The sequence below is a fragment of the Macrobrachium rosenbergii genome, chromosome 45 (assembly GCF_040412425.1).
Source record: "Macrobrachium rosenbergii isolate ZJJX-2024 chromosome 45, ASM4041242v1, whole genome shotgun sequence".
NCBI lineage: Eukaryota > Metazoa > Arthropoda > Malacostraca > Decapoda > Palaemonidae > Macrobrachium > Macrobrachium rosenbergii.
The window spans coordinates 29,634,921-29,779,099 of record NC_089785.1 but is presented as its reverse complement, the minus strand read 5'-3'; the positions used below and the strand labels follow the sequence as shown (position 1 = coordinate 29,779,099).

The 144,179-nt window shown below is 40.3% G+C and overlaps 4 protein-coding genes and 1 long non-coding RNA gene across 14 annotated transcripts in view; 3 read left to right on the top strand and 2 right to left on the bottom strand.

Annotated features, from left to right (window-relative positions):
* The window catches only part of LOC136829843 (maspardin-like), a 22,264-nt gene extending 9 nt beyond the window's left edge, over positions 1 to 22,255 (top strand). Inside the window, 10 exon segments of the mRNA XM_067088831.1 lie at positions 1 to 115; positions 4,597 to 4,711; positions 4,903 to 5,037; positions 6,713 to 6,808; positions 8,468 to 8,598; positions 10,761 to 10,869; positions 13,449 to 13,532; positions 15,446 to 15,553; positions 15,555 to 15,608; positions 21,939 to 22,255. The exon segment at positions 1 to 115 is cut by the window's left edge and continues 9 nt beyond it. Coding sequence (XP_066944932.1) covers positions 93 to 115; positions 4,597 to 4,711; positions 4,903 to 5,037; positions 6,713 to 6,808; positions 8,468 to 8,598; positions 10,761 to 10,869; positions 13,449 to 13,532; positions 15,446 to 15,553; positions 15,555 to 15,608; positions 21,939 to 22,007 — 924 coding nt within the window. The 5' untranslated portion in view covers positions 1 to 92 and the 3' untranslated portion in view covers positions 22,008 to 22,255.
* A 12,736-nt stretch (positions 22,256 to 34,991) lies between these two features.
* LOC136829842 (uncharacterized) lies at positions 34,992 to 44,591 on the top strand. Of its 2 annotated transcripts, XR_010850505.1 has the most exons (5): positions 34,992 to 35,160; positions 40,650 to 40,795; positions 40,951 to 41,081; positions 42,039 to 42,363; positions 42,829 to 44,591. It is a non-coding gene; the product is annotated as an uncharacterized lncRNA (long non-coding RNA). The 2 variants fall into 2 exon arrangements; XR_010850504.1 differs by lacking the exon at positions 42,039 to 42,363.
* Positions 44,592 to 57,645: 13,054 nt separating this feature from the next.
* On the top strand, positions 57,646 to 69,191 carry LOC136829841 (DNA replication complex GINS protein PSF1-like). Its single transcript, XM_067088829.1, has 6 exons — positions 57,646 to 57,908; positions 61,400 to 61,464; positions 62,875 to 62,970; positions 64,800 to 64,890; positions 67,144 to 67,260; positions 68,414 to 69,191. Exons 1-6 carry the CDS (start codon positions 57,834 to 57,836, stop codon positions 68,552 to 68,554), a joined length of 585 nt encoding a protein of 194 aa, XP_066944930.1. The 5' UTR covers positions 57,646 to 57,833; the 3' UTR covers positions 68,555 to 69,191.
* Positions 69,192 to 69,242: 51 nt separating this feature from the next.
* Positions 69,243 to 128,886, bottom strand: LOC136829840 (tRNA (uracil-5-)-methyltransferase homolog A-like). Of its 9 annotated transcripts, none has more exons than XM_067088826.1 (16): positions 128,749 to 128,819; positions 124,548 to 124,597; positions 111,632 to 111,959; positions 109,967 to 110,137; positions 105,953 to 106,102; positions 105,092 to 105,284; positions 103,885 to 104,012; positions 103,388 to 103,510; positions 102,870 to 102,997; positions 100,247 to 100,355; positions 99,942 to 100,064; positions 97,817 to 98,009; positions 95,232 to 95,382; positions 94,605 to 94,702; positions 93,587 to 93,672; positions 69,243 to 70,608 (listed from the first exon to the last, which is right to left on the bottom strand). In XM_067088826.1, the coding sequence occupies exons 3-16, from the start codon at positions 111,929 to 111,931 to the stop codon at positions 69,994 to 69,996; spliced, it is 2,568 nt and encodes an 855-aa protein (XP_066944927.1). In that variant the 5' UTR covers positions 111,932 to 111,959; positions 124,548 to 124,597; positions 128,749 to 128,819; the 3' UTR covers positions 69,243 to 69,993. The 9 variants fall into 9 exon arrangements, with proteins under 9 accessions (XP_066944927.1, XP_066944920.1, XP_066944922.1 ...); XM_067088819.1 differs by lacking the exons at positions 124,548 to 124,597; positions 128,749 to 128,819 and adding exons at positions 113,869 to 114,478; positions 118,382 to 118,498 and having other exon boundaries at positions 111,632 to 111,957; XM_067088821.1 differs by lacking the exons at positions 124,548 to 124,597; positions 128,749 to 128,819 and adding exons at positions 113,869 to 114,541; positions 118,382 to 118,487 and having other exon boundaries at positions 111,632 to 111,957.
* Positions 128,887 to 130,848: 1,962 nt separating this feature from the next.
* On the bottom strand, positions 130,849 to 143,438 carry LOC136829839 (serine protease inhibitor 88Ea-like). Its single transcript, XM_067088818.1, has 6 exons — positions 143,324 to 143,438; positions 138,747 to 139,088; positions 136,775 to 136,913; positions 135,526 to 135,769; positions 134,081 to 134,316; positions 130,849 to 132,419 (listed from the first exon to the last, which is right to left on the bottom strand). The coding sequence occupies exons 2-6, from the start codon at positions 139,064 to 139,066 to the stop codon at positions 132,129 to 132,131; spliced, it is 1,230 nt and encodes a 409-aa protein (XP_066944919.1). The 5' UTR covers positions 139,067 to 139,088; positions 143,324 to 143,438; the 3' UTR covers positions 130,849 to 132,128.
* Between the last annotated feature and the right edge of the window lie 741 nt (positions 143,439 to 144,179).

Below are 144,179 nucleotides of genomic sequence, written 5' to 3'. Positions count from 1 at the left end.
CTCCCCCTCCTCCCGCTGTGATAAGAGTGCTGGAGCACTTTCCAAGAAGAAGAAGAGGCAGGAGCACTTGGCAACACTTTATTATCGTCGTTATGAGACGCAACTTGAGGCGACTGTAGGTAGAGGCTGCGACAACCCAGGTACCGAAGGGGAGTGGTTATGGGACCCAACGAGGCCCCTTAGGTTCCCCGGACGCTTTCGTCGGGGATTGTTATGATTTCTTTAGCAGGCCTTACCCTACCCCAGGGGTATATCATACCCCGGGGGGTTCGTGGAGGCCTGCTTAACCCCTGGGTGTACGAGGCCTTGATGGTAATGGTTATGGGACCCAACGAGGCCCCCTTACGTTACCCGTACTATTAATGTGTCTCATACCCCAAGGGTATTCGTGTCGTACCCCAAGGGTATTCATGGGGGGCGCCTGTTTAGCCACAGGGTGTACGAGGCCTTGCTGGTAATGGGGACTGGTAATGGGATTCAACGAGGCCTGTTACCTCACACGCGGTCGGGAGTCATTGTTTGTTATTCGTGCCGTACCCCAAGGGTATTTCCTATCCCAGGGGTATCTTCGTTTAGCCACAAGGTGTACGAGGGCTTAATTCGCAGGTCGCTTCGTCAGGACTGGTCATGGGACTGAAGGAGGCCTGTAACTACGCATCAGGAATTATTATTTATTGTTCGTGTCGTACCCCAGTGTTATTTTTGGGTCAGGGGCTTCAAGGAGGCCAGTTTAACCTCTGGGTATAAGAGGCTTAGGCTAGCCTACTCGGGTAATGGGGATTCGGTCATGGGATTCATGGAGGCCTGTAACTACGCATCAAGAATTATTATTTATTATTCGTGTCGTACCCCAGGGTTATTTTTGGGTCAGGGATTCAAGGAGGCCTGTTACTACGCATCAGGAATTATTATTTATTATTCGTGTCGTACCCCAGGGTTATTTTTGGGTCAGGGATTCAAGGAGGCCTGTTACTACATGTTGGGAATTATTATTTATTATTCTGTCGCACCCCAGGGTTGTTTTTAAGAGGATTCATGGAGGCCTGTTACTACATGTTGGGAATTATTATTTATTATTCGTGTCTACCCAGGGTTGTTTTTGGGTGGGGATTCATGGAGGCCTGTTACTACATGTTGGGAATTATTATTTATTATTCGTGTCGTACCCCAGGGTTATTTTTGGGTCAGGGATTCAAGGAGGCCTGTTACTACATGTTGGGAATTATTATTTATTATTCGTGTCGTACCCCAGGGTTATTTTTGGGTCAGGGATTCATGGAGGCCTGTTACTACATGTTGGGAATTATTATTTATTATTACCCCAGGGTTATTTTTGGGTCAGGGATTCATGGAGGCCTGTTACTACACGCCAGGAATTATTATTTATTATTCATGTCGCACCCAGGGTTATTTTTGGGTCAGGGATTCATGGAGGCCTGTAACTACACATCAGGAATTATTATTTATTATTCATGTCATACCCCATGGTTATTTTTGGGTCAGGGATTCATGGAGGCCTGTTACTACACATCAGGAATTATTATTTATTATTTGTTTCTTACCCCAGGGTTATTTTTGGGTCAGGGATTCATGGAGGCCTGTTACTACATGTTGGGAATTATTATTTATTATTCGTGTCATACCCCAGGGTTGTTTTTGGGTCAGGGATTCAAGGAGGCCTGTTACTACACATCAGGAATTATTATTTATTATTCGTGTCATACCCCAGGGTTATTTTTGGGTCAGGGAGTCAAGGAGGCCTGTTACTACATGTTGGGAATTATTATTTATTATTCGTGTCATACCCCAGGGTTATTTTTGGGTCAGGGATTCATGGAGGCCTGCACATCAGGAATTATTATTTATTACAGTGGATTGAGGTTATTTTTGGGTCGGATTCATGGAGGCCTGTTACCATCAGAATTATTTATTATGGCAGGGTTATTTTTGGTCATGGGATTCAAGGGAGGCCATGTTGGGAATTATTATTTATTATTGTGCAGGGTTATTTTTGGGTCAGGGATTCAAGGAGGCCTGTTACTACATGTTGGGAATTATTATTTATTACAACAGGGTTATTTTTGGGTCAGGGAGTCAAGGATCAGGCTCTGACACTAGGCTACCCAGGCTCCGGTCATGGGATTCATGGAGGCCTGCTTATTCGCAGAACAACGTGTTTGACACTACCGAACGGAATGTTTAGAGTTACATGTTTAGAGTTACTTAGGGGGGGGGAGGCTAGTCCAAGAGGGGGTCAGGGCACCCTAAGTGAGGTAAGGTCCAGGTGGGTCAGGACACAGCATTCTAGTAAAGGGTATGATGTTGGTATAGGGTAGGCTAGGTTTCCTTAAATAGTGGTTTTAGCCCTTGAATTGGGTGAATTTGCTGGTGGCCGTGGGCTAATCCTGGACCGAATACAGGCTATTAGGGTAAGCACCCTCCCCATAGCCCTATGTCCTACCCTGACCTGACCTCTTGCAGCCCGCAGCTTTGTTTGCCAAACGTCGGGAGGCTTCAGACGGCTCATGCCACGTCCCACCCTGACCTAGCCTTCTGTAAGACGCAGCATTCCTGATGTCGAAAGGCTGTGGGCTAGCCTAGGCACACCCCTGTCTTCAACCCACCCTGACCTAACCTCACACAGGACACAGCTTTCTGTTTGTTTGGCGTTAAGTCTTCTGGTTAAGCACTTCACCCCATCCTCCAGGCAGTCCTGGCCTAAACTGAGGCAGGATGCAACTATTTGCCAGACATGGAACATTGTCATGCTAGCCTAAGTACTCCCCCCTCCCCTCCCCTGGCTTCATCTACGTTACCTCACGTAGGATGTAGCTTTCTGCCTAATGTGGAAAGGCTTGATTTTTCCGGGACCTCCAATTTCCTATGCACAAATGAGCGACCTTGTAACGAAATGTTATTTGTATCCAACCTAGGCTTCCTGGTCATGTTTCAGATGGATGGACATTAGTAGCTTAACTAGGCTATACAAAATGTCTCAAGCAGATGCATGTTGACTGAATGCATTCCTTGGGATTCTTAGAGCCTAGGATCATCATCATTGCCTTCATTGCTGTGTGAAACAGAGGACCTCTATGACTTCTGGTATCTGTGTCCCTCCTGCACTCTGTCTTCCATAAACCTCCAACCATTTTCAGCCTTCCATCTCATAATTCTCATCCAGGTTGGTCCATTCTTCCAACTCTTCTGTTGGCCACAGGTGACGCTCATTTCAGACAAATACTTCAGCCTAGGCAAGGTCAGTTTAGCAGAAACCTAAGTCTTCGTAATGTGCCATCAGTGCACCTCACGCAGTGTACTGCAGGCATCACTGAAGGTTCTTCGCAGCATCCCTTCGTCCCCTAGCTTCAATCCCTTTCATTCGTTTTACTGTACCTCCATACATATTCTCTTTCTTCCATCTTGCTTTCCACCCTCTCCTAACAATTGTTTCGACATTATTTTCAGCGTTGACGTAATAGGTCCCAGCGCTTGGCCTTTGGCCTAAATTTTATATTCCAGTTCCAGTTCATAGTGTGCTCCTTCATCTAGGAACCTAGCCTAGTTAGTCCGTCCCATGTTGAATATATTCAGTGGGCTGATTTGATGCCAGTTGAGTTGAAATTTATGTGTTTTTAATATGCTAACTTACAATTTTTACCATTTTTCTTTTGTGTTTTATAGCCTGCTCATCTACATTTTAACAATGGTTTCATTATATATGATATGGTTCTTACAAGATATAAAGCAAATGCTTAAGAATGGTTGCCATAGCATCTATGATCCATCTTCATCTTTTAATGTAGGGTTGAGAATCACTCTGCTGTGATACGACAGTTTCAATGAGAACTAGCCTCTTGGTTTGGTAATATTGAGCAGTGAGCCTAGCTTTTTACCAAAGAGTTTTGCTCAAGAGGGTCCTATCAGGACGACATACTCTTGAAAAGTCCTACAGTATGCTAAAAAAAAATTGCGTTTAGGCAGTAAAGGACTTCATTCCAGTGTGATGCTGGTTTGTTTCATGTTTAGTACAGGCAGTCCCCAGTCTACGGCGGTGGTTCCGTTTTTACACCGCGTCATAAACCCGAAAATCATCAAAAATCCTAAGAAAATCTCACTTTTAATGCTTTGGGTGTATTGAAAACATTGTAAACTGCATTTTTATTGAGTTTTTCATATATAAAAACCTCCAAATTTTTATTATTCTGCCGTTTTGGAGCCATATTTCTTCCAAAGGATCGCCGTACAGCGCGTCGTAACCCTGGGACATGCATTGTAGACCAAGAAATAATTTCTGATGAATATATTTGAAAAGCGTCGTAACCTTGGAACGTCATAAACCGGGGACTGCTTGTGTACAGTGGTCCTTTCTGAGTGATGGCATTTAATTTCCTGTGCAAAACTAGTTTTTGAGCAGATAAAGTCAAAAATAAAATTTCAAATGCATGTCCTTTCAAATAATTTTTGTTTCTGACTATGCAAATGAATCTAAACACCACAGTCCATTTTAGGAACAATTTCCTTCACTTTGATTAAATAAAGGAGGTGGTAAGAGAGTTACGTGACTTTAACTTTTTATTTTTCTCGTACACATTTCAGGTTAAAAAGCTTCCCAATGGAATTTGAAAGTGACTTCTCACAGTCAGAAGAATACAAGAGTTTCCGTTGCACGGTACCCCTCAGGCAGATTGTGGTCGACAATGACGCATTAAAGGTACAGTGCGGTAATTTGATTCATAGTGCAACTGCAAAAGATTTTCCTCTTGTTATATCTTCCAAATCTTTTACCTTCAGCATTGAATGCCCTCACAGGTCCCAGCGCTCGGCCTTTGGCCTGAATTCTACATTTTATTCTATTCCGTTCTGTTGTAGATGACATGATTCTCAAAGCCTTTTTATCGCAAGGTGTGGAAACTCTACGACGCGGGTCCCAGATGTGTGCGGTGTCCGCTGATCTGCTTGCCGCCGGTGAGCGGCACGGCAGATTCGTTCTACAAGCAGATGCTCCCCTTAACAGCTAGAGGATACAGAGTGATATCGGTAAGAGCTTTTTTCTTGGTGCTCGCTGACTGTCTTCATCTGTCTTTGCACTTAGAACGAGAAGAAGTTGCCATTTTATCAGAAGTGTTTTTTCCGGTGAACGCTTGTAATGTAACGTACTGTAGGTGTCGTGCTACATAAAGTATGTAGGGTTTCATCATACTATGCTAAACATGTTAGGTGACTTGAATTTGCAATTATGCAGTTACAGTCGACCCCGGTGTTCGGGAGATGCATAGCTAAAATCTGCGAATACTTGACACACCTCAATAAACGCTTATAAACTGCCTATTTTGATAGTTCAGACACCAAAAAACCCTCTAAAAATGCTTATAACAGACTTTTTTAATAGTTTTATCACAAAAAATGCATGTAGACATGAAAATATTATGAAAATACAGTAATTAGTGAATATTTCTGATGAAATACCATAAATGGGTGAATTTTCAGCAAATAATGTGGATATACATTCTACAGAAAAATCTGCGAATTAGGTGAACCCGCAAATCCAGAACCACGATTAGGTGGGGGTCCATTGTATATAATACCAAACACTTGTTCTCTTATTATACTGTGGTAAGCATGTTAGACTACTTGAATTTCAATTTTTCTATTGTACTGTACCAAACACCTGTTGTCCTCTCTCTCTCTCTCTCTCTCTCTCTCTCTTTCTCAAGTATGCCACAGATTTTTTTTTGCAATAATATTACAAATGAAATCAAACGTAAAATGCACTAACAGCGTTTTAGGGGTTTTTTCTTTTACACAGTTGGTGCAGGATGATGGTAACAAATTTAGAGGACACTAAATAAAACTCTGACTTTCCTCAACCTAATTTATTACCTTAACCCACAGAACTGAGACTTAATTTATCAATTTTCATGCTAAAACGACCATCAAAAAAGAACCTTGACCTAATCCATCAATCTTAACCTACGACGACCATCAGAAGGAACCGTAACCTAATTGATCAGTCGTAATCTACGACGACCAACAAAAAGAACCTTAACCTAATTCATTATATAAACCACACCCAACACAAAATCCCAGATCAGAACAGCAACCACTTTTGAGGCAAAGCATATGAGCATCAACTGAGCCGAGAGTCCACCAGCTGTGTATGACTATCTCAACAGCAGCCTGACCAAGTTCTTTTGTTTCTGCAATCTGGCAGCTTCACCTTCTCTCCCTCCTATGTTCTCACTCGCTGCCTTATCTCTTCCCCTATATGTAACTGCTCTTCCAATTGCCTCTCTCTTCGGATTGATTCTTTCGCTGTCGTCTTGTCATCACTTTCGTAATGTTCCAGTCCCCTGTCCCCTGAAGGAAAATCTCTGTCCGTACGTTTGCGCTTCTTTGATCTCTTGCCTCTTTAATCTATTTCAGGTGAAGAGGAGCCCAATCATTTATTACAAATGCTCAAGCAAACTGGAAATATAAAAGGAAAAACAAAGATGAAACTTAAACCCCTCAAGCATTTACAAACAAAAACATACATACACAAAAAATTAAAAAAACACAATGGTTTCAAAAGCCTCTTCTCACAGACCCAATTTTCCATACTGCCACCACACGATACGGCCAATTTGCATGGACATTTTTCGCTTGCGCACTGTTTAGTCATTCGTAGCCTTGGCATGTTAATCATCAGGAACACCCTCCCGATCTCTTGCAGGTCGAGTATCCCGTTTACTGGTCCGTCAACGAATGGTGCGAGGGCTTCAGGCGGCTTCTGGACATTCTGGAGATTGACAGAGCGCACATACTTGGAGTGAGTCGTTTGTCATCGTTTTTTTTTTTTTAATTTACTTGAGGTATATTTGTTAAATAATCCAACCAAAAAAATTTTACATAAACTGATAACTTTCTTTATTTTCTGAATATAAATTAGGATTAGTACGTGCGAGTTGTTTGTTGTCGTTTATTTTTATTACTTGAGGAATTTTGAAAAAATAATCCCACCGGATAAACTTCACATAAATTGGTATCTTTTTCTTAATTTTCTGAATACAGAGTGTATGTACTGCATAAGATTAGTACCTGCATGAGAGATTTTCTTGAGTGAATTATGTAAACCAAAAGCTACAGTCAGAATAATCTCTCGAAGTACAAGAGAGTACAGGCATTCCCCGGTTTACGCGGGGGGGGGTTCCGTTCTTACGCCGCATTGTAAGCAGAAAAACCGTCGAAAATCGTAAGGAAACCCTACTTTTAATCCTTTTGGTGTCTTGAAAACGATGTAACTTGCGTTTTTATCGAGTTTTCAAAAAAAAAAAAAAAAAACTCCTAATTTTGACCATTCAGCCGTTTTGGAGCCACATTTCTTCCGTTGAATCAGCGTCGTAACCTCAGAGCATGTGACTTAACCCCAGAAGATGTGGTGTAAACCAGGAAATAATTTTTGATGAATATATTTGAAGAGCGTCGTAAGCTGAGAACATCATAAGCCGGGGACTGCCTGTATAGTAAAACCTTAACCTTGAAGAATTCTGTACTTGTCGGCTATCATATTATGATTATTTTTCCATATTCTACCTTTCAAGATGTGGTACTGTTTGAGATGAATCTCTTAAATTGAATGTCTATGTGTAAAGTACAGGTTAGTTTAGGTTAGGAGCAACGTGGCACTGCTGTTAGCTGTAAGATATGTAGAATATACTCACAAGCAGGCTATATTACAGGATCTTTGTTACTTAATGGATTTTGTTACTCATCAGAAAGGCCATGCCCCCAAAGTGTGTGTTTAAATGGAGGTGCTTCTTATAAAGTACAGAAATAAACTTTCCTACAAAACAAAACACTGAGTGAATTTGAAAAGATTCAGCAGAGGGGGTTACATGTTGATGATGTCATCAGTGTTGCAATAATCATATTTTTTTATGCAGATGACAGTTCAATCCAGGTGGCCTTACTTATTATTATTATTATTATTATTATTATTATTATTATTATTATTATTATTATTATTCAGAAGATGAACCCTATTCATATGGGACAAGCCCACAGGGGCCATTGACTTCAAAGAATATTAAGGTGTTCATTCGAAAGAAGTAAATGCAGAAAGAGGAGATCAGTTATTAGAAAAACAGATAAATTAACAAATTGATAACTAAATATAAACGTAAGTAAAATATTAAAATACAGGTTGAATTGTATTCGGGTAGAAATACATTGCATCTTCACTTGAACTTCTGAAGTTCCTATTGAACGACATCCTCTTTAGGGAGGCTGTCCCACAGTCCAGTGGTGTGAGGAATGAAGGACCTCTGGAACTGAGAAGTTCTATAGCGAGGCACATTAACTGCATATTGGAGCTTCTCCTGTTCAGCAAACCTGGTTGCTCTCACCAGGAAAGGGGGATCAGAGTTCAGCTGTGAATGTGAAAGGTCTCTGTTAAAGTACAACTCACGAAACGCGTCTTCTGTTTCAGGCGTCCCTGGGTGGTTTCTTAGCACAAAAGTTTGCCGAGCTAACCAGTAACTGCCCCCGCGTTGCATCCCTGATTCTCTGCAATTCCTTCACCGACACCAAAGTGTTCAATTACGTCGATTCTGCACCTGTGTGAGTATTTTTGTTTGTTTCTCACGACCGTTTCACCCCGGGTGGTGTGTCGTTTTGAACTTACATTATGTATTATACTTCATTCTGTGTACTTTTGATGCTTGTATCGCCAGGTCCCCGTAGGGAGATGGTTCCATCAGTGCACTTCACACGGTGCACTGTAGGCATTACTTGTGGTTTTTTGCAGTGTCCCCTCAGGCCCTTTCATTCCTTTTACTGAAACTCCATTCATATTCTCTGTCTTCCATCTGACATTCCACCCTCTCCCAGTAATTGTTTCATAGTGCAACTGCAAGGCTTTCCTCTGTTACACCTTTAAAATTATTTACTCTGAATGTCCCTTTCAGCACTGAATGACCACATAGGTCCCAGAGCATGGCCTTTGGCATAAATTTTAAATTCCTTTGCACTCCGTAGTTCCAAGTGTTACTTTGGATCGAAGGGTTCACTCAGTTACAGTAGGCTTCTTAGGTGGCCCCATTCTGCCAAAGGTTCAGCTTTACATGTATTCGGAGACATTTAGAGAATAACACAGCATACCCCTTGTTAATTGTCAAATTCACTCTATCATAACACTCAGATTACCTGCAAGCTACATATTTGTTGTGGCTAACTGGTTACTGCAAAATTTTAAATGTGCATAATTTGTTGACTACAGTCGACCCCAGTATTCGCGGGGGGATGCGTACCACTACCCCCAACTAATAACTCAAGTCCACAAATACTTAAGCCTCTAAAAATGCTGATAACTGCCTATTTTAATAGTCCAAAACAGCAAAAATCCCTCTAGAAATGCTTATACCCGAATATTTTGATAGTTTGATCACAAAAAGTGCATTTAGTCACAAAAATATGAAAATACAGTAATTTGTGAATATTTCTGTATGAAAAATATCGCGAATTAGGCGAATTTTCCTTGAATAATGTGTACATAGGTTTCACAGAGAAATCCTTGAATAGGTGAGTCCGCAAATCCGGAACCGCAAATAGGCAGGAGTCCACTGTATATCACTTTCACAGTTGTTCTGTGCATTAATGCAATTACTAACAGGACCTCATTGAAACTGGACGTTATCTAGCAGAGATATTTATTCAGGAAAAGTTACAAGCTTTCCAGTACTAACCGTCCTCATCGTTTGGGACTGTCAGCCCTGGAAAGTTTGTAACTTTTCCTGAATAAATATCGCTGCTAGATACCACCCAGTTTAAATCAGGTCCTGGTATGAAAGGTGTTAACCCTATATATTTCAGTCCCAGATGGCATAGAACAGGTTTTACCATCAATTGAAAAAATTTCCTACCACCTAAAGTAACAATTTTCCCACTAACATTTCCAGAGTTAAAATGAATTATTTGTTCTGTTGGTATACAGTTGCAAGTTCTGATTCATTTTATGAACTGTAGGTAAGCAACGGTGACATCTCAACTTTGCAGACTTCCGTTACTTACCAGCTACATTTTTAATGATAATTTTTTGTTAGCTACCATTTTCATTTTATATGTGATACATTTTTAGGAAAATCTCTTGAATTGAATGTTCGTTTAAAGTACAGCTAGTTTACTTGAGATGAGGAACCATGTGTAATCGTTATTAGCCGTAAGATATTTAGAAAATATTTGAATGCAGGTTATACTACTTATCAGAAAGCCAGATACCCAAAGCTTCTCGTAAATTGAGATGCTGCTCTATCTCAACTCGTAAATTGAGATGCTGCTCTATCTCAGATTTGTATGTAATATACAAACACCACCCTACTGGAGAACATTCAACTTAGAAACAGTCAGAGATACAAACAAACGGGATTGCAAATTAAAATTGTGTTCAGAGCACTCCCCTTTGCCACCCGCAAGTTCCAATTTTGTTTTGCGTGCCTATTCTGTACCTACAGTACTGTACGTACAGTGTATTGTATTTTAGGATGAAAAAATGCACAGTACTGTGCTATATTGACTTTATATCATACTGTACTTGAATAGGCCTAAAGAGTACAGTAACAAACTTAAAAACAATACAACGTGCAAACGGCCGTCGGGAACGCAGCGTGTATACCGTATAAGTAGGGTGGTGTCTTGTAGATTAATATTTTGGCCGTAACCATCACGGCTCCTTGATCTGTGAAGATGCTGGATGTAACTTGATATATGATACATTTTGTACGCAGGTTCTGGATGCTGCCTGCAACTCTGTTGAAGAAGATGATCATTGGCCGTTTCCCCCGGAAACTCATGGACGCACAGATCGCAGACTCCATAGATTTCATGGTTGAGCGGGTGAGTGTTCTTCTGTCGTTTTCTTGTAGTCGTCATCAGAAGGTACGCTGCTTGAAATGGTATGATTTTGAATTGTTTTGTAGTCGTGTTTTTGTGGTGCCATATAGTATTTTCATTTTCTTAAGACGTACAGGCGCCACCCCACTCACAAACGAGTTACGTTCCGGAGGGCTGTTTGCACGTTGAATCGTTTGTAAGTTGGTTGCTGTACTCTTCATGTAAAGTTAATACAGCACTGTCCTTTTTTTTTTTATTCCTAAAACACAAGACACTGTACGTATAGTATTTTGTATAAGTAAATCACAAAAATACGGAACGTGGTGAATATATAAATAAAGACAAAGTCCACAAAGGAAAGAGAAGCAGTGGAGCGCTGCGAGGTCTTTCGACTTATAGTCTTTCGGCTTATAGTCCTTTACTTAGCAGACTGCTAAGTAGAGGACTATAAGTCGAAAGGCCTTGCAGCACTCCACTGTTTCTCTTTCCTTCGTGGATTTTGTCTTTATTTATGCAGTACTGTGTACAGAATAGGCGCACAAAACAAAATTGGAACTTACGGGTGCCAAAGGGTAGCGCTCCAAACACAATTTTAATGTGCGATCCCTTTTGTTTGTATGTGAATGTTCGTAAGTAGGGTGGCGTCTGTATTCATAATTTAATGCCAGTACTAAAGTTTAGAATGTCATATTTTACTTACAGATTTTAAATTTACAGTAAACCCCAGTATTGGCAGGGGATGCGCACCACACCCCTGGCAAATAGCTAAAATCTGCAAATACTTAAAACCCTCTAAAAACACTTAGAACTGCCTGGTTTATTAGTTTAAACACAAGAAAAACCCTCTAAAAATTATTATACCTGAGTATTTTAATAGTTTTATCACAAAAAGTGCATTTGTTCATGAAAATGGTATGAAAATACAGCAATTAGTGAATATTTCTCAGTGAAAAATACCACAAATGGGTGAATTTTCGACGAATAATGGGTAGATACATTTGACAGAGAAATCCGCGAGTCTTGAGAACGCGAATGGCGGGGTTTACTGAACTTTTTATTATTTTATGATAGCATTTTTAGTTTTATGTGGTCTGTGTGTGAAGATGAGTGGTGTGGTTAAGCAGACAGTGATGATAATGATCATTTCATACAGATCTTCCCCTGTAGGGAGGTCTGTCAGTGCCTCTCATTTAGTGCACTGTAGGCATTTACTTAGGGTTCTTTGCAGCGTCCCTTCGGCCCCTAGCTGCAACCCCTTTCATTCCTTTTACTGTACCTCCTTTCATATTCTCTTTCTTCCATCTTTCCTTCCACCCCCTCCTGACAATTGTTTCATAGTGCAGCTGCGAAAGGTTTTCCTCCTGTTACAGTTCCTCGTTAGGCGAGTCGATAGAGTTGTGGACTAGCACTCGCCAGGCCCGAGTTCGAGTCTCTGGCCGTCTAATGAAGAATTCGAGGAATTTATTTCGGGTGATAGGAATTCATTTCTCGCTGTAATGTGGTTCGGATTCCACAGTAAGCTGTAGGTCCCGTTGCTAGGTAACCGATTGGTTCTTAGCCACATAGGAGAGCTGTTAATCAGCTCAGTGGTCTGGTAAAACTAAGGTATACTTAACTTTTCCTCTTGTTACACCTTCAGACCTTCTTACGGTGAATTTCACTGTCAGCGCTGATTGACCTCATAGGTCTCAGTGCTTGGTCTTTGACCTAAATTTTATCTTCCTTTCCATTCTCTCCCAAACCCTCCTGACTGTTATTCCAAAAAGTTTACCGCCTTAGCTTGTCAGATCGGTCATGTTGTGAGTGAGATGATGTGAAGTAGGCTAAGTGTCTGGTGGCGTAGGTCTCACCTTCAGCGTAAGTTCCGCTTTGTTTCATCCATTAAAAGAAATTCCTCTCTCAGCTCTTCCACTTTCGTGGGATATTGTGGCATAGATAAGACAAAAAGGACTGTTTTTAGAGCAGAAGAATGATTTAATTTTGTATTTTGTATGTTTTTCTTTTGAGTGAAAATACCTGGTATTTTAAGTAATTTGGTTGTATAACTTAAGAATTTTAAAACTCCTGTTTTTTGGGATATTTTGGCGATAATAAAATAAAACAGACGGTTTTTGGAGTGTAAGAATGATTTAATTTTGTATTTTGAATGTTTTTTTATGAGTGAAAATACCTGGTATTTTAAGTAATTTGGTTATTTAACTTAAGATTTTTAAAACTCCTTTTTTGGGATATTTTGGCGATAATAAAATAAAAAGGACAGTTTTTGGAGTGTAAGAATGATTTAATTTTGTATTTTGAATGTTTTTTTGAGAGTGAAAATACCTAGTATTTTAAGTAATTTGGTTGTATAACTCAAGATTTTGAAAACTGTTTTTTGCGATATTTTGACGATAATAAAATAAAAAGGATGGTTTTTGGAATGTAAGAGTGATGTAATTTTGTATTTTCAATGTTTTTTATGAGTGAAAATACTTAGTATTTTAAATTGTTTGGCCATATAACAAGATTTTTAAGCCACTGTCTTAAATCTATAAATCATTATTAGATGACCCTCTGTATAATTCTAGATCTCTATTCCGCAGCTGGACAGTCTGAGTCAGAGTGAGTTAGCTTCAAGAATGACTCTGAACTGCTTTGCTTCGTACGTTGAACCTCAGAAAGTGCAGGTGGGTTGATGTGACGATATTTCTGGTCTGTATTGAGTGCGACAGATCCATGATTCATAATGTTGGGGCTTGTCTAGAGCAAGACTGAGGTAGACGACCCAAAGTGAAAATATGGAAGGTTCACAAAAAAAAAAACTCGACTTCTCAAAACTGATTTATTCTACAACTAAACCCCAACCTTACAAAAATAGATGAAATTTTAGCCCCTTCACGACACTAGGCGACCAAAAGAAACAACAATGCTCATCCATGCACAAACAAACACAAAATGTAAGCAATGAATTTTACCAAGGAAGATTACCACTTCCAACCCACACGCACACTCCAGCAAACATCAGTTCCCTTTAACTCTGTAATCGCATCAGGAAAACGGTTGATGTAAATATATACAGGCAGTCCCCGGTTAACGATGGGTTTGGTTAACAGCGATCCGGTTTTATGCCGCTTGCCTAGCGACGAAAATCGGCAATTTTTGGCGGCGAAAATCGCAGATTTCTGCTTATCGAGTGCCAATTATTGGGTATTGGCGCCGATACACACCTAAGAGAGGCGCCGATAACCGAAAATCGGCGCTTTTTAGCACCCATTAGCCCCGAAAATCGCTGGTTTTCGGTTAGCGGCGATTTTTGGTTATCATCACACCCTCAGAACGGAACCTCCCACCAATAACCGGGGACTGCCTGTACCCATTATTTTCTTGCCCTTTACAACATTAGGGACTAAATACAGGCAACAAAATATGCATATCAAAATAGCCACCTCAAATAATAAGCACATATATCACACCAACTTACAACAGAATAGCATCATCAAACAACAAGCTCATGTATGATTGCCAGCAATCAGCATAAAAAAGCTATCAATCTACATCAACAACATATATCACACCTTGCCCTTTACAATATTAGGGCTCTCAATACCTGCAAGTCAATCAACACGAAGAAATATCACCTGCCCATGGGTGCAGTTCCCTCACCAGGTTCAAAATAAAAACACTTTCTCAATAGAAAAGCCCCTTGGTAATTCTGAATACAATATATGAATCATCAGCCTTCCGCCGTACACTCCCTACTTAACAGCTACGGTCAGTAAACAGAAGGCTCTTCCTCATGGAAGTCTTAAACACCTACTGTCACTAAACAGAAGGCTCATCCTCATAGTAAGTCTTAAACACCTACTGTCAGTAAACAGAAGGCTCATCCTCATAGAAGTCTTTAACACCTACTGTCAATAAACAGAAGGCTCTATATGTCTGCAGTAAAGTACCAAAATATTAACCTTCTTGATCAACCTTACACAACAACTGGAGACTGCCCATACTGCCTCACAGTCTCAACCGGCCAAAGGGGCAAGCTTCTGAGGGCAAACTCCAAAAGGGTATCACAAAGGGGTAGCGAAGAGGTTATTTCTCAAGGTTACCGCAAGGGGGAAAAGTTGGTCCACCGACCTAGCCCTCACTCACTCCTGGCTACAGACAGGAACAAAAAAAATACGTATAATACCACACACAGCTAAAAACAAAAATAAATAAACACAAAAATACGTTTCAGCAAAAGAATATCTGACTTTTTGCATACAAACTGTACAGAAGAAGGAGAAAGAAAAAAAACTATCACAATAATAGTTACTATAATGTATGTTACTGATTATCATTACCTACAGGAATCTGTTTGCATCATTCTTGATTGAAATGTAAAAATATAAAATGTAGAGTTATTATGAAGTGCTCTGCAAATTGGACTGTCATATTCATGGTTCATATTAGATAATACGGTGTTTATTACTGATTATCATTAACTACAGCAATCTGTTTGCGTCGTTCATTTTGCAAAATTTGAAAATGCAAAATCTAGACAGACTTATTATGAAATGTCCTGCAAATTTGACTGTCATATTCATGTTTTAACCAACAGGTAGAAGTGACAATTCTGGATGTGTTCGACGAGTCTGCGTTGTCCCACTCAGTCAAAGAAGAATTGTATAAGTGCTACCCAACAGCACGTTTGGCCCACCTCAAGACTGGGAGGGAATTTCCCATTTCTCTCTCGAGCGGAGGAGGTTAACATCTACATACTAGTAAGTTTCGCCTTTTACGAACCCATCCGTCGGGCTTGTCTCTAGAACTGTAGTTTCCTCCTAAAACAGAATACAGGCAGTTCCGGTTTTGCGACGGGGGTTCCGTACCTACGCCGTGTCGTAAACCGAAAAATGGTAATCCGCTCATACTTTTAATGCTTTTGGTGCATTGAAAATTATGTAAACTGCATTTTTTTTAGTTTCCCATCAAAAAACCTCCAAATTTTTATTATTCTGCCATTTTGGGGCCATATTTCTTCCGTCGGATCGGCGTCGTAACCCCAGAACATGCGTCATAAACCGGGAAATAATTTCTGATAAATATATTTGAAAAGCATCGTAACCTCGGAACATCGTAAGCCGGACCCGTTGTAAACCGGGGACTGCCTGTATTACTTTGCAAGATTCTTTACAGCGTTCTTTTGGCCCCTAGCTGCAACCTCTTTCATTCCATTTACTGTACCTCTGTTCATATTCTCTTTCTTCCACCTGACTTTTCACCCTCTCCCAATGTTTGTTTCTTAGTGCAACTGCGAGGTTTTCCAACTGTTTGCATCTTTCAGACCTATTTTCTCTGTTTCCCTTTCTGCACTCAGTAACCTCTTAGGTCCCAAAGCTAGGCCTTTGGCCTAAATTTTAGATTCCATACTGTCAGAACTGCACTAACAAATCTCTTGTTGTGTAACAAAAGTCCACAATTACATAGTAATTGCATTACTAGTATATAATTGTGGATTTTTTAAATGAACCTTACCTCTCCATTATATAGCTTTTACTTCTGCACCAGCAGTAGTTTGACAGATCGAAACAAAAATGAGAACACTCGGTTTTCTATGAATACCTGTTTCTACCCATCAACTTCCCCCACCCCCTCACCAGGGAAACAATAGGTACAAACACCCTTAGCCTGTCAGCAGCCTACTTCTTTAGCTGGTTTTGGCAGAATATTGTTAGAGAGTTATCTGTGCTTGGTTTTCTGTTGATGACTTGGATGTTAATGATAGAATAAGGACCTGTAAGGTAGAGGTTGCCCGTATTAGGCTTTACTCTAGTTCCGCTGATCCTCGTGACGTGCGAAATGTCGAGGAAAAGAGTGTACAGTAATGCGAATGACTGTTGTCAAGCAGTATGTGATTGTTGGTCAAATGAATTTATGCTAAAATTGGCGAAACATCATAAACGAACAGACGCTGATCTTTTGAAAAGGCAGCGAAAAGAAGCAAGAGGTTAAGTCTCCTAAGACTAGTGCTAAGGGAGTTCACGATTTGTCTCCTTCCCCTTCTGGTAACTTTGTTAAGACCTCCTCTTCTCTTCATTCTATTATTGCTACTAGAGCTTCCCAATCAGTTCAGGATGTAAGATTTGATAGAACTGAGTCAGATATCAAGGGTTTAAAGGGCAGTAAATCAGTTAACCGAAGTTTCTCAGAATGTTTTATCGCCGTTACCTTCCGCTGGGGTCTCGGTTGGTTCCGGGTAATTCCCCCGTGTTAGAGGAGGGGTCAGTGCCCCCGCTCCTGAATAGTCATGTCCTTGGCATGTCCTGTCTTGCTCCCTCACTGCCTGGAGCAACAGGGAACTGGGACATGTCAGGGAGCAGTGTGGATCGGTGGCCAGTGTCCCCTTCCTCTGGTCGGCCTGACAGCAGTACAGGTGTCAGACTTCGTTCCCCGAAGGATCGCTTGGGTAAAGAGAAGCCGCCCATCATCTTCACAGCATTTAAGATTGACAGCGTCGGGACATCTTGTTAGTAATGATTCTTCATGTCTTTCTGATAATGTTGAATAGAATGATTGATAGTGAGGATCATTCGCAGTCTAGGACTTGTGTTAAAGATCCTGTAGCTTCTAGAGATGTGTGTAGAGGTTCTTCCTCTTCCCTTAATTCTTGGGATTCATCAGCTATGCAAGAAGTGTGTGCCGTGCAGTCGGCTGCGTGCAGTTCTCCTGCGCCTTTTGCCGCAGTGCGACACGTCCTTGCATCTTTCTCCTTCTGTTGGTCAGAGCGCAGGGCTACGCTTTAGTTCCTCTTTACGTCTATCTCCTGCGCGTGCTTCCCCTACAAGGCTTTCACCTGTGCATGCGTCACTTATGTGACTATCACCTGTTCGATGGTGCCTGCGCTACCTTCGGCTATACGGCATTCAACAGCGCATGCTTCACCTATGCGACCAGTTCCTGCGCTACCTTTGGCCTTATGGCAATCGCCTGTGCACCTAGCGTCTGCTAAGCATTCTCATTCTATATTAATCTTCGCTGCTCAGACTCTCAGAGAGACTTTGGTTGTGCTTGAGGTTCTCAGACTCAAACCAGCAGTGATGTTTCTGTTTTCACCTTTGGATTCTTCTTCTCTGCTTAGAGAGCCTCCAGCTAAGCGTGCTTGCGTTTCAGTGCCTCTTCCAATTGCTGGAGTTTCGGCCCATAATCAAGGGATTGCAGTTTCAGCCGCAGTTTCCCTGTGGCTCAGAAGTTGGCTCGGTTTCACAAGTTGCTTCCTGATCAGAACTTAAATTTGTTCATTGAACCGGGAAATGTTCAACAACCAAGACATATGCCTTTTGAGGTCGAAAGCTGTTTTATTGGCAGTGAAGTTGTTAAAGAGTGAGCTTTGAATCAACCAACTACTACTTTTCCGGCTTTACTCACGGAGGTCACGTCCCCGGTTGCCAAAGATAATGTCAGCCCTGACTCAGTGGTTAAGCCCCCTTCTTCTTCTTCCTCATTGTCAGAGGTACAGGTTGTGGGGTCTTCTATGGGTTATGTAATGAGCTCTGGTGCGGAACCTAATGAAGAGACAGACACGGCTTCTTCTTTGAAGAAATTATTGGTTTTGTGTAAGAAGTTCCCGAATTATTTTGCGGAAGAGAATAAGCCTGACATGTTTTCATGTAGGGAGGAAAACCTGGGCCAGTCATTTTTTCCTTTCCAAGGCTAAGAATGAGGCCTCTTCAGTTTTTTCCGAAGCAACTTTGGGATCGGAAGGTGCTCCCCAATTCTCATGTGGTGTTAGTTTCTAGGGATCAGAAAGAAACTTTCCAGCGGTGGAGAGACAACCCTCGTCTTCGGCAAGGAGTATCGCTGGATCTCAAGAACCCAGACCTGATGTTGTATACAGACACATCTGGCAAAGGCTGGGGAGTGACTGCAGGCGAAAAACAGCTGTCGGGTCTTTTGGAACTGTTGGCAATATGGAAAGGACTGCAGGAGCTGGAGGACCTGGTATGCAGTTCTTGCAGATGTTCTCTGTCACAAGGATCAAGTAATAGCAACGGAACGGACCTTACATCCGAAGGTGTGCAACAAGTTGTGGAAACTGTGGTGGTCCCCCTTCACAGACCTGTTTGTATGGTTGTGATATTCGTCTGCTGGTCTTTTGTTCACCCATTAGATCTACATCGGCTGGGAGCCAGTCGTCTGTATTATTAGACTGGTCAGGTCTAGACTGTTATGCTTTTGCTATGATCCAAAAAGCCATCAGCAAGCTAGGCAATTCTGTCAGTTGTCGCATGACTTGGATTACCCCCTTAGTAGCTAAGGAAGGTCTGGTTTCAAGACTTGCTTCAGTGGTTACTGGGTCTGCCCAGACTTCTCCCTGTCAGGAAGAATCTCCCGAAGCAACCAAGGGAGAAAAGGTGCCATCACAACCCCCACATGCTTCAGCTTGTAGGAGGGATTCCGCAAATCGGATCTACCAACGCCAGTGGTCTGTGTATAGGTCCTGGTGTCGATATAAGGGGTTTTCCAGCACCTGTACCTCTATAAACAACAACATCAAGTTTCTGTTATATCTCAGACGTGAGAAAAAGTTCTCAGTATGTCAGGTCTTGAATTGTCAAACACAATTTACAGTTGCCAGTTTATTTATGTTCGGGCCGATGACCAAACGGCGATGATATTAAAAACAAATACAAAACATGGAAAAATATAATCAGGAACTTTCGAATGGGTGAATGTATCCTCAAGGGTAGATGTGGATGAACTCCAGGCTTCCTAACTCAAGGGAAAAACAAAAACTGTTCTGGAACTTCCAGACGACAGTAACATCGCTCCTTGGTCACCGGTCTTCTAACCACCATGATTTTGGGAAACTGGCAATTCCCTTTTTTTACTCTGACAAGTAGCAGCCATTGAAGGTTATAGGGCCATGTTGGCTTCTGTTCGTAGACATTAGGCCTGCATCTGTCTGAGGCAAAGATATCAAAGATGTCATTAGAGGTTTTCAGCAGGAGGTTCCCGGGTGTCTGGTGCCCTCTTTATCGTGGAACCTAGATGTCGTTCTAAGGTGTCTCTTGTTACCACCTTTTGAACCTTTGGAACAGTCCTCATTGAGAGAACTTTCAATAAATTCTCTCTTCTTGGTGGCGTTGGCTACAGCTAAGAGGGTGAGTGAAATACAAGCTTTGTCTTTTAGGGTAGGTTTACTAAGGACAAGGCAGTTCTTTCCTTTCTGCTTTTTTTTTGGGCGAAGAATGATTTTAGGGCTAAACCCATGCCTAAGACAGTGTCACTATCTAGTTTGAATCTTTGCTTTTAATGGATAGATTCCCTTTTGTGTCTAATGGGGATTTAGGACATCTGAATCGCACTAAAGACAACAGGGTTAATGTAAAATCTCTTCTGTGTGTCCAAGCCAGACCTTCATTAATTAAAAATGCAATGTCCACCCTTTCATTGGGTTCAGCAGGGTGAAATCTTTCGTGCAAAATTGGGTCCTGATGTAATATCTGCCTTGAAGGTAATACCATACGACGTTCGAGCAATGGCTATGTATTTGAATTTTTGGAAAACTTATCCTTAGAGAAAGTTATTGAGGCCACCCGGTGGCATTATAATTCTGTTTTTGCAATGAATTATCTTCGTGATGTAGAAATTCAGTACAATTTCTGCAAAACCTATCCTTAGAGAAAGTTATTGAGGCCACCCGATGGCATTGTAATTCTGTTTTTGCAATGAATTATCTTCGTGATGTAGAAATTCAGTACAATTTCTGCAAAACTTATCTTTAGAGAAAGTTATTGAGGCCACCCGATGGCATTGCAATTCTGTTTTTGCAATGAATTATCTTCATGATGTAGAAATTCAGTACAATTCTGCAGAGCATTAGCTCCTCTAGTTTGTGCAAGGGATATTATGTCCTGAATCGCAGTAGCTTTTCTGTCTGCAGTTTTTAGCTCCATTTTTGTTTAGTTGGGGAAGCTTGGAGGTACTCATGGTTGAGTATAGGAAATGTACCCTCATGTCTGTAGGGACTACAGTAGTTGTTTATCCATCATCGACTCTGCTGGGTTTTGCCACAGTAACCTTACCCTCCCTTCTGCTGAAGGGGTCATCCTCCAAAGAGACCCCAGGTATCTTCATGATGAGGTTCTCGTACCTGAGTGACAATCCTCTGAAGGCGGCAGTAATAGCCAGTGGATTGGTTTCACTAGGTAAGCAAACACTTTTTGTACATATTTTTGTACAGGCAGTCCCCAGTTTACGACGGGTTCCTTTCCAGCGTCGCATCTTAACCCAAAATATCATCGAAAATCGTAAGAAAACCTTACTTTTAAATCATTTGGGTGTCTCTTAAATGACATAAACTGGATTTTTATCGAGTTTTTCATAAAAAAAAACTCAAATTTTGACCATTCTACCCCTTTTGGAGCCATATTTCTTTCATTGGATCAGCATCGTCATCGTCATAAACCCGGAGCATGCATTGTAACCCAGGAAATAATTTTTGATGAAATGTTTGAAGAGCGTCGTAAGCTCGGAACGTCGTAAGCCAAGCCCGTCATAACCCAGGGACTGCCTGTACTGTATTACGTAGCCTTAAAAGGCCTGTTGATTTTCACTTCGCCAACCTCCATGCTAAGTGTGTGAATCAGCTATATAATGGAGAGGTAAGGTTCGTTCATTTCAAAAATACAAATACTTAATTTAAGGTTTATTTTTTAAATACTTACCTCTCCATTATATCAGTACTGAAGGCTACGGGTGTTTGTACCTATTACAGTAACCCCCTGGTTGGGGGTGGGGGAAATAGATGGATAGAAGAAGGCTATTCATAGAAAACCGAGTTTTCTGGTTTTTTTGTTTCAATCTGTCGAACTACCACTGGAAGGTCAGTATTTAAAAAATAAATCTTAAATTAAGTATTTATATTGTTATTATGTAGCTGTTTTGACGAGATTGTGAACTTCTTTGCAAACCTCTTGTTGTCACACTGAAGAAAATGGTTGGAAAGCTTCCATCTGCAGTGTGTCACACAAGAGACTCGTGTAGAGAGTAGAAGCGAAGATGATTACCCAGATAGTTTGCTCTGTAACTCACACCCTGAATCATTGCAGGTCCATCTCCGCGGGTACGACGGCACAAACTTGAGTGCCTCGGACACGGGGACCCCCGTGGATCGGTAACCCGATCGAGGAGGCACGGCAGGACCCAACCAGTCCTAGCTTCTGTGGTCTTCTTCTTTCAGGCAGTCTTGAGAGAAACGTTTGCGTTCTTTTATTACCTGCAAGGAACGGAAGGTAGGACGCCGTTCTGGTAATACTTTTCCAGTGAGGAGATTTGATTTTGTGGTTTGCTTTAAGACAACTGTGTTCCTTACGCTGATGTCGGGAAATATTAAAGTCAGAAGTCATAAATTCAGTCACAAGTGTTTTAGAAAAGTAACCGGTGAGACTTGAACACTTTCAATGCAAGTTTAAAGTAAGATAGTGAGAAACCATTGGAGAGTAGGTTAGATTTTTTATACTGCTGTTTATATCTTGTCGGAATTTATATTGCGATGTAAGAGAAATTTTTCCAGTTTTGTGACCAGATCGAGTGGCTTATTTGTCACGGGTTAAAGAGTTACGTATGTCATCGTAGATTAAATCTTGGCTTTATTGTTCTCAATTGACAATTTATTTGACAAAATTTTGTATGTCGAAGAATTCTCTTACTGACACTATAAGTTGGACGTTTTATTTGCTGTACTTATACGCAAAATGGATTATATTCTACAAATGGGATGGTGGCTTTTCATGTTTCGGTGAATGCACTTCGTTTCCATGTTACTCTGTACTTTTTGTCGAAGAAGAGGCTTACGTGTATGTGTGTATACAGTACTGCCCTGACTTTCACTTGGCGCATGTCTGCTGTAATCTGACTACTATAAGGCTGTTGGGGAGAGAGATTTTGTAAGAGTTTTATATTTTGAAGATAGAAATCTATAGGTGTTAAGTCGAAGGCGAAGAATTTTATCATGGATTGAGCGTAGTCTACAAAAAAAAAAAAAAAACGTTGTCTAGTTCTAAGTCATTGTTCATATTTAGTCTCCTAAATATCGTGTACAACTCACAAACTAGAAATTATATTTTGAAATATCCATTTCAATGTTATAACAGTAAAGCTAAGAAATCAAACTCATGTTTAAAGATCCTAAAATAGGTGTATGGTTGAGCTGCGTCAGTTTACCCTTGCACTGCAAAACCATCACAGAACAGTTTTGCGAAACATTCTGGGGGAGTTTTGAAAACGTGAAGAAAGTTAACGAAGATGTTGATCGTCATAGGTAGGCTGATCCTCTTGTTTGATGTCCCTCGTAGTGGGGTAGTGCCATCGGTGTGCCCCACGCGGCGCACTGTAGGCATTACTTAAGGTTCTCTGCCCCTACCCTTCGGACCCTGGCTGTAACCACTTTCGTTCCTTTTACTGTCTCTGTTCATATTCTCTTCCTTCCCTCTTACTGTCCAACCTCTCCTAACGATTCTTTCACCACTATTTTAAGCGATGAATAACCTCATAGGTTCCAGCACTTGGCCTTTGGCCTAAATTTTATCCAGTACTGCATTCCAATTCGAATTCATTGTTTCTGGTCAAAGAAATTTAGACTCCTGGAGAAGTCGAAATCTGATTTGTCACTAAAGAAAATGTCAGAAGATTCGTCCGTAACCGCTGGGAAATGATTTTGTCACAAGAAACTCATCAGTCACACAGAGTCCTTGTTTTGACTTAATGAGGGCTCAGTATGATTGGTGGGTTTGGGTAAAACAAACTTTAATCATTTTTTAGTCCAAGAACTGAGAGCAATTAGAAGTTCTGTCGAAACGACTTGGGTCATTCGGTATGATCTATGGTGCATCACTTTAATGTGACCGGAAATAATAAGTAAAGAGCCACGATAATGTATGTGAGCGATTGTATTTCGAAAATACAAAAAGAGGGTTAAAAAAAGGGAGTTTTCGACCGTTTGCACAACGGTCCTCATCTTGGCTGAAGAGGACCGTTGTGCAAACGGTCAAAAGCTCCCTTTTTTTAACCCTTTTTTTGTAATTTGGAAATACAATCACTCATATACATTATCGTGGCTTTTTACTTGTTCAGTATCGTGTCCGAAGAAGGACTAGTCTGGACACTTGGTCAAAGGTCTCATACGTTTCCTTGGAGCTCTACAATGATTGTTGATAACGGAGACTAAGAGAGGTTACAACCATAAGCCAATGCAACAGAATCAATTTGAAAATGCTCTATAAAGTTGCATAGGTCTTCAAGCCCGCTTGCAGTTAGATCTGTACAGGATTTCAACTCATGTTAGCTTGAATATTATATATCTATCCCAGAATTGCTGGTTTAAAGTAGATAAACAAAATCTAGCTGCTTTTTGTTTTCTCAGAAGGTTACCAAGGCAGTCGCAAAAATGTCCGAATATCGTGTTGCCATTTGAGGAGGAAAAAATCTCATTAATGAAGCTGTCCCCACTAGTGACTTCATAATCACCTCTTAATGACAGTCATGGAATTTACTGTGGGGTCATCAGAATTCAAATGATCAAATATCTGAATCATTCAAGAGTCATTCCAGAACTGTTAGGTAAAGACTCTCAATTGACTACCATTTGACTGTGATTTAATTTGAGATTTATAGCAACAACAGAGTTGATATTGTTAGTTTTTGCTTCATGAGAGCATATTACTTATAGTTTGCCATGAGCTACTGTGCACCATAGTCAGTGCGAAAGTTTTTGTTCAAATATTTTTACTCGAAATTCTTACCTAGGTTATTTTGTAAAGGCTCCCTTGATTTTAGACACAGAGACCAATATTCAATACCTTTATAGTATATATGGGTGTACAGTACCATATGTAGTGCTGTTTATATTTAATTCAAGCTTACGTAAAGTATTTTGATGTTATCTTCAAAGTTATTGAAATTATCAAAAACTTATTCAGTGAAAATTAAAATATATTCACAACAGTGCAATATGTCCCCTACACATCTAGGAAAAGTTGCAATCACAGCACACAAATGTAATCTATAAGCTTCTTCTTGTTTTATGCAGTGCGTGTTGTGGCAAAAAAGCAGTGTAATATGGATAAAAAACTTTATACAGCAATGCATTATTAGAAAATACAATATCTATAGAAGCTAATGTAGAACTGGACTGAAAGGCAGGTGTTCAGGGAGTGATAATCGTTCATCCCAAGCGACCAATAAACAGTTCGGTAAGGGCGTAGTCGTTTGAAACCGTTTGTGTCATTTCAGCATTGCCTTTTTCTTAACATGTCAGGAGACTGTTGTAATGCTTAGCAAAAGGCTTGAAGGTAAATATTGTTATATAGCTGTAGTATTTTGAGAATGGTTCATGGAACATCTAGCTGAAAGTTGAGATGTGAGAAGAAATAAGAGAGGGTATACCTTGGCCCTGACTATGAAGGAAATAAGTATATCTTGAATGATCTCATAAACTGATAAAAGCAGGAGGGTGAGATATCTGTATTTTGGCCATGGAGGGCAAAAATACCCATTAAACTGCTCAGTTCAGCTTCTGATCTCTGTAGAGTAACTGGAAGAAACAATATCCTGATGGGGACCCGTTAGATCAAGGTCCTAGTTCAGCAAGACCAGCAAGTCACGGCTTTGCTAATCTAAGTTTGAGAAGTTGGCCAGTTAAGTCAGAAGAGACTAAAACGGAGGAATGAAAAGTTAAAAACAGCAAGAACGCAACTTAAGTGCCATCTACAATGTGCCACGTGGCACACATTGAAATGTGGTAACCCTGTTTTTGAGTTCTTTGCGAGTGTCTGTGAGGTTTGCTGTCAGAACCACTGTGTCCTTATTATTCAGAAGACTCTGGATGACACACTGGAGAATGCTCATTAACCCTCTTGAAGTGATGTTGCAGAATAACAACAGATAACATTGCAGAAGACCTCTGTTTTCAAAATAAAGTTGACCGTAGTTGCTTTTTATACATTCTAATGGGGAGTGTCACCTGGATTGATGATTAAAATAGTTATGTTTTCTTTCTGATGGCGAGAAATGAAACCATTTTATTTCATTTTGTTTTGTGCAGTTTGCATTCTCATGAACAGTGCCTGTAATTTGTATGTTCCATAGAAATAAAATACAGTACAGTAGGCCAAAAGTAGCTCCATAAACATCCATACAAATAGTTGTAAAATGCTGACGCAAGTTTATCAATGCCCTGCACCTATGGAAACTTACAGTTCAGCCCATTATGGGTTGAGTTGAAAAACATCAGGTTTTGGTGACCAACAGTTCCTTTGATAGACCTAAGTAGAATTGATATCTCTTAACACTGAGGCAAGTTAGGCACAGGATGGGAACGTGAGCGGAGTAATCGGTTAGAAAAGTGGTAGGCATCGAAAGAGGAGGATGCAGACCACTTCCCAGGTTCAGATCAAGGAGAGAGAGCTTTGACTAGGAACTCAGGGCGGAAAGTGTACAAGACTGGGGAAAGGATAGAGAAACCATCATGACTTTGTGCACTGTAGGCATTGCTTAAGGTTCTTTGCAGTGTCCCTAAAGGCCCTAGCTGCAACCCCTTTCATTCCTTTTACTGTACCTCCATTAGTAGGTCTTTCTCCTCTAGATCGAGAACAGGTTATGATGTATATTCCACAACAATATTCGGCGGTGAATTGTTGTTGATTTTATAAAAAAGTTACGAAAGCTTTCGAACCCTGTCCTGGGTTCATCTTCAGGATTCGAAAGGTTTTGTAACTTTTTTTATAAAATCAACAATAATTCACCACCGAATATTGTTGTGGACCTGATACACAGCATACCTCCATTTATGTTCCCTTTCTTCCCTCTTACTTTCCACCCTCTCCTAACAGTTGATTCATAGTGCAACTGCTTTGAGGTTTTTCTCCCACACAGTCCCCGGTTTATAGCGGGGGCTCCGTTTCCGGCTGTGCGCCATAAACTGAAAATTGCCGTAAACCAGAACGCCACAATCCTAATTGGAATAAACAGTGCTTACAGCGCCGTTACGGCGATGTAAAACTGGGTTACGGTGCCAAAAACCAGAATAACGGAGCCGTGAACCAAGTGCCGTTAAGTCGGAACGCCATGAACCGAGACAGCCGTATTCCGGGGACTGCCTGTACGGGTCCCAGAGCTTGGCCTTTGGCCTAAATTTGAAATTCTAATTCTCCAAAATCAGACGTCCAGCCCACAATCCCAAATTCATGCATCATCACTGGCAATGCAACTTTAACATCCATTTGAGCTTGGAAAGCTAGGAATAGGGCGTTCGTAGTTGCGTAGGTCTCCTTGCCGTGTTGTCAGCTTGCCTCTGCTGCTCGTGAGCAACCTTCACCCCTTGGAAGTGGGAACAGGACATGGATCTTTTGCCACAGGTGACTGAGACAAACAGAGAATGTTCTTCCATTTCATTAGCTGTTCAGCTTAGCTCATCTCAGCTTATCCGACTTTATTATATATCAGCTGTGTTACCACAAAGGTTTTGTGTTCAATTGGCTTTATAGAAATGTTATGGGATTACTGTTGGCTGTGGGTTTTATGCTGTACCAAATGATCTTTCTTAACTGTCAGATTTTGTCACTTAAAAAGCCAAATCCCAGAGAGCTGATGGTATGTAAAAAATTGCCAAGTAGTTAAGTTAATGTTCCCTAAACTTCTAATGGTAGCTGGGTTAAGTCTATATAGAATTGCCGTGCTGAGATAAGTAAAGGGACAATTTCTACTGTGATACAGTCTAAGAATGATTCTATTGAAGAGCATTGTACCTGCTGTAATCTTCGTCAAGGAGGAACTGAGTATGTAATCTAAGTGCAGGTGAAAGATTGGTAGCACCCTTGCCTTTCATTTCAGAGGTGTGGGTTTAATCATCTTGTGAATTAGAGTTTTATTGAAGTTAATACGTTGCAGACACCACCCTACTTACCCTGTTGAATTGTTTGTAAGTTGGTTACTTGACTCTTCATGCTTATTTAAGTACAGTATGATTTAAAGTCAATACAGTACTGTATATTTTTAATCCTAAAACTCAATTCACTGTACTACAGTACTGTATTGTATAGAATAATCACATGGAAAAAAATCTGAACGTACGGATGGCAAAGGAGAGCGCTCTGAACACAATTTTACTTTGCTACCCCATTTGTTTGCATCTCTGAATGTTTGTAAGTAGGGCCTTGTCTGCAGTTACTGTATAAATTCTGTGCTATGTTTCATTCACCGTGTAATGAGTTACAGTACCTCATTTTATCATACACTGCACGAAAATAGTTGTCATATTTAGTGCTGGGCCCCATTTTTGAAGGATGTACTATACAGGTACTAGGAAGCAATGTGGCTCGGTGCTGGAGCACCAAACTTGCACATTTGTGTGGCTTGGGGTTCGATTCATACCTGAGGCTTCGTCTGTCCAGCTCTGAATAGGTTCGTGTATCATACGAACTTCCCAATACCATATGACGGTGTGGAACTCACTTCCAACTTATGACAGAAATGAATTCAAACAGTATGAGAAGCCCAAGTTCGTTTTGGAAGCATTGTGTATTCTGATGATGTTTGAAAGTACAGTGTTCGTACTTGTGTTTGAAAGCACTGTATTTCATGTAAGCACAAGTGTGGTCTTCCAGTAACAGTTCAAAATCCTAAATCTTGGGGGTGAAGCTTTTTGTCACTGTAGTGTGATGTCAGTTTATTTTTCAAAGGTTTGAAAATACTTTTTATTTGATAAACATTTTGTATTGGCAATGTGATTGGTCTTCCTGAGAGGAAAAATGAAATAAAAGGTGTTGAAACAGTTACTCTTAGTCACAAGAACACAATTCCACTTTGTCGTTTTGACACGAAGCTGTGATTTGTATGCGGCAGGGAAGGGTGCACGATAAAGTTGCTGTGTCAGCGGAAGCAGAGGTGTGTTTTTCATGTCCGTGAAGAGTATCAGGGTGTGATGGCGATGCCTCGGGGGTATTTTGGCCAACTATTGGTATATTTCTTGTAATTCCTCTAACTTTGTAGAATTTAGGCTGTGGTTATCCACCTGTATCTTTTCCAAAGGCCAGGCAAACTTCAAATACAGGCAGTCCCTGGATATCGGTGATCCGGTTTTACGGCACTTGTGTAGCGACGACAGTGATTGGATTTTCGGTGCCTATATCTGCTTATCGGCACTGATAACCAAAGATTGGCGCAGATACCCACCTAACAGAGGCACCAATCCCCACTTATTGGTGCCAATATTCGTCGGTTTCCGGTTATCACGATTTTCGGTTACCGTCTTTTCATCAGGAAGGGAAGCTCCACTGATAACCAGGGAATGCCTGTATTGGTATATTTCTTGTAAATCCTTTAACTTGGTAGAATTTAGGCCGTGGGTCTCCACTGTGACTTTTCCAAAGGGCAGGCAAACTGCAAATACCCAGCGCCCCATAGAGAGTTTCTCATTAAAATGCCAGTTTACCCACTTTCTTCCCCAGCAGATACCCATGATTTAGTCTAATGTAGATATTAATATGCAAGCGTAGCAGGTATATGAAATGAAAAAAAAAATCTCTTAATATACCAATTTAATTTTGGAAATAAACGAATGTCCGGTGGATATATATGAATGTTCATTTCTACAGAGCCTGAAAAAGAGCCGTATAAGGTGATACAGACGGCACCCTACTTGCAAACGAGTTATGTTCTGGACAGCCGTTTGTATGTTGAATTGTTTTTAAGTTGGTTACTGTACTCTTCATGCCTGTGTAAGTAGGCATGCAAAACAAAATTTAAACTTACAGGTGGCAAAGGAGAACTCTCTGAGCACACTTTTAATTTGCGATCCCGTTTATTTGTATCTCAGAATGTTTGTAAGTTGAATGTTCATTAGGAAGGTGGTGTCTATTTCGTTGAAAGACAAGATTTTAGTGCTGGGATACACAGCCGTCTTGAGGCATGATTTCATCTCGAGAAGTGGTATCAGTTTTCTGGGCCTTTTGAAATTGTTGTTGACATCGAACTGTTGATAGCGAGACCTGTTACCTAGGTCTTTGGATCGGTGGTCGTATCGGCGAACGTACTGAAATCAGAGACCATAACACCGTTCTTGTCAGTGAAGTGTAGGCCTACCTCTCCCTTTTTTTCCAGAATTTAGAAGCGTAAATTTATATTTGAAGTATTGTATTTAGATCGTTTGGACTTATTTTAATTTAATAATTTTGTAAAGGCAACAACACTGTATCATTACAATGAAGAAATTTTATTGGCAACAGCATTGTTTCATAATGACGAAAAAATTTCAGAAGTGCTGTACTCTACGGTGACGGTGTAGTTAAAGTGTGAGGGTTTGTGTCAACAAATAATTTATCTTTTTAGTACTTTTACATAACAATCTTAAGGAAATGAGCACATTTTACTTATTTTAATCTTGAAATTATGTCCCATATTTAAGGTTTTCATGTACACATGAAATATTCGCCTCTTCTGTACAAAATTGTTGTAGACTCCATCTGACCACATAAATTGCAAGATATGAGGCATGCTTGTGTTTTGGCACCATCTTTTCAATGTGCAGATGGACTTCTGCAAGTGGGGTTATTGTGAAGGTGAATATTCAAGTGAAAAATACTTAAAATTTGCTTTTTTTAATTTTTATTTTTATGCCAAGTTTCTTGAATGGTGATATTTTAAACCAGGAATTTTTTATTCTGTAATGTAAACATCGCACTTTGTACTGAGTGCTGTCGTTCAACTGACTGATAATAGGGCCTTCTTCATATTACTCAAAATCGAGTTGAGATTCAAATAAAACTTTATTCATATGAATACAATTAGCAAACATATAAAGAAAAATTTAAGAATGCAAGTACTGATAAAATAACTTATCTTCTGGGTCTTGCGACCTGATACAGTCAGCCAATACACAAATAACCTAAAACTTCTTTCAGCTGTATAAACTTAGGATACATGAGATAAAGTTCTCTTTGTTAAGTTCTTTTATTACGGACGTTTTGCATTTGTGTGTATCGAGTTCCTCCCGAAGGGCACTTTATGCCGTGTTCATCTATAAGACTTCGAGGGTACTGTGAAGCCCTCGTGTTGTCGTACCCTTTTGTGCAAGTGGGTTTCGGCAGAGCTTTTCGAGGTTGCAGAATCAACCTCGTTCTCTCTGAGGCGGAAGAGCAGTTGCATGTTTTTTCTTCACTTATCAACATTCTCATTCCGGTTAATAACAATTTTGGAAGGCTCTTTTACTCAACGACTTGGAAGAAAGAGAGAAATGTTTCGACATTGTGAAGTTGTACTTTCACACGAATTTCCTCCAGGAATTTATCATCGACACTGAATTACTCTATACTGTACTGCTGACAGTCCTTTTGCTATAAACACTGAAGGGTTTTATAAGTCTTTTGCTCATGTTACTAGTCTTAAATGCCTTTATAATATATTCTCAACAATCAGTCCTTATAACATTCCATAACTTAAACACAGTAACTCATTTTTAGGACTTGCAGTATCTCCTGTAGTGGAACTTTTGTAGGGAAGATAGCGTAGTCCTCAGATCACGTTGACCAGTGTCAATCAGGAAAGTTATCTGGTGCTGTTAATCCTTACTGATGTGATGCTAGTTTGACATGCAGGACGAGCATTGTCTGGGAAACTGCTGCTTGGAAAGAAGGCCATGGCATTGTGTGGCCAGGTAGGACATTCAAGAGTTGGGCAGGAATGAGAAGTAGTAAGATTAAAGAAATGATGTTCATTGCTTTGAGTTATGGCAATTACCCATTTTTTTACTACCGTTAGGTGGAAATCAGGTACGAACGAGCGAGAATAAAAGGAAAGATGTTGGCTTACGTGAGTTGCAAAGAGTTACCTCATGTGGAGTGGTGTCCCTTGGGCCGTGAAACATGAGCAAGCGTGGTTGGGATTTCACATTCGATATTTTGCTTTGGTGATTGACAATGTCTCGGATATATGAAGAACATTTTGCAGTGCCATTATCAGTAACAAAATACATGAATCTCGGTCCACAAAAGTTTCATTTCCATAAGTTTCTTCTCACGATTAATTCTTAGCGAATTATCTAAAGGCGTAAGTGCTGTGATGTCATATTTGTGCTTATGTTCTTCAGTTGAATGTTATTTTCATTGACTAAATTCTGAGTTCCTTCAAATAATTGTAGATTTGTCCTGAGTTCTTTAAAATACTGTGTAGACTTGTCACTAGGAGAAATTCCCATGTTCGTAGAAATAAAATTGAAGGTGTTTTTTCAGTGTTTCGAAATGGCCTTATGAAAATCACATTATTTTGTTATTTTTGCACTAAGTCTTAATAAAAGATAATGAAAACGAGTATTCTTTTTATTTCGGATCCCGTCCTCTCCTGGAAAATGTGGTCGCATACTGGAATGATTGTTTACCGGAACAAATTTGGTACCACAGGGCGAAAGGAGTTCACTAAGAATGTGAGTTTGCTTTATTCTGTGGCATTCTTGGTATTTTACTATTTTGGTACCTTGAGTATTTCAGTGACAAAGCCTAGCATTTTCCCCTTGGGGGTTAGTGCATTAGTGCCCCCATGCAGTGCACTGCAGGCATTAGTTAAGGTTCCTTGCAGCAACCCTTTGGCTCCTAGCTGCAACCCCTTTCATTCCCTTTACTATACCTCCATTCATATTCTTTCTTCCATCTTGCTCTCCACCCTCTCATAACAATTGTTTCTTAGTGCAACTGCGAGGCTTTTCCTCCTGTTACACCTTTCAAACTTTTATATGTTCAATTTCAGTTTCAGTGCTAAATTCTATATATTCTATTCCCTTCAATGTCCTCACACACACACACACACACACACACAAGCCCAAAATAACTAACTTTAATCTCCCTGTATTACTTGTGTTGTACTGGTTGCCTAGATTGGATGCCCAAAATATTGAAAAGACTTGCTGCTTACAATACTGCCGATGATTGTACTCCACACAGATGGTTTAAAGTTATTTGAACCAAGATGCCCTTTGAATGTTGGTTTAAGTGTCTGAAAATTTACACCCCTCTTGTGCAATAAGATTCCAGGTGACATCAGGAGGACTGAAAATATGAAGTCTTTTGTGGAAAGACCAAATTTTCTTATTTTCCAAGTGTTATGACAGGGTGGATTTGGCAGTTAATATGGAGTCCGCCACATGACTTTGAGTTTCTCCGCACAATTGTACAAACAGCTGGATTTATGGGTTCCACAGAATGCCTCCCGTGGAGTGGGACAGGAAAAGAAGCCTACTGTCAGCAAGTGAGTAAGACTCAGTCATCATTTTTTGAACCTGCATTCCTTCTTAAGATGCCTCTACCTCTGACAGAAGAAAAAGGTCGTCATGGGTCGCCAGACACAGGTTATGCATTCCCATTGCACTGTAGGTCCTTCCGAATTTATAAATTCGGAGGGACCTATGCAACCTGCCAGTCCTCTACTATCTCCCGCTGGAGAATGACAGAAGAGTCTGTCGAAACGTCGCGGCAACAACTATATGTCATAATATTCTAACTGTATAGAATATATAAGAAAGCAGAATCCAGAGTTTTGACTTTTCCCCCATGAAATGACAAATATAGGCGAGCTGTTAGCACGCACCTCCAGTGAAGAAAAGTCCGCAATAAGGAAAATAGAAAAGTCTTCTACAAAATAAATGCAGCTGAAGCAGCAATAATATTCAATAAAACCTGTTTGAAAGAGGGTCTGCTGCCAAATTATAATAATAATATAGCTGTTTCCACGGCATTTGATTTATACAGAGTCTTGTCTATTCTTCTTCTTATTTTTTTTTCCGCAGCCTGTAGCTGGTAGATCAGATTTCCCAAGAACATACAAAGATTTCTGTTTTGTTAGTTTTATTTCCTCTGACGTTTCAAATGCTCTCTGGCGTTTATCTTCAAAGAGTGGATGAATAGCATGCAGGTTACAAGGGTACATGTGTAAGAGGTGCAAAAAAAATGAGCAGGTAAAAGAGAACTGCTGCTTTATTCAAGATCCAGGCGGTTTATATAGCGGCAGACTGGCGCCGTGCCGCGAAAGACGACGAAGATCGTGAGCGACCTGAGGTCGATAATAATTAACGATGATATACAGCGAGCGGTACACTTTACAATATAAAAACAGACAGAACTCAAATATGGATATAATCTTGATGCCTGTGAACAAAGAAATACAAATTACACAATTGACAACAGGTGAACAAATATATACACAGTTTAAATGATTGAAATCGCGTGCCCTGGCACGTAAGGCGTGACCAATTGTACAGGCGAAGAAAATGGGACGCCACCATAGAAAACTCGCTCAGCGGAGACTTAGCGAATGACACGTTCGGTGGAGACTTCACAGACGGCTCTGTAGGTGACTTTATACATATAGCAGGTGGGGGTGTACTTGACAGCTGTACACCCCCGCTTGCTATTGCTACATAGCAAGCGGGGGTGTAACCTGCATGCCATTCCTCCACTCTCTGAAGATAAACGCCAGGGAGCGTTTGAAACGTCGGAGGAAATAAAACTAACGAAACGGAAATCTATGTACGTCCTTGGGAAACCTGATCTACCAGCTACAGGTTGAGGAAAAAAAGGTAAGAAGAAGAATAGAAAAGACTCTATAAATCAATGCCGTGGAAACAGCTATGATTTTTAATGCAACTGCCTTCAGGGAAGGTCTCCTCCCAAAAATAATAATAATAATAATAATATCAAGGGAATAAAGAGGAATTGATGGCTAATATCCTACTTCTATTTGAAGATCTGTCGAAAGGAGAAATTGGAAATAGGAAGGAATTCATAATAGAGGATTTATGGCTTCAACTTCTGAATAATATAATAATAATAATGAGGAGGAGCCGTTCCAGAGGCAAATCCTTCCTAATACTACTACTATTAATACAACAACTACATTAGGACCACCCTGCCCAAAATACCATTTCGTAAGTAGGACCAACGAAGCCTGGCTTTAATTATAAGTGAGATAACTTTAAAAGGAAGAAAGAAATTAAATAAAATTAAAAAAAGAGGGAGGATGAGCCGTTCCAGAGGCAAATCCTTCCTAATACTACTACTATTAATACAACAACTACATTAGGACCACCCTGCCCAAAAATACCATTTCGTAAGTAGGGACCAACGAAGCCTAGCTTTAATTATAAGTGAGATAACTTTAAAAGGAAGAAAGAAATTAAATAAAATTAAAAAAAAGAGGGAGGATGAGCCGTTCCAGAGGCAAATCCTTCCTAATACTACTACTATTAATACAACAACTACATTAGGACCACCCTGCCCAAAATACCATTTCGTAAGTAGGACCAACGAAGCCTGGCTTTAATTATAAGTGAGATAACTTTAAAAGGAAGAAAGAAATTAAATAAAATTAAAAAAAAATAGAGAAAATGGAAAATTTGGGGTCAGTTGAAATAAGGTCAATATTCGAGGGGTCGTTTTTGACCGGAAATGATCATATTTTGAGTTTTTTTTTTCGTAATTATATGATTTTGATTATTTTTGTCAATGTAGATTATTTTTATGAATTTATTATAACCTTTTATCAATCCTACTGTAGGATGGTAGGTTAGGCTGTTTTGCTGAATAGCGTAACCTTATAAATTAACATTTTGACTTTTTTTTTCATAATTGTATAATTTTGATTATTTTTTTCAATATAGATTATTTTTATGAATTAATTATAGCATTTTATCAATCCTACTGTAGGTTAATAGGTTAGGCTGTTTTGCTGAATATCCTAACCTTATAAATTAACATTTTGACTTTTTTTTTCATAATTGTATAATTTTGATTATTTTTTTCAGTATAGATTATTTTTATGAATTTATTATAACCTTTTATCAATCCTACTGTAGGCTGGTAGGTTAGGCTGTTTTGCTGAATAGCGTAACCTTATAAATTAATATATTTTGACTTTTTTTTCATAATTGTATAATTTTGATTATTTTTTTCAATATAGATTATTTTTATTAATTAATTATAGCATTTTATCAATCCTACTGTAGGTTGGTAGGTTAGGCTGTTTTGCTGAATATCCTAACCTTATAAATTAATATATTTTGACTTTTTTTTCATAATTGTATAATTTTGATTATTTTTTTCAATATAGATTATTTTTATCAATTTATTTCAATATAGATTATTTTTATCAATTTATTATAATCTTTTATCAATCCTACTGTAGGCTGGTAGGTTAGGCTGGTTTGCTGAATAGCATAACCTTATAAATTAACATATTTTGAATTTTTGGTAATTCTAAGCCGGCTGTCTGCGTGCAGGCCCCCCTCCATAGCTAATAACGCAAAATTGTAACCAATAAACACCCCAAAAAATACCGACCTAATGTTTCTGCGGCGAACCCCCTCCCCCCCTCCATAGCTAATACGGCAAAATTGTAACCAATAAACACCCCAAAAATACCGACCCTAATGTTTCTGCGGGAGCCCCCGCCCCGCCCCTCCATAGCTAATACGGCAAAATTGTAACCAATAAACACCCCAAAAAATACCGTCCTAATGTACCCTATGGGTGTTTACTTGTTGCAATTTTGCCGTATTGGCTATGGAGGGGGTTGGGGGGGGGGCTCGCTGCGGAATGCCGGCTTAGGTAATACAAGTCGTGTAGGCTTCAAAGGTTACTTACAGTTTATTGCAGCCCGCCGACAAAATATTACTTTAAAATTACCGAATTTTTTTCATAATTGTATAATTTTGATTATTTTTTTCAATATAGATTATTTTTATGAATTTATTATATATAACCTTTTATCAATCCTACTGTAGGCTGGTAGGTTAGGCTGTTTTGCTGAATAGCCTAACCTTGTATATCAAATTTTTTATTTTTTTCGTAAATCTATCATTTTGATTATTTTTTCAATATAGATTAATTATATTAATTAATTATAGGCTTTTATGAACCCCACTATAGGATGGTAGGTTGAGCTGTTATGCTGAATGGCCTAACTCTTCAATAGGAAAAGTCTGGTTAAATTTTACTGTTGTATTTTGGGATTTTTTGTTCACTAATTTATAATTTTAATGATTTTTTCAATATAGATAATTTTTATTAAGATATCATGGGATTTTAACAACCCCAGTTCAGTAGGTTAGGCTGTTCGGTTGAAGAGCCCTACCTATTCAATAAAATGGGTTAGGCTGCCGTGGGAAAGGTCAATTTAATAACTTTCCACGTGTTATCGCATTTCGAGCGTTTATTTTGTTCGTAAATGTGCAGTTTTCGGGGCATTTTTATAACGAAGGGCCTTTATCAAGCCTCTACGCGAGGTTAGGCTTTTCCGTTAGACTAGCCGGACCTGTGGGACTGTAGCCTGGGCCAGGCTGCCTTGGAAAAGAACTCTAGAATTATAGGTAATGCCTGACGACTGACGAAGATCCAACGCATTACTGCCCTAATGCCGTTTTCCCTGCATTTTAATACATTTTTATCTATTTATTAATTTATTTTTTCTTTATAATAAGTGAGGTCTCTTCTTATAAAGCACCATAATTTTTGGAAGGTTCTTGAATTTCAAGTCAGTGGCTCCTGTGGTGGGCTTGTTCCATACGAATAGGCTTCATCATCTGAACAATAATAATAATAATAATAATAATAATAATAATAATAATAATAAAGTTCATATGGCATATATATTGTTGGGAAGCGCAAGCAAAAAGTTAGGCTGCAGGAGTGGGTTAGGCTGGAAGCGGCCAGTTGAAACTTGGTAACGAGGGGGTTCAATAGCAGCGAGCAGTGATCGGCAGGGTGCGTTCCATTCTCGCCTGCCGGTGAAGCGTCACCTTTTCTGTGAGTGAGATCAAACGTCTTCTTTTCTGTGAGCAAGGTCGGGGCAAGTTGTCCCTATTTTCTGCGCGTTTGCTGGCCTTGATTGGGTTGTCAAGTTTGTTCGGTACGCGATGGATGCTAGAACAACGAATTATTTTCTAATCTCCAGCATCGACATTCTTCTTCGACTTCAGGTTCCTTTTCGTGGCAGTAAGAACTTGGTTTGATGTTAAGGAAACGAAATGGTAGCATGTAACTTTCTCGAAAGGATCAGCCCTGTAGGGCGATGGTGCCGTCAGTGCAACTCATGCTGTGCACTGTAGGCATTACTTAAGGTTCTTTGCAGCGGCCCCTAGCTGCTGCTGCAACCCCATTCATTCCTTTTACTCTACCTCTGTTTATAATCTCTTTCTTCCTTCTTATTTTCCTCAACCCTTCCTGACAGTTGATTCATAATGCAGCTGCGAGGTTTTCCTCCTGTGAAGCCTTTCAAACCATTTGACTCTCAGCTTCAGTTTCAGCACTGACTGACTGACCATAGGTCCCAGCACTTGGCCTATGACCTAAATTCTAGATTCTATTCTATGTATTCTATTCGAAAAGATCAGGCAAGGTCCTGAGTGACCTTCCCGTGGTCTCTTTCAGTCGTCAACTGTCATCCTTTAACATTTCCCTCAAGCGATCCCATCTCCTATAGTCTAGGCCTCTAGGGCTCCGATAGATGGTCACCTTTCGTACGATAACCCAAGCTGCCTTTCTGTGCTTGTGCCGAGTTATTTGCCTTCTTTTCCTTCTTGAAATCGTCAGCTGAGAACTTTTCTGGACAGAGTCAGCAGACTTTTTAAAACCGAAAGGGACTCCAAAGGGAAATCACTCTGCAGAGATAGAAAGAGACAAGTTACAGGAAATGGTGATGAATAAATCAATGTGAGGGAATCGAAAATAAAACCAACATACCCCTGAGATTCAGGAGACGTCACCGGAAAGCAGGAATGAACTTGCTCCTTGCTCAAGCATTTGGAGAGCAGAAGATCCCACGACGGCACTGGGCAAACTATTCCACATTTGTGTTGTAGCCGAGATAAAACTCCTAGCAAAGTGAGTGGTATTAAAGCTGGTACTAGGAGATGGCACTTTTTTTAAATCCACGCTGGCAGTTTCAAGCAAGTGAATAATAATAATAATAATAAATAATAATAATACCAGTAAAACCCCCGTATTCGCATTCCCACGATTCGCGGCCTCATGCATTCGCGGGTTTCTCCGTGGAACATGTCTACCCATTATTTGCGGAAAATTCGCCCATTCGCGGTATTTTCCACTGAGAAATATTCACTAATTACTGTATTTTCATACAATTTTCATGAATAAATGCACTTTTTGTGATCAAACTATTAAAATACTCAAGTATAAGGATTTTTACAGGGTTTTTCGTGTGTTTAAACTATCAAAATGGGCAGTTCTAAGTGTTTTAGAGGGGTTTTAAGCATTCGCGGATTTTAGCTATTCGCGGGGGGGGAGTGTGGTACGCATCCCCCGCAAATACGGGGCATTTACTGTAATAATAATAATAATAATAATAATAATAATAAAGTTCTTTGACTTTCCATGAGCTCTCTCAGTGATCTGTTACAAACCATCCAAGATTGGAAGATGCAAAATATACCGGAAGATGCGTTAGCAATTCTCTGGTAGACATCAAAGGTGCCTCACACTGAGGGACCTCCTGGGCCAACCCGAACGAACTGTAAGGTCTGTAAGGTAAGGTACATTCTGAGCACTGGTCAATATCTGATCAACTGCCGTCGTAAGAGTAGCAGCTTTGTTGGTCTTGGAATTGGAATATAAAATTTAGGCCAGAGGCCAAGCACTGGTACCTACGAGGTCGTTGAGCGCTGAAAGGGAAAGTGAGAGGAATGAAAGGGTTTGAAAGGTGTAACAGGAGGAAAACCTTTTTGCAGTTGCACTATGAAACAGTTGTTAGGAGAGCGTTGAGGAAAGTAAGATGGAAGAAAGGGAATGTGGACGGAGGTCCAGTAAAAGGAACGAAAGGGGTTGCAGTTAGGGTCAAAGGACACTGCAAAGAACCTTTAAGTAATGCCTACAGTGCACTGTGTGAGGTGCACTGATAGCACTATCCCGCCCTAGTTTATCCTAAGACACGCTTCCTCTTGAAATAGTCTCATCCCACAAAAAGGCCGTCCCGGCAACAATTGTGCACTAGCCTCAACAATTTGATTTCTGGCTCGCAACAAAAGATTCCTGTATATGATCGGCACTGTTTTGTATATCTAGGAAAAATACAAATTATCTTGGAAGATTGGGTGGTTCTATTATTATTATTATTATTGTATCCAGAAGATGGAGAACCCTATTCTTATGGAACGAGCCCGCGGAGGCCAATGACTTGAAATTCAAGCTTCCAAAGAATATGATGTTCTTTAGGAAGAAGTAAGAGGAGGTCAAGTGAAATGCAAAAAGAAGAGACCTCACTTATTAAAAAGAAAAAATAAACTAACATAAAAATTTATCAAAATGCAATAAGAATAGAATTAGGGGTAGTAATGCATTGCCTCTTCCCTTGAACTTTCGAAGTTCCAATTGTACGACATCCTCGAGACTGTCCCACAGTCCGACGGTGTGAGGAATAAAGGACCTCTGGCACTGAGAAGTTCGACAGCGAGGCAAAACGTTTACTGCATATTGGCGCTTCTGCCGTTCAGCAAATCTGGCCGCTCTCGGCAGGGAAAGGGGGATTAGGGATCAATTGTGAATGTGGAAAATCTCTTTCAAAATACAACTTATGAAAAAGCGACAGACAAGAGACCATCCGTCGATGGTCCAAGTCATAACTCATAAGTTGTATTCTCGCAACTGCTCAGTTACTAACTGAAGTGCACACACTTTACAGGAAAAGTTTACCCTAGGTAAGGCAGGAGTCATAAATCTCTTAACAGACACCCCAGAACTTCATTTGTAATTTTGACGTTTCTTCTACAGATGCATGGCAGCTGAAATCGTCAAATACTTCAGAGGCCGATGACGATTAACCAACCATCTAGAAGTTGTTGTGTTGTCTAGATGTGTGGAGGATGTCAACAGGACATGTCCTGTGAGTGTTGGACTTCTGTCAAGTTATTTTTTAAGTGAGTATGGCAAAAGTAGTTATTTATTATTATTATTATTATTTAAAAAGATACAATAGATTACTACTGCATATTAATAAATAGATAAAAATGTATTAAAAATAAAGAGAATAGTATTCAGGTGGTAACGCATTGCATCTTCGCTCGAACTCCAGAAGTCCCAGTCGAACGACATCCTCAGTAGGAAGGCTGTTCCACAGTCTGGCGGTGTGAGGAATAATGGACCTCTGGAATTGAGAGTTCCACAGCGAGACATTTACTGCGTATTGGTGCTTCCGCCGTTCAGGTAAAATTGGTTATTGATACATGTCATTGGTTTACTCATTGTTTCAATAGAGGATTGAAAGGAATGTGTTTGTACGATGAAAAATCAAAGCCTTGGGTAGATACTGTCTTGCTAGGGTATAACGTGGGCAGCTGGGCATTTTGCAAGACCTTTAGCCGAAAGGGCATTTGGTCTACTGGATATTCCACCATTTATTTTTTCTTCATTTTTCTGTTCACTGATCTTCAGTATTGCGAATGGAGAAGAGAGTTATTCTTAATATTTATTCATAATTTAATTGGCTGTTCACCCTAAAGTCTGTAGTCAGACACTGATTGGCACCTTGTCACTTTGACCTAATGTCTGTCGACCAAGTTTCCAGCCATAGCGCACGCCTACGCATTTAGAGAAAATTAAGAACCTGCTACTGTAGGTGATGACGGGTAGCCTAAGGTGGGATAAGAACGCCGCATTTCTCCCACGTCATGCTCAGTGTGCTAGAATACAAATCTTCGTCTATCAGGGGACACCACCCAACTTAAGAACATTCGACTTACAAACAAACAGGATCGCAAATTGGAATTGTGTTCAGAATGCTCCCCGTTGCCACCTGTAAGTTTTGATTTGTGAGCCTGTTCTGTACATACAGTACTGTATGTACAGAGTACTGTGTTTTAGGATGAGAAAACACTCCGTACTGTGCTGACTTTATATCATACTGTACTGAAATGAAACAGTAACATGAAAACAATTCAACATTGAAACGGCCGTCAGAACAGAGCTTTGTTATCTCCACCGTGGCTGCCGTTGAAGTTTCTCTTACTGGTAAAAGTGGTCAGATCCCAGTCAGCAAAATGACCTCGTGCTAAGCGCTTCCTTTGGCCTAAATTTTATATTCCATTCCATTCCGGAGGTTCTGTTTACAGGGCTCACACACTCTGTAAGTATTGACCTCTTTGTTACTGTTCTTTTCTGCAGAGATCAGGAAAGCATGCTGTTTCTGAACTGCACGGAGGTTCTGTTACGGATCGCTTGCCCAAGGGAAGAAGTAGACCTGGTTGGGTGAAGGAAGGGAATAGACTGTTAATTCGAGATAACTTTGCATTTGTCATAGATATACACACCTGAAGTATTGTATCATAATCCCACCTCCAACCCATTCTTCACTTGTCCCTGTTGCCCTAGGGAAAGTGCACGTTAGTCGAGTGAGCGGGTGAGCTCCCCCACCCCTCACTCACCTGTCCTGAATTAACTACAGTACCTTGCAACCAAGCTTCAACAACCGGACCAGCTTTCGTCCAAGGTAATCCCACAAAAAAAAAAAGACTTCAGGTTCGCAAATCAGGAAAACCCTGTAAAGGTTTAGTCCGCATGAGGTGCACTGTAGGCATTACTTAAGGAACCTTGCAGTATCCCTTCAGCCCCTAGCTGGAACTCCTTTCATTCCTTTTACTGTACCTCCATTCATATTCTCTTTCTTCCATCTTCCTTTCCACCCTCTCCTGACAGTTGATTCATAGTGCAACTGCTTTGAGGTTTTCCTCCCGTTACACCTTTCAAACCTTTCTGCTCTCAATTTCCCTTTCAGCACTGAATGACCTCATAGGTCCCAGCACGTGGCCTTAGGCCTAAATTCTATCTTCCATTCCATTCCTTTCCTTTCAAATGGTTTTCGTTGCCCTGTGAAGTTCATTAGAAACTTTTAAATTAAGCTTTTTAATTTCTCAATTTTTGCATTATATTCTCTAATTGTACTCTCCTATTTCAGACTCTTCCTCCCCAAATGAACAATCGTTGGTTTCTTTCGTCGAGGTCACAGGAATTCCAGCAGGTTCTGGCTTGTGCGAGCTTCAGGCATAGCAGGAAGAAGTACTTACACACATACCATATCTGAAGCATTTTGGTACACACTAGGCTACGTTTGCTCAAAGCATTTTCAAAACCTGTCAGATGTCACTTGATCTTGTTATGTAAACTGGAGGGTGTTATTGTCTGTGAAGTCAAATGATAACAGGTTACTCTGTCATTACTGTAAAGTTGTGAGGAAGATAAATTATGTTCTGAATGTCAGGTTTGTGCCGTGGGCAGTGAAATGAGGCTGTACTCCCAGCAAATGTTGCTATAGTACGTAATTTACAGCACATGTTCTCAGGTATTAGTTTTTAAGCAGATTTGCGTGTGAAGTTGTGCATTTCGTATATTTTTCCAGCTGTGAACAGTCTTTCTCGTGTGTTGTTTGTGAGTGGGATAAATTCATGGAAATTTCTAAGGCGTAGAGAGCTCCTCTATGGAAGTCCCTCATGAAGGAAGATGCCTGAGTGAATGAGGAAGAAAACCTACGTCATTTAGACTGTTAGTGTTGTTTTTGTTCGAAGGACGGAACGCTAAGATGGATGCAGAACTTTCCTTGGAATATCCTGTGAAAAGTGAACTGGAAGATCCTCTGTTTGTCCCTCCAGTCAGTCACGAAAATGGGGGTTTCGTGGGCAGTGCTGCACCCACTGACGACAGGTCTTTGCCTCTGGAGCCGGTCGTGGAAATAAAAACGGAGCCAGAGTCGTACCGTGAGACGGGTGAAGAAGACGTGAAGTATTCGTGCATAATCGAACAGGCAGCGAGTGACGAAGAGCCACTCCACTGCAAGAAGGGACTGAAGAAGAAAGGAAGGAGTGGCCACGCTGCGGAAAAGTCCTTCACGTGCAGCGAGTGCGGGAAAGGGTTCACTCAGAAGAACCACATGACGGTTCACATGCGAATCCACACGGGAGAGCGGCCGTTCACTTGCAAGGAGTGCGGAAAGGCCTTCACCTGGGAGAGCAACTACAAGATCCACAAGAGGACGCACACCGAAGAGAAGCCGTACATATGCGAGGAGTGCGGCCAGGCGTTCTCCCTGAGTTATTCTCTGACGAGACACCAGAAGGTCCACAATGGGGAGAGGCCCTTCACGTGCCCCGAGTGTGGGAAAGCCTTTTCCCAGAAGAACCACATGATCGTGCACATGAGGGTCCACACCGGGGAGAAGCCCTTCTCGTGCGAGGAGTGTGGGAAGGCCTTCTCTCAGAGGGGACCTCTCACGCATCACAAGAAGACCCACACCGGAGAAAAGCCGTTCTCTTGCATGGAGTGCGGGAAGGCGTTTGCCCTGAAGAACGCCCTTGCCAGCCACATGAAGACGCACACGGGAGAGAAGCCTTTCTCGTGCTGGGAATGTGGGAAAGCCTTTTCTCATAAGGCACACCTCACGAGACATATGAACAGCCACACTTGAAAAGGGAATTTAAGAAAGACAGGAATGTTTTACAAAGCTGATGAATTGATGAGGAACGGAAACCATTGAGCCGAGACGTTGTAGAGAAATGCACCTACCTCCATCTCTCTCCTTTTCTCTCTCTCTCTCTCTCTCTCTCTCTTCTTTTTTTTCTCTTGCGCATACTACGTAATTACATCAGAAGAAGAGTTAGACAGTATTCTTAAATGCATTGTGGAAAAGCAAATCCTTTTAAGTAGCAAATTTACTGAAAAATAAAATGAAAAGGTCTTGAAAAGAAAGCGACTCCAACTAACTAGTCTCAATACGTCTGACTGAAACATTTGAACAGCGTTGAGATAAAGAACATTTTCTACAAGATTATTATTGGGAAATTGGGAGAATTCAACCGGGAAATGAATAGGTTTTGAGAGAAGCATTTTTGAAAGAGACCGTGAGCCGTTTAACCAAGTCACTCACTTACGTGGAAAAGTGACAGCAGTGTGGAAAATTTATTATTGCATTTGCCAGTGAAACTGAAAACTCAGAAGATAAAAGAACAGTCTAATGCTCTATTTCTGAGGCAGAAACTAGGGCTTGGAAAGTAGTGTTTTATTTTATTTAGCTATTCACGAATAGCTAAAATCCGCGAATACTTAAAACCCTTCTAAAAACACTTAGAACTGCCCATTTTGATAGCTTAAACCAAGAAAAACCCTGTCAAAATGCTTATACAGGCGGTCCCGGTTTACGAGGGGTTCCGTTCTTAATAGTCGTAACCGAAAATTATCACAACATCGTTGAAAATCGTTAAATCATAAGAAAACCTTACTTTAATGCTCTGGGTGCATTGAAAACGATGTAAACTGCATTATTATTGAGTTTTACATCAAAAACCCTCAAATTATGATTATTCTGCCATTTTGGGGCCATATTTCTTCCGTCGGATCGGCGACACGTCGTAACCCCGGAAATCGTGTAAGCCAGAAATAATTTCTGATGAATATATTTGAGAAGTCGTAACCTCGGACGTCGTGAAGCCGGAACCGTCAGAAACCGGGACTGCCTGTACCTGAGTATTTTAATAGTTTTATCACAAAAAGTGCATTTATTCATGAAAATTCTATGAAAATACAGTAATTAGTGAATATTTCTCAGTGAAAAATACAGCGAATGGGCGAATTTTCCGCGAAAAATGGCTAGATATGTTCCACAGAGAAACCCGCAAATGCGTGAGACCGCGAATACGGGGCGTTTTTTGTGCCGAGTGTCATCAATCAGGGAACACAGCGCTGCCTTTTACTAGGATGGTTTTCCTCAGGACTGAATCTTGTGAGTTCTGCAGTCCCAAGGCTCATTTGTCAGAACACAGACAGGGGATGGATGCCAGTACAATTTGTCCCTAAATAGGATCAAATCTTGGTTCTCCATAGTCTTGCAAAGTTCCTTATCAGTGGCTGAAGAAGGTATCACTGGAAGTGTCGCTTAAAATGGTCTTCGTTCCTCGGAGCATTAATTTGATCCAGTCTCTAAAGTTAGGATAGCTTTCTGTCTCAAGGAAGCTATCGTGGCAGCCTCGATATAAGATTGTGACACAAATATTATTATTATTATTATTACTGTTTTATTCAGAAGATAAACCCCTGTTCATATGGAACAAGCCCATAGGCAGCCATTGACTTGAAATTCAAGCTTCCAAAGAGGGTGGTGCTCATTTGAATGAAGTTACAGAAGTTACAGAAGATAATTTAATAGGAAATATAGACAGAAGAGATCAGTTACAAGAAAAGAAAAAATAGATTAGCAAATAAATAAACAGGTTCTAATTGCACAGCGCCTCAGGGAGACTGTTTTCACCATCCAGTGGTGAGAGGAATAAAAGGATTTCAAAGCGGGAAAAGATCAGAGAAACGCGTGCATTATCGCTGCCGCTGCCAGAATACGGAAGATGAGAGCATTTGTGGTCAAGTCGTGGATGGATGAACTTTGAGGTCAGGGTAAATAAAGCGGACGTCACGCTTTTATTTATACATTGCACAAATTATCAACTGGTATTGTCACTTTTGAGATCTGCTGCTTCTGTGCAGAATGTGAATTATTTCTTGGGGCTTGTGGAAAAGCTATGTGCATTTATTATTATTATTTTTATTTTTTTGTCTATCACAGTCATCCTATTCGACTGGGTGGATTTTTCTTTTATAGTGTGGGGTTCCGGGTTGCATCCTGCCTCCGTAGGAGTCCGTCACTTTTCTCACTATATGCAGGAGTAGTGAAGCTACTTCGGCATCTAGTTTTTCGAGATTCCTTTTCATTATTATTATTATTATTATTATTTATTATTATTATTCAGAAGACGAACCCTATTCATACGGAACAAGCGCACCACCAAAGGGGCCACTGACTTGAAATTCAAGCTTCCAAAGAACATGGTGCTCATTAGGAAGTAGAGGGAAAGTAAAGGGTAGTACAGAAAGTAGAGATCTCACTTATTAAAAAGAAAAAATAAAGTAATTGATAAAAACGTATTCAAATGCAAGGAGAACAGTATTAGGGTAGTAATGCATTGCGTCTCCGCTTGAACTTTTGAAGTCCCAGTTGGACGACATCCCCACGGAGACTTCCACAGTCCAAGGTGTGAGGAATAAACGACTTCTGGAACTCAGAAGGAATTTAAACAAAAGTTGCTACATTCCATGATGTACTGTCATGTTAAAGTTGGCAAAATTAGTCCACAGTCATTATCGGATACACAGCGGGCACTGCGGAAACATGTGGATTTGCTTCTCCATTTCAAGACAAGCCACTATGAGTATTTTTTTATTTAGTCTCTATTAGTGTCAGGTCAAGCAAAATATGATCTGATTAGCACCTCTGCTGCAGCATTTGAACAGGAAAGTGCCAATAACGAAAACATGAGAGGCTGATGCATTCACAGACATTGAGGAGTTGTCACAAGGGACAGTTCACATCACAATTTTGGATGGCTCCAGTTAGCCGAGTGTTTGTTTTTCCCCCGTTTGTCGCCGTTAACATTCACGAGTATTCTTGGGACCTCAGCAAAAGGGTCAACGAAGGTGGCTGAGATATCAAAAAGAAAGTGCAGGAGGGGAGACTGAGAACAGACACTTTTAACTGAGAAGGGAGGAACACCATCAATGCTACAGAGATGGAGGTGCAGTTTAGAAGAAGAAGACCAGGAAAGAGATGGAGGGAGAAACTGTGTGAGGGAAGAGTTTTGAGGGAGAGAGAGAGGGACTTGACGAAGCAGAAGTGCACCGCAGAGGTAGATGGATGCGGCTCATCCAAAACGGCGACCCCGCACAGGAACGGGACCGAGCTGAGAAGGAGATTCCTGGGGCTTCTTCGGCGATGACGGATGTTGTCTCGTTTGTTACTCCGCGTCATGATAAGACTGTATTTACAAACTTTCAATGAATGATATTTGTAACTTTGTTTTGTTTGCCTCTCCTAAGAGAAGTCCTCATTTTTGTTTACTGTGGACTTGCAATACATACTACTCTGTGGGTGAAAAGTGTTATTATTATTATTGTTAGTATTCAGAAGACAAAACCTATTCATATGGCACAAGCCCACCGAAGGGGCCACTGAATGTCGTGCCGTTAGAACCTCAGAAAGTTCAAGTAAAGTTGCAATGCACTACTACTGTAAAGCAAATCGCCTTGCATTGAATCATTTATTTATATATTTTCATCTACTTACGTATTAAATCAATAATAAAGAGATTATTAATTTAATACGTAAGTAGATGAAAATATACAAATAAATGATTCAATGCAAGGCGATTTGCTTTACAGTAGTAGTGCATTGCAACTTTACTTGAACTTTTTGGGGTTCTAACCGCACGACATCCTCAGCAGGGAGATTGTTTCACGGTCCAACGGTGTGAGGAATAAAGGACCTCCGGAACTGAGGAGTTCAACAGATGTTTAATTAAAGGGATATGGTAAACTATGGAGCAAGGAGCCTCGATGGCTCAGTCGGTAGAGCAGCGGACTCGGACTTCGTAAGAACTCTGTGTCGCGGGTTCAAATCCGCAGCCGGCTGGTCAGAGGGCAGACACTTTGCTATCCGTGTAGACACCCCGGGATTATGTATGTAATCAACGGATAGGTTTGCTGAAAGCAAATGGGTGTTACAGACTAATACACACACACAAACAAAGCCACTCCAACATCATCTAAAAAACATAACAGACACCTTACGCGTCTCAAACCGTCGGCCTAAACCGCTCACGTCTCCGCGCTGCTAGGGGAAGGGGAGCTGGGGATTTGGCACGATACGTATACACACGTGCTACCAGGGTCTAAGCGATGTCAGGCAGGGCAGCCAATCGAGGCTACGGTCTACCCCAACGCCAAATCAGAAGTCCTTCAGTAGTAGGCATCGTGCTTACCCCACATGAAAAGTGGGAAATCACGTATTAAAAATAAAAAAATAATTAATAGATGAAAAGTATCGGAATGCAAGGAGGACCGCATCAGGGAATAGCGCACCGCATCTCCGCTTGAACTTCTGAAGAAGTTCAAATTGCACGGCCTCCTCTGGGAGGCTGTTCCACAGTCTAGCGGTGTGAGGAATAAAGGACCTCTGGAACCGAAGATACCAAAGAGCTAGTATTACCATTCAGTTTGAGAGATTTGGCCATTAAAATGCACCACTTATAAAATGACAGCCCTGTAGGCATTACTAAAGGTTCTTTGCAGGTTCCTTTTGGCCCCAAGCCACAACCCCTTTCATTCCTTTTACTGTACCTCCTTTCGTATCTCTTATCTTCCACCTGACTTTCCTTAACCCTCTCCTAACAACCTATTGCTTCAGGCCTTCACAATGATATTTCAGATTCAGCCCCGGGGCCGAGTGGTGCCAAAGGTTGCTCCTTAGGTCCCACGTAAGTGCAAAGCAGGTTAGGGATGGAAACCCTTATGGACAGAGCCAACAGACCTGATAAACCCAAGGCGGCTCCAGAGGGAAATCAGAATGCGGAGAGAGAGAGACTTAAATGCTACAGTGAAACAATTGCGTCAAGGACATGATGTGTTGGATGAAATGAGAGAGAGAGACCTCCTCAGCAGCAGAAGAGAGCAGGAATTAATTTCCTAGGCCTGAGAGAGAGAGAGAGAGAGACTCAGCAGCAGGAATGAATTTCCTAGGCCTACCAAGAGAGAGAGAGAGAGACTTCAGCAGCAGAAGAGAGCAGGAATTAATTTCCTAGGCCTACCAAGAGAGAGACTCAGCAGCAGAAGAGAGCAGGAATTAATTTGCTCAGCCTAAAGAGAGAGAGAGAGAGAGAGAGAGACTTCAGTAGCAGAAAAGAGCAGGAATTAATTTCCTAGGCCTACCAAGAGAGAGACTCAGCAGCAGAAGAGAGCAGGAATTAATTTCCTAGGCCTACCAAGAGAGAGAGAGAGAGAGAGACTTCAGTAGCAGAAGAGAGCAGGAATTAATTTCCTTGGCCTACCAAGAGAGAGAGACAGACTCCAGCAGCAGAAGAGAGCAGGAATTAATTTCCTAGGCCTACCAAGAGAGAGAGAGAGAGAGACTTCAGTAGCAGAAGAGAGCAGGAATGAATTTCCTAGGCCTACCAAGAGAGAGAGAGAGACTCAGCAGCAGAAGAGAGCAGGAATTAATTTCCTAGGCCTACCAAGAGAGAGAGAGAGAGAGACTTCAGTAGCAGAAGAGAGCAGGAATTAATTTCCTAGGCCTACCAAGAGAGAGAGAGAGAGACTCAGCAGCAGAAGAGAGCAGGAATTAATTTCCTAGGCCTACCAAGAGAGAGAGAGACAGACTCTAGTAGCAGAAGAGAGCAGGAATTAATTTCCTAGGTCTACCAAGAGAGAGAGAGAGAGACTCAGCAGCAGAAGAGAGCAGGAATTAATTTGCTCAGCCTAAAGAGAGATAGAGAGACTTCAGCAGCAGAAAAGAGCAGGAATTAATTTCCTAGGCCTACCAAGAGGGAGAGACTTCAGTAGCAGAAGAGAGCAGGAATAAATTTCCTAGGCCTACCAAGAGGGAGAGACTTCAGTAGCAGAAAAGAGCAGGAATTAATTTCCTACGCCTACCAAGAGAGAGAGAGAGAGAGAGACTCCAGTAGCAGAAAAGAGTAGGAATTAATTTCCTAGGCCTACCAAGAGAGAGAGAGAGACTCCAGTAGCAGAAAAGAGCAGGAATTAATTTCCTAGGCCTACCAAGAGAGAGAGAGAGACTCCAGTAGCAGAAAAGAGCAGGAATTAATTTCCTAGGCCTACCAAGAGAGAGAGAGAGAGAGAGAATAGTTGTGGAATAGTTTTTTTTTTTTTAAGTTAACACAATGTTCGTGCTGTCACGTGACTTCAATTTGATTTGATATACAAGTTTTTTTTCTTAGTCACCTTTAAGAATGAAACAGCATTAAAAATATATATGTAAATATATATATACACAAGAAAAAACAGTATTAAAAAAATATATGTAAATATATATATACACAAGAAAAAACAGTATTAAAAATATATATGTAAATATATATATATATATACACAAGAAAAAACAGTATTAAAAATATATATGTAAATATATATATACACAAGAAAAAACAGTATTAAAAATATATATATGTAAATATATATATACACAAGAAAAAACAGTATTAAAAATATATATAAATATATATATATATATATATATATATATATATATATATATATATATATATATATATATATATATATATATACACAAGAAAAAAACAGTATTAAAAATATATATATGTAAATATATATATACACAAGAAAAAACAGTATTAAAAATATATATATATGTAAATATAAATATACACAAGAAAAAACAGTATTAAAAAATATATATGTAAATATATATATATATACACAAGAAAAAACAGTATTAAAAATATATATATGTAAATATATATATATACACAAGAAAAAACAGTTTCCAAAATGAAAATGAAGAGTAAAGTTGTATACGAGAAAAGTTTACGTTAGAAGTAATAAAAAATATTGTAAAAATTTAATGGAAAAAGTATATTCTATAAAAAAAAATTACGTTAAAATAACGAAAATCTCGTAAAGTCTATAAAGGAAAGATGTTTTTCCATCTTGGGAGCCAACTCTCTCTCTCTCTCCCTCAAGAAAAAAATAGTCTCTCTCTCTCTCTCTCTCTATATACACAAGAAAAAAACAGTCTCTAAAAATCTCTCTCTCTCTGGAAAAAAAGTATATATTCTATCAAAAAATTACGTTAAAATAACGAAAATCTCGTAAAATCTATAAAGGAAAGATGTTTTTCCATCTTGGGAGCCAACTCTCTCTCTCTCTCTCTCTCTCTCTCTCTCTCTCTCTCTCTCTCTCTCTCTCTCTCTCTCTCTCTCTCTCTCTCTCTGGAAAAAGTATATTCTATAAAAAAATTACGTTAAAATAACGAAAATCTCGTAAAATCTATAATAAAGGAAAGATGTTTCCATCTTGGGAGCCAACTCGCCCTATTTATAAGTCAGTGAAACGACTCTCTCTCTCTCTCTCTCTCTCTCTCTCTCTCTCTCTCTCTCTCTCTCTCTCTCTCTCTCTCTCTCTCTCTCTTCTCTCTTGCACCATGACTCCCTCCGCCAATGGGGAGCCATTAGAGAAAGCAGTCTGTCCAATCACAGACTTAGTCGTCGTATGTACGCACAAATGTCGGTTAGATCCCGGCAGGTAGACTGAGGTATAGTTATAGATCCTGTGGTGCTTTCAACTGCGTTCTACTAGTCTGTTGAAGTGCTTTCAAGTCTGTTCAACTGCGTTCAAGTCTGTTCAACTGCGTTCAAGTCTGTTCAACTACTTTCAAGTCTGTTCAACGGCTTGCGAGGCCTTAATTCAACTGCGTTCAAGTCTGTTCGACGACATTTAAGTCTGTTCGACTACTACTTTCAAGTCTGTTCAACTACTTTCAAGTCTGTTCAACTGCGTTCAAGTCTGTTCAACTACTTTCAAGTCTGTTCGACTACTTTCAAGTCTGTTCAACTGCTATCAAGTCTGTTCAACGGCTTACGAGGCCTTAATTCAACTGCGTTCAAGTCTGTTCGTCGACATTTAAATTTAAAGTCTGTTCGACGACATTTAAAGTCTGTTCGACGCCCTTTGAAATCAGGTAGGCCTAAGCCTGAATGCTTCCGTGTATGTGTGTGTGTGTGTGTGTGTATTTGTGTATGTGTGTAAGTGTGTAACGCACTGATATTTGCACCACCTGTTAGAGAGAGAGAGAGATATTTATTTATATTTTCTTCCTTGTTCCAACTTTGTGTTTATAGGCCAATTTGTGGGTGTGTGTATACAGTAACGTCATTTCAGGGGTTGGGGGCCTTGCCCCTCAAGACACTGATGGCACCCACCCTCTAAGAATTGGTTTGCCCCCTAGCCTTTGAAATTAATAATAATAATAATAATAATAATAATTCACTTCCTATTTCTAGTTTTATGTGACTATATATATATATATATAGGCTATATATATATATATATATATATATATATATATATATATATATATATATATATATATATGTGTGTGTGTGTGTGTGTGTGTGTACATATATACATACAGCTCTTAATATCCGGCTTCAAAATGCTCCAAAATGCGCACAAATGTCCAAAAATGTGTGTGTGTGTAGAGGCCTTGTCACGAAAACTTGCAAGAGAACAGAATCAAAACTCGAGATTCACTCGTTTTCACTCTTTCATTCCAGCGAGATGAACAGCAGCGCATCAATTCTCCGAGACGCCCTCCTGGACGACAGCCTCTTCGTGCTGCAGCTGGTGGTCGCCAAGCTGTACCGGGGCAGCAACCTGCGACCGGACGCCTTCTTCGGGAGCAACGCGAAACTCCAACAGAAGAAATACAACAAAATCTTCACGTATGAGCAGCGCTTGGCGATAGAGAGGAGCGGGTTGCGCACGGCCTACAACATCTCCTCAGCCTCGAAGGAGTTTGATGTGTCCCTCCTGGCGCTCCTGGCGGAGCACACCTGCGGCTTGTCATCCTCGGACCCTCTGCTGAAGAAGGTTCTCGAAGTTCGGAATCAGAGGAACAGCGTTTGCCACAACGGCGGGTCCTCCGTGGTCACCGATGCGGCTCTCAGCGGGAAGCTGAGCAAACTCCTGGAGCTGTACATTGAGATCCTCGACCTGCTGGAGGAGCGCTCGTACTCCGATTTGTCCTCCGAGAAGGTGGAGGTGAGGCGCCGCATCGAGGAGAAGAGGATGAGGAACAAGTTGTTGCAAGAGGAGGATTCCAGAGCCGTGGCTCTCTATACCTCTATTTCCCGTGCCTCCCCTGTACGGACCTATCCCATATCCCGCACATTGTACGGAAGCAGCAGTCCTGACGAAGACGATGATGACGACGATTACTATCCCCGCGTGGTGCAGCACCGCAGTGCCGCCAATTCAAGCTCGGAAATCCCGACATGGGGGAAGGTAGCGCTTGGGGTCACCGCCGGAATAGCGGCCCTAGGCCTAGTGGGGGCAGCGGCAGCAGATTCCGCCAACAGGAACGAGTCGCCCGAGGAGCGCAGGAGGCGAGAGCGGAGAGACGACGACTGCGCCATCATGTGACCGCTGCGCCGTTATGTCACCACTATGCCGTCGCATGACTCTACACCATTACGTGATTCTATGCCATCACGTGACTCTGCACTGTCATGTGACTCTACGCCGTTACATGACTCTACGCCATTATGTGACTCTAAGACATTACGTGACTCTGCGCCATTATGTGACTCTGTGACTGTACGTGACTCTAAGCCATTACGTAAATCTAAGGTGTTACATGACTCTATGCTGTTATGTGCCTCAAAGACATACGTGACTCTACATCGTTATTTGACTCTGTGACTGTACGTGACTCTAAGCCACTATGTGACTCTAAAGGGCCCCACAGACGATACAATTGCCGGATCCGGTCGTCTGAACAGGAAGTAAACCTCAAAGTCTATGGCGTTCTCCTCCGACCAAAAGTGGGCGGAGTCCGTCGGCCTCTCCGACCAGCTCGCAACCTGCCGTTGCTGCCGGGTTTGTGGCTTCCGTTTTAGTTCAGGCGGCCGGAAGCCTCCTCCATATATATATATATATATATATATATATATATATATATATATATATATATATATATATATATATATATATATATATATATATATATATATAAATTATATATGCATGCATGTATGTATTGTTACTAATGTTAAAATTACATTCTCATTTTCTTGCTTGAAATAGTTCATGGTAATGTTTTCAATAACGTTTTAATTTTCATTGCCTAAATTAAATATTTTGCATACAAAGGACTTGATAATTGTATAAGTTAAAAATTGTGTATCTAAAAGAGTTGATAATTGTACTCTTACTTTGTGAAAGAAACTTGGATTTAAAGACCTAGTCTTCTTTAGCGGACCGCAGACGACTGCGTAACAGACCACATACCACCAGATCCATGCAGGAATGCTGTGTATGCAACATAGTTATTTTTTACCTTCATAAACTCTTGTTGAAAAACTTTATTAATTGTGTACCCAAAGGTGAGGAAGTGAAGTGTGGCCAACAGTCTCTTGTGCAGTGATATGTTGGATGTCTCATACAAGTGTGTGTGTTTTTTTTCTCCTCTCTCTCTCTCTCTCTCTCTCTCTCTCTCTCTCTCTCTCTCTCTCTCTCTCTCTCTCTCTCTATAAGAGGGGGCCATATATTAAAATAATTCCATGTTGGTCTGCTCGCCGATGCTCGGGTAATCGAACCGGCCACCGGGTTCAAGTTTCAGTTCATCGAGTAGACAATCGTGAGATAATTGATTTCGCTTCTTCAACCAGAGTTGAATCCAGGCTCTCCTTTTCCGCTGCGGTTTTCCGGTTTCATCCGCAGCGTCCGCCGCAGCGGCTGCTGCTCCGAGAGCGATCAGTCTGCAGCGTCATCACTGAGCGGAGCGGCCAATTGCCCTCGCTCTGCCAAGTTTCTGCAAACTGAAGTAAATCTGAACGTCTAGGGGCAACGTGGATACTGGAGTTAGAATGGGACCCGATCCACTGGTTGTACCGTCTACGGGGTCCTTAAGCCATTACGTGACTCTACGCTGTCACGTGACTAAGCCATTGCGTGACTCTAAGCCATTGCATGACTAAGCCATTACATGACTCTACACCATTACGTGACTAAGCTGTTATGTGACCAGAACAGAGTTGTGAATGCTTTGCGTTATAGGACTATAGTGTTGCTTTCAAATCAAGATTTTTGTTTGTTTGTTTGTTTGTGATATTCAGTGTAACATTTAGCTTTTCTTGGGGTATAATTTTGTGTACAGTTTTAACATTTTAAACATATGTTTAATGTTAATATTAACATTATTGGTTCTAGCACTTGTTACATTTCGACCTGCAGTAGTTATATACGAATGTTAAAGTGCTCTGGAGTAATAAATTGGTTTTTGGCCCATTCAAGTGTTGCTTGATTTAGTTCCCTTCGAAGAATCATAAATTGTAAAAATAAAATAATAATAAATGCAGTATATGGTGACCATAAATCATATTTGATTTATTAATTTTTTTTTTTTAATAAGGGAGATCTCTTCTTCATCTTCTTCTTCTTCTAATAATAATAATAATAATAATAATAGTAGTAGTAATAATAATAATATGCACATTATTGGTGAAGGGTAGAAAGTATAAATTGTGAACTAGCAAAGAAAATATTAAGTGAATTGTATCTTAACCCAATAAACTTGTGAAATTCGACATTTTAGTCAAGTTTCTCAGTTCAGTTCTGTGAAGAAGTTTGTTAGACTAGGTCCTATTTAAAACACTTTTTTTTTCGTTTTCTAGATCAACATATGATTTATTTATTTTTTATATACAGTAATTAATATAAAATAGTAAAAAAAACAGTAGGGTGATGGCATTCTATGATATTTTAAAGTAAAAAGGCGAATTAATGGCTGAATTGAACTCATGACAGACTATAACAAGTGAATTGTTCAGTCTAGAAGTTCGACAAACGTCAATCTATTTTGGACTCATTTACTAAATAAGCGAGTGACATATTTATTATAAATTAATAAATTTTTATGTAAGATAACAAATTAAAGGAGTTAGGTACTAAATTTGATACAAACAGGCAAATTATTCAGCGAATTCTAGTTTTTGTTTGTAGACCTGAAAGTCCATCAGTTCAGCTCAGTCTAACCAAAGTCCGACAGACGGCGATCTGTTTCAGACACATTTACCAAATAATAACCCGAATGATTAACTTTAAATATATTATAAACAAATTACTATGTTTAATGAGTCAGATACATAAATCAGATATAAAAATGGAAATTATTCTGAGATTTCTATGTTTTGTTAGACTAACCGTCTGGACAAAAAAGCGATCTATGTAAATGTCTTTTTTCTGTATAAGAACGAGAAAGATCAGTTCTAAATAATAAAATTAAAATTAAATTACCATATCAAATGAGCCAGGTACATAAATTTGATATAAAAGGCAAAGTATTTAGCTCGTTCGACATTTTCTTAGACTGTTAATCTCGCCACACCTGGAAGGTCCTCGGTTCAGTTCAGTAACGAAATCCGACACAAAGATCTATTTAATCGCATTTTTTTAAAAAATGAACGCGATATATTAATTCTGAATAATACAAATGAATTTATAATAACCTAATAAATGAGTCAGATACATAAATTTTATATAAAAAGGCATTTATTCCGCAAAATGACGATCCCTTAGCGAAGGATCGCCGTAGGAAACTCAACGCGTAAACACGATTCCAAAGTGTTTTCGAAAAATAGAAGGCGATAGATTAATTCTGAATGATAAAATTACATTTATAATAATATAATAAATGAGTAAGAGACATAAATTTGATAAAAAAAAGGCCATTTATTCGGCAAAAATATGTCCCTTAGCGAGGTAGACCCATAGGGAACGCGACCTCAACCACAAACGTAAACAAAATTCCAAACCGTTTTCAAAAAAACAGATTAATTCTGAATGATAAAATTACATTTAGAATAATCCATTAAATGAGTTAGATACACAAATTCTATAGAAAAATGCCATTTATTCGTCCAATTCTAGTTTATTGTCTCAACTTCGGAAAAGTTCCTCGGTCCAGTTCAGTAACGACATCCGACGCGAAGACCTATTTAAATGCATTTTTTCACAAAGATTAACGCGATAGATTAATTCTGAATGATAACATTACATTTATAATATTAAATTAAATGATTTTATATATAAATTTTATATAAAAATGTATTTATTAGGACAAAATGACGTCTTTTAGCGAAGGATCGCCGTAGGGAACGCGACGCGTCAACAAAGACCTACTGCTGGAAGTCTCGTGTGCCTCGAAAATATCCTTCTCTCTCCATTAATTACCAATTAAAGCAATTACCGAGTAATTACCGTCTCGGGGGATAATTAATTGTCCTTTTGGACTAATCGTCGTCTCTTTTCCTCCGAATCGACGCAAATCGGGTGGAAATGTTGGCAGACAAGGCGTTGGAGCTGCTTCGGGAGCTGGAGAGGAGCAAAGATGGACTGATGCCGACGTTTAACGTGAGTTATTTTTTTATTTTTTTATTGTTTATCTGTTTATTGCCTTTTTTATCTGTTTATTGCATTTTTTGTGCTTGTGGTGTGGTGTGTGTGTGTGTGTATGTATTATGTATATACGTGTGTATGTATATACGTATAGTGTTTGTAGGTTGTATGTATGTACATGTATATATATATTATATATATATATGTATATATATATATATATATATATATATATATATATATATATATATATATATATATATATATATATATATATATGGTAATTCTAAGCCAAGTCGCATGTGAGCTAGACTATGGCAATTGACGTTTTTCTATGTTATTTTACTTGCTTTACAAGAATTTAAAGTAATATTTTGTCAGCCGGCTGTAACTAAGCTGTCATTGACTTTTGAAGACTACGACTTGAATTGCCTAACGCAGGGTAGGTCTAAGCCAGCATTCGCTTGGCAAACCCCCACCCCTCCATAGCTAATACGGCAAAATTGTAACCAGTAAACACCTAAAAATACCAACATAACTACCTAGTGGTGTTTACTGGTTACAATTTTGCCAGTATAGCTATGGAGGTGGGGGCGAGCTTGCCGCAGAATGTCGGCTTAGACCTACCCTGCGTTAGGTAATTCAAGTCGTGTAGTCTTCAAAGATCAATCACAGTTTAGTTACAACCGGCGACAAAATATGACTTTAAATTCTTGTAAAGGAAGTAAAATAACATAGAAAAACGCCAATTGCCATAGTCTAGCTCACCATGACAGCCGGCTTAGAATTACCATATATATATATATATATGTATGTATATATATGCATACATATATATATATATATATATATATATATATATATATATATATATATATATATATATATATATATATATATATATATATATATATATATATATATATATATATATATATATATATATATATATATATATATATATATATATATATATATATATATATATATATATATATATATATATATATATATATATATGTATCTGCTCTGCATTGGATATTACCTTGGAAATTGGTTTTCCTGTATAAGTATTTTGTTTGCTTATCAAGAATTTACAATAAAAGTTTGTTTCCGGTCCTAACTCCAATTCCCCATGAGGGCTAGTAGTCTAATAAACATGGCGAAACAGTGATTCATCAACACTGCTTCGCCGTGCTGAGCACTAGCCCCTTGGGGTCTCATGTATTTCGCCGTGCTGAGCACTAGCCCCTGGGGGTCTCATGTATTTCGCCGTGCTGAGCACTAGCCCCTGGGGGTCAAATGTATTTTCCCGTGTTTAGTACCAGCCCATGGGTATTCAAAGGAATATATTTTGCCGTGTTTAGCACTAGCCCCGGGGGGATCAAATGTCCTTCAAATGTCCCCAAGTGCATTTCACAAAATTGAAACATAGAGGAAATCCTCAATTATTTAGGCTACATATATTTTATTTTTTGTTGCGATAAATTCTAGTTCGCAAGAATTATGTATATAGAATATTTTTTTCATTTTTGATGAAGATTTGAGTAGGAATGTTTGGACTGGAAACGAACGTTATCCGAACTTACAGTTATTTTGTGGGGGTCGACTGTAATTAACCTCAGAAGTTGTATGTTATTGTATGCAGGCCATCCTGGAATGCTATCACTCTGCCCTCCGATTAAGTAACACGGCCTGCTAGGTTAGGTTAGGTTAGTACAGTTCCTTTTATAATAGGTTTCCTTAGCCAATCCCTTCTTGAACATATGGCTCCCTAATGACTTGTGCATGTGTGGAACTATTCCATAACAACAACATGGCAGTCCAGTCTTTCTCCCAGCAATTTTTTCCCCCCCCTCCCAAATAATAATTGACTGACCATAAACAAGACCACGTCCTTCATCAGCAACACTAAAGGTATAGGAAAAATCAATTTCCAAGCTAATAGTCAGTGCAGAGCTGTTGCTTAGATTTACCCAAGTTAGGAAGGTAATTTCTGGTTAGGTTACTTGGGAAGTCCAGAGGGGCCGGTACTAGCCTAAAGATGGTGCTCATTTTGCATGGAAAGTGGTAGTTACCAAATTAGAGGGGTGTGGTAGCAGTCTGCAGTTTTACCCTTAACCTAACAAGGAGCACAAGAATTCATAAAAGTAAAATTGGAGAGAGAATTACATCTCATTCCAACCTAGCGTACTGGGTTCTATAACTGGCAGGGGGTATCCAACCAGGGTCCCCTTCCCCATCCTCCAAGCTGTGCATTCACGCATTCATATTCCTTACCTTGAGCTAGAAGGGGCTCATTTCCTCTTGGCCAATTTACAGTCCTTGGAACACTCTTGCATCCAAGGTTTATTTTGTGTAGGTTAGGGTAGGCATTTATCAATGGAAGGTATTAGCCTACATGATTCTAGATGGATAAAGAGTCGTTTTACATCTCCCTCAACACTTCTTGCAAACAAGGCAACCATTTCTAAAATGAAGGTAACGTCATGAAAAGTTGGAGGAGTCGGAAATCATAAGAATGTATGAAATTTTAATTGAGCAAAAATGTTAGGTAATTATCATGACACAGAAACCTGAACAAGCTCAGTTTGCAGAATGCCTCCTAATTTTAGCCAGTGTCTAAGAGTTTTTTTTTTTTTTTTTAGAGAAATTCCTTCGATAAGGAACAAATCCCAAATTTTCAACGTGAATTATGTTTTTCTTAGCTCTACAAACCAGGGCATTTAATCATGATCCTACCTCAACCACCCCACATAGCACCTGATACCTAAGGAAGGAGCACTGGCTTAATGGTAGGTGGTTAGGGATTTCTCCCTACTCGCCTGCCTATCTCCAGTTAAATACCTGGTTGCAGAGTTTCAGTGACCGTCCAAAAAATCCCCAGAAGGCTAGATCTTTGTATAGCAATATTATCATCCCTGTGAAAGTGGTAGCTGAGATGGCCTCATGCAGCTTTACTCATTTTAAAGACAATCTTTAAAAGTTGTAACTCGAGCTTTTTTTTGAGGAGGGGGAACAAAAATAACCTTGAAAATTCATCATAGGCTTTTAATTGATGGTTGGGAGCATAGGATTACGTACGACAGTAATTGCAGTTGTACTGTAGTGGTCAAACTACAGACACCACCCTGCTGACAAACATTCAGAGACACAAACAAACGGGATCGCAAATTAAAATTATGTTCAGAGCTACCCGTAAGTTCAGATTTGTTCTGCGCGCCTCTCCTATAAAATACAGTATTGTAAGTACAGTGAATTGTGTTTTAGGATGAAAAAATGGGCAGCACTGTACTGACTTGATATCACACTGTACTTAAATAGGCATGAAGAGTATAGTAACCAACTTACAAACAATTCAGCATACAAACGGCCGTCTGGAACGCAACTCGTTTGTGAGTAGGGTGGTGTCTGTATATCCGGTTGCCCCCACCTGAATTTTGATGCTTTGTATGTGATGCAAGTTCTTGGAACCGTATTTCAATTTTCCCTTTTCTCTTTCTCAGGAAGACCACATACGACTTGTCCTGGAGGAGATGAACGTTCTCTTTGAACAAAATCAGCAAGATGTGTAAGCTGCTTGTTAATGTTGTTGCAACCCCTGACGATATGTTTTCCTGATCATTGAAGGAATGCCAAAGCCCATTTATCGCGCATCGCAAAGTCCCTGTAAGGGGGATGGCGCCGCCAGTGCACCTCATGTTGTGCACTGTAGGCATTGCTCAAGGTTCCTTGCAGTGTTCCTTCGGCCCCTAGCTGCAACCCCTTTCGTTCCTTTTACTGTACCTCAGTACATATTATTCTCTCTCTTCCATCTTGCTTTCCTCAACCCTCTTCTAACAATTGTTTCATAGTGCAACTGGAGAAGGTTTTCCTCCTGTTACACCTTTCGAACCATTTTACTCTCGGGTTTCCTTTTGAGTGCTGAATGACCTCATAGGTCCCAGCTCTTGGGGTTTGGCCTAAATTTTCTATTCCAATTCCACATTGGAAAGTAAGGGAGGGATGTGAGAGTGTTAAGTGGAACGGAATGGAAAATAAAATTTAGGTGGAAAGTAAAGGAGGGATGTGAGAGTTTTAAGTGGAACGGAATGGAAAATAAAATTTAGGCCAAAGGCCAAGCACTGGGACCTCTGAGGTCCTTCAGCACTCAAAGGGAAATTGAGAGTAAGAGGGTTTGAAAGGTGTAACAGGAGGAAAACCTTTTGCAGTTGCGCCATGAAACATCCGTTAGGAGAGGGTTTGGGAAAGCAAGACGGAAGAAAGAAAATATGAAAGGAGGTACAGTAAAAGGAATGAAAGGGGTGGCAGCTAAAAGCCAGAGACAGCTGCAAAGTAATGCCTACAGTGATCCACTACGAGGATCACTGTATAGTGTATGAACTGGAAAATATGGTGAATTTTGTCATTGTCAGCATCAGGAAAAGGCCGTAATAAGAAATTGAAATTATGGTAAACATGGTTATTATATCTTAAAGTCTTTCTATAGATTTTAAACTGCATAACGCATCAGTCAGTTTTTAAAGTTGACCGTTGGCTAGTAGAATTGATATGAATTCCCCTTAGGGGGTTAGTGTCGTTAGTAGGCATCCCTTCAGCCCCTAACTGAAACCTCTTTCATTCCTTTTACTGTACCTCCGTTCATATTTTCTTTCTTCCATCTGACTTTCCACCATCGTCTGACAATTGTTTCACAGCTCAACTGCGAGGTTTTCCTGTTAGACATTCACCTACCTACTCACAATTTCCTTTCCAGCTGTGAATGACCTCGTAGGTCCCAGCGCTTGGCCTTTGGCCCAAATTCTATATTCTGTTCCATTTTAATAAGAAATAGAAATTATGATAAACATGGTTATTATATTTGAAAGTTTTTCTCCACATTTTAAACTGCACGAGGCATGTCAGGTTGTTTTACAAGTCAGCGACCGAGTGGTAGAATTGCGATGTGTTGGATCTGACAGCATTTGCGGTTGTTTTCCAGCAACGCCACCGTGGCAGGAGACGTGAAGTACTTCTCTGGCGTCCACCTGAGACACGCTGCGTTGGAACGGAATAAGAGATGCCTCCTCGCCTATTTGTAAGTATCACTGTGTTATTATCTTTTCCTGATATTAGCAGATATGACTTGGACCATCGACGGATGGTATCGTCTGTCACTTTTTCGTAAGTTGTATTTTAATAGAGATCTTTCATCCCCCGCCGAATAGCTAAAATCCCCGAATACTTAAAACCGCTCTAAAAACACTTAGAACTGCCCATTTTGATAGTTTAAACACAAGGAAAACCCTGTAAAAATGCTTATAACTTAGTATTTTAATTGTTTTATCACAAAAAGTGCATTTATTCATGAAAATGATATGAAAATACAGTAATTAGTGAAGATTTCTCGGTGAAAAATACCGCGAATGGGCGAATTTTCTGCAAATAATGGGTAGATATGTTCCACAGAGAAACCCACGAATGCACGAGTCCGCGAATCGTGAGAATGCGAATACGGGGGATTACTGTATTCACAGTTGATCCCTGACCCCCTTTTCCTGACGAGGGCAACCCTATTTGCTGAACAGCAGCAATAATGTGCGGTAAATGTGCCTCACTGTAGAATTTCTCAGTTCCAGAGGTCCTCCCCGCTGAGGAAGTCGTGCAATTTGAACTTCTTCGGAAGTTCAAGCAAAGATGCAATGCGTTGCTGCCTAATACTGTTCTCGTTATATTTTAATGATTGACTTCCATTTTTGTTTATTTATTAATATGTTAATTTATCCGTTTTCTAATAACTGGTCTCTTTCTGTGTTTTCCATTACCTTCTGCTGCTACTTTTGAATGAACACCTTAACATTCTTTGGAAGCTTGAATTTCAAGTCAGTGGCCCCTTTGGTGGGCTTATAACATATGAATAGGGTTCATCTTCTGAATAATAATAGTAATAATAAAGGTTACTTTTTCCCCATGCAACTGTTTCAGGTGTAATTTTTAGATATCTCTTTTTACACTGAATGCTAAGTGTAAAGTAAAGTCTGGTTTGAAGCGAAAGTACCCTCGGTCCAACTTCTTTTTGACGCAGGTTCAGCTTTGTTGTCCTTAAGAACTATAATTCCTAGATACTTTGACACTTAAGAACCCCTGCGTTGAATTTTATTCATTGCTGATGTTGATGTGTACGGACACCAACCTACTTGCGAACGAGTTGCGTTCCGGACAGCCGTTTGTCTGGTGAATTGTTTGTAAGTTGGTTACTGTCCTCTCAATGCTATACAAGTACAGTAGGATATAAAGTCAGTACATTGCTGTACATTTTTTCATCCTAAAACACAATACACTCTCCATACAGCACTGTGCTTAAAACGTCACGGTAGATGCACGTGACTTCAGTGTATAAGCGAATCCCACAGGAAAAATGACAGGCAGAAGTTCAGTACCGAGCGCTTTCACGTTTACCAACGCATCGTCTGGGCACAAATGAGGCGCAGATGAAAAGAAGGTTACAAAATAACAAAAAAGAACAAGAATACCGGATGGTCAGTTGTCAAAGGGTAATAAACCCTGTGACAATTGACCATCTGGTATTCTTATTCTTTTGTTCACTCTGTAACCTTCTTTTCACGTGCGTCTCATTTGTGCCCGGACGATGTGTTAATGAATGTGAAAGCGCTCGGTACTGAACTTCTGCCTGTCATTTTCCTGTGGGATTGGCTTATACAGCACTGTATGTACAGAATAGGTGCTCAAAACAAACTCTGAACTCACGGGTGGCAAATGGGAGCGCTCTGAACACAATTGTAAATTGCGATCCCATTTGTTTGCATGGTATCTCTTGGAAGTTCGTAAGGAGGGTGGTGTCTGTATTGAAGTTAATGTGACAGTCAGGGTAATTCAAATTCCACGTAAAACGACTCCTCATTGCAGGTACCACAGATTAGAGCGGATTCGTGACATGAGGTGGGAGTTTGGGAGCATCCTTCCGACCAACATTCGTGCGACCTTGTGCGAACCTGAGGTAAGCATTAACCCATTACATCCCAACTTTTGTATTTTTTGAATTTCTGGGATTTTTTGCTAAATAATATATATTTAAGGGTCAAGAAAACATATGAAGTAGAAAGAAAAAATCTATTTCTGAGGGTAAGCTTACAGTAAGCGGTCCTCAAATGAGGACGCTGGGACAATGGGTTTTATGTTCATGTTTGTTAAGTAAAGTATTATCTTTTCAGATAAAGATAAACAGTTCCATATTGTCATTCTTACTTAAATGTTATGAATTCCCACCCAAGTTCTAGCTGAAAAAAAATTTAATTTCATAAACTAAATGTACTTTCTTTTATTGTTGTACCTGACAATCTTATTTTCTTTTATGATAAGCGCTGAAACATTCAGTACAAAGAGTCACATTGCATTTAGAGCAAAAGGTTCTTGGTTTTGCTGTACATGGTTTGTTCGTACGCCTCTGCTGATTGTTGCGCTTTTCAATAAAATGATCTTTACCATCATAACGAACATCAGCAAAATGTGTGCGCGAGTGTAAGGTACCACAGGGTCTTCCTACTGAGCCTTCCATGCAAGCCAACTTCAGATAAGCTACAGAAATTGCCCTTTTGAAATCTAGTAGATTCAGATGTGTGAAACCATGTCCTTGGTGCAGCAATTTATAAATGATCCATGAGTTCACAACTGCCGTATCTCTCATTCTGATGAATAAAGGCCAATACCATTTCTTTCCTCGAATAGAAACAGAATATTTCCCCACTAACCAATCATGGTGATCTACACCACCCATACATTTATTATAGTCGAAAATTACATTTGGTTGAGGAACGCTTCCTTTCATCATTCTTATCGAGTTGAGGATTCTTACCACAGCTTCAGGGAGTTATGCCCATAATATTTTACCATCGTTTCGTCAACACTAACTAATGCGTTCCTCAAATACTCCGTATTGAACAAATGATTTCTGAAGCTTCGAAATCAGGCTTCTTACTTTGAATCCTTTATCCCCTTTGATATTTTCTGCATCTGCATTATCACAGAAATGCACAACACTCTTCCGACCTTGACATTTATTCCGAGACATTGCTCTTTTTTTTTTTACAATAGAGACACCCAGGTCTTCATCTTTTGACCAACAATGCCTCTCCGATGGTAATTTGTGGTAATTTGACAAAAGAAGAATTCCTGTCAGAGATTTCAATTCACCTACGCTGAACACAAAATCCAGTTTGTTTCTGCTGGCCGCGGCATGACGAACAGTTTCCTTCACAATGTGATCATAAATATCTGGGGACGTTATTGTTTCATATAATTCCCAGAGGTGTTAGGTGATCCAAGTCTTCCTTCATTTTCTTCAAATTGTCCTGGAATGTTTGTCCTCTCTATTTCACTTCAAAACAACTTTTTAGAGGTAGGCCGGTACGTTCACGTCCAGCGTACTTCGACAGGTTTGATCAGGATTTATAATGCTTCATCCCAGCGTCCTCATTTGAGGACACAATTTTCAAAGTTGATAATGAACAACTTCCTCTGATTTATAATTGACAGTTTATACTTAAAATGCTTGGGTAATAGATTAATTTACTATACTTTGGGAAATTCATTATATATTAGTTAAAATAACTTGGAAAAAATTACTCGAAATTACGATAGGATAAGAGCACATTTTTGTACAACTTTGGTTGTTCATAAAAGTCTTGTAAAGTTCTTAATACTAATAAACAAAATGTCATGGGGTGCAATATGAAATAAATAATGCATGCATTTATTCAAATGTGATAAATTGATAAAAAGAGGTAAAACAAATCTTGAAATGTCCTCAAATGAGGACGCTGGGATATAATGGGTTAAGAGGGCAAATGTCCTCATAATGTCAAATAAGTATACCTTAGTTTAACCAGACCACTGAGCTGATTAACAGCTCTCCTAGGGCTGGCCCAAAGATCAGATTTATTTTACGTGGCTAAGAACCAATTGGTTACCTGGCAACGGGACCTACAGCTTATTGTGGAATCCAAACCACATTATAACGAGAAGTGAATTTCTGTCACCAGAAATAAATTCCTCTAATTCTTCACTGGCCGGTCGGAGAAGCGAACACGGGGCCAGCGAGTGCTAGCTGAGAACGGTACCCACCTGTCCAGTGAGGAACTTCCCATAAAGTCAACAACAGTAAACAATAACTGGGTGCGATTAAGCTTGAACGAAGACGTCTCCGAATTCACTGTGTGGGAGTTTTAATGGGTGCTTTTTATCTTTCTTTCAGATTCAGTGGTTTAATAAATACAACAAAAATCTAGCAAGCTACATGAGGTCCCTCGGGGAAGGTTGCGGATTAGACCTCACGCAAGACATAAAGCCCCCGAAGAATCTCTACATTGAGGTAAAAGAACTTATACGCTGACGTAAGAGAATTTCCACACCGAGGTAAACTTGCGTTCTTCGAAGCGCAGTCAGGGTCATGACGATCAAGTTGTTTTGGTACAGTACAGTGTACCTCACATGGTGCACGGTAGGCATTTCTTAAGGTTCGTTGCAGTCGTTTCAGCTCCCAGCTGCAACCCTTACATTCCTCTTACTGTACCTCGGTTCATATTCTCTATTTTCCAGTCTTACTCTCCACCATCCCCTACCAATTGTTTCAACATTATTCCCAGTGTTGAGTGACCTCATAGGTCTCGGTGCTCGACCCTTGACGTAAATTTTATATTCGAGTTCCAGTATCACGTCTAAAATGGCAGTGTCTAAATAACTGAAACACGATAGCTGGGAAGCGCTCGAGTCTCCTGAGTTAAGGCGTTGCTATATTTTTGGCTTCTGGTTTTCAGATCAAAATTCAGTTTGAAGTAAACATCATAATTATATTGTTTTACAGAGTCCTGTCATGTTTATTTTGTACAGAGCTGTTCATTGTCCTTTCAGTAGCTCCACGTGTCTCTTGCCACACCAACAATTTTCCTTGGCGAGGGTTTTGGTTGTGTAAATATTGTTTGGCTTAATTTTCAGGTAAACAGCCTCTGCTACGTTTTGTTACCTTTGATACGAGTCGGCTGGTAACTGCGAAGCAGTTGCTCGTTTCCCTCTGTGATTTCAAAACTTGAAGTGTGTTTATTTCCCGGGAATCGAATAGAATATATAGAATTTCGGCATCATTCAGCCCTGGAATGGAAATTGACAGTAAAGAGGTCTGAAAGGGGTAAAAGGGTAACAGGTGGAAAACCTCGCAGTTAGGAGAGGGTGGAAAGTAAGATGGAAGAAAGAGAATATGAAAAGAGGTGCAGTTAAAGGATTGAATAGGGTTGCAGCCTGGGCCTAAGGAAGGGACGTTGCTAAGAACATCAAGTAGTGCCTACAGTGCACTGCATGAGGTGCACTTAACAGCACTACCCCCTTTCAGGGTTATACGCCAGGAGATAATGTAATTATAAGCAATCACTCTAAAACGTCTGTACTCGGGCGACTGTTGGCCGCTGTGAGTGAACCTTGTTCGGTCTTTCTTTGGTGAATATTTCTTCTAATAAGCTTTTCTTTTTCAGGTCCGTTGCCTCCAGGACTACGGGGAATTTGAAATCGAAGAAGGGGACACGGTGGTCTTACAGAAAAACACAACACACTATCTTCTGATGGCTCACTGTCAGCACCTCATACGACAGGGCATTCTGGAACACGTGGAATGAATGGTTTCACTTCCCTAACAGAAATTTCAAAGTTTTTCAACGGTGGATTTGGAGAAACAAATCGACAGTTGTGTGTGGGTACATGTATTTGGAAATTATTCTCTACAGAAGAGAGCTTTCGGGAATCTGCGGAAAGCTTTCGGGAATCAGTTCAATTCCCTTTTTCAATCTCGAATGAAAAGGGGAATCAAACAGATTCCCAAAAGTTATCTGTGGAGATTGATCATTAAAACTACTTGTACCCATACATAACTGTGGATTCATTTCATTTCTTCATTTCAAGACTCAAGATATGAATATTTTTTAAATTCAGTGGTTCTCAACTGGGGGTCCGTGAAACTACTCCTACTCTACAGTCACGGACCCCTTGTGGTCCAGGGACCCCCAGTTGAGAACCTTTTTTTTAAATGATGGTTTTGTGTTTTACAAAATACATATTTTTTGTAGCCTTCCCAAATTGAGGTTTCTCAAACTCAGGTTAAATTTTTTTTTCAGTTTTATAAGGGACCAGTTACGCAAAGTACGGAGCTATTCATACTGTAGGTACTACATGATTCTGTTAAGTTGAAAAGTATTGAACATCTGTGATAAGTTTTTAACATTTGTACCATTTGTAATAAAAAGAATCTTGGCAGTACACCGTGGACTTTCTTCGCAAAGATAGGGATGACACAACACAGGCAAATTGTTTTGAAGGAGACTTACTTTATTTGTAAATACTTTTACACTGGGTACAACAGTGCCGATGTGACGTACATGTAACCTTGGCATTTCAAGACCGACAGAGCATAGACAAAGAGAGGGCTGGTGCTATTACTAAGCCTGACAATTGTTCACCTTTTTCAGCATTAAAATAAAACATCTGATTTTTTCAGCATTAAAATAAAACATCTGATTTTTTCAGCATTAAAATAAGACATCTGATTCACCATAACCTATTTGAAGGTCAAAATACAATCTTGCACGTGTACAGATGCTATAGTTGCTGTTACCTAATGATAACATCACATCAGTAGCCCTTGAAAAACATACATCACATCAGTCGCCCTTGAAAAACAATGTCTTTTTTGTCAGAGAAAGAAAAGAAACCAAAATAAAGAAAAACGGATCAGGCCTATGGCCTGCCATCACTGGGGATGAAGACATCCCCAAGTTGCTCTGTGGTCCTGCGTAATGGTCAGAGCTCTTCATCCTCTCAGGAAATCATTTTCATTCCCTACGAGTTTACTCTTAAAAATAATTATACCTTACAGGTGGAATGACTTGAGTCCATATTAGTGTTCCTTACAGTAAAAAGATTATAGTCATTCACATTTAATAAGAAACTGTTCACACAAGGCTTCCGCTCGATCGATATGTTCCTCTGTCCGAGACGAAGGGAAGGATGCAAAATCATCGGAGTTGCATTAACCCTAAAACTTTGACACTCAAACTGGCAATCAGTACCTAGGGCCTCTGTTGTCCCTCCTGAACATGTCCAGTCCTGTGCGACGGGGGGGTATCATGTCGTACTCGTAATCGTCTCTGCTGAGCCGATACGGATCCGCAGGCCGCCTGTCGTATGGATCGCGCCGGTCGTACGGGTCCCGCCTGTCGTAGGCGTCTCGCCTGTCGCCCAGCTGGTTGTAGTTGGTCCCTAGCCGGTCGAAGATCCTGTTCGAGGCGCCCGGAGCATTCGGAACGTCGTTGTAGAACCTGTTGAAATCCGAGGGCTGCGTCTGCTGTGTCCTCCTCTCGTAAAACCTCTCCTCGCTGGGGTAGTTGCCCATGAGACTACCTGCCATTGCTGGCCCGGCCCCCATGAGGGAGGCATCCCTGGTGTACCCACCGCCTCGCATCTGTCTGGCCACCATAAGAGGAATTCCCTCGCCGTACCCCCTCTCGAATGACCTGCCTCCCATGGGCACCGGTTCCTCCTCGAACTGCTGACGTGGGTTTGCGTACGGCTGGTACAATTCTTTCCGCCGCCTTCCCGACACGGACTTCCACGAACCCATTCCTGTACTGGCTGAGGGACCATCTCCCTCCTCTTCGTCTTCATCCTCTTCCACCTCCTGTTTGGGGAAAAATGCATCACGCTACAGTACAAACAATTCTGAAATGCTCTCAAATGGTCAGTCTCGACTTTGCACTCACTCTAACGACGGTTTTGTCGGGCAACTGCGAGGTTTTCCTCCTGTTGCACCTTTCAAACCATATGACTGTTAATTTCCCTTTCATCATTGAATACCCTCACAGGTCCCAGCGCTTGGCCTTTGGCCTAAATTCTATATTCTGTTCTCTATCAGTCCTGACCACAAATCCCTTGCATTTTTAAAAAGCTGCAATCTGCTCATTCAGCATACTACCTGTAATAATATCTACAATAATACCTATAATATCTCAAGTATATCAGTGCATGCATGAATTTCTGGCATTTTGTTCTTTGTCATTATTTACAAAATAAATACGTAACCTATGTTCATGACAGTTAAGTAATCAACAGCACTATATTGAAGATTTGAAAACCACACACACACACACCTGTAATTAACAACTCAGGCAATGAGGGGAATGAATATTTAACAGCCACAAATAATGTCACTGCATTAAGAAACATAATACTGGATAACAGACCACTACCTTAGTTCATTTTTATACAAAAATACCCCCACAGTATTTTAGCAATTCCTGTCAATGGTTTTCAAAGCCAGGATGCTCACTTTAATTACCAGCGCTTATAATCAACTTCAATTCTGGCTTCTAAAGCTGGGCTGACCTCCTCTTCGACCAATGGCTTTAATGGATTACATTACTGATTTACTTTATGGCAATGTTTTCAGGCCTCTCTTTCTCTCTCCAACTGGCCCTTCAAAACGGCACAACTAATCTTTGTCAGTGTAATAATGATTTAGAAGAATGTAGAAATTGTATGGGTTTTCCCTTCGTTAAGAATTGACACGGTGCCATCCACTATCTGGGATAGATCTTGACAAGAACATCAGTTCATTATACAGACACCACCCTACTTGCAAACGAGGCATGTTCCTGACAGCCGTTCGTATGTTGAATTGTTTGTAAGTTGGTCACTGTACTCTTCACGCCCGTTTAAGTACAGCGTGATATAAGGTCGATACAGCACTGTACGTTTATTCATCCTAAAACAATACACTGCACATACAGTACTGTGAAATTTTTTATCACACCGTGATTTATATACAATCATGAGGCTACAAATGTCGCTTAATATCAAATTCACACTACCTCGGAAAAATCTCCAGTGGAGAATTATCACCGAAGGGGAATTTATAAGTGACAAATGGATTGGTACTGCCGGGTCGCGATCCCTCGACACAGCACTTACCCAGCAACTCCAGTCGACATTACCACTGAGCTATCAAGAGAGGTAAGAAGAGGCACGCAAAACAAAATTTGAACCTGTGGGTGGCAAAGGGGACCGCTCTGAGCACAATTTTAATTTGCAATCCCATTTGTTTGTATCTGAATATTTGTAAGTCGAATGTTCGTAAGCAGGGTAGCGTCTATGCTTTAACCCTGGTTTTCCACAACTCAAGTTCGTAAACCTCTGCAGAAAAACCCAACACCATAATGTCGAAGATACATCCTGCCAAGATTAAATAGCCCTGCCATAAACAAATTGACAAGGAAATTTTTATCAGCAATAGAGCAGAGAGTTTGGTAATCCCCTTCTACAGTTTTCCAGGCTTAATGAAGACTTCCTGGTTACAGCAAAATACTGAAAACATGTTTCTGGTCATGCCAAATTACATAAAAGTCATGAAGAATAGTTGAAAGCGAAGGCATAAGGCCCTCCTCCTTGTAATATACCATGCAAGAACAAACTCTGGTCTGGAAATGAAGGCACAAGGGGCCACTGAAAATCTCAGCAACATCTTTTAGGGCCATGAAACAAAATTATTACAGTGAACCTCCCGTATTCGCAGGGGATGCGTACCGCACACCACCCCCTGTCCCGCAAATAGCTAAAATCTGCAAATACTTAAAACCCCTCTAAAAACACTTAGAGGTGCCCATTTTGATAGTTTTAACACGAGAAACGCTGTAAAAAATGCTTATACCCGAGTATTTTAATAGTTTTATCACAAAAAGTGCATTTATTCATGAAAATTATATGAAAATACAACAATTAGTGAATATTTCTCAGTGAAAAATACTGCGAATGGGCGAATTTCCCGCAAACAATGGGTAGATATGTTCCACAGAGAAACCTGCGAATGCGTGAGTCCACGAAATCGTGAGAACGCGAATACAGGGGAGGGTTACTGTATTAAGTAGATGAACTCTATTCGTATGGAACAAGCCCACCAAAGGGACCACTGACTTGAAATTCAGGCTTTCATGAATACGGTGTTCATCTGAAAGAAGTGACACGGAATTAGGAAATACAGAAAGAGGAGATTGATTACCAATAAGAAAAAATAAATAGATAAAAGAATATGCAAATGATCAAATACAAGGAGAACTGCTTTGGAGTAGTAACGCATTGCATTTTAGCTTAAACTTCCAAGGTTCCAATTGCACAAAATCCTCAGGGAGACTGTTCCACAGTTCAAAGGTGTGAGGTATAAAAGATTTCTGGAATCGAGAAGTTCGACAGCGAAGCAGCGAGGCAAAGCATTTACGACTGCACGTTGGTGCTGCTATTCCGCGAACCTGGTTGCTCTCGGGGATCAATGCAATTCTGCTACTGTAAACATGAACATTAAATTACCTAGGGACAAAAAATACAATTCAACTTGAACCATTCCTTATTGCATGGTGTCTTACGAATCTTGAATATTTTTTAGCCTTAAAGTACAGTTGTTGAAATACTGAAATGAAAAACTTACCTCTTCTTATCACTGCCAAAGCCCAGTTTACCATCTGTTCAACTCGACAATGCCAAGGTCACAGCCGAACGAAGACATTCACTTCGTACAATAATCTCAGCAAGGAACATTTCTAAATCAAAAACTGACCTACGGTTACATCTCCCGATAATTCTCAAACAATTTTTGAACCCTGCTCAGAGGTTACAAAACGACCTTTTCCTGAAAAAAACTGTATTTGTACAAAAATACAAAAATAAGATGACGCAACACTCTCACTCGCACCCACAACACAATCGAGCCACAAACTTAACAGGATCACAGTTGAATGCCTACATGAAGCATCAATTTCGCTTTTTTAAAATGTGGGAAATTGCACACTTCCATTCTAGAATATTTTATTAAATATACAATATTACCAATTAGGTCAAAACATGGAACACCAAACTATATATATACATGCACACAAATGTGTAGTGGCTAAAACAATGTCTTATAAAACTAGGGGCGGTACATGCCGTCAGTGCACCTCACAGATTGCACTGTAGGCATTATTCAAGGTTCTTTGCAGCGCCGTTTCAGCCCCTAGATGCAACCCCTTTCATTCCTTTTACTGTACCTCCATTCATATTCTCTTCCTTCCACCCTCTCCTAACAATTGTTTCACGGTGCAACCACAAGACCTTTTTACTCTCAACTTCCCTTTCAGCGCTGAATGACCTCACAGGTCCCAACGCTTGGCCTCTGGCTTACATCTTGCATTCCAATTCCATGTAGTGTTACATCTTTATAGCCTCAACTGACTGAATTCTGCTAAAGCTCACCGAAAGAGCAAGAATTTATTTTCTGAAAGGACTTCATTTCAACGACAAATCACGACACTGAAAACGATGGCTGTGGTATCAAATCTCCACCATTACAGAATCCTGCTGAGCCTCAATTAAAGAGATACGAGGTCTCCTTTTATGCACCTGGATCAAATCACGCTCCACCACTGATGTGCAATTGAAATGAAGTTCTTACAGATTTTCAGCATGCAATTAGTTACGAAGAACGCTTTCATTTCACTGTTGAAGTTAAGTATACTTTAGTTTAACCAGACCACTGAGGACCTGATTAACAGCTCTCCTAAGGCTGGCCCGAAGGATTAGATTTATTTTACGCGGCTAAGAACCAACTGGTTACCTAGCAACGGGACCTACAGCTTATTGTGGAATCCAAACCACATTATGATGAGAAATGAATTCTATCACCAGAAATAAATTCCTCTGACTCTTCACTGGCCGGTCGGAGAGTCGAACGCTAGGCCAACAGCGTGCTAGCCGAGTGCTCTACCCACCCCTCCAATGAAGAACTATATCACTGTAGAAAGATATTAAGTTTTCTCAAGGTAGAAGTTGGCTGCAGGACTACTGTACTTCCTAACGCTTTTACGCAGCTCAGGAATATTAAAAAGAAAAAGACGAGAAATTACAGGAATCATGGGTAACGAAAACTCCCAAAGTCTGGCAAAAAAGGGGAAAGAAACAGCCTCTGAAAACGCTGCTGGCGAATGAAAGAAAATTAGAGGGTCTGGCAGGCGTTGCAAATAGGATGCCTTCATCCCCAAAAAATCTTTTGACTTATGACACTTGCAATAAGTGCAAAAAGTGAACCTACAGACGGATCATAACAAACATAAGGCGTATTCTAAGCTCAAAGATGAGACAAATTAAAAACAACCTCTACATCATAACCTGCAAGCATGGAAATGAAACAACATTTCCCTAAGACCTCTCACGTAAACCTAAGTTGAATCGGGCTCGGTCGATCAGAACTAAGAGTCTGCTGGATAACCTCACCGTTATAAAACTCCCATTTAAATATGTTCTCAAGATCTGAAAGACTTCACAGAAGAGAAGTGTGAGATGGACTCCAGAGTGGCTAAGGAATGGCTGAAAGGCAAAGAACTTTAGTAATCAGAATACAGAATTTAGGCCAAAGGCCAAATGCTGGGATCTATGAGGTCATTCAGTAAAAAGGTCGAAAGGTGCAACAAACAGGAGGGAAGCCTCGCAGGCGCAGTATGACACGATTGTCAGAAGAGGGTGGAAAGTAAGATCTGAGAAAGAGAATACGGATGGAGGCGCTGTAAAAGGGGTTTAACGAGGACAGGACCAACTGAGAAGGGGAGAGTGAACACGAGAATGGGTCGCTGAAAAACTTCTCTTGGGAGATGACTGACTTCTGGGGAACAAAAACACACGTGAGAAAGAAAGGAAAAAGAAAACAAAAACTTGAATGGCCTTAGAAAGGGCAAGCAAAGTGCCTGTTGTCTGCGAATTCATCACTGAATAATGTTGGAACACTAACTGAGCCAGTGACTCTCTGATCTTCAAATATCCGAGACTCCTAGAGACCCTATGAGAAAGAATAAACCTGTACTGTAATGTAATTTAGGCCAAGGGCCCCAATGCTGAAACAGATATTGAGGGTAAAAATGTTTGCGAGGTGTAACGGGGAAAAATCCTCGCAGATGCACTAAGAATCAAGTGTTAGGAGAGGGTGGAATGATGGGTGGAATGATGGAAGAAAGAGAATATTAACAGAGGTACAGTAAAAGGAATGAAAGGGGTTGCAGCTAGGGGCTGAAGGGATGCTGCAAAGAACCTTACGTAATGCCTACAGCGCACCGCATGAGATGCACTGATGGCATTATCCCCTAATCTACCATCAGCCAGCAATTGTCAGGCAGTGTCCCAAAACTGAACTGTGAGACTTATATTACAAGATTGCTCAAAGAACCTGCATCAATAACGTAACATCATCATCCGTATCAATTTCAACTTCTACGAGTAGATGATACAAGAGAGACCTGTCACATCAAAAAGACATATTTCGAAGTTTTGGTCTTCGCAACTTTCATTTTTCAATCTAATAGTTGGTGCGTACATGCTATTCGCTGCACTTTATGCCGTGAGGCTGTTCAAATAATAGTCCCTCTAGAAAAAAATTTAAAAAAAAGCAGATGTGCTTCTTGATCTGAACCACACGTGTTTTCGGTTAACAGATATTCCGTTTCTCTACGTCTGACACTGGAACACCACAAGCATCTAAATTTCCACTGCGCATCTTACCGTGCATGGCAGTAGCCCCATCACTAAGTATTTATGCTTGGGGTTTCGAGCCTCCTACGAAAATTTCCTGTGGGAGAATAAACCCTATAAAAACAGTGAGGGCATATCCTTGCAATAAGAATTATTTACCTCCTTTGACTCCATGATGAATGTGGTTCTTTTGGGGGTTAGCACTGTCAGTAAACTTCACATGATGCACTGTAGGCATTACTTAAGGGTCTTTGCAGCGGCCCTTCGGGCCCTAGCAGCTACAACCCCTTTCATTCCTTTTACTGTACCTCCTTTCATATTCTCTTTCTTCCATTTTACTTGCCTCCCTCTCCTAACAGTTGCTGCATAGTGCAACTGCTTTGAGGTTTTCCTCTGCCGTTACATCTTTCAAACCTTCTTACTCTCAATTTCCCTTTCGGCGCTGAATGACCTCATAGGTCCCAGCGATTGGTCTTTCACCTAAATTCTATATTCTATCTATCAATCTTCTTCCTCTACCCACTTGGCATTTATATGGGTCAAATGGTCAAATTGTATTCCTATATGGTGTCCAATCTACTGTCATCTTAGACCTTGGTGTTTTCAAAATCAACAAGCTCATGCCTCTGTAGCAACGCTCTCGAGAACAAACGGCTGTACACACCGTATCCATTGCATCTTAGTTGCAAACACATCATATCCCTTGCATCTTAGTTGCAAAAGGATATTAAAACAGCATGAGGGTTTAATTTCTACATACAAACAAAGCATCCACAAACATACACACATACACGATTCAAGGCCACTAGGTTCTGACACACAGGCAAAATGACTTTCTCCAACCCAAACGCTGACTAAATGAAATACTTCACTACACATGACTGATGTTATTGACATAAAAAAAATTATAAAAACAGGCGTTTTTCCCATGTCAATTCATCCAGAGGTACAGAGTAGTTCCCAAACTATCTGTCACTCAAAGCACAAGAGTCTTCCATTACAAATCTGTTAGAATGTAGTCTGGTTACAATCGGAAACTGTTGAGGCCCACTTCAAACATTTCACTGCAAAGATGTGCACTGAGGAGCGCCATTGTTCAATATTATGGGTCTGACAGTATAACTCTGACACTAAAAGTACCTATGATATGGGCAACTCTAAGCCGCATCCCTACACAAGTGTCAGGTTTGGTAATCTGGGATGTTTTCCTAAGTTCTGGTAACGTACTGTACTTAGCTCAAACCTAAATAAGGGATCATCACTCTTATTTTACAAATGTTTCAAACTTTCACAGATGCCTCCTTACAGCTACATTTATATCTTGAAAAGGCACAACACACTGACAGCATACTGTCGCACTTCGGAAAGCCACCCATCCAGCAGCTCTTCAAGAACGTACAGCGCGAGACGAGAAAGCCGTCACGCGAACGTCAGAGAACGTCACACATTTTTGTGGCTCCGTGGCTCTTGCGTCAGGCACGAAGACATCGGAGGGACGTTCTCGGCGTCAGTTCCTATCACTAAGACGTCTTCAGCTTCTTCTGAAGGTTCTCTTCCTCGACCACCCTCTTGTTCTTTGCTTGTTGCTGCTGTAGGATAGACAAACCGTTTCTCATTCATCTGAAAGTCTCTGCTAAGTTCAAGAAAGTCATTACAATCACCAACACCCTACACAGGCCGATCTGGCAACTTGATATCACACTATGGGATTCAAAATTAGCATTATGGACAATTGACTTGATAACACTGACTGACCTATATATCTGAGCGGAGCTCTGACTGAGATCGTGTGATACATGAACCTGGCTGCTGCTAACTTTTATTACTGACCTTTCTTTCTCTTTGGTCACGTTTCAACCTACCGTAGTTTTTTTAAAAGGTGAGGAAATAGATAATGTCTAGCATACAAAAATGGTGGCGGCCTCGCAACTTACGCTACAGTCGTTAATTCAAGTTATTTCTTTCATTGACATCCTAAAAGGTTGCTGTGAGCAGAAATGTCAAAAACGAGCTCTCTGAATTGGCAATCCCAATGAATAAAAAACAACTACACCAGTTGCCACTTTTTATCTTTAGAATAATACATGGTTTCAAGGATTTCAAACTTACATTTCTGAGATTCGCTGTACCCTTTTTCTGGTATTACAACTGGTATTCATTGTGATGAACGAAGAAGGAGCTGTCAATGTTATTTTGTACCTCCTTCCTCATTAACTTTAACTTTACCTAAGGTAACACCTTACAAGTAACTGTTTTTAAAGGAATTACGGTGGCAACAAGTTACGAATCCCCAACACATAGTTGTAATTACAAAATACAGACACCATCCTACCTACAAACAAGCTACAGTCCAGGCAGCCGTTTGTACGATGAATTGTTTGTGAGTTGGTTGCTGTACTCTTCATGACTATTTAAGTACAGTACGATATAAAATCAATATAGTACTGTACATTTTTTCATCATAAAACATAATACTGAGTACATACAGTACTGTATGTACAGGACACGCGCGCAAACCAAAATCTAACTTACGGGTGGCACGAACGCAATTTTAATTTACAATCCCGTTTGTCCGTCTCTCTGAACGTTTGTCAAGCTGAATGTTCCTAAGTAGGGTGGTGTCTGTACTGTGGCATAAAAGTCGTTTACGCGTCACGTTAGGAATCTACGGGAGAAACTGCCAAGGATCAAAATACCCAGCAAAGATCATCCGAAAGAGACGATAATAACTATATTTCTTAAATAATGCTGCATCGAATTTACCATACTCTACTCCACTACCGTTTTCAACCCCTTGTTCGCTCAGGGGCCTCTGTTACGCTCTTCGACAACCCTCGCGGTCCCTGTTAGCCTAGGCTTGTTTCTGCTGTTACTGAATATTTGCTTTGTACTGTAGAGTAGTGGAAGGGAAAAGGAGAGAAATAAATGACGATGGAATAAAAAATGAGACAGAATAAATGACAATGTGCAGAGTAACAGAAGGGGAAAATGAGACAATAAATGACAATAATGTAGAGTAATGGAAGGGGAAAATGAGAGAGAATAAATGACAATACTGCAGAGTAATGGAAGGGGAAAACAAGATAGAATAAATGACACTACTCTAGAGTAATGGAAGGGGAAAACGAGACACAATAAATGATGATACTGTAAGGGGAAAATGAGACAAAATAAATGACATAAACAGAAGGGGAAAATGGAAGGGGACAATACTGAGAATGGAAGGGGAAAATGAGACAAAATAAATGACAATACTGTAGAGTAACGGAAGGGGAAAATGAGACAGAGTAAATGACAATACTGCAGAGTTATGGAAGGGGAAAATGAGACACAACAAATGATGATACTGTAGAGTTACGGAAGGGGAACACGAGACAGAATAAATGAACAAGAGGACAAGGGGAAAACATGATAGAATAAATGACACTACTCTAGAGTAACGGAAGGGGAAAAGGAGACGGAATAAATGACACTACTGTAGAGTAATGTAAGGGGAAAACGAGACAATAAATGACAATACTGTAGAAATGGAAAAAAAAGAGACAGAATAAACTTGGAAGGGGAAACAAAATTCCAACCTACAGACAGAATAAAGAACAGTGACTTAATGGAAGGGGAAAGCGAGTCAGAACAAAGAGTAACGGAAGGGGAAATTAGAAAGAACAAGGGACAATACTGTTTGAATGTCTATGATTTCAGTGGGACCTCAACTGAACAGACATATTTGGGGACCTTTCTCTCTTTCTGGTGAGTGACAAAGTCAAGCAGCAAAGACCCTATGCTGTAACCTGCACTTGAACACACTCCAGTTACCTTACGGCTGACGGCAACGACGCAGAGCTCCTAGCCTCGCTAACCTGTACCTTGCACTCGACAGCCAATTCAGGAGATTTATTTCAAATTGCACAAAATCCAAAATGGTAGGCAGGGAAAAATAAGTATAATAATGGAGACGATAAGTGCAGAAGTCTGTTAAGCTCAGCTGTTACTTTCGCTACTCTGTGGAAAGTGGATTACAGAGGAGAACCTTTGGTTCATTCAACACAATTTTGCAAGGCCTCTGGTAATGTGTCGTCAGTACTTGTCCTATGGCCACAACTATGAACAAACCTCACTTGCATTAAAGACACTGCTATTGTCGAGAAATTCACAATCTTCTGACAAACAGTTTGCGTAATAAAAACACTTGAATGGTGTTCCTCATCAGCGTTCACGTTAAAACTCTGATGGGGAAAACCGTTCATGTGTTCGGAGGTCTTTGCTTTCGTATTTTACATGAAACAGAATAGAATATACAATTTCGCTGGGACCTACGAAGCCATTCAGCGCTGAAACAGAAATCGACATTAAAAAGGTCTGAACGGTGTAACGGGAGGAAAACCTCGCAGTTGCACTATGAATCAATGGTTAGAAGAGGGTGGAAAGTAAGATGGAAGAAAAAGAATATGAAAGGAGGTACAGTAAAAGGACTGAAAGGGGTTGCAGGTTGGGGCCGAACCTCAAATAATGCCTGCAGTGCACCTCATGAGGTCCACTGATGGCACTTCTTCCCTACAGGGGTACTTTACATAGTAATATAAGTTTACTATATACTTGCAGACTTCTATTGCACAATCCTGCTATTGTTATTAAAGGCTAATTATTAATTTAATCAATGAAGACAACTGTTATAAAAAAAGAAAGAGCAGTGACGCGAGTAACTTTTCTAAATACTTAAGAAAAATACAAAACAGCAGCAACAGGACTAAAGGTACAGTGTGTCACTGACTTATGGTGGATTCGATCGTATGAAGCTTTTTCAGTGTCGTTATTGGCATTTTACAGCGCCGTAAACGATGTTGCATCAAGTTATGGTGCTGTTAATGGCACTACGGTAAACCCCTGTATTTGCGAGGGATGTGTACCGCGAATAGCTAAAATCAGCGAATACTTAAAACCTCTCTAAAAACACTTAGAACTGCCTATTTTGATAAACACAAAAAAAATCTGAAACTGTTTATACCTGAGTATTTTAATAGTTTTATCACAAAAAGTGCATTAAGTCATGAAAATATGAAAATACAGTAATTTTTGAATGTTTCTCAGTGAAAAATACCGCGTATGGGCGAATTTTCCGCAAATAATGTTTATATACGTTCCTCAGAGAAATCCACGATTAGTGGGGTTTATTTTACTTTAATGGCAAGAGCATTGTAACTCGATGCAACATCAAGTTACGACGCCGTAAGTGCCGTTAAAGGCGAAACTCTAACTTGTGGCGGAAATCAACTTACAGCACTGGAACCGATCCCCCGGCCCCCGTAAGTCGAGGACCTACTGTACAAACAGCAGTAACAAAGAGCTTGCCAGGACTTCCACTTAAATAAGTTACAAAGTTCAAACAAGTCGGCTAATTGTATCGTCAGCAAATTATTATTATTATTATTGTTATTCAGATGACGAGGGGGGCACTGACTTGAAATTCAAGAAGCTTTCAAAGAATATTAAGGTGTTCATTAGGAAGAAGTAACAGAAGGTAATAGGAAATACAGAAATAAGAGGTCTCGCTTATTAACCCTTAATGGACAGATCTCCTCAACAGAGGATCTAAAACAGGCTTTGGGTGGTGGACGGGCTCCCTCTTAGGAGTATTAATACTACGCGCCATATGATTTGGCTGTACTGAGCGGGAAAGAGTTTCCAATACTTCAATGGCTCATAAATGAATTGTAGCAACTAAAGAACTCAGCTCAGCTCAGTCGTGGGAGTCTCATGGAATTCAGTATTGTTCTTGACTTGGAGGGGGAAGGTCTTGTTCCTTTCTCTCCCATGACGTCTTTTTACTTATTTGCTCATAAATATACCCAGGGATTGCTGCTGGCTTTAGTTCTTATCTTTTACAATATGATGTCAGTTATAATCGTAATTTTGCAAAGAAATATTAGAAAAAACATGTCTAAATTAAAAAGTAACTGCATTTCCCGATCTCAGTAAATTTACGCAAATATTTTACAACAAATATGCTCAAAATTTGTTACTGATTATATTTCTTATCTCTTATGATATTGTGTGAGTTGTAATTATAATTTTACAAATAAAATAAATTTGAAAAAAAACATGTATAACTTGGTAAAATTTACAACCTAAAAGTTCAACCAGTCTGGGGGTGCATGATATGTAATTAGCCCGTCCATTAAGGGTTAAAAGAAAAATAAATTAATAAATTAACAAAAAGATCAAAATGTTATCAACACTGTAACGTGTATGCTCTGAAAATGCGGAAAATGAACGAAAACCACACACAGTAAAGCCCCCGTATTCGCGGGGGATGCGTACTGTAGCCCCCTGCGAACAGCTAAAATCTGCGAATACTTAAAACCCCTCTGAAAACACTTAGAACTGCATATTTTGATAGTTTAAACACAAAAAACCCTCTAAAAATGCTTATACCCAAGTATTTTAATAGTTTCATCACAAAAAGTGTATTTAGCCATGAAAATATGAAAACACAGTAATTAGTGAATGTTTTTCAGTGAAAAATACTGCGAATGGGCGAATTTTCTGCAAATAATGTGTATATACGGTCCACAGAGAAATCTGAGAATACGGGGCGCTTACCATAATTCAAACTAGAGTGGCTTTGACTTTCTACAACCACAATCTGAAGATGTATATTAACCCTGGCTTCTTCCTTACTAGCTCAACTATACTCTGCATATTCTACAGTACTGTGAGAATTGAAGGTTAATTTTAATACATTATTTATTTAATTTATGAATTTTTTTCTTTTTTTATAATTGAGATCTCTTACTTCTTTCTAAAGAATCATAATATTCTTTGGAAGCTTCTTGACTTTCAAGTCAGTGGCCCCTGTGGTGGGCTTGTTCCATATGGGTAGAGTTCTTCATCTTCTGAGTAAGGTTCTTCATCTTCTGAATAATAACAACAACGAATTAGCTCCGTTTGCGAGCCATGCCGAACTTAAAAGTTGTTCTAATGGGAAACGGACTGATGAAAAAAGGAGCTACTATTTAAAGATTAGACTGAGCTGAATATCTCTGTAAAAGTAACCAATTTGGGATGAACAAGTGAACTTTCTAATGGCGATCATCTTGATTTGTTCGACGACAGTAACAGACGTGGTCCACACCTCTCTCCGACTGCCTATCTCGGGCCAAGAACAGACTATTTAACTGGCCATTTCTGTCATTTGGGAGCCACAAACCCCTTTTTATGTCACAGATAGTCAGTCAAGACTCCAAGAAAAACTCCATCTTAATCAGACACAAGGGATTGGTGCGTCACTGACTTACAGCAGATTCGACCTTACAGCGCTTTTCCAGCGCCATTAACAGCATTTTACAGCACTGTAACTTGATGTTGCATCAAGTTACGGCATTAAGTTAATGGCGGCGTAACTTGGTGCAATAACAAGTTACGGCGGTGTAAGTGCCATTAAAGGTGAAACACCGACTTAAGGCGGAAATCAACTTATAGAGCGGCCCTGGAACTGAAACCCCCCGCCCCTCCCATTACAATGTTTTGGGAAATTTTCTAAATCTCCCAAAGTTGACTTCAAATGATTAAATTAATCTTCACTGTCAATAGTTTTGCCCATGAGTGAGAAATGAAACTAATAAAATCGACTCTGCGAGATCTCTCAAACAGAGAAACAAACCCACCGAGATTGAAAAGGGGAATCGAACAGATTCCCCAAAGCTCTCTCCTGTAGAGACTGATTTTTAAATATATTTGTACAGTAGGTTCTTGACTTACAGCAGGGGATATGTTCCAGCGCTGCACCGTAAGTTGATTTCTGCCGTAGTTGGTGTTTCAACATTATCAGCACAACATTAAGTCACACACCGTAAGCCCCGTTAATTTTATGCCCATTCTTGCCATTAGTGCTGCTTACAGTGCCATAGCTCGATGCAACATCAAGTTACGGCGCCGTAAAATGCCGTTAATGGCACTGAAAATAGGCCATAAGATTGAATCCGCTGTAAGTCGGTGTTGCCATGTCAGTGACGCACTGTACCCCAACATAACTGTGGATTTGTTTCTCACGTTATGGTGCTGTAAAATGCCGTTAATGGCACCGAAAAAGCACCATAAGATTGAATCCGCTGTAAGTCGGTGTTGTCATGTCAGTGACGCACTGTACCCATACACAGCGGTGGATTTGTTTCTCCATTTCAATGATAAAGGGAATCAAACGGATTCCTGAAAGCTCTCTGCATAGACTGATTTTTCTAGATACGTACCCATACATAACTGTCGATTTCTTTCTTCATTTCAAGACCCCTGCTACTACAAGTATTTTTTAATTGATCTCCTGAACGTCCAAGCACAGGCCGCACTGTGGGGTCTGTTAATTCTCGATCATCTTCCAGAACGCGAAAAAGACTGTAGTTTAGCCTGGTTAATGTTAGAACATTTTACTCCCACAATTTGTATTTTTCCAAAACATACGAACCTACGCTTTCTTATACGGAGTGTTCACTCACATAGTTCTGGGTTAAATTTAAGGGCTTAATATACTAATGTAATGGTTATTATACCATCTCGACATATCTTCAACAAATTAGATAGAAATTTGTATTTTTCCAAACATACGATCGTACGCTTTTAATGAACTGAGTATTTGCTAGCATAACGCAGCTTTAATTTAAGAGCTTGATATACTATTGGTAAGTAAATTATAAAGTATTGTATATTTGCCATCCAATTTGCGGTTTTTTCAAGTTTCAAAGGTCGAAGCTGATCTGTTACCATAATGTTTGCGGAACATGAAGAAAGACAAAACTATCTATTGACAGCACGGTAATCAGGACGAAAACATTACCTATACGTGAATCTTTGTAGATTGAGAAGACTTTTTTCAGAATAAGTGTTTGGCTGAGCACCGATCAACAAGAATTGTCGTTAACATGAAAACCATAATAATTATGGTCATAAACGGCATTTATGATATTGTAAGCGAAGATGAACAGCTTAACAGTGCTGATAAACCACTTACTGGTGCCGATAAACCGCTTACCAGCACTGAAAATCTAGTTAACGATGTTGTTAGCCAAGTGTCATAAAACCGAATGCTGTTAACCACTGCCACCGGTAAGCGGGACTGCCAGTACTGTATATTATACAACAACTACACGTATATACAGTATAACTCAAAGAACAGAAAACTTAATTCTGAGGTAATCTTCCCAATCCTGAGCTACAGAAAAGGTACACCTTATGTATCTACTGAAAATCCTGCAAAATAGAGAAATGAATACATTCACCTCTTTTGTGTTTAAAGCTGTACAAATATGCATATTCCAAATCTTACATGCATACAAATGAGATAGCCCTTTCATTATTATTATTACTATTATTCAGAAGATGAAGAACCCTATTCATATGGAACAAGCCCACCAAAGGGGCCACTGACTTGAAATTCGAGCTTCCAAAGAATATTATGGTGTTCACTTAAAAGAAGTAACAGAATGTAACAGAAAATACCGAAAGAAGAGATCAGTTATTAGAAAAGAAAAAAATTAATTAAATTCATAAATAAATAGGTAAAAACTTCATTCAGTTATTAAATACAATGAGAATTTTTTTATGTAGTACAGTGGGGCCCCTGTATTCGCAGGGGTTAGGTACCAGTACCACCTGCAAATACAGTACTGAAAATCCGTGATATATTGGAACCCCTCTGAAAACGCTTATAACTACTTATTTCCATGTTATTTTTGTGACTAAATACATTTTTTATGATAAAAAATGTATCTGGTCACAAAAATAACATGAAAATACAGTAACCAGTGAATATTTTTCGACGAAAAAACCTGCGAATTACCGAATTTTCCACGATTTATTGAAAAATGCGTTCCACACAAAATTCCACTGTCCACTGTCAATATGTTGCATCTTCGCTTGAACTTGTGAAGTTCCAACTGCACAACCTCAGGAAGACTGTTCCACATAAACGATTTTTGTTGCAACAACTTCCAACATCAGGCGAGAGTGGAGGCTGATGATTCTCGAGTTTCATTTCCGTAAAGGAGCAAATCTCCACTGCCCTTTCATTCCCAAATGTCGAATCGCTTGTGAACTCTCGTCAGCTTTGAAAAATCATCCACACTCTTTTTCATGTGACCAAAAAAATACTTCAATCTCTCTTCTGATAAAAAATTACTTCAATCTCATAAGTACTTTTATCCTGAGGTAAATGAAACCAGGGTTACAGAGGACATACTTTTGCCTTCCACCCCAAACAAGCCATCATGTCTTTTGACTTGCTGGTTTTAGACTGAAACACAAGGGGCCCTCTTTTACGGCAGAAGAGCCCTACTTGCCGAAAATACTTCAATCTCTTTTGCAACGGATTTGAAAAAGAAAACATTTCATATATTCAGAATTCAAATACTGTACACTCCCCAGTCACTCATATTCACATAATTCATAATTTTCGAAAAGACTCCATAGAAATCAGACATAATCTTTATGAAGTCATCTTTGCGATAAAAATACTTCAATCTCTTTCAAGAATTTTCCAGTCAACCATTTTTATTTACCATGGCCCACCATTTCTTATCGAAGACACTGTAATCTGCACATTACTGACTGACAGTACTACAGTATCTGCTTGACAGGACCACAGCTGAAAGCAGAATGCTCACACCATGTGACACCACTTTCTCTTCAACTATAAAAAAAAAATACTTCAATCCCTTTGTCAGATCTTGGAAAGTATACAATGCAGTCTGCTTAGACCCCAGAAAGGCCAAGGCCTCAGACTACACAAGTTTCTTACAAGGCAATCAAATTACAAAGTCTAAAATCATCAAGCAATGATGCACAAGTATACCATATTTCAGACAGTGCCAACAGTTTTGACCAAAGGATAAAAAAGGCTGCTGAGAATATTTAGAATATATAGAATTTAGGCCATTGGCCAAGCGTGGGACCTATGAGATCCTTCAGTGCTGAAAAGGGAACTGACTTTCAGTTAAGAGGGTTTGAAAGGTGTAACAGGAGGAAAACCTTACAGTTGCACTAGGAATCAGTTGTTAGAGAGGGTGGAAGGTCAGATGGAAGAGAGAGTATGAATGTAAGTAAGCTAAAAGGAATGAAAGAGGTTGCAGCTAGGGGACGAAAGGACACTGCACCGAGTTACGTTCCAGACGGCCGATTGTATGCTGAATTGTTTGTAAGTTGGTTCAAGCCTATTTAATTACAGTAAGATATAAAGTCAGTATAGTACTGTATGTTTTTTCATCCTAAAACACAATTCACTATACACACAGTACTGTATGTATAGAATAGGCATGCGAAACAAACTCTGAACTTGCAGGTGGCCGAGGGGAGCGCTCTGAACACAGTTTTAATTTGCGATTCCATTCGTTTGTACCTCTGTACATTTGTAAGCTGAATGTTCGTAAATTGAGTGGTGTCTCTACTTTCTTTATGTTCTACTTTGGTGCACTGAACTTCACCTACAAGTTTGTAACTTCCAGCCCAAGGAAAATGGGACTAGGCAGGCAGATGCGGCAAACGGTGTGTTGTTTTCTAACAACAGATTTAACACTACCCTGTTTGCTAGGTTTAACTTTGCTGCACCTAAAATATAGAACAGTTTACTTAATGCAGTTGCGGAATCTTTTGATCCCCAAGTGTTTAAGCGAGGAGCAAATTCATTCATGCTCTCTGCTGCTGCTGACGTCTCCTAAACTCAGGTGCATTGATTTTACCCGCTGGTTCCTCATATTTATTACTTGATTACCTTTTTCTATAACTTGTCTCTCTCTCTCTGCAGGTTGATTTCCCCTCTGAAGCCCACTTGGGTTTATTATAGTCTATTGGCTCTTAGCATAAGGATTTTCAGATGCAGATTTCATGAAGGAAAGTAATGGCTCTGAGAGATTTACCTGATACAGGCAGCACCAGTTATCAGTGGGGGTTCCATTCACAGCAGCGTGACGATAACCAAAAATCAGCGATAATAGCACTAATAACCCGCTTATCGGCACTAATAACCGGAGATTGGCGCCACTGTTAAGTGGGGATCAGCGCCGAAAATCCAGTTATCATCAACGCTGGACAAGGGCTGTAAAACTGGATTGCCGATAACCGGGGACTGCCTATACTGATCCTACCAGGCCATTGTTTACACTTTTCGGACTCTCCCGGGTCCCAGTTATTCGAAACAATGATGTCTGCTCTGACTTCACAACCAAATACAAGGTGCCTGACTGATTTACAATTGTACCATGTGTTGGGCATGCCAAAACGACCAGTGGCACTGCATTTTGTGCCATCTTGCAGGGCAAACCCAGAAACCTGTCTACACCATGTTTAAAGATGTATACTGGTTCATTTGTGAATCTAGAATTTAGGCCAAAAGCCAAGTGCTGGACCATTTGAGGTCATTCAGTGCTGAAATGGATATTGACAGTACAAAGGTGTGAAAGGTGTAACAAGTGGAAAACCTTGCAGCTGCACTATGAATCAATTGTTAGGAGATGGTGGAGAGTAAGATGGGAAAAAGAGAATATGAAAGGAGGTACAGGCAAAGGAATGAAATGGGCTGCAGCTGGGTGCACAGAAGGAAGTAACCCCCCCCGGAGAATAACCTGCTATAAGGTGGAGGAATGGATGAAGGAAATTGCAAAATGCAGCACAACTGGGACGTAAAAGGACGACATTAGAGACCTCTGGTACTCTGAAACCAAGCAGTGCAAGGTATATCACGCACACAGAAAAGACCACTGTCAGGTTTTCTGACCGTTTGTTTTGTTTTTAAACTACCTTGTTTTAATCGTTTACCTGCCCTCCGGTATTGTGTAGGGAGGAGAGGTGTCGTTCGTCTCTCCATTCTTTTCAGAAGCAGTCAGATTTCAGGCAACACACAGTCTAGTTCTCAGAGGAGAACACAGGAGAGGTGGATTTCGAGTATCACCCTGCTGTTGGTGATGGCAGTACCAGCAGCGGTTGTTAGAATTAGAGGAATTTATTTCGGGTGATAGAAATGAATTTCTCGTCATAATGTTGTTCGGGTCCCACAATAAGCTGTAGGTCCCGTTGCCAGGTAACCAGTTGGTTCTTAGCCACGTAAAATAAATCTAATCCTTCGGGCCAGCCCTAGGAAAGCTGTTAATCAGCTCAGTGGTCTGGTTAAACGAAGATATACTTAACTTTAACTCGTTCGCCAGTGATGGTGGTTTCGGACACAGCTGGCGATGGTTTTCTGTGGACAGCAGGAGGAGGACCTTGACCTAGTTTCCGAGGAGATGGTACCGGCATGGAAGTGTGCGACGGTGACTCCTGAGGACTTTGTTCCCGAAGATGAGTGGGACACTCGCGTGTAGTCGCCGGTTTTTTCCAGAAGGTGTTCTTCTGTGGCTTAAGTATACCTTAGTTTTACCAGACCACTGTGCTGATTAACAGCTCTCCTAGAGAGGGCTGGCCCGAAGGATTAGACTTATTTTATGTGGCTAAGAACCAACTGGTTACTTAGCAACGGGACCTACAGCTCATTGGGGAATCCGAACCACATTATAGCGAGAAACGAATTTCTATCACCAGAAATTAATTCCTTTAATTCTTCATTAGACGGCCGGAGGCTCGAACTCGGGCCTAGCGAGTGCTAGTCCACAACTCTATCAACTCGCCTAACGAGGAACTCCAGCAGAAAAGCTGTGGTCGGCATGGAAGTGTTCGATAAGTCGTCCTCCCGGTTCTTAAAGTCGCCTCTCTCTCCCCGTGCGTCTCAAGAGCAGATCTTTTGCGACTCTTGTGGCTGTCATTAACATACGACAAGGTCATTATTATGGTCATTAATTATGACGAGGTTATTGTTCTGTGTTGGAGTATGACGCCTGGACATTTATGATTGTTATTGTTGATGAAGCAAGAGCTGCTCATGTTATTGTCATTGTTATGTTTGTGTCTGTTATTACTGACTGTCTAACTGTTGCTCTGAATTGTTGTTATTTAAGTGTTATAGCCATTTTTGTGCTATTTCAAGTTACTGATCATTTTTTTGATGCTTTTCCGTGATGTCTGAAATCTGGTCTCATACGTACATTTTTGTATTATAGTAGCGGTAATGAACTAGTTTTAAGGTAATCTGAGTTATTTACCTTGGCACCCTTCTCCTTGAGATGATCACAGTCCCTCAGACCTCTCCTAGACCCCAATACTTGGGATCTCATTTTTAGAGAACCTGATGGCCCCCCGGAAATAGGGGTTCGTTGCACAACATGATACGAATGTGAATCATCAACCGTACAAACTCAAATATAAAATTATTATAATTTCCTTGATTTATCAGTGTACAATTGAAGCAGGAACAATGCAGTTTGATTAGTCTAAATTTTTTAACATCAGAGGCTTAGGACGGAAGGAACACAGAAATTAGGCCAAAGGTCAAATGCTGGGACCTACAAGGTCATTCAGCACTGAATTGGACATTGATGGTGAGGAGGTCTGCAAGGGAAACCTTTTGCAGTTGCACTATGAAACAATTGTTAGAAGAGAGTTGAGGAAAGTTGTAAAGTTAGACGGAAGAAAGAGAATATGAACAGAGGTACAGTAAAAGGAGGAAAGAGGTTGCAGCTAGGGGCCGAAAGGAGGTACACTGACAGCACTAACCCCCCTACGGGATAAAGGCCATTAGACGACCAAGTGACCACCCCGTAGCCAGTTCCTTCAAACTGACCATTAAAAAGTGGCAAAGTTCTCTTAACTATTTGACAAAAATGCAGTCACCCATGATACACAGACCATTATTATTATGGACCAAACAAAAACTTCTTTCAGTTTGCTTCTGAAGATGGAAAGAGAAACCCACAAGATTCCTGTGCATAACTTGTTTACTTGTAAATATTTACAGGTTGTTTTAATCTCGAGTACTTTCAGGTCCTAACTGTGACCCTTTTTCAAGAGATGTGAAGGCAGTCAGGCTGGTTCAAGGCCCAGCAATCTTCTGGAACAACTTCTCCCTGTGCTGCCATTTATACGATGGCTGTCCTGGTTTCCATTCTCAGACCGACAGGAGGAGATTATAACAACTCTCGAGAGAATGGAAACCAGGACAGCCATCATATAAATGACAGCACAGGGAGTAGTAGTTCCAGAAGATTGCTGGGCCTTGAACCAGCCTGACTGCCTTCACATCTCTTGAAAAAGGGTCACAGTTAGGACCTGAAAAGTACTCGAGATTAAAATAATATGTAAATATTTACATGCAAACAAGTTATACACAGGAATCTTGTGGGTTTCTCTTTCCATTATTATTATTATACTATTCATCAGAAGATGAAGAACCCTATTCATATGGAACAAGCCCAAAAAAGGGGTCACAGACTTGAAAGTCAAGCTTCCAAAGAACATGGTGCTCATTAGGAAGAAGTTAGAGAAAGGTAAAGGGAAGAGAATTTACTTATTAAAAAGAATAAATAAATTAATAAATGCATCAAAGTATACTAAAATGCAAGGAGAATGGCATTAGGTTAGTAATGCACTGCATCTTCGGTTGAACTTTTGAAGTTCCAATAGCACGACATCCTCAGGGTGATTGTTCCACAGTCCAACGGTGAGACGAATGGAGGACCTCTGGGACTGAGAAGTTCAATAGTGAGGCACATTTACTGCGTACTAGCGCTACTGTTCAACAAATCTGGTTGCTCTTGGCAGGAAAAGGGGATCAGGGGTCAACTGTAAATGTGAAAGATCTCTGTTAATATACAGCTTACGAAAAAGTGACTATCAAGGGGCCATCGTACAGCGGTCTCGTACGTACGAGCACAGCTTCAGTTTCCAATCCCCAGCAGTCGGTTTACCCTTTGGTCAAAGTCAGGACACAGCCATAAAGTAACAGGTTTGCACTTGAGCAGCGTCGTGCTGCTGAACTTGGCTGAATATCTTTGCCATTCGTATGTGAAAAAAATACTTCAATCTCTTTCACTGAGATTCAGTCCAAAAAGCATTCTGAGCTTTCTGAAACACACAAATATCTGTTTACTTACGAATCCTCACTGAATTATAACGTTGACTCACCTTGAACCCACACAAACTATGGTTCTGGTAAAAAACACTTCAATCTTCTATTTCTCAAAATAATTAAGTAAAAGCTGCTAAACTGACTCACTTTTTCAGCTAAGGAACGCACAACTCCCACAGACCTTACATGGCAACGGAAGTTTTAAGCAAAGCTTTGAAAACTACGATCACTTCGAAAGAAAAGTGTTTCGTATCCATATCTACTTTGTAAAAATACAACAAAATATCTGCCAAAACACAAGAAATGGAAGTAATGGACCATTTCCTGTGGTCACACTCCACCAGATGCTATATGCCATTTATCCTGCAATACCATTATTATTATTATTATATGGCTGAATACTAGAGCAAGTGCTTAATTTGTTCGATCATGTGCTTTTAACACCAGAACGTAAGAATTCTCCCTGAGTACTACCGCAGTTATTTAACCTGTTGCAAACTTCAAGTCCCTCCCTCCTATTGCTTGTGCTCCAAAGTTATGAGTGTCCAATTTTATTGCCTATCCTCATTCCGCACAGCTGCTTGAAAACTAATGAAGCAATGAAAACGAATAGTATGGCCTTCTTGTAAACGAAAACGCTTGCTTTCAACGTTCCATTCCCAAATGAAGCCGTGTACAATTCTACCGTAAACCACTAGGACTCAGCAATGTCTGGTTACTCTACTTTAAAGTACTTTATAAAGAAATTAATAACGACCTCACAGCTGATTTCTGATACTTTTCATACTCTCATCATATTAATTCTGATGTCCAATCGAGCGTTTATGGCCCTAAATTTGAGTAATCAGAGGCTACCTACTATTGACGAAAGTTGAGGAAGATTGCTGTCAAACTTTCGTCTCCAGATTTGAAATGTTACCATCATCACGCATAAAAAACACTGTCTAATCTGGTGACCTAAATACTTAAAACTCTATATACCGTCAAACTGTAGTCTCAAGAATTGAAACAGCACTATTGTAACGTAAAAAAACACTATCTAATCTGATGCTAAATACTGAAAACTTTAAGGAAAAGACTATATTTTCTCAGTATATTTCTCATGACCTACAGAAGTACGAGTCCTAAATACCCCGATACTCACTTCTTCGCTGCTGCCACCCTGGTATCTGCCGTCCGGCTTGGCCGGAATGCGCTTGAAGTAATCCTCGTCACGAGGGAGAGGGTTTCCTGTAACGAGAGAGGGCTCGGTTTTTAAACGACGACCAAAAGCATTTACAAAATACAGACTTATCACCCCCTGTGGGTTAAATACAGACTTATCACCCCCTGTGGGTTCACAGCCATGAATTCTGCAAGAGAGATTTAATCCTGAAAGTACAGTAAACGCCCCGTATTCGCGGGGGATGCATACCGCAGCCCCCCGCCCCCTCAAATAGCTTAAATCCGTGAATACTTAAAACCCCTCTAAAAACACTTAGAACTGCCTATTTTGATAGTCAGAACACACAAAAACCCTCTAAAAATGATTATACCTGAGTATTTTAATAGTTTTATCACAAAAAGTGCATTTAGTCATGAAAATATATAATTACAGTAATCGGTGAATATTTCTCAGTGAAAAATACCGCGAATGGGTGAATTTTCCACGAATAATGGTTATATACGTTCCACAGAGAAATCCGCGAATATGTGAGTCTGCAAACAGTGGGGCCGTGAATACGGGGATTAACTGTGCTTATGCGGTGTCTGAGAGAGAGAGAGAGAGAGAGAGAGAGAGAGAGAGAGAGAGAGAGAGAGAGAGAGAGAGAGAGGATGTTTGATTCAGTCAGGATACACATACTAGAATGGAATGGGATGTAAAATTTAGGCCAAGGGCCAAATGCTGGGACCTAAGAGGTCATTCAGTGCTGAAAAGGATACTGAGAGAAAAAAGGTTTGAAAGGTATCCAGTAGGAAAACCTTTTGCAGTCGCACCATTGAACGATTGCCAGGAGAGGGTTGAGGAAAGTAAGACGGAAGAAGGAGAATCTGAACGGAGGTGCAGTCAAAGGTAAGAGAGGGGTTGCAGCTAGGGGCCGAAGGGACACTGAAAAGAGCCTTAAGTAATGCCCAAAGTCAGTGATGACGACGTTCAAAGAGAACAAAAGCGCCAATCAAACCTTCCATGATTCTTCTCCACTTGCGTTCCTCCCACCTCTCGAACAGGATGAGCAATTCGTAGTGTGGCGTGTGCGGGAACAGGTCAACTATGGCAGCCCTGCAACGAAAAGAGTAACTAAGATGGACCGACAACGTAATGTGATCCCCGCAACTAATACCAAAATTAAAGCACAAGATAAGACTCTCTGTCACCCATGTACCTAACAAACACAGACACCACCCTACTTACAAACGAGTTACATTCAGGAAGGCCGTTTGTACGACGAATTGTTTTTAAGTTGGTTACTGTACTCTTCATGTCTATTTAAGTAAAGTATGATATAAAGTCAATACAATACTGTATGGTTTTTTTTATCCTAAGACACAATACACTGTACATACAATACTGTATGTATAGAATAGGCACGCAAAACAAAATCTGAACTTACACAGGTGGCAGAGGAGAGCACTCTGAAAACAATTTTAATTTGCAATCCCGTTCGTTTCTCTGAATGTCTGTAAGTTGAACGTTCTCAAGTAGGGTGGTCTGAATAAATGCACACACAGACACACAAACACTACACCTGAAAGCTGGTCTTTCCATAAAATGGCAGGGTGCATTCATCAGCAGAAACTCGATGGCTCACCTGATCGGGATGAAAAATTCTCCTTTGTAGTTTTTGCTCTTAGGTCGGGAGAGGTCGATGAAATTCTTGAACGCGCCCTCTGGATCACAGGACAGGTAGACCAGATGGTCCATGTTTTCACACTTGCGCAGAGCTCGGATGACATTCTCGGCTGACGGAGGAACAGCAATTACTTAGCAATGACGCGGTCCAATGAACAATGACAATAATGTTTTAAAATTCTGACTACACGCTATTCTCACACACAGTGCTTCATGTTTGGAACTGGAGTATAAAATTTAGGCCAAAGGTCGAGCGCTGGGACCTATGAGGTCATTCAGCACTGAAAGGGAAATACGAAGCCAAGAGTTTTAAATTTGTAACAAAGGAAAACCTCAAAGCCGCACTACGAATCAACTGTTCGAAGAGGGTGGAAAGTAAGATGGAAGAATGAGAATATAAACAGAGGTACAGTAAAATTAATGAAAGGGGTCGGAGTTAAGGGATGAAGGGACATGGCAACAAACCATAAGGGACCCTAGACCCAGTATTTTTAGGTACTTACGACCCCATAAACAAAAATTAGGAAATGATCCCATAAGGTACTATAGTTATTTTTATTCTGATTTTTATGAATTTTGGTGCGTCTGCGCACGCGTAAATTTAAATACCAAGGTTATTCATATGCCAGCTGACTCAAAGTGACACCTGTCAAAAGATGGTTGGTTGGAAATCTTTTTTTTTTTTTTCAGACTTTTCTCTGATTTTTTCTAACTACTTTTGTTCAAGATGCCAACTCTGCTGTAGGGGCAATTTGCCCTTGCAATGTTTCACACCCATTTTCTATGATCTGTAATCCATCTCTTGTTCAGTGACGTCACAATTGTTTACAAGTGGCTGGATGGAACCTGTCCTATAAAATACAGTTATTTCTTGATTTTACTAGCTATTACTTCTGAGAGTATAAATATCGTTAAACACGGCATTGTGGACATACAGCAGAGACTAAAGAACAAGTAAAAAATAACAGTAAAGTGGCTTACAGTATATATGAGGCTAGGTGCTAGACAAAGATCATCCATTGGGAATTCTACTAAAAAAGTCTTCAGCCGTTCACAAATCTCTTTTCATGACACAGTGTAAAATATTTCTAGTACCAAACAGGAAAATCTAGTAAAACATCCTGATTATAGATAGAATGCAGGATTTAGGCCAAAGACCAAATGCCGGGACCTGTGGGGTCATTCAGCGCTGAAAGGGAAACTGAGAGTAGAAAGATTTGAAAGGTGTAACAGGACGAAAACCTCAGAAGAAAATATGACTGGAGGTACAGGAAAAGGAATGAAAGAGGTTGCAGATAGGGGCCAAAGGGACGTTGCAAATGCTCCCAACTAATGCCTACAGTGCACCACGTGAGGTGCACTGACAGCCCTAACCCCCTGCGGGGACTTCAGGTGCTTTTTCTCAAAAGGAAAGTTTTACAACTTCAAAAATTTCTAAAGCTCCGTTGTTTCCGAACGTAGAGGCGTAATTCATTTTTTATTTGATTATGAAAGGTTCCAGTTTCTTTTTGGGGTTAGCTAAAGCCCCGTTTGCATTACATATTTTTTTAAAAGAATTTCCCGAATTTAATTTTCAGTTTTTTCTATGTCCATTTAGTACTTACAAAAGTGAGATGTATTACAAAATAAAATATCATTAGCAGTTTAAAAAATGTATAACTTTCGTAATTTTTTCACGATTTTAATTTATATAAAATTCAGATTATTACATCAGCTAAATAACTATTTTTCAGCAATTTTAATGTATATTCCACAAACTGAAATGATTTAATTAGGTTTAAATGAAATAAATGAATATATCATTATTATTATTATTCTGTAGATGATACCTATTCATATAGAACAAGCCCACCACAAGAATATTATGGCATTCATTTGGAAGAAGTAAGAGGAAGTAAAGAAGAAAAGAGAAAAGAGAATGAAGATCCCACTTATTAAAAGAAAAAATATAAACTAATAAATAAATAGATAAAAATGTATTACAATGCAGGAAGAATAGTATCTGGGTAGTACAGCAATGCATTGCATTTTCACTTGAACTTCTGAAGTTCCAACTGACGACATCCTCGGGGAGAATGTTCCACAGTCCAACTGTGTGAGGGGGAATAAAGGACCTCTGGAAACTGAGAAGTTCGACAGGGCGGCAAAACATTTACAGGCAGTCCTCAGTCATCGGCAGGGGTTCTGTTCTGGGGTGTGATGACAACCGAAAATCGCCGCTAACCGGAATAAATCCGGCGCTTTTTCGGCGCTTTTCGGGCTCGTCGGCTCCGAAAAGTGCTGGTTTTTGGTTATCAGCGCCTCTGTTAGGTATGTTTCGGCGCCGACACCCAATTACTGGCGACGATAAGCGGAAACCAGCAATTTTCGTCGCTAGACAAGCCCCATAAAACTGGATCGCCATTAACCGAGCCCGCCGTTAACCGGGGACTGCCTGTACTGCATACTGTTCAGCGAATCTGGACGCTCTCGGCAGGTAAAGGGGATCAGAGATCAATTGAAAATGTGAATGAGAATCGGAAAACGCTACAATCAGTCACTTACGCAAGCCCGCGCGTGGGGGATCAACAATTCCGATGGACTTGTAATTGGAGCACTGGGACATGACGGCGTTCATATTCACTTCCGCTTTGCCTGTGTAGATGGCGACGTTCTCCAGCCCGTTCAGTTGCGCGTTGTGGCGGGCATCCTCCGCCGCCTTCTTCACCATTTCAATGCCGTACACTTTCAAGCATTGCTGAAGGTGGGGAGAGAGAGAGAATATAGAATTTCGGGCAAAAGCCAAGGTGCTGGGACCAATGAGGTCACTCAGCGCTGGAACGGAAATTAAGAGAGGGTTTTAAAAGTGTAACAGGAGGCAAACCTTTAACAGTTGCACTATGAAACAATTGTTAGGAGGGAGCTGAGAAAAGTAAGATGGAAGAAAGATAATATGAACGGAGGTACAGTAAAAGGAATGAAAGGGGTTGCAGCTGGGGGCCGAAGAACCTTAAGTAATGCCTACAGCACACAGTGTGAGGAGCACTGAAAGCACTCAGGTCTATAAACCACTTCTGTACCCATGAATTCACATCCTATGTAAAATCCCTCAGTCCCACTATTCGACTGTTTTTTCAAGTACCCACCACATTTCTTGTGAGCAGCAGCAAGAAGACACAATAAACTTATACATAACATTTAAAAGTACAGACACTAGCCTACGGACGAACGAATTACGTTCCGAATATCCATTCCCATCTCAAAATGTTCGGAAGCTGGTCTTCACTATTTCAGTATGATACGAAGTCCATACAGTACTGTACGTTTTTCCTCCTGAAACACAAAACAGTACAGGCAGTCCCCGGTTTACGATGGGTCCGACTTACGCCATTCCGCTTTTCAAATATATTTCATCAGAAATTATTTCCCAGTTTACAACGCATGTTCCGGGGTTGCGACACGTCATACGCCGATTCGACGGAAGAAATATGGCTCCAAAATGGCAGAATAATCAGAATTTAGAGGTTTTTTGATAAAAAACTCAATAAAAATGCAGTTGACATCGTTTTCAATACACCCAAAGCATTAAAAGTAAGGTTTTCCTAGGAATTTTGACGATTTTCGGTTTACAATGATTTTCGGTTTGTGACGCTGATTTGCGAAATACAGAAAACCCTGTCAGAAACCGGGACTGCCTGTACTGAACACTGTACATATAGTACTGTACTTTATAGAGTACAGTGCTTTCTGAATATGAACGACATAAAACCTAAACAGTGATGATAAATACAGCGATTCTTATCAATCACAATTTCAATTTACGATCGCGTTTGTTTGTATCTCTGAATGTTCGTAAGCAGGGTAGTGTCTGTAATATCGTTATATCCTACAGGGAAAAATCTGCAGCAAAAATTGCAACCACATACCATGCGTCCCCAGACTTCACTCACGGTCATTGCAGGCACAAAAATATTAACCAAAAACTGGTCCATTTTCAATCATCCTTTTGCACTCACTGTCAGTGTAGGGAGACACAAACAGTCCTACTTGTGGGGGTCCAGGGAGGGGGGGGGAGGCCTCTTAGGCCATGTTAGGGCATGGCACCTTAAGGTTGGTTACGAAGGGAAGGTCTGGCTAGGTCAGGAATGGAATACATGTAGTGAACCCCCAGTATTCGCGTTCTCACGATTCGCGGACTCATGAATTCGCGGGTTTCTCTGCGGAACATATCTGCCCATTATTCGCGGAAAACTCGCCCATTCGCGGTATTTTTCACTGAGAAATATTCACTAATTACTGTATTTTCATATAATTTTCATGAATGAATGCACTTTTTGTGATAAAACTATTAAAACACTCAGGTGTACGCATTTTCACAGGGTTTTTCTTGTGTTTAAACTATCAAAATAGGCAGTACCAAGTGTTTTTAGAAGGGGCTTTAGGCATTTGGGGATTTTAACTATTCGCGAGGGGGGAGGGTTGGTGGTGGTGGTGGTGGTACGCATCCCCCGCGAATACAGGGGTTTACTGTACTGACGGCACTAAAACCCTATGGGGTGGCTAGGTCAGGATCTCTCACACCTACCTGTCTCCCTACTCTACATCCGCTCTTCCAGATTTACTGACACAATCTGACTTTATGTTAGCTACCACTGCCCCAACAGCTAACTATTAAGACTAATGAACTTACATCAGCTAGAGAAATCCCTATGGTGCCGGTACCACAACATATGTCGAGAATCACCGAAGTCCCGTCCAGCTCTGCGAACGACGCTACAGTTTCATACAGGGCTTCGCACCCTTTGGTATTGACCTGAAAAATCGTTTATTCAGAAGATGAACCCTCTTCATATGGAACAAGCCCACCACAGGGGCCACTGACTTGAAATTCAAGCTTCCAAGGAAAATATCAAATCAGTTATCTTTATGAAGTCTCCCTTTTCAGTAAATTAAAATTAACATTTTGGTAACCAAACGGATCCTCTCGGCCGTTACCTGGAAGAAGGATTCACATGAAATGCGGAACGTTTTGCCCAGGACTCTCTCGGTGATATACTCCTCTCCCCAGAGATGCTCGAACTCTATTTCTTCAGGACCAGGTTCTCTGAAATCAAATACACTCTTGAGATCTCTGCTCTGGCGGACTGTTCTCTGACAAGTTCTTAAAACCATGAAGAAGTCTGCCAATGACTCAAAATATAAACAGGTTATCAGATTCCATTCTGCTCATGGCTTAAACACCAATAAGTTACCAGATTCCAAAGGCTATTCCCAACCAATGGAAGTCCAACGACATCATGTGGCATCATCCTATTTCCTAACATTAAGATAAATTTTGTCAACTTCAAACGACATCTGTCAACAAATTTTGGCCATCTTCAATGCGTCACAGGAATTTTTTATTTTTGTCGTTTTCAATTTTTTTTAAATGTTACAATAAACTATAGCTACTGAGGTTCAAAAGAACACAATAACCAGCTTCGTGCCACAAAAAATATATTTCCAGCAAGCAATAACGGAAAAACTTTTCAATATCTGTGAATAGATTTGGGGCAAAGGCCAACTGCTTGGTTAGTTGCGATGTTCCACAGAAGAATTTGGAACCCAAATGAAATCTCTGCAACTTTACATTTGAATGAAAATCATGAATTCTCACAAAAGAAAAAGCCCTTACTTGTGCGAGAATGCCTGGCAACACTGATAGTTCAAGATGAAATCTTTCAAAGCAAGTAAATGGTACATTTCATGCGCAAGATGCTGAGGCAATGAATTTTGAACTTTTCAAAATTTTATCAAGGGTCTATCTTGACGGGTAGGATATAAACAATTGTGAGACCTCATCAATCAGTTTTTTGCTCAATAACCAATTTAATTCAAGAAACAGGTAATTCAAGATACTACAATTTCAACTCAAATTAATCTTGAAGGTTTCAAAGCAAACCATTCCATGCACACAGACTCATCACAAATTCATTCTGTAATGTTCTTGTAAATTAAACTTATTATTATTATTCAGAAGATAGTTCTTCGTTGGACTGGTCAGTAATGTTCTCGGCTAGCACCCTGCAGGGCCCGCGTTCGAATCTCCAGCCGGCGAATGAAGAATTAGAGGAATTTATTTCTGGTGATAGAAATTCATTTCTCACTATAATGTGGTTCGGATTCTACAATAAGCTGTAGGTCCCATTGCCACGTAAAATAAGTCTAATCCTTCGGGCCAGCCCTAGGAGAGCTGTTAATCAGCTCAGTGGTCTGGTAAAACTATGGTATACTTAACTTAGCTAGGTAACCAGTTGGTTCTTGGCCACGTAAAATAAGTCTAATCCTTTGGGCCAGCCCTAGGAGAGCTGTTAATCAGCTCAGTGGTCAGGTTAAACTAAGGTATACTTAACTTATTTTTTTATTCAGAAGATGAACCCTATTCATATGGAGCTGGTCCAACACAGGGGCCACTGACTTGGAACAATTAATTGTCACTGGGACAGGTTTTTCAAAAAGGTCAGCTGCAAACAACATCTAGCGTATGATTGGAACAAAAATATCTTTGAAGGTTTATATACCATTCGACAGATTTGCAACCCGAGAGTCTAAGATAACCACATGTCTGTCTGGTTAAATAGAGGCAAATATCCTCTACAATACGATTGGACTAATGAACAAACTTTCATATGACTGATGATATCTGATGACTACATATATCCAAAAAAACTTTTTACAGATTTTTGACTTTGGAATGAAATACAGAATTCAGGCCAATGGCCAAGCGAAGGGACCTATGAGGTCATTCTGTGCTGAAAGGGAAACTGACGGTAAAGAAAAGTTAAGTATATCTTAGTTTTACCAGACCACTGAGCTGATTAACAGCTCTCGTAGAGAGGGCTGGCCCGAAGGATTAGACTTATTTTCCGTGGCTAAGAACCAACTGGTTACCTAGCAACGGGACCTAGAGCTTATAGTGGAATCCGAACCACATTATACCAAGAAATTAATTTCTATCACCAGAAATAAATTCCTCTAATTCTTCATTAGCTGGCCGGAGATTCGAACTCGGGCCTGGCGAGTGCTAGCCGACAACTCTAGTATTTACTCTACCGACTTGTCCAACGAGGAACTTGAGGGTAAAGAGGGCCTGAGAGGTGCAACAGGAGGAACATTTTGCAGTTGCGCTAAGAAAACAACTGTTGAACTCGGGCCTAGTGAGTGCTAGCCGACAACTCTACCGACTCGGCAAACGAGGAACTTGAGGGTAAAGAGGGCCTGAGAGGTGCAACAGGAGGAACATTTTGCAGTTGCGCTAAGAAAACAACTGTTGAGGAAAGTACGACAGAAGAACAGAGGTACAGTAAAAGGAATAAAAGGGGTTGCAGCTAGGGGCTGAAGGGACGCTGCAAAGAGTCTTGAGTAATGCCTACAGTGTACCACATGAGGTGCACTGACAGCAATAACCCCCTGAGGTTTTTTTAACTTTCTGATGGAAAAGTTAAGCCCAGCATTTCTCAAAACAATAAAACCAGCCTTTCTCCCGTTTTACAAAATGTGGAATCACATAATAATGCTGAAGGTTTTAACTCTTTAAATTTTTTACGTTCACGATTAACCTGCGCGTTCGATCACGTACTTCTGTCCGTACGCCTGGAAGAAGATTGAGGTGACGCTGGCTGTTGCACCGCCTCCGTCTCGGAAGTAGTCAACGATGTCTTGCTTAATGTCTCCAAGTTCTTCTTCTGAAAATTCTTGTGGATGAACCTGCAATTGAAAAAGAGAACTTGACTCAAAGACTTACTGGTATAAGGAGACACGGTAAGAAAAGAAATAGAAGTATCAATCACATTGCACAACCTAATCTTGAACTGAATGGCAATGATATTAATCTCATCCCATAAACGCAGAGGGGGACAGTTACAAATGACGAAAATGATATTACACAAAGGGAAATGACGGAAGTTCCATATGCAGATGAGATGATGATGGAAAACAACAAGAAAGTTGGAAGACCTAGACCTTTGATATAAATAAACTCCATACCATTTTATTCCATTGTAATATTTGAATTAGTCTACCCCTAATCAAGAACGTTTACAAAATGTACCATAACTATGCCTTCCTGTACAAAATGTAAAATCTATCGACACCCACCACAACAGCGATGAGGATATCGTCGCGGAGCGAAGTTCTCACGGTGAGTTGTCGCCACACGCCCTCGTGCGTCAGAGGGTCGAAAGGTTTGTGGTCTGAACCGCGAACGTACTCTTGGAATACCTACAGAGGGGAAAAACATTAAAGTTAAAACAGCTGTGTTTTGTCGCCAGTTCGCGAATAGAATCCAAAGCCAGTCTCAGGTAATTCTATGATACATTATCATTATTATTAAAATAGTTTAAACAGACCACAGAGCTGATCGTCAGATCTCACAGGGTTGGCCCGAAGGATTTGTTTTCATTTATATTTTGTCAATTAAATCACAATTTTTCCAAAACTTTATATTTGGGTTAATGGTGAAGAAATCCTGAGTGGTGTAGATGTAAATATATATACTTACCCGTTATTCAACAAGCCAAATGTCAGTGAAATCAGTCATGAGTAACTTTCCAAAATATATCAAGCAATTCTATTAATCAAGGCTATCGAATTACCTTCACAACTTTTTTCATCGACTCAGGAATGTGGACTAGATGACCAACTGGCCCGACAGCCAAACTCCCAGACTTGTAGCTGGACACTCTGAAACCAACGGTGGGCAGTCCATCGTCTGGGTTGATACCTTGAAAAGAAAAAATTGAAAGATCAGTCTAACTGCATATACAGACACTACCGTACATACAAACGGTTATAGAGTACAGTAATTTATTAATATGAATTGATACATAAACCTAAATAAATTGTGATGAAAACTTTCAGGTGGCCAAAGGGAGCGCTCCGAACACAATTTTAATTCACAATCACGTTTGTTCGTAACTTAAATGTTCGTAAGTGGGGTAGTGTTCATACTCGCTACTGCAACTTTTTTAATCACTTATCATGTAACAAATAACTTATAATATCAATCATGAAACCAAACGATTTGGAAAATGAAGTTTTCAGCATCAACTAAAGGGGGAGAGGGCCAAACCCTTCAAGGATAACTTCCATGCAAAAGTTTCTTATACAACAAATATTAATTCATTTCAACTAGCAAACGGCTTTTGAAAAGCTTGACGTACAAGTGAGCGTGAATGACATTATAACTATCCCTTAAATGATGGGACCGCCTTCGATGTTCTTTGGCGAAGACCCACTGCCACAGTCGTGTCCTGAAAATGGAGAACTTAAATCCACTCTCCTGTGCCTGCTTGGGCGACTAAATCAGTAACTTTTCGGACGAGTCTACTTGCTACAGGCAGTCCCCGGTTATTGGGGTGGGGGGTATCCATTCTGATGGCGCGACGATAACCGAAAACTGGCAATAATAGCGCTGATCCCTGGTTATTGGCACCACCGATAAGTGGGAACCAGCGCTGATAACTGGTGATCGGCTCCGATAACTGGAGATCAGTGTCGAAAATCTGGTTATCGTCACCGGATCGCTGATAACCAGGGACTACCTGTACTTGTAAGTCATGGGCAGAATAGAGTAAGGGGTCACAAATTACTTGGGGGATCCAGGGGAAAAGTCCCCCTTGCCAGGTTATGGCACAGCGTCTGAGGTTAGCTTAGGTAAAGCTAAGTCTGGTTAGGTTAATTCTCTACGAAATACCAACTAGGCCTACAGTATCCCTGATCCCTTACACTGCATTCACTCCCAGAAGTCCTCAACAAAACGGGAATTCAACGCAGATTCCGCTCACCAAAGACTAAACTCACCCACTGTGAATTCGCACTTGTTGCGATAACCGTCGACCTGGGGCGACTGGACGATCTCGTCAACCTCACACACCTGGCCCTTGCGCCTGAGTTTGTGGAACTTCACCCACTGCTTCAGCTCGGGGTTGGTCTTCGCCATTTCGTTCCCGAGCTTCCTCAGCGCGGCGAGGCCTGCCTTGTACTTCTCTTTCAGCTGCGAGACGAGACAGAAAAGTGAACTGACAATTGAGTTAACAGTTGAGAACAATGAATGAGGAGAACAGAATTTAGGATTTAGGCCAAGCACTGGGGCCTAGGGGGGAAATCTTTTTGCAGTTGCACTCTGAAATAACTGTTAGAGGGTGGAAAGTCAGATGGAAGAGAGAGAATATGAACGGAGGTGCAGTTAAAGATATGAGAAAGGTTGCAGCTAGGGGCCGAATGGACACTGCAAGGACCGTTAAGTCATGCTTACGGTGCACCACGTGAGGGCACTGACGGCACACTACCCCGCTACAGGGAAGAAATGAAAATTGAGTTAGCAACTGAAAACAACGATCAAGTACAGACACCACCCTACTTACGAATGAGTTACGTTCGGGACGGAAGTTTGTGTGTTCAGTTGTTTGTAAGTTGGAATACTGTATGTTTTTTCATCCTAACACACAACAGATTGTACATACAGAACTGTATGTATAGAATAGGCGTGCAAAACAAAATCTGAACTTACACGTCGCAACGGGGAGAGCTCTGAACACAACTTCAATTCGCGATCCCGTTTGTATCTCTGAATGTTCATAAGTAGGGCGGTGCCTGTATGGTCAGTTGACTAAGTCCAGGAGGGTTTTCAACCAAAAATTTAAAGAAAGAAGCCACAGTCACCTGATCTTCGTACGTGCGGTGAGCGTATGGCGTCACGCTCTTGACGATCCGTTCGTTGACTGGGATGCTGGCTTCTGGGTCATCTCCGTCGAGGAGCTTGGAGGCTGCCACACGTTTGGCCGCAACGGGGTCCTCCACGGCTTTTGCAATCTGGGGGCACATGAAGTGAGAGAATCACTGACCAATACAAATCGACATTTCACAAGAGTACCTTTCCAAGTTCTTCTGGGATAATTATAGCCTATTATTATTATTATTATTCAGAAGATGAACCCTATTCATATGGAACAAGCCCATCATAGGGGCCACTGATTTGAAAATCCAAGAATACTTAAAACCCCTCTAAAAACACTTAGAACTGCCTATTTTGATATTTCAAACACAGAAAAAACCCTAACAGTGCTTATACCTGAGAATTTTAATAGTTTTATCACAAAAAGTGGATTTAGTCATGAAAATATGAAGAAAATACAGTAATTATTGAATATTTCTCAGCGAAAACTACCGCAAATGGGTGAATTTTCCGCGAATAATGTGTATAAGTGTTCCATACAGAAATCCGAGAATAGCCGAGTCCGTGAATCATGAGAATGCAAATACGGGGGGTTTACTGTACAGATAGAAGAGGTCCCACTTATCAAAAATGAAAAATTAATTAATAAATAGATAAAAATATATTAGAAAATGCAAGAATAGCATCAGGGTAGTAATGCACTGCATCTTCACTTGAACTTTTGAAGTTCCAACTGCACGACATCCGACCTCTGGAACCGAGACATTCTACAGCGAGGAACATTCATTGCACATTGGTGCAAATGCTGTTCGGTGAATGTGTTTGCAATGAAATGCAATTGATGATTATCATTTTAGCCAAAGATTTCTAATATGAATGTCTTTATGTATACATCTACTCCAGCTGACAAATGGAATGGAATGTAAAAATTTAGGCCACAGGGTTAGTGCTGGGACCTGAGAGGTCATTCCATGCTGAAAGGGAAGGAACTGAGAGTAGCCTATAAAGATTTCAAAGGTGTCGCAGGAGGAAAACCTCGCAGTTGCACTATGAACCAATTATTATGACGGTGTGGATGGCAAGATGAAGAGAATATGAATGAAAGGGGTTGTATCTGGGGGCCAAAGGGGTGCCTCAAAGCACCTCAAGTAATGCCTACTGCCAGTATGTGGGCCTTGTTGATTTATTGAATTAATTCAAGTGAATTTCTGTAAGTTTTGTATTAAGCCATTTGGGCAGTGTTCAGTAAGGACGCTGTTTGTTCTCCTCACTGGCCTGTTTGTGTGAACGAAGCAATTACAGGCAGTGCCCGGCTTACGATGGGGGTTTCGTTTTTACGCCGCGTCGTAAACCTAAAATCGTCGAAAATCATCAAAAATCCCAAGAAAACCTTACTTTTAATGCTTTGGGTGTATTGAAAACAATATAAACTGCATTTTTATTGAGTTTTTCATAAAAAAAACCTCCAAATTTTTATTATTCTGCCATTTTGGAGCCATATTTCTTCCGTCGGATTGGTGCACGACGTGTTGTAACCCCGAACATGTGTCGTAAACCAGGAACTAATTTCTGATGAATATATTTGAAAAGCGTCGTAACCTCGGAACGTTGTAAGCCGGACCCGTCGTAAACCGGGGACTGCCTGTAACTGTTTCTGTCTTTCTCTTTTCGAGTGACAGGGCCTCAGCTCCTCCCCCACCACTCTCCTCGGGGAATTTACGTCTTGTCCTGTGAAAGACGGACAAGAATCAGTTTTTCTGAGCTGTTGATGGAGGTTGCTGCACCTGGCTGCTTCATTAAGACTGCGTTTACCCGTCGCTGCAATATCATACTACTATTCATTCTGGGTTACCTGCCCTTGGGGAATTGCAGCTATGTGGATCTGTCCTTCCCTGCACCTAGAAGGATTTATTAATTACAGGCAGTCCCCAGTATTACGACAGGTCCAGCTTACGACGTTCCAAGGTTACGAAGCTTTTCAGATATATTCATCAGAAATTATTTCCGGTTTATGACACATGTTCCGGGGTTATGACGCGTCGTACGCTGATCCTACGGAAGAAACATTAAAAGAAAGGTTTTCTTAGGATTTTTTACGATTTTCAGCGATTTTCAGCTTACAACGCGGTATAAAAATGGAACCCCGCTGCAAAGCAGGGACTGCCTGTATTCAGCATTGACTCTGGTTCAGTTATACAGTACAACCAAGGGGTAATCGCTTTCCCTAAAGTGGATTACCCTCCTCTGGCACCACCACTGCTTATTTGGGGCCTAACCTGTGCCTTTTATCCCAGATAGTTCAGAATGGAGACGGGGATCTTGATTATTCCCACCTTGAGGAGATCACGGCCTCATATTAAAGGCCTTATACTTAATTTAATATGTAATTTGACAAGTTATTCTTGCTTGTCATCCCTCTCATTCTTTCTGGACGCCCTGAGTGTGTGTGGATGTGATGCTTTCTATATTTAATTGTGTAAGTGCGTTAGGTATTGTTTAATAAGGGTAATTGTTTTTCAAATTATTTGTGAATATTCAAGAGGTTCAGGTATAACTTCTGTATGATTGTGTGTTAAATATTAAGTGGTTTTTCTAAGTGTTCATTTGTCCCCCTTGAATAGTCTTCCACATTTATTGGTTATTTTTTGCAAATGATTCCACCCATTGTGGACTTCACTGCAGGTAAGCGAATATTGAGAAGGTTTTGGGGAATAAAGTATGTAGTGGTCAAAACTGGCCATTACACTACATTGCACTGTCTGAGATGCACTAACCCCCTACAGGGGTCCAATTGATGAATGACCCAGCTAAACTACACATAAACCCAACTAAACCATCAAGACCTCGAAACTTACCGAACAGAAACCTCACCAGCAATGCAATGTAGTCATCAAGACCTCAAACTTCCCAAAACCCCACCAGCAGAAACCCGACCAACAAACCCCACCAGCAATGCAGACCTCGAATCAAAACCCCAACAGCAACGAAAAGACCTTGAAACTTACTGAACAGAAACCCCACCAGCAATGCAATGCAGTCGTCAAGACCTTGAAACTTACCAAACAGAAACCCCACCAGCAATGCAATGCAGCCGTCAAGACCTCGAAATTTACAGAACAGAAACCCCACCAGCAACGCAATGTAGTTGTCAAGACTCGTTACAAAACAGAAACCAAGAACTCGTCAAGACCTAAACTTAGCAAACAAAACCTCACCAGCAATGCAATGTAGTCATCAAGACCTCGAAACTTACCGAACAGAAACCCCACCAGCAATGCTCACCAAGACAACGCAATCTCAGTCATCAAGACCCAGCTACACTAACAGAAACAACCAGTAAACCCAAACTTACCGAACAGAAACCCAACCAGTAACGATGTAGTCATCAAGACCTCAAACTTCCCAACCAGTAACAGAAACTTACAGAACAGAAACCCAACAATGCAATCAAGACAAACTCATCAAACAGAAACCCCACCAGTAGAAATCAAGACTCAAAACTTACCGAACAGAAACCCCACCAGCAATGCAATGCAACCAGTAACGCAATGTAGTCATCAAGACCTCGAAACTTACCGAACAGAAACCCAACCAGTAACGCAATGTAGTCATCAAGACCTCGAAACTTACCGAACAGAAACCCAACCAGTAACAGCAACCCCACCACAGAAACACCAGCAATGCAATGTAGTCATCAAGACCTCAGAAACCCCACCAGTAACGCACCTCGAAACTTACCGAACAGAAACCTCACCAGCAACGCAATCTAGTCATCAAGACCTCGAAACTTACCGAGCAGAAACCCCACCAGCAACGCAATCTAGTCGTCAAGACCTCGAAACTTACCGAACAAAAACCCCATCAGCAACACAATGCAGTCGTCAACAGAAACCAAAACTGAAACCCCACCAGCAACGCAATGCAGTCGTCAAGACCTCGAAACTTACAGAACAGAAACCCCACCAGCAACGCAATGCAGTCGTCAAGACCTCGAAACTTACCGAACAGGTGAGTGTACATTTCTTCCACTGGTACTCATCCAAAACAGCCAACGCTTTGGTCCGTGATTTCTCGTCGCGGAAAGTAATGTAGGCCCAATCTCTGTTGTTGCCGGCCGGCTTGATCTTGTGAGCCTTCAGTTGCAGAGTCTCGTTCAGCAGTTTCTTCAGTTGCTGGAAAGAGAAATGAATTTGAGAGACGGTGACAACGAGCAAAGGTAATGCGTTTGGAATCCATCCACCACCTGATTTGCTGTTGGGGGATTACACAAAGGGCTCCAACAAGAGGTTATTTAGACATTCCTACACTTCAAAATCCTACTACAGACACCTGCCTACTTACGAACATTCAACTTGCAAATATTCAGAGATACAAACAAAAGGGATCGCAAATTAAAACTGTGTTCAGAGCGTTCCCCTTTGCCAACCGTAAGTTCAGATTTTGTTTTGCGTGCCTATTCTGTACATACAATTCTGTATGTACAGTGAACCCCCCGTATTCACGGGGGATGCGTACCCCCCCCCACGAATAGCTAAAATGCACGAATACTTAAAACCCCTCTAAAAACACTTAGAACTGCCCATTTTGATAGTTTAAACAAGAAAAACCCTGTGAAAATGCTTGTACCCGAGTATTTTAATAGTTTTATTACAAAATGTGCATTTATTCATGAAAATTATATGAAAATACAGTAATTAGTGAATATTTCTCAGTGACAAATACCGCGGAAGGACGAATTTTCTGCAAATAATGGCTAGATATGTTCCACAGAGAAACCCGCAAACGCATGAGTCCGCGAATCATGAGAATGCGAATACGGGGGCTTACTGTAGAGTGTATTGTTGAAAAAACATACAGTACTATATTGATTTGATATCATACTGTACTCAGATAGGCAAGAAGAGTAACTTAGGAACAATTCAACAAATAAACAGCCATCCGGAACATAACCTGCTTGTAAGTAGGGTGGTGTCTGTATTCTACTACAGTTGTAATTCTCTTTAATATGCAATAATACAGTCTACATAATGCCTCACACTTTTGAACAACAATTTTTCACGTGCGCATGGAGGTGGAGGGAGGGAGAAGAAGAAAAGGAAGGCCAAACTTCAGATGGAAGGATAAAATAGCAAACGACAAGCAGGAGAAAGGTCTAATAAGAAGTCAGGATGCACTGAACAGTGGAGGCTGGAGAAGGCTGACTGGAAAGTGACCCAATATAGAAGACACAGAATAGGATGTGGGAATCAAGTAGTCAAAATCAAGTGTTTTCAAAACACTCAAAAAATTCAGGATCAAAACCGGCTTACACAGGCAGTCCCCTGGTTACGACGGGTCCGACTGACGACATTCTGACCCTTTTCAAATATATTCATCAGAAATTATTTCCCTGTTTACGACGCATGTTCTGGGGTTACGGCGCCGATCCGACGGAAAGAAATGTGGCTCCAAAACACAGAATAATCAAAATTTGGAGTTTTTTTATGAAAAACTCAATAAAAATGCAGTTGACATTGTTTTCAATACACCCAAAGCATTAAAATTAAGGTTATCTTAGGATTTTTGACGATTTTTGACGACTTATCGGGCTTACGTCAGCGTAGGAACGGAACCCCCATCGTAAGCCGGGGACTGCCTTTCAATAAAACAAGAGGGGACCCACTTACACCCATTGCATAGTATCGAGGAAGCCCCCGGAGCTCTATCTTGAAATCTTCCGAGGTGAATTCGGTATCTCTCTTGGTCTGCTGCGGCGTCTCTTTGGTCTCCGTGTCGCTGGGCTTCTTCCCCGGCGTGGATCCTTCGCCTCCTTCCGCCTCATCCTCCTGAACCTCTTCTTCGATGTCGCTGTCGGCCTTCAAGATCAACGCATCCTCGTCCCCTTTCTCGGCGCCGTTTTCCTGGTCCTCCTCCTCCTCTCCGTTCATGTCGTCCTCGAACTCGATCATCTCGTGGTCGTCGGCCATTTTCCACTCTCCTTGTCTTTGCTTTTCTGAAAAGCAGAGATACGCTTCAGTGCACCGACACCTGACTGACGTCGTAACCTAAATCCTCAAGTGAAAACTTGAACAACTTCTGCAATACTACCCCAATGCTATTTTCCTTTTAGTTTTTATATATTTTTATCTGTTTATTACATTTTTAAATTTAATCTTCCTTTTTAACAAATATGATCTCTTATTCTTTCTGTATTTGCTTTCATCTCCTGTTACTTCTTCCTAATGAACACCTTACTATTGTTTAGAAGCTTCTTGAATTTCAAGTCAATGCCCCCTTTTGGTGGGATTCTTGTTCCATATGGATAGGGTATATCTTCTCAATAATAATAATAATAATAATAATAATAATAATAATAATAATAATAATATAAACTCTGGAAACTTGAAGACAATGGCCCCTTTGGTGGTCTTGCTCCAAATGAATAGTGTCCTTCATCTCCTGAATAATAATGATAATAACAATATTACGAAAAAGACCTTCTTTAATGCAGGTTTGTTAAACAAAATGGCAGTTTCAACAGCATTTATTTTATATAGTAAACGCTCAATTTATCTTATTGTTTTTCTTGCTTTGGAATGGTTGCAAGCAATTGACCGATATTCATATAAATCCACGCATTACAGCCACTGCATCCTGCGATCCTGTCCCGAATGATGCCCTGAACGAGGAGGGCGAAACTAGTCGACATTCAACGAGAACTACCTCCTACACATCACTAAACCACCGGATATGAATGCTGGTCAATTCCTTGCAACCATTCCAGCGCAAGAAAAACAACAAGACGAATTAACGTTTACTGTATAAAATAAATGATGGTGCAACTGCCATTTTGTTTAACAAAACCAATAACAATAATAACAATAATAATAATAATAATAACATAGAAACGAAATATATCATTAACTCTTTGGATCACCTATGTCAGCACTGCATGTGCTTGCGTGTCATCCCAACTCCATTCCTGAGTCTGTTGTGACAAAAAGGCATAAAATTTTTTGGTGGTTTACAACGTTTCATTGTTACCCAATAAAGCTCTCAAGTACCTTTGAACGACACCAGAATGATCATCAGAACATGAATCGTAACTTCACATACAAACACCACCCTACCGAAGAACATTTCAACTTACAAACATTCACATACAAACAAACGAGATCGCAAATAAGAATTGTGTTCAGAGGGATCTCCTTTGCCAGCCGTAAGTTCAAATCTTTTGTGTGTGCAGGCCCCACGAATAGCTAAAATCCACAAATACATAAAACCCCTCTAAAAACACTTACAACTGCCTATTTTGACAGTTTAAACACAAGAAAAACCCTTTAAAAATGCTTATACCAGAGTATTTTAATAGTTTTATCACAAAAAGTCCATTTAGTCATGAAAATGATATGAAAATACAGTACTTAGTGAATGTTTCTCAGTGAAAAATACCCCGAATGGGCGAATTTTCCGCGAATAACGGGTAGATACGTTCCACTGAGAAATCCGCGAATATGTGAGTCTGCGAATTGTGATAACGCGAATACGGGGGGTTTAGTGTATTGTGTTTTCAGATTAAAAACGTACAACACTGTATTGATTTTATATCACTCTGTACTTAAATACACATGAAGAGTACAGTAACCAACATACAATCAATTCAACATAGAAAACGGCCATCTGGAACATGACTCGATCGTAAGTGGGGTGGTGTCTGTACAACCCGTGACTCTTAGGACATTAAAAAATGAATTTCAAAAGTGATGAAAAGGATGACGCGTCAGTGCCATGAAAGACTATGAAAGCCTTCGGCAACACCTATAATAATGTGGCTACGTAAAAATGAGACAACACTTTGGCTAATGATAAAACACATCTCACCACAAACAACTCCCACAAAACTGAAATGACGCAATTTGCTTACTTAGCAATTCTTTTGCCTTGAACTTTTCCCGCTGCCTCTTGTTCAGTTCTTCTTGTCTGGCCTTGATAAGTTCAACAACTTTCTTACTTTCCACTTCCTCCGACTTGAGCAATTCCTCTTTCACATACTGCTCTTTCAAGCCAAAGATTATTTTGTCCGCAATAAGCGTCTCTTTCAAATCGCCAAAACCGCAGGATTCGGCAAGATTCCTGATGTCGGCCGCGTAATCGTCAACCTTCTCTCCGGTCTCCTGTTCCCTCCTGTGGAAGAGGTAGCGGCGGAAACGCGTGCTCCTGTCGGAGAGGCAGAGCGTCTCGAATTTCTCGATCACCTTCTCGATGTCCCTGGCGTCTCGCTCTTCGCTCCAGGAGAAACTGTTGTAGATGTTGATGGCATCCTTGCCCACCACCCTCAAGAAAGTCACTAATCTCTCGGTTGAGGAGCGTTCGTCTAAGCCGCTGGCTTCCTCGTAAGACTTCCACTCCCCCTTGAAAGTGTTCCAACTGGCCACCGAGTCCCCGCTGTCAAACTTCAATGGTTTAGGCTTCGAAATGACTTCCTCCTTGACTTTTGGCTTTGGCATTTTTCCATCTACACAACTCACTACATCCTACAGCATGACAGGAAAATCGTATTATATCTTTTTTTCTATTTCATAAAGGCATAACCACCCCTAAACCAGATGAATTAAAATTCACAATTAGCAAAGTTTTAAAACCGCACTGTGATATGAAGTACACCTTGCATGCAATTTGAAACCCTGCAATGAGGTCGACAGCCTATGGGACTCTGCCATAGCCTAGCCCCCACCCCAATACAAGGCAAGGATGCAGAAGAGTTGCACTCATGTCGTTCCATTCACAATGGGGGCACAAAGTCCTCCCTACCAAAGTCAGGTCACAGCATGGCACCTTAGCAGAGGTATGCTTGGATGCAACCCTGTCAAATTGTCTTTGATTTGCTTGTCAGTCAAGTGCAATCTGTGGAAATTGGCGGCCTACTGTAGGTAACGCTTCGGTAGCTTTACACAAAATAAAATGTGGTATAATTCTACAGAAAAGCTCCAGGGGAAACTGTTTATAGATCCCCTCAGAGATAAACATAAAGACATCAGCAAAAAATGGTAAATTTATCAAATCATCTTACCTGCACATTAAACTGAATAGCCTGCACCTTTTCTTAACTACTAATATCACGAACATAAACAAAACCATTTACAAAAGGCAGTACAGGCAGTCCCAGATTACCGGCAATTCGGTTTTTCAGCACTTGTCTAGTGATGAAAATTGGTGATTTTCGGGCGCCATTTCCACTTATTGGCGCTGATAATCACTTACTGGCGCCGATACATACCTAACAGAGGTGTCGATAACCGAAAATCAGCGATTTTCACTTATCGACACGCCGTCAGAACGGAACCCCGCCGATAACTGGGACTCCCTGTAAATATTCCAGCTGGCAGCTGGTGGGAACCAGGACGCAGTAGTGGTCTTCAGTTCAGCAGTAAATTTTTCAAATTATCTCACCTGTACTACATAATATAGCATACACCCTTTTTTTTAATACAGGTCCAATAAGTCAAAAGTTTCTTTATCAATGGGTATCTCTGTGCACAGCTCTTCTGTAGAATTACCCTTTTTTTTTTTTTAATTTGTGGGTAATACCGCATGTCTAGTATATTCAATACGTACAGCCTAGGCTACATACTCAGAGCAGGCTTTATAGCAGTGGTACCCAACCTTTTTTTGGCCATGCCCCACCTAATCACCTCTAAAATCCTGATGCCTCCTGTGGTGCTACAGTATATAATTCTTATATTCACGTGGAGGAAGCCTAAAAGGCCACGAACTTGGTTCAAACATTCTCGATTTGCCCCCCCTTTAAAAATCAAATTACCCCCCCTTGGTGGGAACCACTGCTTCATAGGATTATGAAAACTACCACCGTCAACAAACGAGGACTTCCAAGACTAAACACTGAAAGGCTAAACCGGTGAAATTGAAGATCACTAGTGCACCCCTTGGTTAGGTAACTGCCAGTTCATGTGCAAAATGGCATCATGTTTAGTACCAGTACTGCCAGCCCCTTGGAGAGGGATGAAAAAACACCAACGAAAGATTGTAAAGATCATGAACACAGACAGAAGCCGAACATAAGGAAAACCATAAACAAAAGGCAGTAAATATTCTGCTTGGCAACTTGCAGGAACCAGCCCATGGAAGTGAGTCTCGTAACCCTGCAGAGACTGCTAGGAGTATGTTGCCTAGGCTGTATATATTAAAAATGCTAGCCTTGCCTTATTACCTAGAAATAAAAAAAATGATTGGTATCTCCACAAAACAGCTCTGCATGGAGAAGTCATTTAATAGGCTAGTAAACTTTCTGACTGAACATTATAAAAAAGGCAGGAGGCTATTTTATAGAGTACAGGTGGTAGAATTTGAAACTGCTAACGGGGCCTAGCCTATGAACCATTCTAGGCTCGGCAACTTCCAGTTTACGTGTAAAATGGGCGCTGTGTTTAGTACCAGCTCCTTAGAAATGCACATAGAAAATTAAACAACGCTGTAAATTCCAAACACACAAACAGAAGAAAAAAGAAAGAAAAATAGATGGACAAAAGGTGGTAAAGTATATATTCCGGTCGGCGGCTGGCTTGAACAAGGCTGTAGCAGTAATCTCATAATCCTGTAGCCTGCTATGAACAGGCCTACGTAGCCTAGCTTATATATATTGAAAATGCTAATCTTTAAGTTAATCATACAGAGGAGCTCCACACAGAGAAGTCGTTTAAAAGTAAAAAAAAAATTTTTACTATATATTATAAAAATGGGTGTAGGCTACTTGAGAAACTCACTGTAAAACTGAATAGAACAGAATATAAAGTTTAGGCCAAAGGCCAAGCACTGGGACCAATGAGGCCATTCAGTGTAGATGAGGAAATTGAGAGTGAAAGGTTTGAAAGGCGTAACAGGAGGACAACATGTTTACGTTTACAACTGGCCTATTTACCATCCTTTTTTTCTTTTTACGGCACCAAACGTACCTTCCCGTGGAGCTTTTCTGTTGATTATATAAAAATGGCCTATAGATTAAGCCCCAAAAGTCTATACAAACAAAAACATCTGGAATTTATTCAGGAAAAAAAATGTCGGGTTCGTCTGATAACTGTCACTCTGAAAACATTATGTTTGTGATTGGCTAATTAACAATCTTCAATATTTTATGGCAATACAAAGCAGTAAAATTTTAAAAGTTGCCAATACTAAATAATACCACATAACCTAGGGGTGTTTATGGTTACAATTTTGCTGTATTAGTTAGGGAGGGGGAGGGGGAGGGGGGCTGGTATTGTCCTACCCCATAAGTCGTAATTTGATGACGAGCTCTTTTCAAAAATCTAGGTTACAATTTCACATCGTGTATTGGCAACTTAACAAATAATACCCACAAGGCTTCCCAAGTTGCTCTTCTGTAGAATTATAAAAAAAAATGGCCTATAATGCCAGTTTCATTACGTCACAAAAGTCTATAAAAAAAAAAAACCGAGTCAATGTCCAGAACAACTCCGCGGTGAGATATAAGAAAATAGGTCACACTAAAATTTTCACAATATAAAACAATAAAACTTTGTCTCCGAACACTTTTTGAGGAGATTCACCATATCCGAGATACTAATGATTATCTAATCGGCATCCTCGAAAATTTTCTAAGTCGTTTGTTTACATCCAGCAGCACTTCGTGTACTGGATCTTACTGGAGTTAGTTCGAAAATGAGGTTTTTTACTGTAATGTTTCTCAGAAAACCTAGTTCCCCATCGAATGATTTTCGATTTTTGACTTATGAGGTTAGGCAATACCTGTCCCCCAACCCCCCCCATAGCTAATATGGCAAAATTGTGGGGGTTTCCTCATCATAAGAAGTGGTCTAAAACGCTTTAAATATGAACAATATTACATTTTACTTTTAAATTTTGGTACTTTATGCATGCGGAGTTCTTCTGGACATTCACCAAAAACCGGCTGGAATTAGGGAAAAAAATATCATAAACTTATTTTCGAAGTGATGACGAGCTCTTTTCAACTTATAAAATACATACAAGGCTTCCCAAGTTGCTCTTCTGTAGAATAATAAAAAAAAATGGCCCATAATACACAAAAACGACTGGAATTAATTAGGGGAAAAATAATCGGGTTCGTCCGGTTACAATCACTTCGAAAATAAGTTTATGATTGGCTAATTAACAATCTTTGATGTTTTACGGCGACACACACAGCTTCCCGTGTTGCTCTTCTGTAAATTTATGAAAAAAATGGCCTATAATGACAATTTATTAGACTTAAAATATCTATAAAAACGAAAACGAATTAATTTGGGAGTATCGGTTCCGTCCGGTAACTGTCACTTCGCCCGTCAACACTTCACCATTTAAACACCTCTAAGTCTATTTAAGTCTATTTAACACCACATATCTCAACACCAAAACCGTCGACGCTCTTTAAACTGGCCCACCAAATGCCCCTCCGGTATTTAAGGTCGAACTTCGGCGAGATATGTGTGATTATGATACGGTCGTCGACCACGCCATCTCGATTCTCGACTCTTTGTTTACATTCGTCTTCTTCTTCTTCTTCTTCGGAGACGTCGGTGAGACGCCGGGGCACGCGACGGGACCGGAGGAGTTTTTTTTATTATTTATGTCTTATTTCCTTTGTTTTTTGACGAGGGCTGTTCCGTAAACACTACAGTTTAGGGGGTTCAAATTACGCTGCATTGCGTGAAGTCAAGATCAGCACGCAGGTTTATTAAATGTTGATTGAATCGTGGAAAGCAGTGAAAGAGTTTTGATTGAATCGTGGAAAACAGTGAAAAAAAGTTTTGATTGAATCGTGGAAAACAATGAAAAAAGTTCTGATTGAATCGTGGAAAATAATGAAAAAAAGTTAAGTAAAATTAGTTTAACCAGACTGCTTGGCTGATTAACAGCTCTCCCAGGGCTGGCCGGTAGGATTAGATTTATTTTACGTGGCTAAGAACCAACTGGTTACCTAGCAACGGGACCTACAGCTCATTGTGGAATCCCTAGGAGAGCTGTTAATCAGCTCAGTGGTCTGGTAAAACTAAGGTATATTTACTTACTTTGTGGAATCCGAGCCACATTATAGCGAGAAATGAATTTCTATCACCAGAAAAACAATGAAACAATGAGCAGTTTATCTGCTTACATTATTATTATTATTAACATTACATATAAAGTAGTTTAACCAGACTACTCGGCTGACTTTCAGCTCTCACAGGGCTGGCCCGAAGGATTCGATTACAATGCCAGGTCCACAGGCCTGAGGCCACGCACTAGGACCCATTAGATCATTCAGTACGATGATGAACGAATTAAAATTAAGTTAAAAACAACAAAAGGGAATAAAGGGGAAATGTAAATAAGCAAAAACACAGTCTCTGCTTCTGTATGGAGACAAACTGCTTATTTTCTAACAAATATACTTCTGCTTGCAGTTCTGTCAAAAGAAGAAACTGAAAATGGGAAAGAAAAGTTGAACACACACACACACACAGGAGCCGTGAATTTGGACCCCTAAACTATGTAGGATTACCCTCTTGTTCTTTCCATCTCCTATTTGTGACGAGGCAGGAGTTCTTTCTATATATGATTTGTTATTAAACAAAATAAGATTAAACATCTGTTTCTCGGTCGGAAATAAGTGTTTTATGAGCACCATATTCTTTGGAAACTTGAATTTCAAGTCAGCGGCCCCTTTGGTGGGCTTTTTACATATGAATAGGGTTCATCTTTGAATAATAATAATAATAATAATAATAATAATAATAATAATAATAATAATAATAATAATAATAATATTGTTATAAGACCAGAGTTCTTTCTACATATTAATTTGTTATTTTCTAGTCTAAGGACAATATTCCTCGCAATTTAATATGGGAGAGCTGTTTCTGCATTACAACAGTAAGCCTACGAAATAGCTCTGCACAAAGATATCCTTAATCATCACAATTTTTTTCGGCTAAATATAGATAATGGTGTATGCAATGCTGTACAGGAGACATATATATATATATATATATATATATATATATATATATATATATATATATATATATATATATATATATATATATATATATATAATCAACACACAATCACGTCTGGAACAGAAACAAATGATAAATTTCTGACTCACATCAGGATCGAACCCAGGTCTTTCAAATGATAGACCAGACTGCTGACAACCAGGCCACACAAATCATAAAAGAAGTTGGAACCTGAGTACCACTGTACTTAAGGCATTACCTGGGCAGGCAAACTGCTTGCATACAAGTGTGTTTTACCCAACTTTCCGACTCAGCAGTGACCCAACTGACAGCATTTCATTCAAATTATCCTTTCTGAGTGAATATGACAGCGATAATCAACGCACAATCACGTGTGGAACAGAAATAAATTTCTGACTCACTGGTTGTCAGCAATCTGGTCTTTCATTTGAAAGACCTGGGTTCGATCCCGATGTGAGTCAGAAATTTATATAAGTTAAGTATAGAGTACCTTAGTTTTACCAGACCACTGAGCTGATTAACAGCTCTCCTATATATATATATATATATATATATATATATATATATATATATATATATATATATATATATAAAATATATATATATAAAACATTCTTGTTGTCAGTGTTTCTCACTGCTTAGGGAGCACTATCAATCGACTTTCTTGAAGGTGAAAAAATACATTTCTGTGATGACAGATGGCAACTGAGATATCACAAACTCAGTTCTCATTTATCAAAATTATATTCACTTCCAGGTAGAAATTCATAAACACACACACATATATATATATATATATCCCCAGGCAATAGATTTATCTTGTTTATCAATTTCCTTTGCATGCTTATTCTGCTTGCAGAAAAGCCGACATTAAAACTTCTCGCTAAAAACGGATATAATTTAAACAATGATAACAAAGTTAGTAATAACTGGCTCAGATGAACCCTATTTACATGGAACAAGCCCACCACAGGGGCCACTGACTTGACATTCAGGCCCCCAAAGAATACTAAGGTGTTCATTAGGAAGATGTAAGACGAGGTGAAGGGTAATGCATAAAGAGCTCCAACTCATTAAAAAGAAAAATAAATTAATTCATAAACAGATAAAAATGTATTAAAATGCAAGGAGAATAACATTAGGGTAGTAATGCATTGCATCTTCGCTTGAACTTCCTAAGTTCCAATTGCACAACCTCTTCAGCAGGGAGACTGTTCCGCAGTCCTGTGGTGTGAGGAGTACAGGACCTCCAGAACTGACAAGCTCTACAGTGTAACTTCACATACACTGAAGTTGGATTTTGATATTCTAGCCTTGCTTGAATAAACCGGCTTCGGTTCTTAGTCGTGGGTCCTTTAGTATAAAAGTATAACTCTTGATCCATACACTATTACAAAACTTCACGTGAAAAATTTCAGCATGTGCTTTGAAAGTTTCTGCCATTTTCTTTTGCAAAAATATAGTTTTTGAGATACTTGACCCCTCCTTGCATCGTACAATTACAGGCACCACTCTGGTTGCGAACGAGTTACGTTCCAGACAGCCGTTCGTACGTTGAATTGTTTGTAAGTTGGATACTGTACTCTTCATGCCTATTTAGTACAGCATGATGTAAAATCAATACAGTACTGTCCGTTTTTTCACTGTAAAAACACAATACACTGTAGATACAGTATGTACAGAATAGGCACGTGGAACAAAACTTGAACTTAGGGGTGGCAAAGGGGAGTGTTCTGAACACAATTTTAATTTGCGATCCCATTTGTCTGTACCTCTGAATGTTTGTAAGATGAATGTTCTGAAGTAGGGTGGTGTCTGCATGGGGACCACAGTGAGAAACCTGTTTTTGTGTGTAAGGAAAACACAAAACATGTGAAATATTGTACTGGGATGTATTCGAACATTCCCACCATACACATGCAAAATCTTACTCTCATTACGGTAAGGTATTGTTGTAATTCAGATGAAGAACCCTATTCAATTTAACTTGAAATTCAAGAAGCTTCCAAAGAATATGGCATTCACTGGAAGAAATAAGAGAAAGTAAAGAGAAATACACAAAAAAGAAAAGCTCTCGCTTAATAAAAAGAAAAAATAAATTGATAAATTCACAAAGATAAAAATGTATTCAAATGCAATCGGAATAGCATTAGGGCAGTAATACACTGCATCTTCGCTTGAACTTTTGAAGTTGGAACTGCACGACATCCTCAATAGGGAGACTGTTCAAAGTAACGTCCCACACTGCATAGGAGGCTGGTAACCATGTTAAGTTCCAGGGGAGGGGGAGCGAGGCTCCCCCAGCCTGGTACAGACCCTGCGTCCTAGGTTAGATTGGATGTGGTTAGGTTGGGTTGGACTACAATTCTATTATTTACTCAACTCACAATCTCCTATGTTAGGTTAGGTAGGGGGCGGCTGTCCAAGGAGGGTGAAGCCCTGACAAAGTAAGAATAGAAAATAGAATTTAGGCGAAAGGCCAAGCGCTGGGACCTATGAGTTCATCCCGCGCTGATACAGAAACTGGGAGTAAAAAGTGTGAAAGGTTTAACAGAAGGAAAATCTCACAGCTGTGCTATGAATCAATTGTTAGGAGAGGATGGAGAGTAAGATGAAGAAAAAGAATATGGATGGAGGTAAAGTAAAAGGAATGAAAGGGGATGTTGCAAAGAACCTTAAGTAATGCCCACAGTACACTGCATGAGGTGCACCCTTGGCCCTAACCCCCTGAGGGGGTGACAAAGTAAGGAACTAGTAACCCGTATTTCACTGCTCCCTTCCCCACAAAAAGAATCCCTGTCTCCAATCTGAACTTCAAAAGTTCAAGCAAAGATGCAATGCATTACTACCCTCATGTTATCCTCCTACCATTTTAATACATTTTTAGTTTCCTGTAAAAGAAAACTATTGTGCCGGCTTTGTCTGTCTGTCCGCCCTCAGATGTTAAAAACTACTGAGGCTAGAGGGCTAACAATTGGTATGTTGATCACCCACCCTTCACTCATCAAACATACCAAATTGCAGCCCTGTAGCCTCAGTAGTTTTTATTTTATTTAAGGTTAAAGTTAACCATAATTGTGATATAAGACAGGCCACCACCGAGCTGTGGTTAAAGATAGATCTGTTTTCGGTGGCCTTGGATATACAGGCAGTCCCCGATTTATGACGGTTCCGGCTTACGACGTTCCGAGGTTACGACGCTTTTCAAATATATTCATCAGAAATTATTTCCCGCTTCGACGCATGTTCCGGGGTTACTGACGCGCCGGACGCCGATCCGACAGAAGAAATATGGCCCCAAAACGGCAGAATAATCATAATTTGAAGGTTTTTTGATGTAAAACTCAATAATAATGCAGATTACATCGTTTTCAATGCACCCAGAGCATTAAAAGTAAGGTTTTCTCATGATTTTTGACGATTTTCGACGATTTTCCAGCTTACGACGATTTTCCGGTTACGACGCGGCGCAAGAACGGAACCCCCGTCGTAAACCGGGGACCGCCTGTACGCTGCAGAGGCGGTACAGAAAGCTCGATTGTGTCGAAGAAACTTAGGCGCATTTTTTACTTGTTATCTATCTAATTTAGATTTTCCTTTTTAATAAGTGCGATCTCTTCTTTCTGTAAGTCAATGGTCCCTCTGGTGGGCTTGTTCCATTTGAATCGGATTCACCCTCTGAATAATCATCATAATAATAATAATAATAACTCTCGTCCCTATAATTGTAGAATATACAGGGGTCCCGTGTCTCTAAAACTACTAATTTTTGCTGCCAAAATGAATGTCACAAATTAAAACGCACACTTAAATATAGAAATATCACATGTTAATCTCCAGCATACAATTATATTTTAAATAAACAAGTAAAAAATATGAACAAGTTTCTTCTGTGCAGTTGAGTTTTCTGTACAGCATATAATGCTGTATGATACTTACAGCCACAGTCCGTGAAATTCTTAGCAGCAGCCCATGAAACTCTTAGCCACAGCCCATGAAACTCTTAGCCACAGCCCATGAAACTCAGCCACAGTCCAGTGGTGGCCAGTGTTGTTGGTGCCAGGAGTATGATTATGGCTAACTTTAACCTTGAATAAAATAAAAACTCCCGAGGCTAGAGGGCTGCAATTTGGTACATTTGATGAGTGGAGGATGGATGGTCAACATACCAATTTGCAGCCCTCTGGCCTCAGTAGTTTTTCAGGTCTGAGGAAAGACAGAAAAAGTGCTGTCAAAAAGTGCTGTCACAACAGTTTTCTTTTACGGAATATTAAAACTGACCAAGAAATAAACAAAACCTGGAAAAAGGTACCCCGGAGGATGATAAGAGATAGAAAATTTAACAAGAGTAACATAAAAAAAGGCAAAACTGCACGCTACTACTGCAGGCCACTTCCACACAGCCGTTGTCAAATTCTTTCAACGCATTCACGTTTGACAAACAAAACGCGCATTCCCCTCGAGCTTGGCAACTACCAGTTTATGTGCAAGTTGGGCGCAGTGTTTAGTACCAGCCCTCAGGAATGAACGCAAACACAAACAAAAGATGGTAAATACCAAAAACATAGACATATGACAGTAAATATCTCAGTCGGCAACTGGAGGGATTCAGGCTGCAGTAGTAGTCGGCAATTTTACCTGTAAAACAAAAGAAGAAACGGCTTTATAAAGTGTAGAATCTATTATCATTATGATTATTATTCAGAAGATGAACCCTGTTTGTATGGAACAAGCCCAAAAAAGGGGCCACTGACTTGAAATTCAAGCTTCCAAGGAATGTTATGGTGTTCATTCGCAAGAAGTGAAAGAAGGTAATGGGAAATACAGTACAAAGTCATTAGAAAACCAGATGAATTATCAAATTGATAAATAAATAAAAATTTATGTAAAATACTAAAATACAAGTTGAATTGTATTAGGATAGTATTGTACTGCTCTTAGGTTGAACTTCTGAAGTTTCAGCTGCACGACATCCCCTGGGATGATGTTCTACACTCCATGGTGTGAGGAATAACAGTCCTCTGAAACTGAAAAGTTCAACAACGAGGCACATTTACTGCATATGAAGGGAGAACCTTTGAAAGAACTGAGGACAGAGGAGTAACCAAATACAACTCCATGCTGAACAAGTTCACGAGGCGCTGATGCAAAAGCAAGGCTCCAACACATCCGTCAATCAACCCTATCTACTTGCAAATATACAGACACCACCCTACTTATGAACGTTCCATTTACAGGCAGTCCCCGGGTTACGATGGCTCCGGCTTACGACGTTCCGAGGTTACGACGCTTTTCAGATATATTCATCAGAAATTATTTCCTGGTTTACAACGCATGTTCCAGGGTTACGCTCGTACGCCGATCCGACGGAAGAAATATGGCTCCAAGATGGCAGAACAATAAAAATTTGGAGGTTTTTTATAATAACTCAATAAAAATGAAGTTTACATCATTGTCAATGCACCAGAGCATTAAAAGTAAGGTTTTCTTATGATTTTTGATAATTTTCGACGATTTTCGGCTTAAGAACGGAACCCCCAACGTAAACCAGGGACTGCCTGTTCAAAATTCAGAGATACAAACAAATGGGATCACAAGTTAAAATTATGTTCAGAGCGCTCCCCTTTGCACCCCTAAGTTCAATTTTGCGTGCCTATTCTATACATACAGTACTGTATGTACAGTGTACTGCATTTTAGGATGTAAAAACATACAGTATTATATTGACTTTATATCATACTGTATTTAAATAGGCATGAAGAGTACAGTGACCAACTTACAAACAATTCAACATACAAACGGCAGTCCAGAAAGTACCTCGTTTGTAAGTAGGGTGGCGTTTACTGTAATTTTACACATGGTAACGGAACAGCTGAAAATGAATGATGCCAGGGCTGGGAGTGACTGCAGACATAGGAAAAAGGGAGTACAGTACTTATATATGTATGTTTTTTTAGTTAAAGATTGCTAAATAACATAATACTGTGTATCCTAACCCAATCTTCCCTTAACCTACTCTAACCTATGGAACTGTTCCCTGACTTGACCAGATAGGGCTACAGCCCCATTCAATGCAGTATAAGATAGATTTGAAATATTTTCAGCCATTTCTGAGATACTTTATATCACCCCACCCCAGTCTGCAGTCAACACCAGGACTGAATGTACAATTGTGAGAAAAGTGATCTCCGGAATCTGAGCAACAGTGTGAGTTTCGGCCTAAAATAAATTCACCTGGTATTTCTATAATTGTTTACATTTCTACATATTTGTTTATTAATTAATTTTTCTTTCCTAATAACTGATCTCTTCTTTCTGTATTTGCTATTATTTTCTGTAACTTCTTTCAAATGAACAACACTCTCTGGAAGCTTGAGTTTTGAGTCGACGGCCCCTGTAGACTTTGTCGATGTGAATAAGGATTAACTTATTAATAATAATAATCTATATTACACACATATATATATTTAAAACGAGAACTTTCGAAAACCCACTGAATCTCCTTCTGAAGGAGAACCGAGCAGGTTCCCGAAAGCTCTCGGATTACACTTTTAATATTTATTTACACTGGCATCATTGTGGATTTCTTCACCATTTACTGGCTAATGTGATTATGAGATTTTGTAAAACTGAAGACTACCGCCACACCCCTCTGGTTCGGTAACTATAATTTTTTGTGCAAAATGGGGCGCCGTGTTTAGTACCAGGCCCTTGAGGATGAATGTAAAAACAAAAAAAGTGTAATATCATGAACACAAATAAAAGGCATACACAAATGGAAACAGGAGCAAAAGGCAGAGAATATTAAGGTCGCCAAGAGGCGCGAATCAGGGAACGGTAGGCTTGTAGTCTTCAGTTGACCAGAGACTGTTTATAGGTGATACGCCAATAACTCAATAGGCCAAAAGGCGTTAGACTGAAAGATGTTTGAATTGAACTTCAGACAACTTGAAAAAACTTGTGAGCGGATCCACAGCAGGAAGACAGGATCGGGCGTGAGAAATCCGACATGGAAACGGGACAAACCACCTAACCTTTCCTAGAATGCTACGAACTAACCTAACAAGACTTTACCTTCCTAACCTGACTTAATGCGCTGTGCCATGACCTGGCGGGGGGGGTGGGGGTTTCCCCCTCCAGGGCCTCAAGTATCTTAACCATCCATAGCGTGCCATGCCCTGACCTAACTAGCAACAACCTTCCTAACCTGACTTAGGGCGGAGGGTAGTTTGCAGAACGACGGGCTCAGTCTCTAACACTACCTCCAAATGGAAGCTCAGTCTCTACTTCTAAGGTCTGGTGCTGCTTGGGGGGGGGGGGGGGTTTAAGATGGTGCAGAACCCCCAAACCAGGGTCAGCGCACAGCGCCCTGGGCTAAGTGAGGTTAGGAAGGTAAAATCTGGTTAGGTCAGGACCTGGCATTCTAGGAAAGGTTTCGCTTTCGTCTGCACTCGCCCCCATGCCCTGACCTGGTGGGGTGGGGAGTTCCAGGGGGTGAAGCTCTCTTCCATGGATCCCCTCCCCCCCCCAAGCAAGTAACGCTGAAAGTCAAATATACAGATCGGCAGGGCTAAATTTAAGAGGCAAAATCATTACTGCCTAACCCTGTCTCCCTACTCTGAAACCTAATTAATTACCATTTTATGTAAATTGGTAACTAAATAAAATAGTAAATAACATTTTATGTAAAATGGTAATTAAAATAATTAATTAAAGCACATGTTTAGCCCTAAGCAGTCTAAACCACCAAAAATAACCTTGGTTAACATTATTTAACATCATTATGAACCACTAAACCCAAATAAAACCGTTTTAAATTGAAATAAAACCACCAAACCGGCCGGTCAAATTAAGGTACCTCGGTATAAGGTTTAATTAGCCCTAAGCAGTCTAAACCACCCAAAATAACATTGGTTTAAGTTAATGACGTCAATATTAACCAATAAACCCGAATAAAACCGTTTTAAATTTAAATAAAACCACTAAAACGGCTGGTAGAATTGGGGTACCTCGGTATAAGGTTTAATTAGCCCTAAGCAGTCTAAACCACCCAAAATAACATTGGTTTAAGTTAATGACGTCAATATTAACCAATAAACCCGAATAAAACCGTTTTATATCTAAATAAAACCACTAAACCGGACGGTTGCATTAAGGTACCTCGGTATAGGGTTTAATTCGCCCTAAGCAGTCTAAACCACCCAAAATAACATTGGTTTAAGTTAATGACGTCATTATTAACCAATAAACCCGAATAAAACCGGTTTATATCTAAATAAACCCATTAAACCGACCGGTCGAATTGGGATACCTCGGTATAAGGTTTAATTAGCCCTAAGCAGTCTAAACCACCCAAAATAACATTGGTTGAAGTTAATGACGTCAACATTAACCAATAAACCCGAATAAAACCGTTTTAAATTGAAATAAAACCACTAAACCGGACGGTTGAATTAAGGTACCTCGGTATAGGGTTTAATTCGCCCTAAGCAGTCTAAACCACCCAAAATAACATTGGTTTAAGGTAATGACGTCAATATTAACCAATAAACCCGAATAAAACCGTTTTATATCTAAATAAACCCATTAAACCGACCGGTCGAATTGGGGTACCTATAACTCAACGCCTTATAGGTAGAAGGTCAAACCTCCCGACGGATCTAGGCCTCAAACCTTATTTTCCCGGCGGTTTATTTCCACGGCGGCCATTTTAATAAATAAACCTGGTTTATAAAAGGTTTTTATTAGATCCCGTCGCTCTAAAATGCTAAAACGGCTTTAATACAGACCTTAAATATGAGGCGGTTTGGGGGGGGATCTCGGATGTAAACACGAGTTCAGGCAGCGTCCTCTTCTTCTTCTTCTCCTCTTCGTTCGGGATTTCTGATCCTTCTCTTCTCTCCTTCGCGTTTTTAGCTGATTTTTTGTCTTTTACGGGTGTTTATGATTACATTTTTCACGATTTATATGTTAATTTTAAGTCTGTGTGTATAATATAAAGGGATTTTCTCAATATCTCTCTCTCACGGAGTCTTTTCTCATTCGGGATTTCTGGGGACTCTCTCTCTCCTTCGCGTTTTTAGCTGATTTTTGTCTTGTACGGAGGTTTATAATGACATTCTTCATTTTACACGTTAATTTTAAGTCTGTATGGAATGATTTTCTCAATATCTCTCTCTCCTTATTCGGGATTTCTGTTTTTAGCTGATTTTTTTGTCTTGTACGGAGGTTTATAATGACATTTTTCACGATTTACATGTTAATTTTAAGTCTGTATATATAATATAAAGGGATTTTCTCAATATCTCTCTCTCGCGGAGTCTGGGCTTCTCTCTATTCGGGATTTCTGGGGACGATTCTTCTTCTCTCCTTCGCGTTTTTAGCTGATTTTTTGTCTTATTCGGAGGTTTATAATTACATTTTTCACGATTTACATGTTAATTTTAAGTCTGTATGTATAATATAAAGGGATTTTCTCAATATCTCTCTCTCTCGCGGAGTCTGGGCTTCTCTCTATTCGGGATTTCTGGGGACGATTCTTCTTCTCTCCTTCTTACCTTATTTTGTCTCATAGGGACGTCTATAAGTGCTCTTTTTGGTCCTTAATTAAAGTTTTAATATCTTTTTATGTTAATTTTAACTGTAGGTTAATTCTATCGATCTTTATATATGAGATAAACGGAATTTCTGATGATTCTCTTCTTCTTCCCTTTATTCAGCTTATTTTTTGTCTTATGGGGGCGTCTATAAGTGCTCTTTTTGGTTCACGGGGAAAGTTTTAATGACTAATATGTTAATTTTAACCGCAGGTTAGTTCTATCAATCTTTATATATAAGATAAATGAATGTTCTCTTTGTTCAGGATTTCTGATGCTTCTATTCTCATCTTCTTCCTTTATTCAGCTTATTTTGCCCGTCGGGCAGTGCCCGCTAGTGTGGACAGGGCCTTTTAGACATTGCCACACTTAACTGAACAACATGAGCCCAAGTCCCTAAGTGATTTAGAGTCTTTAAAACATCATATCACTTGACATCTTATAGGCATGCCATACCCGAGTACATAGGCCTAAGTTGACCCTTGTGGTTTAGATTTTAGTTTATCAAAGTTTGCCACTTTATTTTCATCGTTTTTATTTCTCATCAGATGCAATTTTATCGTCACCTCTCTCCCGTCATAGTCTACCATTTTTGCGTGTTGTAAATTTGGCCGCTTCGTCAATATTTATCCAAAAAATCAGGGGTCGTTATCTAGGACTAACATTTCTTGGGGGTCATTATCGTTATGACGTTTACAGAGCCTTGTTTTCACGGTAACCAAGTCTGCATTGCACAATAGTACTGTACCTCTGTTACACCTGCACAAGAACCACCTGTCATTACAAATGATTGTAATCTATAGAATATGGAGTAAATGTGTGCTGTCGTTGAACAAGCGCTTATCAGATTTTTAGCGTCATGTGTGGAACATTCAACTACTCTAAACCTTAGACCTATGTACAGCTATCACAGGTCTCATGAGATGGGATCTTTCCTAGATATTGAACCCCAGTGGTTTTAATCCAATATGTATCCACCCTTGAGGCATGTTTAGTACAAGACCGCCGTTGGGGATTACCGTAAAATCAAACAAGAGACTGTAAATATAAAGATAACGACCACCAAAAACCCTTGGGGGTCACTAGCTAAAAGATCCCGTGAGATGTCTTCTTAAGACCTCTGTATTTATCCACTCTTATTAGTAAACTCCAGTATGGGTCAAGTAGGGTAATTATCAATAGTCTTGAGACTTCTTAAATTCCAAATACAACGCCTCGATACATTACTGTTCCAGACTAGAAGTCAGGATCAGCAACTATAGATATATTCCAGGGAGAGAAATAAACCCAAACTTCTTGTTGTACCGCCATTTTATTAAAACAGTTACAGCTATTCTGTAGCTAAAGGTGATTAAAAATAAATTAAAAAATTTTGACATGGGGGGGAATGCTGGGCTGGGTACGTCACACCGATCATTACGCAACTGGTGGCGTACGGAGCTGGCGGTGCTCTTAAGTTACGACCATGAAGCAGTCGACAGCATTCCAGCATCGTCGTCTTTATTTACACACGATAAAAAAAGGACGGTCGAGGACGCGTGCCGCTGCCGCAGAGTGGAACGGTTTCAGACCGCTGCCGCAGGGTGGAACGGTTTCAGGCCGCAGACCCCCGACTGACATCCGCACGCCACGGAATGAAGCCACTGCAGACGACAGGCTGCGAACAGCACGCGAGCCACTTTAAAACCTCCTAAGTGGTCAAGAGACATTAATACAATCATCTTCCTGCACTTCCAGATCCCTGACTAGTGCAGTGTAGTTAAGAAAGGTTAAAATTAGCCTAAACAAATGTTAAGTGGTCAGAGAAGTGCAATAAAGAGGCGGAGGACAGAGCCGCAGCTTACGAAACGGGGACTACGACATGCTTGGGGAGGATTCGCAAGCAGTGTCCTTCCGCAGCCCTCCCTACATCTTTGGGGGAACTGCTCTTTGGTGAAGGTGAAGCCAAATGTGGATTCACGAATTTCAGATGTGCTTCTGTGCCTCTTTCAAGTGCAAGTGTTAAAGAGTTATGTTAACTGGAACAACTAGTTTCAATTCAGAAGTTTAAGTACCAATTGGGAGAGTGTTGGCTAACTTAGGGCTTACAGGAAGTTGCAGGATCCACACACACACACACTAGAAGTAGTTGCTATTCTCAAGTAACTCAATCAGGAAGGAAATCTTTTACAAAAGGTGGGGGAGGGATAAGTTATAAATATAAATATGTAAAAATCATACAACAATTACTTCAAGATTTGTCAACACTTGAAAAACTTTCTGCTGTTTTCTGTGAAACATGTAGATCAACCTTCCATGATATCTTTGAGTGTAGATGTCACAAATTGTCGGAAATTTTACTCATAAGTTTTCCTAAGTTCACTCACACGCAATTTCATTCACAACAGACAGAACTTACGGTGGTTTGTGAGGCGAGTTCATGCCAATATACAGTAATCGCATCACAAAACTAAAAAAGAATATACGTATATGTGTTTTGTGACATCCAAATCTAGAGTATCTCCTGAACTAGACCAACAAATGCATGACACACAGAACGGGCATCAAGGCGAGAGTCGTCCAAGAGTGCCAACTCATGCCTTTGGATTCTTGTAAGCGCCCATGAAGAGGATGTTCTTGGTGAGGTTGTCGTGGATGACGAACAGGAAGGGATGGTTGCACTCAAACTTCTCGGGAGCCGCCGGTCTGGCGATTCTCAGAGAGATGAGGGCGGTGGCCGCTGCAGCCTCCGTGCCTTCTTCGGACACCTCGACGAAGGCCTTGTGGATGCTCTTGCTGATGCTGAGGCGGGTGACGGGGTCGAAGGTGGTCAGGTTGGCTCGCCCGGCATCAAAGAGGTCGCTGACTCCCATGCGGGAGAGGGCCTGGAGGAGAAAGGTCATTCTAAGTCAGAATTATGTACAAGACTGAGTGAGTGGGTCAGAGTGTCCCTTTAAATTAATCTTTCACAGAAATACAGATTAGAAGCTGTTACGCATAACCGCTTGGGGAATGCAAAGTGGTTTACAGGCGCCATCCTACTCACAAATGAGTTACATTCCAGATGGCTGTTTGTATTGAGGTGTTTGTAAGTTGGTTTCTGTACTCTTCATGCCTATTTAAGTACTGTTTTTTCATCCTACCACACTTTGTACTGTACATACAGTGCCATATGTACAGAATAGGCTTTCAAAACAAAATCTGAACTTATGGGTGGCAAAGGGGAGTGCTCTAAACACGATTTTAATTTGTGATCCCACTTGTATCTGAATGCTTGCAAGTTAAATGTTCACAAGTAGGGTGGAGTCCATAAATTATTTTCAAGAAAAAGTGCAACTGTAAAACACTCATAAATGGACACCACTACCTATTCCCACGGAAAATGAAGTTAATGAACCGCACTTGTGTAAGTTAAAGGCAAGGCAACTATTTACCAAATACAGTACGCTAATAGCTTGAATGGTATTACTCTATACAATACCAAGTCTAACAAACATTGAATTCCCCAACATGCCAATGTATTTCTATAAGCCACTTATTCCTGGACTATGAAATTCTCAGCATTTTCTTCCTACAAACATCAAATCTTCCTTCAGTGATACAGGATTTAGATGACAACATAACGCTCCCTGGACTAGTTAAGATGTGTCCAACATTACAGAAACATGTCACCGATATGTTGGTAACTTACTGCACAGACATCGCATTGAATACAGACTGCTTATTGGCAGTCCTAACCAGTTCTTCATACAACTGTCCAACATTGCCTAAGAACCATTCTGCACGTACAGTCGATTCCAATGTGTTTGTGACATGTATGCAATAATTTGCCAACATGCGCATGACATTACATTCAGTACTTATTGGCAGTCCTAACCACGCTAAATACAATCATCTGATAACTACCAAAGGATCTTTTCCCACTTTGTTTGCCAACTTGTTTCCTACATGTTTTTAACATGTATGCAACAACTTTCCAACACATGTATGTTGGATGCACCTTGACACTCAATGCACTCCCTTTTCGATACTTTTTACAGTTGTCCAACACTGACTAAAAATTGTTCTGTGCTTACAATCATCATTTCCAACCTGTTTGGGACATGTATGCAAAAATTTGCCAACTTGTGCATGACATGTTTCAAATGTTTACAACATGTTTCCTACAGTCCCTTTTCCATACTTCATACTATTGTCCAACATTGACTAAAATCGTTGTGTTTACAACTGTCATTTTCAACCTGTTTGGGACATGTATGCAAAAAGTTCAACATGTACTGTACATGACGTTTCAAATATTTATAACATGTTTCCGACATTCCCTTTTCAAAACTTCATACAACTGTCCAACATTGACTAAGAATCGTTCTGTGTTTACAGTCATCATTTCCAACCTGTTTGTGACACGTATGCAAAAAGTTCCCAACATGTACATGACATGTTTTAAATGTTGACAACATGTATGCAAAAAGTTGCCAACATGTGCATGACATGTTTCCAACATGTTTCCGACAAAAATTCCCAATGTGTCGCCGTCAATACTCACAAGCATGAGCTCGTCGCCGACCATCTGCTCCAGCCGGAATTTGGGCAGAATGACCTCCACCTGGACCCTCCACATGTCATCGATGGCGTTCTGGAGGGTGGTGCCATTCAGCCTCTCGACCATCTTGTTGAAGCCGTTGTCTCCGGAGATGAAGGGTGGCAGGAGGATGAACATGGAAACTGCTTCTCCTGTGTAGGGCAACTCGAGGATGTGGGCACCTAGTTCCTCTGAGACGCCTGCGGGAATGGAATGGGACGGTGAGTGGTAAGTGTATAATTATTATTATTATTATTATTATTATTATTATTATTATTATTCAGAAAATGAATCCTGTTCATATGGAACATTATTATTATTATTATTATTTTTTATTATTATTATTATTATTATTATTATTCAGAAGATGAAGAACCCTATTCATATGGACCATTATTATTATTATTCAGAAAATGAACCCTATTCATATGGAACATTATTATTATTATTATTATTATTATTATTATTATTATTATTATTATTATTATTATGGAAAGCAGTAACAGAAGGTCAAGAGAAATACAGAATGAGATCTCACTTTTAAGAAATAAAATAGATAAAAATGTAAGTAAATTATCAAAACAGCAGAACTGTATTAAGCTTGTAATGCACTGCATCTCGCTTGAACTTCTGAAGTACCAACCGCACGACATCCACAGCAGGGAGGCTGTTCCACAGTCCAACGCTGCGAGGAATCAAGGACCTCTGGAACTTTGGAGAAGTTCGGCAGTAGAAAGAGAAAAAAGATAGAGCAAATGTACGCACGAAGGACTGCATTAGCACTGTGCTGGCAATGGCTGGTAACAGTGAGACAAAGTTGAAGGGACAAGTAAAAGTTTGAAAGACAATTGTGGTTTATTCACAACTTAAAATGAAGTGATCGAGTGATGATACATCATCCACTGGCGACAGTGAGGACAAGCTGTTATGAGTGGTGAAAGACAAGCCTTGGGAAATCAGAATAGAACAGAATAGAGAATTTAGGCCACAGGCCAAGTGCTGGGACCTATGATAAGGTCATTCAGAGCTGAAAAGGAAATTGAGAGAAAAGGAAGTATGAAAGGTGCAACAGGAGGAGAACCTTTTGCGGCTGAATTATGAAACAATGGTTCGGAAAGAGTGGAAAGAAAGATGGAAGAAAGAGAACATGAACGGAGGTACAGTAAAAAGGAATGAAAGGGGTTGTAGCAGCTTTGGGCCTAAGGAAGGGACCTTATTAAGTAACGCCTGCAGCGCACTGCACGAGGTGCACTGAAGGCGCTACCCCGCTAAGGGGACAGGTGACACAGAGGACAAGCTGGTAAGACTGGAGAAAGGGTTGGAAAACGATGAAATGCAACGAAATACAAGCCTCGGGGAATCTCCAGAGCGACTGGTCCCCACGATCTGACAGCAAACCTGACACTCACCGTGCCTGAAGTTGCCTTTCTGTCTCATCATGTCGACGAAGCTGTAGTCCTGTGGGGTGGAGTAGAAGAGACCGGGCTGGGTGGCAGACTTCTTGAACTGGTACAGCCAGGTGCCCTTGAAGAAGGCGGCATTTGCCAGGACCATCTGGGCGTTGACGACATCGTCGGCTCCCACCAGAGTTGGGATGCGTCCTTTGGTGGTCTGGGATACGAAATCGTTGATGGTGCCAGCAGCTTCGGCGGGCTGGAATTCAGAAATTCAAATTAAGTTCCCTCTCACTTAAACTTTCCAGCATGGAATGGAATCTAAAATTTAGGCCAAAGACCTAGTGCTGGGGCCTATTATGATGAGGTCATTCAGAGCTGAAAAGGAAATTGAGAGTAGAAAGGTATGAAACAGGAGGAAAATCTTTTGCAGTTGCACTCTGAAGCAATTCTTGGGAGGGGGTTGAGGATAGCAAGATGGAAGAAAAACATGAATGGAGGTGGTACAGTAAAAGGGATGAAAGGGGCTGCAGCAGCTAGGGGCCTCAGGAAGGAACACTGTAAAGAACCTCAAGTAATGCCTAGAGTGCTGCATTTTCCAGCACACAACATGTTCCTATCCTGTTTCCCAGAGATGGAGTTGTCCATCTTTTGACTGCAAAATATATCAATAACATCTTTTCTTCCTGTTCTTAGCAGATTAAATCATTAACTCCTTGCTTCTAGAAGACAATCAAATCTTTTTCTATTTTACCTTTCCTCACATTTCACAGAAGCTTAGCTATGAATACAATTGCCCTAGCCACTTCAGCTACTATTGTTTCCTCTACAAAAATCAATGCGGTCATTACATCTACAGAAACCACAGCAGCCCTCATAGGAATGAAAAAATCTCTTTGCAAGACCCTGCAAAAATCACACTTTACAAAACCTGAAGAAATCTACAAAGGCACAGCCCCACCCTGCAAAAATCTACAGAAGGCACAGACACCACAGAAATGAACTCTACAAAATTTAAAAATTTGCAGGCCCCACAGAAATGAACTCTTCAGGCACATCTGCAGAAATCTACAGAAGGCACAGCCCCCACAGAAATTATCTTTACAAAAATAACTTGGTCCAGCATCTGCAGACTTAGTCATTCTACTGCCAATGCAGAGGTTACCACTACAATATAATTCTAACAATACATAAAATGTCTAATACAATTTTAACAAAGACTAAATGATGATTCTGTTCAATAAAAGTCTATCTATTTATTCACCTTAGAGAAGTCAATCAGTTCCAACTCCTTGTGCAGAATGTCCTTCACGCAGGGGCGGAGAGTGAGGTTGTGGTCGAAGTAAGCTTTGTTAGCCAAGTTGAAAGTGTAGTCGCTGTTGTTCACCTGGCGCATCTGATACCTGCGAGATAAATAAATTTCAAGAAAATTAAGGATTGCACTTGTTCACATACTTCAGACGATGAAGAACCCTAATCATATGGAACAACCTCACCAAAGGGGCCACTGACTTGAAATTCAAGAATCAAGAATATTAAGGTTTTCATTACTAAGGTGTAAGAGGAGGTAAAGGAAAATACTGAAACAAGAGATCTCATTTATCAAAGAAAAAAGAAATTAATAAATTAATAGATAAAAATGTATCAAAATGCAAGGAGAATAGTATTAGGGTAGTAACACATTGCATCTTCGCTTGAACTTCTGAATTTCCAACTGCATGACATCTCTGGGAGGCTGTTCCACATTCCAAAAGTGCAAGGAATAAAGGACTCTGAAACTGAGAGGTTCGACAGTGAGGCAAAACATTTACTGCATATTGGTGCTTCTGCTATTCAGCGAATCTGGTTGCTCTCTCTGGCAGATAAAGGGGATCAGGGATCAGTTGAGAATGTGAAAGACCTCTGTTAAAATACAACTTATGGAAAAGTGACTTGGCTTATTAGTGATGACTGGCAACAGTGTATTCATAACTTAGAATGTAATGAACTGATGATACCTAGCCCACCATTAAGAATGCAATGTTAGTACAGAACAGAACATAGAACTTAGGCCAAAGGCCAAGCACTGGGACCTATGAGGTAAGTCAGCGCTGAAGCAGAAATTGACAGTAGAGAGGTTTGAAAGGCGTAACAGGAGTAAAACCTCAAAGCAGTTGAAGCACTATGAATCAACTGTTAGGAGAGGGTGGAGAATGAGATGGAAGAAAGAGAATATGAAATGAGATACAGTAAAAGAAACATCGCAGCTAGGGGCCGAAGGCACACTGCAAAGAACCTTAAGCAATGCCTACAGTGCACCCCGTGAGCAATGTTAGTATAAACCACTGACTCTCATTAGGAGCAAGGATACCAGAAGACTATTACACAGGTGAAGATATGTTTGCGAGACTGGTGAAAGTTTTCCTCAGTGGTGGTAAGCAGAGAAAGTTGAAAAGTGAAAGCTGGCAAGAGCAGTGTATACGTATTACCATGACGGTTCAGTACGTGGAAGCAAGTTGCGAATAATGATGAGGTTAGTGGATAACAGTAGTTTGTTCATACTGCTGAAAGGTATATTGACATAAAAGTCCTGAAAGGCGTAACAAGAGGACAACTCCCCAAGTAGCACTATGAAACAATTGTTAAGAGAGGGTGGAAAGGCATATGGAGGAATATGAACAGAGGTACAGTCAAAGGCATGAAAGAGGTTGCAGCTAGGGGGCCAATGAGATGCTGCAAAGGCCCTCAAGGAATGACTTGAGTGCACCATGTGAAATGATACAATCCCCCTACGGAGATGTCATCGACAGGGGCAGACTAACGTTAAGTTGAAAGCTCGCCTCTGACCAGTATGAAGTGATGAACACTTACAAATGACTGCATGTACCCCAGCATATACAGACACCACCCTACTTACGAACATTCAACTTACGAACATTCAGATACAAACGGGATCACAAGTTAAAAAAAAATGTTCAGAGCTTTCCCTTTGCCACCTGCATGTTCAAATTTTGTTCTGAGCGCCTATTCTGTACAAACAGTACTGTACGTACAGTGTATTGTGCTTTAGGATGAAAAAATGTACAGTACTGTATTGACTTTATATAACACTGTACTTAAACAGGCATGAAGAGCACAGTAACCAACTTACAAACAATTCAACTAAAATGGCCGTCTGGAACGTAACTCATTCGTAGGTAGGGTGGCGTGTCTGTATTTTACCAGATGAATGAATTGTTTATCAACTCTATACTCACATGAACTCCAAACTCCTCCAGTTCTTCAGCGTCTGGACCTTGTCGGATACCCTGAGGGCCCTCTCCAGCTCGGCCTGGGTGTTCCCCCCAGAGCCGAAGTAGGCCAGTGTGAGGGCATTCCAGATGCTGTACGGAGAGAAGAAGAAGTTGGACGTGGCGTTGTACGGGAAGACCGTCCTGAACAGGTCCAGTCCGAAGTCTGTGATCGAGGACAGGTCGTTGCTGGGGACTATGCTGAGGTCATCGTCCGCGGAGAAGCACTGCGGACGAACGTAGGACACCGCACAGAGCAGCAGCGACAAGGTTGCCAACCACTTCATTTTGGTTTGTTTTTTTGCTTTGCTGAAAAGAGATTGGATAGGACTGTCAGATCACGATGAATAATTGTTTTTATTGCTTTGCTTTGCTACAAAGAGACTGGGTAGACCTATCAGATAACAAAGGATGACTGCAAAGTACTTCATTTTTGTGTTTTTATTGCTTTGCTGAAAAGAGATTGGGTAGTACTGTTAAATCACAGACAAAGAAAATAAAGTTTTTCTACTGAGTAGATTAAATTTATATATGTATATATATACACATATAAGCCACAGGCAAATAGAACGAACAACGAGAGAGCTGCTACAAAGCTAACTCTCTCCTCTTACTACTGATACTAATAAAAGCAGAAACCTGACCTTGAAAGGTGTGCTTCCCACAAAACAAAGCAATTTTCTTGACCTAGACACTGCAAAAAGTAACGACAATTACCTGATTATTATTATTATTATTATTATTATTATTACTATTATTATTACGAAGGCAGGAGACCCTCTTTAAGACAAGTTTTGTTGAATAAAATGGCTATATTTTGCAAACTGATTTTATACTGATTTTTCTCAATTCTTCTAATAATAATTCGCTTTTCCTGCACGTCAATATTATTAGTCAATAACTGCCCAATGTTCATATTTTGATGGATGAAACAGTGTATTTCTTAGAGCAGAAATTCTTTATTTTAAAGCCGTAATGCTTTAAAATAAAGAATTTCTGCTCTAAGAAATACGCTGTTTCATCCATCGAAATATGAACACTGGACAATCATTGACAAATATTGATGTGCAGGAAATGCGAATTATTAGAAGAATTTATAAAACTCAGTATAAAACCAATTCGCAGAATGCGGCCATTATTATTATTATTATTATTATTATTATTATTATTATTATTATTATTAAAGAAGATAAATTAACAAAATAAATAAATAAAAAAGTCAAATATTAAAATAGGAGAAGTTCCAATAATTGCAAGACTTCTTCAGTAAGGATTCTGTTCCACAGGCCTTCAATGGTGTGCAGCCGGAGTGTCTTCGGCTGCAATCGAGTTTTCTGCACAGCGTACAATCAAGGTCACCTAAAATAGACCTATCTTGAACCATGACCCGGTGGTGGCCTGTCCTATATCGTTGCCAGATGCATGATTATGGCTAATAACTTTAACCTTAAATAAAATAAAAAACTACTCAGGCTAGAGGGCTGCAATCTGGTAAGTCTGATGATTGCAGGGTGGATGATCAACATACCAACTTGCAGCCCTCTAGCCTCCTCAGTAGTTTTTAAGGTCTGAGGGTTGTTTTTGTTAAGGCGTTTCTGCCAAGAACCACCATTTCCGGATGTGAATAATTACATCCACACACTTCTGACAACAGCGGTTTCCGCTCTGGGGACAAACCCTCTCTTCAAACACCCGTTGTTCGTGTTACCTACTTCGGGAGAACAAAGGCTTGAGTAACGTAGAACAGGTCTACAACAGTTCAAGAACTTGTCTGGGGTGCTTCTTGAAAGTCTACAGAATGCTTTCAAGAACAAGTCTACCATTAGGTCTACAAATAATTCTTCTGATATCACTCACACCCTGCACTCTACAGGCTGTGGTCATGGGACTTTTCCAAAATTCTCCTGGTATCTCTTGCACCCACTAGACTGTGTGTGTGTGTGTGTTTGTGTCCGTAACACGTTCGTCCCAATTTCCGGCCACTTGTTGCAATGCTGCACCCACCGAATGTGTTAATAGCACCTTTGTCTAAAGCATTTCCCTTGACCAACATTTCCCAAATACCTTAGCGAGATGGATGCTCACGGTTTTAAGATTAAAATAATAAAAGAATGCTTTCGTCCATATCTTCCATTCACTACCAACTCTGGAACCATTTTTGGGCACCAAATTTGCATATTTAATTTGCTAGTATAGGCCTACGTAGATCACACGAGCGAGAACATGACTCATTTCCGAAAAAAAATGAAAGGTGTTTAAGTTACAGGAAAATCCAACATGGCCGCCACATGATGAGGTTACGTCATCGATATTTTCTCTGGAAATGCCAAGAGAGAGAGAGAGAGAGAGAGAGAGAGAGAGAGAGAGAGAGAGAGACGAAGTTGAAAAATCCGGGTTACTGGAACTGCCGAGAGAGAGAGAGAGAGAGAGAGAGAGAGAGAGAGAGAGAGAGAGAGAGAGAGAGAGAGAGAGAGAGAGAGAGAGGGAGAGTTGAAAATCCAGAGAGAGAGAGACTGCTGAGAGAGAGAGAGAGAGAGAGAGAAAAATCGAGAGAGAGAGAGAGAGAGAGAGAGAGAGAGAGAGAGAGAGAACCCTTACAAAAGAGAAAATATATCCTTTAAAGAGAGAGAGAGAGAGAGAGAGAGAGAGAGAGAGAGAGAGAGAATACATCCGTTAAGAGAAAATATTTCAGTTAAAGAGAGAGAGAGAGAGAGAGAGAGAGAGAGAGAGAGAGAGAGAGAGAGAGAGAGAGAGAGAGAGAGAGAGAGAGAAGAGAGACTATAAAGTTGAAATCTGACCTTGAAAGGAACTTGTGCGTGTGGCGGGGAAGGAGGGGGGGGGAGGTGTCACGTAGGAATGCCCGTAGGGTACAATCAGACCTTCTTCACTCCTCCTACAGTACCCTAATATATTCGGGAGGTGGGCCAAGACGAAAGCGCCAGGGTGAAAGGGAATTATTTCTCAGCAGTTGTCGGTTTCACTTTCACCTCTCTCTCTCTCTCTCTCAATATATGACTAACCAGAGCCAACCCACACGCTAAACAGTGGGTCCCCCCTCTCTCTTTAAGGGATATATTCCCTCTTTCTCTCTCTCTCTCTCTCTCTTTAGGGGATATATTCTCTATCTCTCTCTCTCTTTAGGGGGTATATTCTATCTCTCTCTCTCTTTAGGGGTATTCTTCTCTCTCTCTCTCTCTCTCTCTCTCTCTCTCCAAACGACAGTGCTGTTTCCCTCCATAAGCTACAACTCTTTCGCTCTCTCTCTAAGTTAGAGCTCTCCCTCTCTCTCTCTCCACAAGATCCATCTCTCTCTCTCTCTCTCTTCCCCCTACAAGATGGAGCTCTCTCTCTCTCTCTCTCTCTCTCTCTCTCTCTCTCTCTCTCTCTCTCTCTCTCTCTCTCTCCAACCCTATCCAACCCACGCATCAAGGCTAACCTGTTAAGATCCGGTTACCAAAAAAAAATAAATAATAAATAAGACTAACAAAGTTTAAGACCAAATAACTAATCGATTTAAAACAAACATATATATATATATATATATATATATATATATATATATATATATATATATATATAACGTATATTTTTGTATGGGGTATTGAAGGACTTTTTGATATAATATACATGTGTATATATATTACTTTAGTGACAGTAGCCTACTGTAGTCAGATTCAACAACGTGCAGAGGAAAAGCGTCTAGGAGAAATCTCTCTCTCTCTCTTTCTCTCTCTCTCTCTCTCTCAGGAGAAAGAGAAAGTCTGTATGTAAGAGTGAGAGGGATCTAGAAGGTTCACCAACGCATACAAACAACTTGTTGGTGTCTTCCAGCACATAAATAAATAAAATAAATATATAAATACAAACATAATTAAGTAAGAATGGAAATAATAAACATGTAAATAAGTAAACAAGCCAATAAATAGTGCATGGGGTCAGTCTGATCACTGACCAACGTCACAATGGGGTCTCCATGTTAAGAATTGCCAAAAAAAAAAAAAAAAAAATCTTAAAATGGCCTAAAATTGCACTTTCCCATTACCTTAAGAGCCTTTATAGATTGCCCAAATGCAGGCACCTATTTTAGGTAACACATCATACGATACTTATTAATTTATAGTTATTTTACAATAAAGTTACTTAAATAATTTATAGGAAAATCAGTCAGCCAGCAAAAACTAACACTACAGTATACTTAAGGAAAAAGCTTCGTTCTTTTTTTCCTTCTGTTGTTGCGCCACAACCACCCTCGACTCAACAGTGAAATGCGGATAAACCAACGCGCAAAACAACATTCTCGTAGGAAACCACAGGTAAAACAACTAGCCCCAACAACAGGTGGTATTAAGACCGTCCCCAAAAAAGTAATAAACGTGAAAGCTTTCACAAAATACCAGATGGAGGAGGATTGGGTGATTTCAATGCAGGTGATCGTTTCCGATCTGTATTCCGAAATTTACGGCAAAATGGATTCCATCCGGATGTAGATCAGACTGAAACGTGACGGGGTGATTATAAAGGAGTACTTTAGCCGCCATACTTACTCGTTAACGAATGAAAATGCTTGCGTCACAATCCTCCAACGAAAATGCAATCTATACACTTCGACACTTGCAATAGGACTGACTGCCACGGCGCCTAACCTGCCAGTTTTATTCGCTGGTCATAAGGCATGACGAGATGACGGCGCTGCCAACCGTACGATCACTTCCCGTCACTTTTTTTCCAGATAGAATTCCCTCCAATCTCTCCCTCTCTTCCTCTTTCTCTCTTTCTATGGATTTGAAATTGGTCATCTCACGCCTCCATTTTCGGAAAATTTCAATTTTAGAAGCCAAATGGTATATGGAGTTAACAGGAGTACTGTACGACAACTTCATTTTTCGGAAGAGAGTCACACAAGCGGGATTTCCTGAAGCACCTGTGACGTCACACCGTCATTCAGGTCCGACAAAATTCGTCGTTATTTTGCGAAACAACGATTTTTTTTTCGCGAATGTCCCGATCAGTGCGGAATACATACACCTATCGGAGGCTTTTGAGGCAATGGAGCGTAATACGATTCCATTGTCTGCGAAAAAGAATGGGGTCTTTATAGGCCTATAAGGTCAAGTTGGCTTTGGTTTATAGGTCTAAGGAAAAAAAAGGCCGCTTTTCCGGAAGTTGGTTTCCGGAAACCAAGGGTCGTGAATTTTGGTCACTGGTCGTTCAGTGGCCGTCAAACGATGGCTATAGGATGATCATAGACAATACTAACGACCTTTGACCAATAATAGAATAAAAAAAAAGGCATATATGGCTGAGAAAAAGAGAAAAAACTCAATTAAAAAAATTTTTTCCCGGAAAATGAAAGATGGCAGCGCTTTGGATAAACTCATTTTTTCGTTTTATTCAGTTATT

Coding starts and splice junctions, on each gene's coding strand:
- LOC136829841 (XM_067088829.1), top strand. CDS start 57,834: ATGTTGGCAGACAAGGCGTTGGAGCTGCTTCGGGAGCTGGAGAGGAGC. Junction 57,909..61,399: donor GACTGATGCCGACGTTTAAC/GTGAGTTATTTT, acceptor TCTCTTTCTCAG/GAAGACCACATACGACTTGT. Junction 67,261..68,413: donor CGAAGAATCTCTACATTGAG/GTAAAAGAACTT, acceptor TTTCTTTTTCAG/GTCCGTTGCCTCCAGGACTA.
- LOC136829840 (XM_067088819.1), bottom strand. CDS start 114,451: ATGCCAAAGCCAAAAGTCAAGGAGGAAGTCATTTCGAAGCCTAAACCA. Junction 100,356..102,869: donor TTCCAGGCGTACGGACAGAA/GTACGTGATCGA, acceptor ATTTGATTTCAG/AGAACCTGGTCCTGAAGAAA. Junction 100,065..100,246: donor CATGTGAATCCTTCTTCCAG/GTAACGGCCGAG, acceptor ACGATTTTTCAG/GTCAATACCAAAGGGTGCGA.
- LOC136829839 (XM_067088818.1), bottom strand. CDS start 139,066: ATGAAGTGGTTGGCAACCTTGTCGCTGCTGCTCTGTGCGGTGTCCTAC. Junction 136,914..138,746: donor TGGAGGAGTTTGGAGTTCAT/GTGAGTATAGAG, acceptor TTTATCTCGCAG/GTATCAGATGCGCCAGGTGA. Junction 135,770..136,774: donor AACTGATTGACTTCTCTAAG/GTGAATAAATAG, acceptor TCTGAATTCCAG/CCCGCCGAAGCTGCTGGCAC.